At 32.4% G+C, this 120,492-nt stretch overlaps 4 protein-coding genes across 9 annotated transcripts; 2 read left to right on the forward strand and 2 right to left on the reverse strand.

Annotated features, from left to right (window-relative positions):
- Positions 1 to 12,332: 12,332 nt before the first annotated feature.
- On the forward strand, positions 12,333 to 19,825 carry LOC139502583 (ankycorbin-like). The gene is made up of 3 exons (XM_071292087.1): positions 12,333 to 12,819; positions 14,840 to 14,938; positions 17,988 to 19,825. Exons 1-3 carry the CDS (start codon positions 12,528 to 12,530, stop codon positions 18,467 to 18,469), a joined length of 873 nt encoding a protein of 290 aa, XP_071148188.1. The 5' UTR covers positions 12,333 to 12,527; the 3' UTR covers positions 18,470 to 19,825.
- Positions 19,826 to 19,831: 6 nt separating this feature from the next.
- LOC139502582 (cardioacceleratory peptide receptor-like) lies at positions 19,832 to 35,212 on the reverse strand. Its single transcript, XM_071292086.1, has 7 exons — positions 35,067 to 35,212; positions 31,577 to 31,645; positions 29,369 to 29,510; positions 24,705 to 25,054; positions 23,663 to 23,807; positions 22,200 to 22,301; positions 19,832 to 20,672 (listed from the first exon to the last, which is right to left on the reverse strand). The coding sequence occupies exons 2-7, from the start codon at positions 31,640 to 31,642 to the stop codon at positions 20,473 to 20,475; spliced, it is 1,005 nt and encodes a 334-aa protein (XP_071148187.1). The 5' UTR covers positions 31,643 to 31,645; positions 35,067 to 35,212; the 3' UTR covers positions 19,832 to 20,472.
- A 14,745-nt stretch (positions 35,213 to 49,957) lies between these two features.
- Positions 49,958 to 57,397, reverse strand: LOC139503892 (ubiquitin-conjugating enzyme E2 G2). Its single transcript, XM_071293890.1, has 5 exons — positions 57,248 to 57,397; positions 53,768 to 53,849; positions 53,188 to 53,306; positions 52,113 to 52,253; positions 49,958 to 51,353 (listed from the first exon to the last, which is right to left on the reverse strand). Exons 1-5 carry the CDS (start codon positions 57,288 to 57,290, stop codon positions 51,241 to 51,243), a joined length of 498 nt encoding a protein of 165 aa, XP_071149991.1. The 5' UTR covers positions 57,291 to 57,397; the 3' UTR covers positions 49,958 to 51,240.
- Positions 57,398 to 57,411: 14 nt separating this feature from the next.
- On the forward strand, positions 57,412 to 95,890 carry LOC139503891 (DNA topoisomerase 2-alpha-like). 6 transcript variants are annotated; one of them, XM_071293884.1, is made up of 33 exons: positions 57,412 to 57,740; positions 60,533 to 60,748; positions 61,145 to 61,238; positions 61,742 to 61,805; positions 64,256 to 64,401; positions 64,775 to 64,872; positions 65,085 to 65,297; positions 65,805 to 65,978; positions 66,511 to 66,612; positions 67,362 to 67,499; positions 68,124 to 68,420; positions 68,774 to 69,010; positions 69,945 to 70,050; positions 71,423 to 71,532; positions 72,493 to 72,585; positions 73,512 to 73,748; positions 74,336 to 74,484; positions 75,644 to 75,875; positions 79,058 to 79,257; positions 79,961 to 80,096; positions 81,083 to 81,278; positions 82,270 to 82,364; positions 82,916 to 83,056; positions 84,152 to 84,235; positions 85,074 to 85,271; positions 86,033 to 86,210; positions 86,786 to 86,968; positions 88,750 to 88,939; positions 89,984 to 90,072; positions 91,725 to 91,850; positions 92,989 to 93,117; positions 94,092 to 94,294; positions 94,964 to 95,890. In XM_071293884.1, the coding sequence occupies exons 1-33, from the start codon at positions 57,714 to 57,716 to the stop codon at positions 95,102 to 95,104; spliced, it is 5,022 nt and encodes a 1,673-aa protein (XP_071149985.1). In that variant the 5' UTR covers positions 57,412 to 57,713; the 3' UTR covers positions 95,105 to 95,890. The 6 variants fall into 6 exon arrangements, with proteins under 6 accessions (XP_071149985.1, XP_071149986.1, XP_071149989.1 ...); XM_071293885.1 differs by having other exon boundaries at positions 92,992 to 93,117; XM_071293886.1 differs by having other exon boundaries at positions 57,458 to 57,983.
- The last annotated feature ends 24,602 nt before the right edge of the window (positions 95,891 to 120,492 follow it).

The raw sequence follows: 120,492 nt of genomic DNA on the forward strand, positions 1-120,492 counted from the left end.
ATATTTAGTTTTTTTGGATTTCTAATGATATGATGAATTGGTTTAATAACATCTTTCAAGGTTATGATACACATGTGTTTCACACTCTTGTGCATGTGCAGACTATTTATAGACATCAAGAGCAATTTGTATGCACTACCAGGCAATTCTCAGGTATTCGATGGTTAAGGCGAAAATGTGGTTAATCCCGGATAAACATCAATTGTAACTGCAGATCAGCCACTTTTGGAAATGCCTAAGCAAATTCAGTGGGAATGGCCTGATTTGTAAGGAAAATATAAGTGTATCGTCATGTTTGGTGGATTGCACATTGAAATGACTTGTTATAAAACTCTGGGTGATATATTGAGTGATAGGGGATAGACATGTTGTCTTACTGAAGCCAAAATTGCAACACCAAGAATGGCAGATTCTTTTTATGTATGTTCAAATGTACATAGGACTAGACAGGCGCATCAGACAACTGTATATATTTTGCTTAAAAATTGTTAAACTCAGAATATAAAATTATGTCATGACTCTGTGACGTTCAATGATTTAAAAGACTGGTGTAAGGAAAAAGAGTCATCTCGACCACAGTTTAATTCCTGGCGTTCAATTATAAGTTAAGAACTGATTTTGGTATTATGCTCATTTCATGAGTGAAATTTCGTACTTTTCAAACAGTCCATATAAAGCATGATATCGTATTGTTTTAGGTCTTGATCGTGTAGATTATGCTCGATCATTACCGACTCATCTCCGAGATATGACTTCCCTTCCCGAACATCACCCACAGATGGCAATGGAATTTGTAAATGATAATTTCACTGTACGTAGACCATGCAGCAAATTTCTTTCTTGTAACACAATTGATCAGGCACAAAAACAGAATAATGCAATTGTGAAGGGCGATGTTGGTGTCATAGGATTAACCGAAGATCCCTTTTAGACAAATGGATGGTAGCTGGACCAGGAGTCAGTATACTAGAAGATTAATTTGAAAGATCTAGTGGTTTGGGTCATTCTAAAACAGACGAACGAGATAATGAAGACTCTACAAAAACAAAAAAAAAGATTTCATTAAACAGCTTTAAAGGCTTTGCAAAGTGATGAACGAGTTTGGAAGTTCATTTCTAGAAGAGTCGTCAGATTTGTAAAAAAAATACTCCATTTAGGAAATTATTGATTCGGAAACAGGTAAGATATGTAAATAAACTCCAAGATATTGGTCCAAACAATACGAAGATCTTTTGAAGCAAATGCAAAACGAATGAGAACCTGCTTTTTATAACCAAATAAAAAAGAACATCTTCCTATTTTTGGCCGCAAAATGAAACTGGAAACGTCTTTGTCAAAACCAAAGCTAGAGAACCTTAAAAGTGATTGCGATATCTTTTCTAGACTTTTCATTTCTTGTCACAATAGACAGTTTTACTTGGTATATTTTTTTATCCATAGAAAAACCAAACTGCTCCTCTGTCTTTATCTCAGAATGTGACTTGAAATAGTGGTATTAAATAGCTGCAAATGGGTTTACTTGAAACATTCTGCGATATGCTGATCCAAATTCGGTTTTACTTGGAATATTTCTTTATCCATAGAAACCAAACTGCTCCTCCGTCTTTATCTCAGGATGTCACTTGAAATAGTGGTGTCAGATGAAATAGTGGTATTAAATCGCTGCAAATGGGTTCACTTGAAACATTCTGCGATTTGCTGATCCAATTCCGGACGCATTAATGGTTGGTGGGGCAGCAATGGTTAATTCCAGGTCACAAAGTTGGGCAAAAATATTTCATGATTATGCTAATGATGTCATACTGCCTTATATAAAATCTATAAAAAAGTATTCAAAAGTAGACATTGTATTTGATGTTTACTAAATAAATAATATAAAGGCTGTGACAAGACAAAGACAAGGTTCTTGTGCCAGATGGAAAGGTGTTGGTTCTGGTAAAACAGCAAGGGTATGGAGTAGTTTTCTCTGTGAAGATGACAACAAAACGAAATTGTTCAAGTTTCTTGCTGACAAAATTGCTTCTTAAGAGACTAATAAACATGTGTATGTTACTCATAGTGAAAAAATTCTTTGCAATTTCAATAAAGATATTTCCTATCTATCCCCTTGTAATCATGAAGAAGCAGATACACGAATGTTTGTCCATGTTCGGCATGATTATGAAAAGTGTTGTAAAATGTAATGTTAGGTAGTACTGATACAGATGTAATAGTATCAAGAATTGCAGCAATCGCAAAATTAGGTAGAACAAATTGTGGATAGGTTGATGGAATAATGACTTTTGATAGCTTCCTGCACGTGACATATCAAATGCGTTTGGTCCTTGTGTAGCTGCTCTTCCTTTCGTCCATGCATTTAGTGAATGTGGCACTTTGTCGAATTGTCACGAGAAAGGCAAAAATTCAGCTTGGCTTACAATGGAAGGTTTTCCAGATGTAAAGGACGTTTTTTTAGGCTTAATTATGGAGCGAGGCACGATGTGAATTGTTTGCCAGGAAGCAGCGGCATTGTGATGCAATTCCGCATACAAGAGGTTCCTTTACAGAGCACATCAAAAGAGAAGTATATCAAGGAGGAGTTGGATGGGCTCAGCCTGATTCATGTATTCGACAGGTACGTGTTCCAAGTCATGAACACTGGGGTTGGATGAAAGAAAGAATCAATGACAGTTGGAAACCAAAATGGACTTTTTTGACTGCCGTTGCATCCTCGTGTCAGAAAATTTTGAAATGCGTAGACGAAAATCCAGCTGTGTTGGTAACTGTAGATGCTACCTTTCTGGCCTTCCTTGTACGGGTTGTTGTATATCCAACTATCAGATAATTATAAAATAAGCAACCTGTCTTTCTAACCAAACTAGGCATTTAAACTTAACAAAGAGTGTTAATACTTGTTAAGTTGATGGAAATTATAAAAATATTTTCTACGTATTTGCCGCCATTTTGGAACCGGAAGTCACTATCTTTCTTCATTTATGTGTTGTTTTGGCGTACTTAAGAACTTTTGTTAACGTTTTATCATAACTTACATTGTATTATACCTATAACACATCTTTCAAGGATTTACATCCCTTGTGAAGTTTGTGGAAAATATAAAAATTGAAATTTTTGACTTTTTTGCCGGCATTTTGAAACCGGAAGTCACTTTTAGTTTCATTAATGTATTGTCTAGTCGTAATTTAGGAACTGTCATTTACTTTTTATCAAATCTAACATTGGAATTTACATATAACACACCTTTTAAAGGATTAACGAATTATTGTCAATTTGTAATGACGCCATTTCCGAAATGTGTGGTGGCCATCTTGAAAAAATGAATTTTTTTTCTGGCCAGCAGCGGATTTTTTTTAAGTATCATTTAGTCAACCTTTATACCAAATTTCATGCTTGTATCACGATTTGCACAATTATGTCTCCTACTATTAACAATGCTCTAAAACGGGTTGATGTAATATTTGAAGAAAATATATATAGAAAAGGGAGAAACAATAGTCATATCACATTCTATATAATATCAAGAGACGTTTATTAATTAAAATACGTGTATCGCCTGTTGCAATAAAAAAAAATGTTGAATTTAACTTTAGTAGCTTCCGACAAAAACCTTTTGATAACAGAAATTCAATCTATAACAAAGACCAAGTGCATTTTAGAAAGTAGCTTTATTCTTTTATAGTAGCGGTATTTGTTAAAGGGACTGATCGATAAGACGCCCGTGTTCAACATCATGCAAGCATGGTGGTTAAATGCTTGATTAAACATTCATTAATAGAAACACTTATATAAGCTATCGAAGTCGTCAAATCAATATTTTTGTTCCGTATTTTTGTAATAGAACACAATTATTCTAAATACAAATACTTATTTTGTTGTGTCTTAAATGTTTTATGACAGTTTTTATCCAAACTTTAATGAAATAATACAGAATGACAGCTTGGTAAACGAGTGCTGACCATGTTAAAAGAAAATTTACAACGTCTCCAATCTTTTCAAAAACAATTTACCAGCCAGCATCTTCAACTTTCTTTTTGGTAGCACCGCTTATAAACAAAGGGACAAATTCAAGTTACGAAACTATTAGCGGCGTATACGTAAGAATAGAATGAAGGTGAGAGATCAAGGCTTTGTCATTGGAAAGCAAACAAAAAATTTAAAAGTCTTCTATAATCTAAAATACATATTCTATAGTATAATAGTCTATTGTTTTGTCAATGTCTTCTTTTATTTCCATTTTTTTTTATTTGTCATTAATTTTCTTTTGCCAAAAAGTGGATGATACGTAGTCCCCCAACCTGTTTTCTACCCTTTGAACCGTGTAACACACTATATTCCATACTGCCATTATTTCCTTTTAAAGACTGATGGAAGCATTGCATGATTGACTGACGTTATAAGTATCTAAATTATACTTTTGATATAACATTTATGAGAAAAAAAAATACTGTGTATAATTATGTGTGAACAAAATTCTCAGTGGTAAAAACTTCGATGAATCAATCGGTTTGTGGGATTTTGAACTAAAACGCTTGTTTATATTACTGCAATCAGAAATAAATATTGTTTGACATAGGTAGCTTTGTGGGAAGTAAGAACCTCTTATCAAAATTATCAGTTATTACACCTGCATGCCTGTAGGTTGTGTCTAAAATATTTGTTTGGTTCGACTCGGACAACTTCCATTCATTTCGGTGTGTGTGTGTGTGGTTTTATTTTATTTGTGTGTTTTGTTTTTTCTTATGATGGGGTCTCAGTGTGACGAACAACACTTATCTAAATAAATTATGATCAGAACGGGTTTACCGAAAAGAGGAAAATGGACCAAATTTAAAGAAAATCTAATAGGACAAAATCTTTTTTTTTTCTTCTCAAAAATCGAGTGTTAAAATTAAAAGAATAAAATTTCAGTCGCGGTCTATCAGTGGGAAAATACAGGCATCAGCAGACGTCCTGGCAACCAACGGGCGAGAATAATAGACACAAATTCTAGAATACAGATATGAAGATCCTAATCAAGGCCCTCATCTAAGTTTTTTTTTAAATATAAAACATTTTTTTCCCTTCTTATTTCCGTTCTGAAACAAGTTTTATATTTTAGAAACTTTTATTTTAACAATTCTTTAAAAAATAAAATAGCCCACCCCAATAAAAAAAATAAAGGTCAATGCCTATTATCATTTATTGCGGAAAATTTAAATTTATATTATTACATAGGACATGATTGCCTTCGTCTCGTGTGCAAGATGTCATGCACCTCTATTTCATTTTCTGTGATATGTTTTATTATTTTAATTATTCCAAAAAAGACTTGAATTCAATTTGTTTCATCAGTTTTGTCCTAATTTTTACCAGCTACTAACACACATTGTAATTTCAATTTTAAGGGAGACAACGATTTTTACTTTTCAGCCACTTCTAAGCGACCAAGAGTTATCTCCACTGAAATGTGGTTTGGAATCGATACACATACTATTTTAAAGATTTTTCGACGTGATACTAGCATTCAAACCACAAAAAATAAAACGTTTCTGTTAAGGAAAAATGTAATTCTTTCATAGGAAATTAGTTTTAAGATTGTGGGAATGACCAGTTTGTCCAAACTTCAAATGTTAGTTAGAAATTTCGTAGGAAAATCATTAATTTTGTAAAAAAAAACACAATTCGACTTTAAAACTAAATTTTCTGCATGTGTAAAAATGATAACCGTATGTATTTCTTTTAGAAAAACTACTTTATGATATGGTAAGACACGTCGAATTTTACTATACAGCCGGTTAATCGTATATTACAAATATTCGTAATATAGGCCTTATATTACATAATGCTGTAATGTTACTATTTGTTGTAATATTACAAGTTTGAGGAATATTACGAATAACAATAATCGCCTGGACTGTATAACTACTCTTCTGGTATCAGACCACCGATTAAAAGTACCTATCTGTTCAACCAAATTTTGCAATTTTCACAGCTTTCTAAATATTTTACCTTAAGTTTAACTTCATAGAAACCAGGTATATCCTGAATCGTTACGTACATTTATCAGCTTTCTACATGCAAAATTTTAACAGATGTTTCAAATCATATAAGAAAGAAGAGGTCTTCCGAATAGAGGTACCACTAAAAATAACCCCTGGTTTTCTGGAAATCTTAAAATTAGTATACTATGGAGTGCATTAATCCTCAATTTTCAATGCAAACTCATAAACAAGTAAATTTTAGCTCAAAATGGTCTTAATATATTTTCTCTTTCACCAGAAGTTTCATTTTTTGCCAATTTGTTGGTTAGTTTAAGTAAACAATGACATCAAATGCACTATTTTTTGTCCGAGTAGGCCTACTTTCACATACGTTTTAAATTGGAGGGAGTAATTGGTGGTGTGACACCTTCTGTAATGAAAAGGGTAAAAATTTATCGACAGGTCGTAGGTTCGTGTACCAACGTTGTCCGTTATTGCCGTCTGCAGTACTTGTTTTTCGTTTATTGTTGCGGTATAATGGGGTTTACTGTTTTTCTTTTATTATGCAATCGACATTAATATCTATTTATATAAAGATACCTTGCTGAATTCGTTTGACAAGACTGATTCAACACTTGTGTTTTATTTCGTGTATTGCTCAGTTTGGACGAAGTGTAACACTGGACTTTTAAGAGATCCTTTAAAAGACATTTAGATACAGTTTGGGGTAAAATATTTTGTTAGACATAAAAAAAAAAAGCACCTGTCAAACCTTCATGGAGTGTGTGTCTGCATTTTACTATTGATTTTATTAAGCGTTTGGTAATCACCATTGTGGCATTGATTGAGAGTTTAATTTGAATGGTCTATTTATTCTTAGAGGTGTCAATAACTTGATATGTTGCTTTACAAAATTTGTGTCCGTACCAATATACTTTCATTTACATTGGCATTCTTTTTTTTCTCTAAAAATATTTGTATTGCATACTTTTCTTTGCTGGAATGACAAATTACTAGACCTACAGCAGTTGGCCAAGTATCCCTGCGAAAAGTAAAACCACAAAAATACTGAACTCCGAGGAAAATTCATAAAGGATAGCCCTTAATCAAATGGCAAAATCGAAACCTCAAACACATCAAACAACTGTCATATTTCTGACTTGTGAATTAATCACTGAATAACCAGGGAATGTATCGAGTGTTTTCATATTTATCAGTGGCAGTCTTAGTCATTTGTAGTTTACTAAACCCTATTATATTGTGGTATGTTTCAAACATAAAGTTTGTATTATTAATGAGTATTTAAGATAGCGATAGTCATTTGACTTATTCAGAAATTATTTCATTCACTAATGAGAGTAAGAATTGACGATGACGCGTGTCAATCTTATCAAAGAGGTCCAAATATAATGTCCTTGGTCTAAGAAATTCTTTAGTTAAAATCTATCTTATTTTTTATTGTCCTTTCCTTCTTTTTAATCCGAAATAAAAGTATATGAAATGAAATAAGAAATAAAACATAAAAGATCCTCTAAAAAAATGAACAATCGTCTTTTTTTAAATCAAGAATCGCAAATATAAAACTTACTTAAATTTCTAAAACTGCGAACACACGTGATACTTTTTTGAAAAGGTTAAACTTGCTTATTTCTAATTTAATTTCGTGCTCTGTATGTCGCACTTGTCATTTACTTTAATCAAGTCAAGGTGGATTGGTATAAGGTTAAAAAAACAAATCCTTATATAAGTGTCACCTCTTATCGTTTAAGGAAAAACATAAGGTCATGTGCGAGTATTTCCCTCTCTTTCGCCTCGTTTTATGATACTGTACCTACATGTATAACCTTCATACGACGGGGAGTAAACTTTGGAGGTAAACACTTGTACGTTACCTTACATTAATTCTAATTGTCTAGAAAGATACAACAATGTAATACCGTTATTTAATACAACAACTTTGATGTAATGAGTGAGAGAAGTGGCTGGTCCCCCTCCCCGGGGCAAGGGGGCGAAAGGTTCCGGGGTTGGAAACCCTCCTCTTTGAACGATAAATGTATTTGAATGGGGAAATATGGTTAGAACCCTCCATCCTTTATCCTGGGTTTGAAACCCACCTGTTTTAAAATGATCCGCCCATGTTTATTATGGCCTCCTTTTCATAGACTAAAATAAAAAGATGTGGTGTGATTACCAATAAGACAACTTATCGCAAGAGACCATATGACACAGAAATTAACACATATAGGTCACAAATGAGTATATCACGGGTTTTTTTTTTGTATACTCTCAGATTTATCTGGTATGACTCCTAGTTTAAACTGCTTTAGGTAGCAATACACAGTTAGTTTAGTTTCGCATTTTGGCCCCTGTGGATTTTTCAAATAGGAAAGTTATTGTGTAATAAAATTCATTTTTAGACAGCTGAGTGCTAATTTAGCCTTCAAAGATGGTTTATAAGAGCATCAAGATTATTTTTTACATGTTTTATGGGCTGTTTTCTGTTTGACAATCCGTATTTTCATAGCTAGACCGGCCATCGGTCCAGAAATACTTTTTTTCTACACGAAGTTTTTGACGCAATTTTACAAAAAAATGAGATGAAAGACATATGATTTTCATTGGATTTGCTGAATGATATATGTACACAGTTTCAGAAAAGGAATTATTTCAGGGGATTGAAATTCTACTTTTAGCCAAATTTTGGGGAAATATGTGACATTTCCCCCCCCCCCCCCCCTTTTTGCAATATTTTATAAGAAATAAATGCAGATTGTTGCCATGGATACACCCAAAAGAAATTATATTTTACCATTTTATATACTGGATATAAAATCTATGGAAGATTCTGATTACATACATATGCCCATATATGACACAAACAGTAAGCTTGATATTGCAAGAAAGCAATGAAAAGGGGATGGTAAAATTTATAAAGGCAAATTTTAATATTTTTTCCTAACTGTTTATTGCTACCTTATTGTTGTCATACGGGTTAGGAAATGCTTTCCGTCAAGTAACACCGCTTATTTGTACTTCTGCACATTATAAAAAGTGTGGCTTAACATGTTTGTAAGTGGGAGGTTGAACTCGCTATAAATAGAGTCAACAGTAGTATCGAAAGGCATAAATGATAGATTGAAAGAAGACAAATCCGGGTTACAAACTAAAACCGAGGGAAACACATTAACTATAAGAGAAACAACGAAATAACAGAAACGTTTAAGTGCAACAAATAAACAAACGACAATGCAACACACACAGAAAGGAACTATAAGATAAAAACGGCCATTTTGCCTGACTTGGTACAGGACATTTTAAGAATACAATAGTGGGTTGAACCTGGTTTTGTGGCTAGCCAAACCTCGTGTTTTTGTCTCAGTGTTAAATATAACATTAAAAGGACTACATTACATGATAGGACTACAGTACAAATAAATGCAAGAACATTCAGGACAGAGAAACACACAAATAAACAACACAATAAAACATTTCGACATGCTAATAGTTATCAAAGGCTTATAATTAAATACGCCAGACGCGCGTTTCATCTACATAAGACACATCAGTGACGATCAGATCAAAATAGTTAGAAAGCCAAACAAGTATAAAGTCAAAGAGCATTGATGACACTAAATTTCAAAAAGGTGTGCCAAATACGGCTAAGGTTATCTATGTCTGGGATAAGAAAATCCTTAGTATTAGGGTTTGGTTTTAGTGACTGCTTCTCCTTATCTCGCTTGGAAAACACTGCGAATAATGCTGACACAAAGTAGTGTGAACGTTCAAGTGATTGGGGAGTGGGGAGTCAAAATGTTGTTTATATCTTAATTTTTTTCCTTTCAAAAAATAATAAAAAGATATAGGATTTATTTATGCTACGGGGTGTGCAAAATTGTCAGATTTCGGATGATTATGCATGAAAACCCCAATTTTGTGTGATAAAAAGAAAACAAAACCATAGAACAAAACATGATTTTCCATTGGCAGTCGATATTATTATCTTTAGTCTCAATCTATCGACTTTGCAAAATCTACTTATTGTATTAATTAGTAATTATTTATTCTCTTCATCAAAATGCAGCCCCAAGGGCGATTAGGGAATAGAAATGTGGTCACTTGGTCTTCTTCCGACCGGCAGTAAAACGCTTGCCAAAGTGGGGAGTCCATTTGGTTGTGCAGGAGGTAAAAGTTGCAGCCAAGTCCTGTCAGAATGGGATCTTTGAATCTGATGCCTCGTGTAAAGAAAATACCACGCACTTTGCACGTTAAGAACCCTTGCAAAAACTCTTTGAGGGGTCCAAAGGTAGCCTGTTGCAAGGCAAAATATCTGTTCCTTATCTAACATACATTTATTTTCCAGTGGCAGTCCAAAATTCTCCGACCATTATCCCGAATGGCCTCTTTTTCAAGACCTACCTATTGTACTTATTGTTAACATGTTCTCATCTTGAACATGCATGAAATATTTGCTGCTGGAAGTTAAGAAACCAACAATCAATCAATCCTCAACATACACGAACTGTTTGTCACTGAACGTTAATCATACACCTACAGATCAAAAACTAGATATGCTTAGAGGACTGCGTGTCAATACTCATCTGTTGATATATAATGCCGACAAAATGTTTTGATAACTTTATGTTCGAATTACAAGACTTATTTGTGAAACATGAATTATTTCGGATACGAAAAGAACTCTGACTATCTATGAACGTGTAAATTCAGTAAAACATATATGTCATTTATGAACATCGATTTGTGTTTTCGTTTGGGTGATAGAGAAAGAGAGAGAGAGGAAAGGGGGATGAGCTTCTTGTAATAGAATAAAACAAAATATGATAAGATGGATCAAAACTTAAGTTAAACAAAATATGAATGTTCAATTTAGGTTTCTTTTAATGGGACCCTTGCTTCATCTGTCGCTAAGCATACGTTGTATCTGTCCTTTTAAGGGTCAGTTCAAGTGTTTTGGCTACCTCTCTGATCGATGTGATTTGAAGAAACATATACTAGTACTTGATTGGTTTTGTAATTAAAATTATTCTCTTTTTGAAGGGCATGAAATAATTGTCACTGGACATTACGAAAAAAAAGACTAGTTGATATAATTTTTTTTGAACTATATCGATAAAGGAAAATCTCTCATTTGCGTTCAATCTCTTAGAAACATGAGATAATCTTTTGCAAATGTGTTTCGTTAAATGCTTACATCATTAGTCACTAGAAATACGAAATAAATCAGAATTTTAACCGGTTGATATAGTCTTTTTGTTATATCTAGTTGAATTTTGCAGAATCATGCAGTTGGTCACCTTTTTTTTTAAATGTGTTCTTTCAACGAACTGATAAAATATTTGTCACTGGAAATCAAGAACGAAAAACACCAGTTGGTATAATCTTTTAGTTATAGTTATAAAGGAAAATCCCAATCTTGCAAACATACATGGTCAATATGTATGCTGATATGGCTCTTTCAATTCATAAAAAAAGTTTCACTGGGATTAAAAAATACAACCATTTGATATAATATGTTAGTCATATCGATGAAGGAAACACTTGTTCTACCTTTCAATCTCGCAGAACAGATGATAAATTTTTGCTAGACTAATATCTTGACCCTTCCCAACCACAAAGTCATTTATATGATTTCCCGTTTGTTTTTGGGACAATCATATAGATCTCCTTTGAATGTATTTTATTGTTTATAATAACACTTAGGTAATGATAGATGGTTTCCTCTAAATGGTATAGCAATTAAATATGTCAAAGTCGTCCTGATTTGACAATGGTGACGTTCAAATTACAAGATCTCATTTGCATATTATTAGGCCACAATAATGTATTTTTTGTTGTTTGCACCTTGATTTCTTGGATATTGTCTGTTGAGGAATATGACATACTAAGTATATTAAAATATTTAAAATAATATAAAACGTTTATAATTCACAATGTTTTCTATAACACTGATCTATGAACATCATTCGAGAACTCTTTTTCAGAATATAACTGTTTAAACAAACATGTATTTAAAAGAAATGAAAAAATTAAGAAAAATAATTATCATAGCAAAAAATAATATTTTTCTCTGGTGAATGGCTGTTTCGGTAAAAATAATTTCTAATAATATTAATAACAATACTAATAATTCTAATAAAAAGACCACGAATTAATGATAATATAAAGAGTGATTTAATAATGAACAAATGTGCTAAACAAAATAGTTATTTCGGCATGTACATAAAGTAAAAAATACCTTTATGATGAAAGTTTGGCCTTAGTGTATTCCACCATTTTTTATTTTTGAATGATTAAGACAAATGACAGATAATTTGTATATTGCTATGCTTGATTGACTAGATATATAATTAAGTGTTCCTATTTTAGGAGTGTGTCTCATAATGTGTGTCGACTGAAAATGATTCAATCGGTTAAAAGTTTGACCAGTGTTATGTAACATTTTAAAAATTGAGTCATTTCATTGTAGATTCAATAGTTTATTATAGTTTCACCACACACATACAAGTATACACATCTAATGTATTATAGACAAGTTGTTCGTAACCCACCGAAATGAGCTTCAGATCTTTGAAAACGGACATTGATCCGCGAAAACTCATCAGACGATGGAAATCTATGCCCAGACAGCAGAGAACGACAGTTACCGAATCTGATGTTACATATCGAGATAGCACAGGAAGAACCCTTCTTTATTTTGCCGCCAAAAATGGTGAGACAGAGAGAGTGAAGCAATTGCTGAAAGCTGGATGTAACCCGAGGTTGTCCGATATTAATCGGAACACGGCTCTACACATGGCTGCTGATGGAGGATATATTGAAATAATTCATATGCTGGTAGAATACGGTAAATACATTTGAATTGTTAACTTAAATCAATATAATTGGAATATTGGTTATTGTTTCAATTTAATTGAATTTGATCGTTTCAATCATTTTAAAATAAATTGAAATTTAAATATTGGTTATTGTTTCAAATTAATTGAATTTGATCATTTCAAGTATTTAAAATAAATTGAAATTTGAATAAGTTTTAATTGTTTAAAATTACTCTAATTTTAACATTGTCTTAATGAATTCTTGTAAATAACAGTCAACAAATTTAAGAAATATATATAAGAGGACTATTTAATCTTCTGAATAATGATAAATTAAATAACGTCACAGAACACACGGAAGTTCAGCTCTTGAAATGCATGTATTTGTTACATAATAACTGACATTTAGTTTGCTTTTGAATTAATGGATATTAATTGTCTGCATTAATTAATTACTAAAATTGAAGAAACACCTACACGTTTTAATTTGTTCACAAACTATTACAAATATTATATGGCTCTTTAAGACAAAGCATTCAATTAGTTTTTTAAGCGTATATCATATAGATTTCAAGGTAAATCAAATCTACTTCGTTTTTATGTTTTTCGTGTAATTTTTGTATGTGCTTTGTATTGCTATGATGAGTGAAGCATTTTCAAATTATTGTCTTGTTTATTCATATTTTATACTGTTACAAAACTATCCCAGGTTAAACGGATGTTTTAGTGCCCGCTAACATGTTTAACCCTGCCATGCACATTCTATGTGTGTCCTCCCAAAACCAGAAGCCTGCATTTAAATGAATTAGGCCGTTTGTTTTTCTCCTTTGATTTGTTTTACATTTACCATTTAGCCTTTTATATCGGACCATGCGGTATTGGTTTTGATCATATTTGTAGGCAATACGGTGACCAATAGTTAACTACTGTCTCATTTGGTCTTTGGAAGGGAGGTGTTTCATTTGCAATTATACAACATCTTCTTTTTCTTATATTTCATATTTCTGTAAAAAGAAAAACAAAAAAAAAATCTTTGCTTTGTTGTGGTCTGATGAAAAAATTCCTTTTAATTTTTTTATTTTTTTGTAATGGGCTCTGATGTTGTCCTGTTGCACCATTGTCCCAGCTTAGTGGAAGGACTTGGTGTCAGAAAACACTTCCACATTCTGTTTGTGCCTGTCCCAAGTCAGAATCATGTAATTCAGCGGTTATTGTTTGTAGCTGTAAATTATAAACTTGTTTTTTGGTTTATTGATTGGTACAGAAATCAGGCTTTAGTTTTCTCGTTTGAATTATTTTACATTTGTCTTTTGGATGTCTTTTATAGCTCATTATGCGGTATGGGTTTTGCTCATTGTTGAGGGCCTTTACTTTGACCAACAGTTCTTAACTTATATGTCATTTGGACTCTGGTGGTGAGTTTTCTAATTGACCATGATATATGCGGTAACTAAAATCCTGAGGATTCCGAAAATCTGGCAAAAATTCAAAAAGTAGAGGAGCAAACATCCTTAACTTCTTTTTGTATAATGTATTTTTCACGTTGATTAGCAATCTTAGATAAACAAGGCATGTTTCTCTGAAAATACGATTTTGTTATGCCTTTTCTCGATCTAATCTTTTTGTTTTATTCAATTTAATTCATTCTCTTTATTAAATCTTTGCTTTTTTTATTGCTTATGTTGCTGTGTTTTGTCCTATTTTTGACAAACGTACAAAACACTGGAGACAATACACTCATATCAATAACTTACAGACACAATAGTGCTGATAGTGGCGTTAAAACCAACAAATCAATCGATTAACTATTTATAGTACAGTTAATATCCTCTTCGTTTCAAATTATCTTGATGCTTTTACTATTTTTAACCAATCATATCAATAATAGTACGAATGCCTCCGGGTGAGGAAGTTTCTCGCTGCATTGAAGACCCATTGGTGGCTTTTGGTTGTTGTCTCTGCTCTTTGGTCGGATTGTTGTCTCTTTGACACATTTCTCATTTCCATTCTAAATTTTATGTCTACAAACACTTTTACGGTTTATTTCAGGATGCAAGCTAAACGCCAGAAATATTTTAGGACAGACAGCACTAATGAAAGCTGTACAGTATGACGACCTAGAAACAGTGGCGGTGCTTTATAATGCTGGTAAATATAATATTGTGACGGGGTTGTTTCTTCTGACTACATGTAGTAGATACTAACTTAGCACGATAATCTAGAAACAGTGTCGGTGCTTTATAATGCTGGTAAATATAATATTGTGACGGGATCGTTTCCATTAGTACATGTAGTAGATATTAACTTAGCCACTCGTAAGTGATTGAGCTAACAAAGTACGATGATCTAGAAACAGTGTCGGTGCTTTATGATGCTGGTAAATATAATATTGTGACGGATTGCAGGGGCGGATCTAGCCATTGACAAAAGAGGGAGGGGTTCCATCCACCTGTCCCCATTCAAATGCATTGATCCTCCACCCCTGTATCCTCCACTGTGATTGTGTCCATTAGTATGCATGTAGTAGATACTAACTTAACCACTCGTAAGAGATAGAGCTAAGAAAGTTCTTATTAAGATAAGTCTGTTAGAGAGCTACCTTGTAACACAGAGGTCCCAGGTTCGAGTCCCGATGGAGACAATGTGATTTTCTCACAAGAATCATGCTCTCCGGTTACAATATAATTTTATTTTGATGTAAATATGTTTCACTTTTTTGTATTTTTTTTTAATTAACTTAACGTTGCTGTGCGTTGAACAGTGAAAGCGTATATACCTTTTTTTTTTTTTTTTTTTTTTCTGGCACCCGTAAAGTTGTTTTTATCCTATTATTTTCTAGACTATAGTCAAGTCTACTTGCATGGTAGCATTTCTTTAAAGTTTTTATTAAATGCCTTGTTTATGTGCGCATGGCTTGAATGTCTCATTTTTCTCAACAGAAAAAAGCTTTTAAATTATCGATACTTTACAAGCAAACCTGACAATTTTCAAGTACAGTTTCCAAGAGTTCATTAGAATATAATGCATGTGTATACCATTCAATAATTAAAATGATACAACATAGAAAACGATTAAATTTCTGTAATAAACTCAATATTGTATGTTTAATGTCAACTGGGTAAAATATTACTGACGTTAAGGTATCCAAACGATTCATTGACAAGATTTATATTAACAGGGCAGATCGTCTCGGGGGGGGGGGGGGGGGGGGTGGACGGGAGTTGGAAACCCCATTATTTGTACGATCAATGCATTTGTATGGGGACGTATAGTTGGATCCCTGCCCTTTGATGTTGGGTTGATACCCAATTTTAAAAATGGCTGGATCCGCCCATGCAAGCCGTTTTGATTATTTAGATTCTACAGTCAGCACTATTAGAAAACTATCCCAAAAAAACCTCCTGGGAAATACAGATTTAATTAAATCTTTCAAATTATACACATTAAACATGACGAAATTGATTTTAAAGTAAGGGGAACATTACTCGCAGGGAAAAGAATGGCAGGGCGAGGAAATAAAGAGAAGTTCATGTGCAATAAACTTTAAATTGACATGCTTCTAAGTTAAAAGTTAATTGATAATAAATACATATCTGAATATGATTGACATCATTTGATTTATGTTCTTTTTAGTCCTCCGCCCTTTTTAATTCATGTACAAAAATTACACCGCATTTCCAACCACCCTTAAAAACACAAGTTCATTGTTTAACTTTATTTGAAAAGTTGCCATACATGAAACATGTATTAATTGATTAGTAGATGTCGTCATATGTTTGAGAAACAATTTTTTTCAAACCATGTGATGTCCGCAAATGTTTAAGAAACATTTTCATTCAAATCAAAAGAATTATGTTTTTAATTTTGATTTATTGTATTGGGTTTCTATTTCTTTGCTGTGTTGTTGGGTTTTTTTATTAAGTATCTTGGTTTTGTGGCCTTGAGGTTTTAAATTTTTGTTATTTTTTGGAGCTTGTTTGTCAATGGTTTTGTTTCTGTTTTGTCTGGATTTTGCTTTATTAATTCGTTTGTTTGTTTGTTTTCTTTCTTTTTGTTTTCTTTTTTTTTTTTTTTTTTTTTTTGTTAAATTTTCATCGACATTTGATAAATTATATATGTGTACGTCAATTTTATGCAATAGACACTTGCTATTTTTTTTATCACCGGAAAGACTTTTTAAGAGGGGCGTATTTGAAAGAAAATAATATTTTGGCGCAAATAAAATGCTGATTAACACAAAAGTTAAACGCCGGTTAAAATGTACGTATTTGCTATATGCGATGATTTTTTTCGCGTGAAAATTGTCAATGTCAATAGTGTATAAAAATGTGAATAGAAATAGGGAATGTGTCAAAGGGGGCAACAACTTAACAAAAGAACAAACAATAGCCGAAGGCCGCCAATTGGTCTCCAATACAGCGAGACAATATCGCAACGGAGTTGGGCCTCAGCTGACCCCTCAACAAAAATTTGTACTAGTTCAGTGTTAATGGACGTCATACTTAACTCCGAAATATATAAATAGACTCAAATTAAAAATCATACCAGACTAACAAAGGCCAGCGGCCCCTGACATGAGACATTCGCATAAATTCGTCGGGTTTCAACATGTTTTTGAATTCTCAACCCTACACCTATACCTCTAGTCAATGCAGAAAAAACAAACACACAGCAACACGCATAGTAACACTCAGTTTAAAAGAAGTCCGAGTCCGATGTCACTATAGATAACACAAGAAACTGAACAAAATAACAATGATACATGCATTAAAAACGGACTACTAGCTGTTACTGACATGCCAGCTCCAGATCTAGACCTCAACTAAAATGATTGAAAGATTAACATGTCTTCATCATATGAATATCAAACACAAACCCTCCAGTTAGGTGTTTAGTATCGTATCATCATAATATATATGAGAAGAACATAACCCGTATCATACCAACAACTGGTTTTAGAATAAATGTTTTTTTTTTCCGAAATAAAGACCCTATAAGGGAATATTAAAGCCAAAATATGCCATTTTAATGACCTGACAACATTATCGTAAATGTATCCCATCTTAATAAGTCTGTTTAAAAATTTTGTTAACTTTTGAGATGAATGCCGACATTTTTGTGCTTTGTAAAGAATATTATCATTAAAGATTGGATGTGAAATACCTGAACGCTAATTGTAAAATTTTCTTTTACATAGGTGCGTACTTAGACCTCACTGATTGCACGGGGAAAACTGCACTTCTTCTTGCTCTACAAGACGGAAACGAGGAAATAAGCTCGTTCCTTTTACGGAACGGAACTGACGTAAATGTTGTTGATTATATCGGTCAAAGTGCACTTTATACTGTTGTAAATTCAAATGAAAAACTGCCATTAAGCCTATGTAGAAAGGTAGTTGATGCTGGATATAATTTTGAACATGACAAGGAATGGATTACTAAAGACCTTCACCGACAATTAACACAGCCACAAGTTGGAATAGTAACAAGAATCAAAAGAAGGTTAAGTTTAAAGAGGAACCCCGAAAGGCAAGTCGAGGACAGTAGTACAACTGTATCGAATGAAAAAAGGGAATTATTGAATGATAAAAGGGAAGTATCGAATGATATTGAGGAAGTATCTAATGATGTTCAGGAAGTATTGAATGATAAAAAGGGAGTAAAAGCAACATCATTGTAAAACTGCATGGCATTTGATATTAGTTTAAACAACCTTTGTTGTTTAGGTTTTATTTTCTTTCTTTCCGTCAGTGTGTTTTCTTTTCTTTAATCTTTGGTATGTTTTTAATCTTATTTTTCAAATTACTCTTAACTGATGAAATTTGCATTACTATCATAACTTTTAAATCCGTGTTTAATGTATTTTGTCTTTCAATCCGTCAAGGTGTCTTTTTGATTTTTCTTTGGTATTTTTTCAATCTTATTTTATATTATTGTTAATTGACGAAGTTTGCATATCTTCAAAAAGAACAAATAAGAAAAGAAAACTATCATTTCTTTTTAATCTGTCAACACTCGATCAAATACAGATAATACATTTCGCAAAGCAAAACGTAATGAGGAAATTTTAAAAGTAAAAATAGTTAAACGCTTTTGAACTTATAACACCCTTTATTATGAAAATTTGATATTTTATGATTAAACGCCTTTTAAATGAATTTGTTGGTGTATAAATTCAACCAATTCCCTAACAAACAAATAAAAGTCCGAAACATCTTCCAGAAGTCCTCTCCACCAATCATATCAACGTATTCCCTAATATGCAAATCATATAAGAATTATTTATAATTATGAATGCTGCCTCCTCTTCTTTATCCATGTTCTGTAGATTGCAGGGAAGTTTCGTTTGTCACCTGTTGCTTTGACATCGGTTCAGATCTTTATTCAGATGACCTAGTCTTGTTCAGTTCATTGTTTATGAATGGTAGCAATATGCACCGTAATTTATTGTTAACCTTGCATTACATAGTAATTAATTGACTGGCTAATACTGAATCACGTGTCATAGTTGAATTTCTATGCTGAAGCCCTCATGGAATAACCTTTACTCGGGTTGACCATTTTGGATATTCACCTCCTCAGCGGGCCATAATTGTATATAAGTGTTTTATTCTGATTAGTTACAACTTCTGGTGTCTCCGGTTTGTTTAGAGCAAACCAGGTACAATCATATGCTTATAAGGTAATAGTCAGTAGAGATATAGGTCGCAGTAATTCGTTTTGATCTTATAAGATACTCGTATTATTTCAGACTGACATGGTTTTCTTTATCTTGTATGTTTGATAATTTTCTTTTTTGTTGAATTGAACATGCTATTTTTCATTGTTTGTTTTTTGTTTTTTTGTTTTTTTGTTTTTGCTATTTGTGTTATTATTTATTTATTTATTATTCAATCATAACGTTTTGTCACAATACAATATTTAAGATGAATTACCATCCTCACGGAATTGATTACTAGTATATCATATAAATCTGAATTAAAAAAAAGTAAAGTTTTTTTAAATTGAAATTTATTTAAAGTATTTTGGGTTTTTTTCTGTTATACATATCAATCCTATAAAAACAGTATTCACCTAAAACTTGGAACGTTCATAATTTATTATTTACATGCATTATATAAAATTGCTTACACAAATAAAAATGTTCAGCAGTTTTCCTTTGTTCTAAACTGGTTATTGCCCTTGGATCTAAGCGAGAAAACATGAACAAAACGCAATATGCGTCGATAGTTTAGGCGTATCTTTCTATGCATCCACTACTCACTACATAAATTATATAGTCTTTGGTAATGTAAAGTCAAAGATAAAGGACACGTTCGATACATCTATAAAACATATCTATTAACAAGGAAACATGATTCTAGTTGACTGACACACAGACAAGCTTTATCGGTCAACAAGTCATTTATAATGATAATAAAACTTCTGTAGTGTCAATTGCATCCTCATTTCACAATTCAAATTTGACTTTGATTTTCATCTGTTTATGTGATCTTTCCTCAATCTACCATATTGATTTTTACATTAACTTATTAATATACACCACTGTATCTCGAAGTTTTTTTTCTATCAATGAGTCACACCGGTTGAAAACGGGGGTCATTGTACGTAATACCCTACTCATTGTGACATAGCATTTACCGAAGCGCACGTTTTCGAAAGTCGCCTGCTGTTGTTCAATAACTAGGTACATGTATGATTGCCAAGTCCACGTTTCTGACTAAACATTTGTTTGTTAAACACTAAGAAAACCAGAGGATTCATCAGACTATTGACGGGAGCCAGAACATGGAGGAATTTGTATATTGTACTTCCTGGTTTTATAAGATCATACACACTCAATATCTGTGCAATATTTAGTGGTGCTGTACTGGATATGTAAACTGAAATGGCAAGGAAAAAGTAAAATCACAAAAATATGGACTCAAAACTGAAAGTTCCTAATCAAATCAAAATCAAAAGCTCAAACACATCAAACTAATGGTAAACAACTTTCATGTTCCTTACTTGGTATAGGAATATTCTTATGTAAAAATAGTGGATTAAATCTGGTTTATAGCTACCTAAACCACTCACTTGTATGACAAATATATAAAAGTCATAAAAATATAAAAGCTTTATCAATACAAAGATATGTCAAACTCACATGATATAAGGTTTTAAGATGAAAAAATGTTACTTAAAAAAAAACCACCGCAAGACCACCACTCCCACCACCACCCAATAAAAGCTAAAAAAAAATAAGCCTAGCGTATATCGAAAAAACTGCTTTCTGACAAATGAAATGATTAAGTATTATACAACTAAAGGCTAAATAATAACTTATTTGCATGTCAACAAAACGTCGACACACACACACACCATTGTTAGCTTCTTTTAATTCTGTTTGTTTGTTTTTGGTTTTGGTTTTTTTAACTGTTATTAAAATTACGTCTTTAAATTTTTAATGTTATTATGCATTTTAGGAATTTGCATTCACAATGTCAACCCGTTCACCTAACACATATTTTCGCCTCACTTTTCAGAAACGACATCATGGTTAGAATAATGATGAGTTGTTTCATTAGGAAGCTTTTCAATTATGTCTAACAATCTATTTCTGCATACCGAAACTTGTATTTTTTGCTTACTACCACTTCATGGCAACCATACCGCATATCCGTATTTGTATATTTTACCTTACTCTACGCAAGTAACTTTAATAAAATGACGTCATATGTCACCAACAACCTGGCAGTGATGAATTATGAGCTCTTTTTCTTTTTATCTGTCAGACCACTGCTGGTGTGATATGCTTTTTTCATGAGAACTCGTTCATTTTTGTAAAGGTCTTGAATTATTTCACATTACCATTTATAGGTATCTATTCTTAAATTTTGTGCACATTTATTCTACTGACAATGAAGTTTAAAAGAGGGACGAAAGATACCAAAGGGACAGTCAAACTCATAAATCTAAAACAAACTGACAAACTGACAACGCCATGGCTAAAAATGAAAAAGACAAACAGAAAAACAATAGTATACATGACACAACATTGAAAACTAAAGAATAAACAACACGAACCCCACCAAAAACTAGGGGTGATCTCAGGTGCTCCTGAAGGGTAAGCAGATCCTGCTCCACATGTTGCACCCGTCGTGTTGCTTATGTGATTACAAATCCGGTAAATAGTCTAATTCGATAGGTCACATTCATGAAATGGAAGGGGATTGTAGTTACGACGTAATGACCATATCCGATATCATTTGTGAAACGGTTATTCCATAACGGTCAACCAACTCGTGATGGCGTCCGTAAAATTTACGAAGGGATGATTTCAACTTCACCATTTGGAACTCTTGGTTTAATAGCTTCCTTGTGAGCAGTAACCCTCTATCAAGAAAATCATGATAGGAAATATAACTCACCTATGACTACTACTAATAGCAGTTTTATTGTCTTCTTTTTGGCTCTTGAAATAACCGTTGTTTGGTTTACTCTTATTGTTTGCGGATTAATGTTTGCTGAACCTAAAACAAGTTAAAATACATTTTTTGATTTCTCATTTTTTGTAGTTAGTATATAATTTAAATATGTGTTTGAATGAATATCTTGTTTATGTTTGTGTTTTTCTGGATCACAAAGACGGTGTTAATAAGGTGAATAACAATAAAATTCAGAGTTCAGACAGGGATGTTTTGCTCTTTTTCATATGTGTCATTATGATTGTTCATTTTGTTCACACAGAGCTATGTTCCAGGTCAGGAATATATCGTGATTGTTTGAGCTTTTGATTTTTACATTTGATTAGGGTCTTTCCAAATTGTTTTTTCCTTGGAGTTTAGTATTTTTGTGATTTTACTTTTTCAGATATCTTGATTCTATCCTATTTGCATTTATGTACATTGGCAGCCGATATATATAGATAAAGATTGATATATCTTTTCAGTGTACAAATCAGAAATCTGTTAACACCTCCTGGAATTGAATTTTTTAAGCGTCTAATTAATACTGATTTAAGTTTATACGGTCATATTGGACAAATACATGTGTACAAAAACAAAAGTTTTAATCTAATTCAGCACTACAATGTTTTTTGAAGACATTTGGTCTTTTTGTAATTTTTGGTCCTCAATGCTCTTCAACTTCGTACTTTAATTTGCCTCTTTATCATTTTTCTTATTCGAGCGTCACTGATGAATATTTTGAAGAGGAAACGCGCGTCTGGCGTAAATAGGTGTAATTCTGATATCTATGATGAGTTTGTTCTTAAAGTTCAATATAAAAATGTTTTTGCATTTATATGTGCCCTACCAAAATTGAACGTGGACCGCAAAACAAGGATACTGGGCTGCTTAGGGTTATTTTATACTAGTATCATGTGTTATATAATGATAGAATTATAAAAACCAAAGAATATAAACAAGATCACAACATATTTCTTATACAAATAAGAAAATGTGTTGTATTAATTTTTGAATCTTCTTGCTCTGTGTGATACATCTCATTTTGGTGTCACATTTTAGTTTGTAGTTTTAACCAAAGCGTCAAGATACATGTTACTGAGCTTTGGACCAACATATAGGATGGTATAAACCAATCTACATTATTTCATTGGTGAAATAACATGGTCCCTGGTCAAATTTGGCAGGGCACATACAAATGCATGATCATTTTCAAAATGTTCTTATTTGTATAAGAATTACTTTGTTTTCTTCTTTATATTTTGTGTTTGTATAATTCTACGGTTTTATTAAACCTGGTTTACAATAACACTAAACAGCCCAGTAATGTTTGTTTAAAATGGATTGAATAATTAAAAAACATAACATTGGCTCCACCGTTTCAATGTTATTGCAATTTACTTAACAAGTTATTATATGGTACTCACCTTTTGACAGCCGAGGCTGGTTCAAGGTCATGAAATTTGTTGCTTTTTCTCTTTGCCATATGACCCGTATCATCCAGACATAAGACACCGTAATGACACATACGGGTATCACAATACTAATAAACACCTCACCAACAACTACAGCCTTTAAGTACAATTAATCATTACACATACGGGTATTACAATACTATTTAACACCGCACACACAACTACAGCATGTGAATCAAAATAAGTATTTAATCGAATACTGTTAATCAACTAATTTCGAGTTTTTTGCGAGTAGAAAGTTAACGCGAATATGTCGAAATTGAATCTTTTTTATTTAACTGTATCGAGTAAATTTGAAAATCGCAAAAACTCATAGCCGCAAAGTTGGCCTTCAGAGATAATTTGGTTTACAGTATTTGATGCTTGTTTTTTTATGATGTATGTATGTTAATTTTTTTTTATCATACATGTGTCATCTTGTTAAAAACGTTGCAAACACGTCATACATTGTAATATAGAGAAGCATTACAACCTTACAAAATCACAGAAACATGAGAAACAACAGAGATATGTGTATAGGGTGTTATTAGATGCCGTTAGCAGGAACACCACGCGGTATTACAATGAATGTCACCAGTGTTAATGGAATTTGTTTCCATTCCAGCGTTCGGATCATACCTGCTAGTATACTCTATCATGTCTATTTCCCCCCTCAGAAATCAACCGTTATCGATAGAATAATCAAACATGTTATCATAGAGCATCACTTAAGAATTAAGTGTCAAATGCATATCTTCTGAAGTTAAAATGGTACTGTTTATGTTATCATCAGTACAAATTTTGTGTCATAAGGCAACTTAGTGGCTGGGTATTGATTGTTTCATTATATAGTTGTGTATGTCCGTGTATAATGTTCAATCAGTATGTGACACAATAATATTTCTTTTTTTTTTATTTTATATGCCTGATAAGCTATTTTTTACTTTATATATTTTGAACTTTTGAAACAATTGTTATTTTTTCATTGCTGATGTAGCATTAAGATACTACTTACATAAATACCATTTCCAAAATTATGTCGACATATGTATCCATCTATTCCGTCTTTAGAACTATAGTAGTAGGTTATATGCATCGCGTAAGGTATGGCTATTAGTACAGCGACACTCCAGGCACTAATTATAAGTCCATATCTATACGTTTTCCCTGTCGTATATGAAGATACAGGACGAACAATCACAAACACTCTATCTACGGTTAATACTAATATAAGAAAAGTTGATGCATTGATGACTAAATTTGTGAAATATCCATAAAATATAAAACACGAATGTTTCTCCCATCTTTCTAAGAATCGATCAAAAATACATTCCGGCATTACATATAGAAGACCAACACAAAGATCTGAAAAAGAAGAGGGTAAATGTAAAAGCCTACCTGCACTTTGATTATCATTATGACTAATGTTTGTCTTAAGGAGGTAGACCTAGGTTAAGGGAAATAACTCTTAAAATCATCAGTACGTTTGTGTCAACCATTTTCATAAATATATTCTAAGCTTCTAGGTTACATAGATTATTTTCAATCTGTTTCAGGTAAATGCTTAAAATTCATTGAGGAAAATTGACTTTTACAAACACATAACTGATTTAAAGAGTTATCTCCCTGTACCAAGGTCTACCCCCTTAAATATAGCTTAATTTGTTCTCTTTCAAGCTGCTGTTTTGTTATTGTGCTGTTACACATCACATCCCAGGTAAGGAGAAAAAGAGATAGAGGATACACGCTCACATAAATGTTAACCCTTTCCCCCTCACGCATTCTGTATACGCATATTTCAGATCAGAAACCTGTTATTTGGTTTGATTGGTTGCTTTCTGTCATATTCGTGTTTTTGTTTATTAGAAATTTGGCCACTAGGATTCTCGTTTAAATCTTTTAACATCTTATCATCTCTTAGCCTTTGAGAGTTAACTCTACCGTATAGTGAGTAAACATTATAATTTTTTCCTACATCCACATCATTTGGACTCTGATGGATATCTATCGGATAAGCACCTCCTTTTTTCATTTATTTGTATTTGAAGTCAGTGAATTGTTTCAAAAGTTGTTGACCGTTACGAAATACCTTTTCATAGATGATATAGGATATGTTCCTTGTTTTGTAACTACAATCCCGTTCCCCTTTCCTCGAATGTGACCTACCGTAATAAGATTATTAATTTACAGGATATGTAATTATATTAGCAACACGACAGATGCTTACCATTCCAGAGCACCTGAGATCAAATCCAAGTTTTTGTGGGGTTCGTGTTGATTAGTTTTAGTTTTCTATGTTGTGCCTTGGATAATATTGTTTGTTTGTCCTTTTCTTTTTTAACCATGGCGTTTTCATTTTCTTTTCGATCTATGGGTTGAAATGTCCCTCTGGTATCTTTTCACCACTCTTTTATTTGAAATATTTGAGCCCAATAACAAGCAAACTATTTTTTATGAGATCACTCAACAACAACTGTTATATATTCTACGTTCCTGGTAAATATAAATAGGAAAAACGCTTCGGATGTATCAAATTTATTACGTGTTGTTTTCATTTTTTACAAATATCAAAAGGAGTAGGTTCAGTAAGACCCCTTTTTGGCCCCAAAATATAGCAGTTTTACAAAATAGTTAAAATGTAAACCTTTAGTTATTTATTGGACAGTAGAATGCTTCTGCTACATAAATATGGGCTGTTTTTGACAATACAATGCACATATATCCGGTACTAGCACCATTAAGTCATGCTAAATTACTGAAATCCTCATAATTCTAGCATTTTAGTTAAATTTTAGACGGTTTTCGTGTAAAACGAAAGTGGCCGCATTCGTGTTCATCCTTAATATTGAAATGTAAGTTGTATTTTATAATATAACATAACATATATAAAGGTTGAGGATGAACACGAATGCGGCCACTTTCATTTTTACCAAAAAACATCTGAAAAGTGACATTTTTCGGCATATTACGTAGATTTTTCATATTTGAGCTTGAATCGGATCGTTTTTAATGACTAAATCTGTTAAAATCTTTCACATAAACTAATTAATTCAAATAAAATAGACACTTAAGTGTTTAAAAAGTGGTCAAAATCTTTCGTCAGATGAACCTGAAATTTGAGGAAGATTACTTTCGGTATTTACCGTTTCCTATTTTGCGATTCCAAAGTTATTGAACAAAATCATGAAAAAAATTCTAAAATGACTCATTTACTCGACTTTTTTTGCCTTGATACCAGATTTCTGAATACTTAAACAGTGTTAGATTTGATCAAAGCACAGCTACTTATTGTATTTTTTATTGTTGCTATTTATTTTCAGGGAAATTAATTTTTACCTCATAGAATTTGACTCTTGGAATTTCTAAAACAATCCGATTTAGGTCGGGAGAAAAGATTCAGTCTTTACCATTCGGCATTCTATCACTCGGAACAAACGCATACAACATTTCTTATTTTGTATTTTATCAGTAATTGGAATTTGACATATTTATACTTTGCACATCCTAAAACCAACCAATAAATTTGTTTCTTAATAATCAATCATTTTGTATCTATTAGAGAATTATCGGTATTATACTTCATGTGTTACAGCTATAATTGAATATAATCTCCAAAAACATGTGTATTTAATAAACTATTTTCAAATTACCGACTTTTGAATGAGGATTATGTAATTTTTGACATGTAACCTTTTCCGTGGTGAGATATCCTTCTATCAAGTCAAGTAAGAGCAATGTAAAATAGTAAAATCGGTACAATATATTTTTTTGAACATTAACTGCTTTACATTTTCTTTACACGACAAAACCATCGGCAAACAGTACACTCAAATTACACCGATTATTTGTTTGATTTTACTTATTATGGTTCTTACTTGAACAACTACCAGAATATCCTACCACTGAAAAGGTAATCTGTCAACAAAATATATAATCCGGAGTCAAAAGTCGGTAACATGAAAAAAAAGTCTATTGGTATAAAGATACAAAGATGGGATATGATTGTTGATACAGTGAAACCTGATTAAACCAAACCCTGAATAAACCGGAAACCTGTCTAATCCACACTTGTTCTGAAGACCAATTATATCACTTTTTATGCATTGTGAACCTGATGAAACCGAATGCCTGTCAAAACCGAACAAAATCGCTTGTCCCGAAAGGGTTCGGTTTAGTCAGGTTTTACTGTAATCATATCCAGGTTTGTTACCTGTAATTAGAAACTTAATTCAATCAAAGAACCCTGAGGACATGATTGTTTACATTTTCAGATAAAAAAAACTATTATTAGTGTTCCAATAAAGAGACATATTTGTCAAACTTTACAAGGTACAGGTGTTATGTAATACTGAGAAGCGGGACGGTGGCAAATATAAAACGAAAGCAGCTATTAACGAGATATGAGGTCTACAACTGATTTTGATTGTTGTTCGAAGCCGAAATGCAAGAATTCAATGGTCAAACAAAACCTGTTGACTTGAATCAAGGCTATAGCTGTTTTTTATACTATGGGAGGATCCTAATGTTAAGTCATTGGGACAAATGAAATATAAGAAAAATTAGAAATGTTGGATTATGAATGTCACCACATTATCAATACTAAGCTTATTGAAAATGTCTACTTTTATCTTATTGTCTTTAAGAAGCTTTTGTATGAGCAAATATAAGCTTTATATATCTAGCTAGAATTTGGAATTATGAAAACTATCAAATTTATATGATACAATAGCTCCAGTCAACTTTTTACAGGGGCCATGAAAGAGAATATTGATCAGTATTAGGAGTTTTGTTTTTACATCCTATTGTGATTTAAAATCTTGGATCTTATAGGTTTGCTGTATTAAAAAAAGCAGGTATAGTAATATCTGTGGAAGTTTTAAGTTTTTATTCGGATAGACGTGCGAAAGATAATGTTGCTAATATTGAAAACGTGATTCGCTATCCTTGGGAATTGTTAGTAACGAAGTCCTCCATTTGTAAAATATCCACATTGGTAAGGAAATAGTTTGCAAAGGGAGAATGTGCATAAAATACCTGTTGAGAAAAATATCCTTTTAATCTTCTGGCAGTCGTTGCTTACAGGTTTATAGCATTGCAGTATAAACGTAATAGCACAAGGATTGGGCACAAATTTGGACAGATAATTCATGTGTGGATAATTCAGGTAGAATTCATAGATTTCAGGCCGAATGTTTTACAAGGAAATTGTTATGCGAATGACGTAACGACTATAGACACAAATTGAAGAAAAGACATAAATTTATAGCCGCACTCGGATGTAAGGCTTTTATACATCTACAAATTCAAGAACTCAACAGCTGTCGCACCTACAAAAAAGATTGATTCTCTTGGTGTTTGCTATTCCATGACTATGTTTAAAAGTTATTTGACACAAAAGTATAATGTTTACATCATTTAAGTTGTCATTCCGAGAGCATGGCTGGCGAAAACTTCTATAAACTTTTAAGTATAAGGAGGTCTGAGAAGCATTCATGGCATTTGATAAGCTCTTCGAATTATTTATTACCCAAGCGCTGCAACATAAAAAGGCGTTTAAACCAACACGTCCATTTAAGACTAATAAAACACGTCTACAGCTTATTGTAATAAAGCTTAATCCAGGATATTGTGGGTACCGATAACATTACATTTGTTTTTGCTTTGTTATTTTTAATATACCTGCTACTGCTAAGTGTTGAACAAAGAAAGTCATTCGTGATTGTTTGTCACGCCTTGCTAGAAGAATGATGACTGCAAGATTCAATGATATAATACCAATCATCTCCAATAACGAAATCCATTTTGTTACTTTAGAATAGTCCTTAAAAGATAATAAGCAAGTACAGTATAAAGTTCAATGTATTAAGATTTGAACAATACCGTAATAAAATAAATATAAAAAAAATTTTATATTTTAAAATCATTTCATTAAAATGTATGTTTTTGCACTAATGCAAATGTCAAGGAGTGTAGTGCCCAGCACAATATCATATTAAATAAGCTTTTGCATACAACATGTACACTATGATATTCATATTCACATCATATCAACATGCTTTAATCCAGATATGCACGAAACGTATGTCCTGGATATTCAACACTAGTTTACTCATATATTCATTAAATAAATTTCAGTAAATGCTTGCATATGATATGGTTGGGTGACAAATTATTGGTGTTATATATTTGATATCATATATTTGGTTTACAGTTTGATTCAGAAGAAACACCGACATAGCTAGATAATACAATTTGATATCTTATTTTTGGGAAATCTTTTTAGAAATTTAGATGTAACGTCACCAAGTGCGTTGATGGCTTTGGCTAACTATGTTGTGTTTTTTATGTGCTAGTTTAGGTTTTTTTATGTAATGTATCCGTTTTTATTCTGTAGTTAGTCACCACTTCGGTTTTATCTATTATATAGTCATTTTATAAAATTTACTGTTTGCAAAAGTATGAATCATTCTACATAATAAGGATATTCTTATCCCAGGCAGAAAACCTTCGCTGTATTGGTCACAACTTTTTTGGAACTGTTGGTCCTCGGTGCTCTTCAACTTTGTACTTGTTTTGGCTTTCGAACTTTTTTCATATGAGCGTCACTGGTTAGTCTTGTGTGGACGAAACGCACGTCTGGCGTCTTAAATTTTACACCGGTTAGCTATTATTCGTGTGTTTCTCTGTCCTATGATTTCTCCAATTTATTTGTGTTGTAGACCTGTCATGTAATGTTGTCATTTTAATGTTATATTTAACATTGCCATTAAAGCGGAGTATGGCATGCCACAAAACCAGGTTCAACTCACCATTTTTGTTCTTAAAATGTTCTGTACCAAGTCAGGAAAATGGCCATTGTTATATTATAGATCGTTTATGTGTGTGTTACATTTTAATGTTGTATTTCTGTTGTGTCGTAGTTCTCTTATATTTAATGCGTTTCCCTCAGTTTTAGTTTGTAATGAAGATTTTTTTTCTCAATTTATTTGTGAATTTCGAACAGCGGTATACTACTGTTGCCTTTATTAACACTCATAGAATTGAGAATGGAAATGGGGAATGTGTCAAAGAGATAACAACCCGACCATAGAACAGACAACAGCAGAAGGTCGCCAATAGGTCTTCAATGCAGCGAGAAACTCCCGCACCGGGAGGCGTCCTTCATACATTTGTAGTTATATCGCACTCGTTTCGTTAAGCCTTTTTTTCTTGTATTTTGATTATTCGTTAGTTCTATCTACATAGATTATGTTATTTTATCTTTGATGCCTATACTTGCTTGAATTGGTTTTTTTCTTTCTTTTGGATGTAAACTTTAAACTTTAATTAGTTTGCAATAAGTAGGGATATATGACACATTTTGATTTTTCTAGTTTCAGTTGAGAGGAACTTTGCATAGTTTAAAAAAATAATCTTAAATTCATATGACTATTCAATGAATATTCTATCTTTGTATGCAGTTCAGCTTTTAATAAAACAGTTATGACCATCATGAAAAGTTTATATTCAAAATTATTAACTGTTTATATTGTTCACACATCGTTGTCAATATAGTGGAATCGTATGCGACTGTCATACATGTGAGAGATTTAGCTAGCTACAAAACCAGGTTTAATCCAACGTTTTCTAAATATGAAAATGCCTGTAACAAACCAGTAATATGACACTGATGAGTCTTATGTAGACGAATCGCGCGTCTGGCGTACTACATTATAATCCTGGTACCTTTGATAACTATTATCTATTCGCTCGATGTGTTTGAGCTTTTGATTTTGTTATACGTAGGCACTTTTTGAATTTTCATCGGAGTTTGGTATTTTTGTACTTTTTTCATGAAGGCCATAATTGTTTATTATAAGTTGATAATGTTTGTTTAAGTATACTTACGCTTTTACACAGATCGTCATCGGAACTGTTGTATAGTAACAAGGAATTGTTACCGCATTTTCCCATACTCTGTGAAATTAATTAAGATTATGTACTTCAATGTAATCCATATATATTTTGTTCAACAAGCGATAATTTTATGATAAATAGGAGAAAAGGGGAAAATATTCGTGTACAGTTAATCAGGAAAAGACAACATCAATGTAGCAGAGAAAAATCAAGGGTCAAAAACTTAATAATTACCAACTGAACAAGATCCTAGATTGCTTACCTTTCACTACTATGCCTCTAGAAATGTTCAAAACCATCTTTCCAGTACAAAGCAAGATTATGTCCAGATTTTTTCGACCCATGTTTGCATAAGGACACACAAATCTATGTTTTCACAAATTTCATTTTTATATTCTATTATATATGCAATTTAAAAGGAACAGCAGGTCTGCATTTTTATTTCTTAACTATGAAAAAAAATACAACATTCCAACTTAAAAAAAACAAACGGCCACATTTATGTTCATTTTCAAGGAAATCTCTCCAAACTATTAATAATTAAATATTTTATTGATGGTTTGCTGTGATTTTCATGGCAAAATTCAACTTATTAAAGGGTTCGCCGAAGCATCAAGCAAAACACTTGTTTATATTTGATTTGTGATTATCTTGGAGTTAACAATTTCAAGTTAAGATGATTGGTTATTGATCTATGCATCACTTTCAAACAGAGACTCTTGGTAATTATTTGTAAAGGCTATTACATGTGGATGTGACCTTAAATAAATATTGTAGCAAATTGGTTTTGTTAAACAATAATAACTATAACTAGTGTTGATATTGCAAGCGTCAGAAGATGTTAGCGGCCTAATGGACATTGTTAAGATAACCAATCAGATATTTCCAAAGTCTAACGCCAGATATATATATATATATATATTGCGGTTTTTATCCAACGCAATCATAGGTTTGAACGTAGTTTTCAATTTATATAAAGTGCCTAGAAAATCAACCTAACGATGTTAGAGTAGATTTGATTCGTAACTTCCTCCCCGGCGCCGGGGTATATATAATGTCTAAAAATAGCAACAATCAACATTCAATCTATTTAAGCGAGGATCAGTTTGTGAAAATAAACTGATACAGTTACTGAATTAAAATTATATAAATGTATAAGAATATAACTTAAACACGCTAATTAATACATTAAAAAGTTCTATTAGATGTTTTAGAAATACGCAATATTTCGCTGAACAAATTAGCTTCATCAGGCGTGTGCATCTCTCAAGGTGAAATCGGATGCATCACATTTTTGTAGCTTAATCTATACATATATATAGACATATATCTGACCGTTATTTTAAAGTTTCAATAAGTTTGGAGCATTCTTGATAATTTTCAGAGCTTTGCTTTTTCAATGGCAACGGCGGTCATTCAGGAAATTCCAAATCTAAAGTATCATCAATAATTGCCAGTCAACATAACATAAATTTTCATTACGTTTGGGACATTTTGCAATATTTGATTTTTTTGTTGATTTTTAGGGTAGCAGTGACCATTTCTAAAATGTTTATAACTGATGCTATATTGATATATGAGGGGGTGTATACCATCAAAGTTTCATTGGGTTTTGACCTGTCATTTTAAGACAAGGACTGCAACTTTTAGGTTATCAAGCATATGACATTTATTTATTGTTTGCATGGTAAAAGCGCTTATTTAGGAAATCATAAAGCCGCAAGCCACATCTACACATGCAAGTCAACACCTATGTAAAGTTTTATTAAGGAGGGGAGAAAGATACAAAAGGGACAGTCAAACTAATAGATTGAAAATAAAATGAATGTCTAAAAAAGAAACAAACACAAATGATAGTACACATGACACAACATAGAAAATTAAAGACGAAGAAACACGAACCCGACCAAAAACTGGGGGTGATCTCAGGTGCTCCGGAAGGGTAAGCAGATCGTACTCCACGTGTGGCATTCGTCGTGTTGCTTATGTTATTAAAGATCTGGTAAATATGCATTAAGTTTGGAGCAATTTGTTTGGATTTTTTTCTTTTTTTACTGTTGTTTCTCTGGCTACAGAGTTATTCCAAAGATTGACAAAATCGTCTAAAACCTGTATTAATTTGACATATGCTTGGAGAGGGGATTGGCAATTAAAATCAATAAATATTTGAAAACAACAATGAAGCCGAAAAAAAATCCAATGATTTTAAGGCCAGTCATGCTCAAATAATTCACAAAACTTAAAAACAAATAATTCTACATTTTTTATTTCCATTGTAACGGCAGCCACCTTTATAATCTTTATACTGACTTATCATTGCGATTGGTTGTATTAGCTCTGAGGAAACTCTCGGACAAAATAGGTGGAAGTTTAATTTATAATGATACGGAAACAGAAACAGAGGAAAAGCAATATGTCACCCGACAGCGTCGATCGTGTGCCACGACAAACAGATAATGGTTATATAAATCGTTTCAAAACTTTCATGACTTAATTCAATTATTTACTCATTTGAAAGTTATTATTCCTTGGTTTCGAATTATTACGTAATAAGACAAATGCATACCAACATGATTTAAATCTAATGTCATACGTTTTCTACAAATCACTACTAGAGTAACAATATTCATTTCTTTTTTAGATTTAGCTTTCAATATCTCTTGTATATACTGTAAATAATAATAAGACTTATATTTGTAGACTAATTTAACGATTGATCGGAGCATAACGGATGAGTCTTGGGAAAAGGATTTGTGCATTTGACGTTTATATTTTAATCCTGGTATCTATGATGAGTAAATTTATATTTATCAGGCATTATTATTATAAATCATATAAACGAAATACGTAAATGTGTGAACGAGCAACTTAAGTCCATTTTACGTCGAGTGAATGTTGAACAGTTTCTTAATATTGAAAACAAATCTATTGTCCAAAACTAACACATACAATCTGTTCGCAGGTTACGTATTTCTGGAATAGTCCTCTAAACGTCATATTGAAATATATGATGTCGAAAGCCAAACGTATATAACGTATAATAGCATATAAATCAAACAAACTTAAACAGAATAGTCAATACTGCCATATGTAAATTTGAATTCAGGAAGTAGCAAGTTTATTTAAAGTTAGGTACCGATTATTCATTTTTTTTTGGAAATGTTGGCTTTTGTTCACGGAAGAACCTTTTTTTTTACATACTATCCAGGAACAATTTTTTTTTCAGAAACGCAATGTCATTGCTATTCCCCAACCTTCAGTGGAAATACATTCTCTTTTAAAACAAATATATTTTAGGGACTTTTTTGATAATATTTTCAAATTTAGCTTACAAGCTTTCAAATGGAAAAACGGCATTAGAACGAATGGATATGACGTCGTGTCATCATGATGAACTTTTATCTATAAATGTTGTTCCATTCAATTAAATATATCTGCTAAAGATAAAAAAAAATAATAATAAAAATAAAAACGTTCTTACCTTAGAAATAGATTCCAGCTATGATATGTTAATCACAACAAACACACTAATTGATTACATTTGAAAAATTAAAACGGACTGTATTTTCCCTGTAAAGGTTAAAGAAGATGTAATACAGAAGCTAAAGTATAATGAATACTTCCAATAAAATAGCCAGTAGTTACGTTTTTGTCTTTGACGCATGCGCATCAAAAAAAATCAAATCGGAAGAAATCTCATTGGCAATATCTTAATTTGAATATCATCTTTGCATTAAACTGGGTGAAGGTTGTAGATATTTTTGTATAGTATGTTGCTGTTGCTATAAAACGGTCGTTATTACATGTTATTACATAGGTTATGTAATGTTAGGGCTGGTTTTTAGAATATGTATAAGTGTAACATTAAAAGACTGCATTCCCAATTCATTGATAACGCTTCAAGTTTCTGATGATTAAACAACCCTTTTTTGACGATAGCACTATCTGACTGTACAGGCTGAAAAACTTTTATTGACGTTTTATGACATGTTTTGCATTACTGAGATACGAATAATTATTTTAAAGCATATACTTTTGTATTGAAACGATTTTTCGTTTGCCGCGGATGAATTTAATAATACCCCAATGCACTGTCAAATATAAACATTGACAATGAAACAAAAAAGAATAACAATTTTAAGGTTTGAGTATTGATATCTTTAAAAGATAATCCTTATCACTTGAAAAGGATGAGTCGTTAATTCTGCATTCGAAAAAAAAAATCATTTCTTTTATTGTCCCTACGTCGTTTTCATACAATCATATAATGGTCATTATCGTTACAATCGCTTGCCGCTAATGTGTTTTGAGCGGAGATGTTTTTTATAATCCTGGAATAATGCTATTTTTTGTTATTCATCTGTCCGATGTTTACACCTGATTAAAAAAAATGGTGAAATTTGCCTTATTTTAAATCATGGATTTCTAAAGCTTCATAACTAGTTCCTTAGCATGTCAGAAAAATTCAATGAAGGGTTGACTTCAAGATGAACTTCACCTGCAATTTTTCTAAAGAGTATAATTTTATTATTATCGGTTTCCATATCAAGTATCGCTCGCACTTCTACATTTGCATGTTTTGTGAACCTTGAAATTTGACAACAACTTTATGGTTAGCTGCCTTAACAAAAACGTAAGCCTGCGAATGTACTGGTTTCAAAGTATTACACATTATCGGTATTTCCAGGTTCAATGAACAGTAAGATAGGCACGATAACCGTAATGTTCAATAGTATGATAAACATTGCACTACACGTTAGTTTCAAGTTAATGTGACAAAAACTGCATTGTAAACTTCATCAATCTAACAAATTCAGAAATTTATTGGACAAACTAACAGATGGTCATACAGGGACATATAATAGAACACATTCAGCTTTCGGTGTTAACTGGGTCTTACTTTCTGTAAGATTTCTAAGTTATTTTGAAATGAAAGTATTGCATGCATACACTGATGGAGAGTAATAAATTCCGATTAATAAAAAAAGATAACGAAATCCATAATTACAATTTCTTATTTCAGTTTTGATTATGTTTTAATTTGAACAACTAGATCTGCATGCTGTTTTTAATTATGCCCTGTTGGACGTAAAGTTTACAATTTCCTGTATAACAAAATCATAATCGATTCACCCGCAAAGGCTTATTTGATCCGTTAATTGGCATTTATAGGTTCAGTTGATCCAATATCTAGCAAGAAAAATAAGGACGTTAGTTTTCTTGTTTTAATAGTTATCAAAGGTACCAGGATTAAAATTTAGAACGCCAGACGCACGTTTCGTCTACATAAGACTCGTCAATGACGCTCATATCAAAATATTTATAAAGCCAAACAAGTTTCACATTGTCACTGCGGGGCCTTTTATAGCTCTCTATGCGGCCGTTGTTGAAGGCCGTACGGTGGCCCATAGTTGTTAATTTCTGTGTTATTTTGGTCTCGTATGGAGATTTGTCTCATTGGCAATCATACCACGTCTTCTTTTTTTATGAGGTAACAATATAATATCATGATACTTTACTTCACATGTGTCAGCATTTCTGCTTAACATAAGTTTGTACACACTACATATATGATATATAAAACTGCAAAATAGTGATATAACTCGCATCATCTTAAATAAGGCTAAACTACAGAGTTAAGAGTTAAATCAAACTTTTCGTGTGATTTGTTTTAAAAGTTTTTCAAAGATTTTATGTTTTTTTTTTGTTGTTGTTATTTTTGATAATTTAATTTTGGATGTTATTTCGTCATAGACACTAAAAATATAAGTAATTCTTTAAATAAAATATACGGAGATGTAGCATTAATCCGAATCAGACGTCTTTTTAACAACGTGTGTTTGAAAGGCCAGTCAAAAATTAAAAAAATTAAAAAACACATTAAGAAAGCATTGGCCAAATAAGATATTCCGTGTGTATTTTAGTCTAGTCTACAGAGGTGACCTGCGAAGATTGCCAACGGTCATATAATCCGATAAAAACATAAATAGAAAAAGAAATAGAAATAGATATTAGATATGCAGCAAATGTATTCAATAAAACCAACCGTTTGACAATTAAAACTCTTATCATATGTTTACCTATTTATTTACGAATTTCCTTGCAAGCAACACCATTATGATTGCAGGATTCGTTCAAAATACAACAAACGTTGTTATTTTGATTGTTACTTCAGGCATTTTAGAATGTTCACAAAGCATTAAAATAAACCATTTTATTTGAATCAAAATCAGATTTGACAGTTGATTATTTGCTCTTCTTATTACTTTTAGATAGTCCTATGTAGTTATATATCGTATTAACTGCTATTCAATTATAACGCCAACGCAAGCGGAATACTATTAAAAGAATCACTGAAAACAATTTGATTAAATTTACAATCAGATTAACATTTGAAATTGTTTAAAATCTTCGCAATGTGATGTAGGTGGTGCTGCATCATTATGAAAGATCCCTAGCGACAAGCAAAAGGACTTTGTTATGGCTTAGTGTACTGTCCTCAATTATTTTTCGAATTCATTGTTTTTTCTGTGATTACTGTCGAAATGCACTATTGTGTTATTTGTTATGTCTATTTAACAATGACCTAAAGCGCGAGGTTTGGCTACCACAAAACCTGGTTCAACTCACTATTTTTTTCTTAAAATGTCATGTACCAAGTCAGGAATGTGGCAGTTGTTATCTTATAGTTCGTTTCCTAGTTCATGTATGTTGCATTGTCGTTTGTGTCTTGTTGTATTTCAGTGTTTCTGTTGTTTCGTTGTTTTCCTCTTACAGCTGATGTCTTTCCCTCGGTTCGACTTTTGAACAGCGGTATTCTACTGCCTTTATTTACCTGTTCATAAAATCAGGTTCAGCCCATCTATTGCTTCGAAAATACATGTACTAAGTCAGAAATATAGCAGATGTTTTTCTTCTGTTCTGCTGATTGATAGTATTTGATTTTGTCAGTTTTATGTCTCAATTACTCCTTTTTAAATTTTTCGGTATTTTTGTTATAAGTTAAAAATTTTGGAAGTAACGCGTCTTCTGATTGGCTGACGTTATTTTGTTATGAGCCCATAGACATAATTTAGTCATGTGACCGTGACGTCGTCAACGTTTTTTCATGGTTTTCTACGGTTGAAAATGGAATTTAGAATTAAATTATAAGAAATGACTGTAATATTTTTTCTGTCTATTCGAAATAACATAAAAAATGTGGAGCACACTGTTAAATAACCCACTACGCGCGTTATTCAGTGTGAACCACATTTTTTATGTTAGTTCTTCATAGACAGAAACAATATTACAGTCATTCCTTAATAATTTGTAAGCTTTGTTAGGACTGCAAATAATTATAATTGATGTGTTTCTCATGTTGTTTTCTGACGCATGAATATCAAGGATCATATACACATTTCGCAAGTGCTTAGAAGGCAAACACCAATGTAAAGAATATAACTATGAAAATCATGTATTACATAAATATTATGTATGTATGTACATTTTTTTATTCTTTATCATAACATGAAATGATTGAACAATATAATGAATAAACTCATTATAGATTGCAGGATTTGAATTTTTGTACGTCAGACGCGTGTTTTTGATTTCAAGATTCTCAAGAGATGAAACTAGAATAAAAAGTATTAAAAAAACTAATTAATTGCGAAGTTGAAGTGCATTGAAAGTAAAAAATTCTGATTATCTCCCTATTAAAAACGCATTTATGTTTTCAAGAATTGTTTTTCTCATATAAGGCCTACCGAATCGTATCAATAATATTATATCAACTATTTAAAGAAAAACATAATCAAATGCATTGTTTAGTATAATACAAATTAATGCTTGTATCCGCGTATCATTGTAACCCTCCCCATCCCACCCAACTAAAACGGGGAAAGTGTTAATCATGGTTGGTAGCATAAACTACTTCAAATGGGTTTCAGAGGATTCTAGCTAATTAGTTCATCAAAAAATTACCACTAGTCTGTCAACTCACAATTGATGCAGCAAATGCATATTGACTCTTTAATTGAAACGACCATTTCAATTGGAGTTTTACATGAGCGATTAACCAATAAGTAGCAACAAAGATTTGCTAAGGATCTTATCTGATCTTTATTACTCTTTGTCAAATAATTATAAGGAATCCCCTGGTATTATCAAGGTTGTGGTTTTATAAATTTTGCACAATTACCCCTATTTTTCTTTTCATGATTAAAAATAGTTTATAAAAGTTTTTTTTTTGTAATTTCTCTTTGTTTTTTTTAAATGGTGACAATATTAAATGTATAAAAAGTTAATGAGATTAATTTCGAACCAAATATGAATTGCTTTTTTATATCTCTTTTAAAAAGAACTCGTACTTTTCTTTTCACTGCTTTTATTCAGTTCAGTTATTTATAGTCTTTCAATATATAACATTTTTTTAAAACATTTTTTTTATTTCAAACAGAGCTGCCAACATTCTTAAGCAAAGGATCTCTAAACGAAAAATTTGTAAGGGTTCCGCGGAACCCAGTGTCTCGCCTATTTTTGCTGTAAATCACAGGCTCAACAACAATGAGGAAAAAAATCAATAAAAATATTCCTCTTGTTACTATTTTATGATTGTAAGAAAATCTAAGTCCATTTGAAAGTAAATTACAGAAAAAAACAGAGTAATCTTTTTACAAACTTTACTTCTGGATACAATCTTATGATCATAAATAAGGTTATTTCCAAGTTTGGTACAAACCCAGGATAGTTTAAGAAAGTTATTTAAATTTTAAAAACTTTAACCACAGAGTGAATGTAATGGTTCCCTGCAGAAAAAACTAAGTCCATTTATAAGTAAAATACGGAAAAAATTGAATTTTATTTTTACAAAATTTTCTTCTGGATACTATCTTATGATCATAAACAAGCTTCTGTCCAAGTTTGGTACAAACCCAGGATAGTTAAAGAAAGTTATTAAAATTCTAAAAACTTTAACCACAGAGTGAATGTAATGTTTCCCCGCAGAAAAAACTAAGTCCATTTATAAGTAAAATACGGAAAAAATGGAATTTTATTTTTACAAAATTTACTTCTGGATATTATCTTATGATCATAAACAAGCTTCTGTCCAAGTTTGGTACAAACCCAGGATAGTTTGAGAAAGTTATTAAAATTCTAAAAACTTTAACCACAGAGTGAATGTTTTGTTTCCCCGCAGAAAAAACTAAGTCCATTTATAGTAGAATACGGAAAAAATGGAATTTTATTTTTACAAAATTTACTTCTGGATACTATCTTATGATCATAAACAAGCTTCTGTCAAAGTTTGGTAGAAATCCAGTATAGTTTAAGAAAGTTATTAAAATTTCAAAAACTTTAACCACAGAGTGAATATTTGTTGACGCCGCCGACGACGCCGACGACGACGGAATGTAGGATCGCTTAGTCTCGCTTTTTCGACTAAAGTCGAAGGCTCGACAAAAATGAAAAACTCACATTTTCGGTATCTTTTTTCATTCTGACAAATCTTTTTTTTTATTTTAGCAAGGTAAGAGTATCACTCGCTTTTGGCGTAGCTTTAAATTTATTTTTTTAATTTATTTCTGTATAGTGTGGTTTATGTCATTGTATGTCTTTGACTATTAAATAAACTCATCATAGATACCAGACGTGCGTTTCATCTACATAAGACTAATCAGTGACGCTCGAATCAAAAAATGTTTAAAAGGCCAAATAAAATACGAAGTTGAAGAGCATTGGGTACGAAAATTCCTAAATATTTTGCCAAATACAGCAAAGGTAATCTACTCCTGAGGTAGAAAAAAACTGTAGTTTTTCAAAAATTCAAAGTTTTGTTAACAGTTAATTTAAAATTATGAACATATCAATGATAACTCAAGTCAAAACAGAAGTGCTGAATACTGGGCTGGTGATACCCTCGGGGAAATAAATCTCCACCAGCAGTGGCATCGACCCAGTGGTTGTAAATAAACTCATCATAGATACCAGGATTAAAATTTTATATTTACGACAGACGCGCGTTTTGTCTACAAAATACTCATCAGTGACGCTCGAATAAAAAAATGAAAGGCCTAAAAAAATATCAAGTTGAAGAGCATTGAGAACAAAAATTTCGAAATATTTTGCCAAATACAGCCAAGGTAATCTACTCCTGAGGAAGAAAAAACTGTAGTTTTTCAAAAATTCAAAGTTTTGTTAACAGCTAATTTAAAATTATGAACATATCAATGATAACTCAAGTCAAAACAGAAGTGCTGAATACTGGGCTGGTGATACCCTCGGGGGAAATAAATCTCCACCAACAGTGGCATCGACCCAGTGGTTGTAAATAAACTTATTATAGATACCAGGATTAAAATTTTATATTTACGTTTAAAATGTTTTAACTGTTGACTGTTCTATCCTATCATTCGGATAAAACAAATAAAAGATCACTCATTGTGTATTCTATCAGAAAATGGAATTTGACATATTCATTTTTTTTTATCACATCTTATATCAAATAGATCCTTTACTACTAGTATTTCAATCCAATCTTTTGTTTCAATATACATGATATAGTTGATTAGTATTGTATTCTCTGTTACGTAATATTATGGATAACAGCTTTTCATCTAATCGAAAATGTGTAATAAATAATTATTTTAGGTTAAATGTAATTTTCTTACACTTGTCGGCACTTAATAGCTATGGAAATTTAATTATACATATAATTATTTGCAAAATTAATGTTAATTGAAATAAATGACTCAATATAGTATTCTTTAAAACAATATATTCCTTGAATTTATGTTCAAGATAAAATAACGCATTGTTTTACCCATGCAGTTGGATTTAATCAAACAAAATGCTGTAGATTTAAAAAAATAAAACAGGACATTTAGAGGGAAAACATACCCATGTTAACACAAAACCTCTGACTGTTGGGCCGGTGATGCACTTGGTGACAAAACATCCAACTGCAGTGGAATCGATCCAGAGATTGCACAACTTATCTAAGAAGGCTTACAAATTGGTACACAAGACACGCTTTTAGTCTGCATAAAACTTTTCAATGGTGAAATTTAAACTAAAGTGAAATTAAGAAAATCTAGAATTGAAAATTGATCCTATAAATCAGAAGAGCATCCGTTAAGGAAAAAAAGCTACAAAAATATTGATAGATTATGCAACTCCTCTTTACGATATTTTACTTTTTAAAAATGGCGGGAAAACGCTGACTCGGACAGTTACTTTATATAAAGCATTGTCAATATTTGGGTCGCAAATCGTAATTTAAGAAGAATCTAGAATCTGCTTTAATCTTGGTAGATGCCTTTGATGAGCTATTGAAGCCATCTATGAAATGTACAAAATATTCAACTTTATATCTTTAGAAAAAAACTAAGGACTCTAAGCATTTGACAAAAATTCCTAAACCTGATTTTAGTACACAATTTCAGTTAAAGTGCAATTCTGAACTGAAAGTGTTATTAAAAGTTTTTTTTTAAATTAAATTCTTAACACATCAGAATTTTTTTTATTAAAACAATTATTCTAACCAGAAGGTAGGCGTTTAACATATAGGTATATACATTTTATTGGATGTATAAAGTTTGGGTTATCCGATGAAAATGATTATGTAGTAGTTTTAGCATTTGACGGATACTCAATAGCTATCGCAACTGGCAAAATAAACTGGTGCCTTTTGGCATTTGCCAAAAATTGTTACCGCATGAATATGCTTGAAAGCTATGTCAGCCAAAAAGGAGTGATTATTACACCAGTCAAAGCTTTCTTTATGAGAGCATAACGATCGAAAGTTTCTATATTATTTTCACTTAAAAGAATGTTGGCGTAGCAATTCGCATCATTTGAGTAGCACACATTAAGACAAAAATATCTGGCAAAAAAACAAATAGTCATTTAAGACACATTCATTGTGTAAGTGCAATTAAATTTGAAGAATAGTCTTAAATATAATGGTTAAAGTAAAATAAAAAAAATTCTCAACAGAAAATTTAAAATGGAAAATCCCTTTTCAAATGGCAAAATCAAAAGCTCAAACACATTTAACACGAATGGAAAACAACTGTCATATGCCTGACTTGGTACAAGCATTTCCTTATGTAGAAAATTGTGGATCAAACCTAGTTAATAGCTAGCTAAACATCTCACCGTTTGACAGTCGTATAAAATTCCTTATATTGACAACAACGTGTGAATAAAACATTGATTGTATTTCATAACATTGATTGATGAATCAATCCAATTACAGTAATTATCGTTACAAAAGTTGTATTTACAAAATTAAATACAGCTTTAATCCATTGATTGTGAAGTGATATGTAATGACATATGATAACAATATATAAATAACTCATAAATGAGAGTGTGATAGAGCAGATTGTTACCCCGAGAAAACATTATCAACCGCGGCGAAGGGGTACCAGTTTGCTCTATCACCCTCTCAGCTATGTTATATTTAATTTATTATATTGAATGTTCTATCATTAGTGTACTTGACAGATGAATTTTATTCAAAAGTATTTTCTATGACTTCGCTTACATAACAACGTTACGGGTATTAGAAAAATCAACAGAAGTGAAGCAATATGTTTTATTTTGTTTTGATTTTGACAGTCAGATAATCAGAGCCAAACGTAGAACACATAATGTGGAGGGATAAATAAAGGCAACAGTAGTACACCGCTGTTCGAAATTCATAAATCCATTTAAGAAAATTAATCCGGGTTACAAACTAAAACTGAGGGAAACACATCAAATATAAGAGGAAAACCACGACACAGAAACGCAACACTAAAATGCAACACACACAGAAACGAACTATAATATAACACTGGCCAATTTCTTGACTTGATACAGCACATGTTTAGAAAAATTGTAGGTTGAACCTGGTTTTGTGGCTAGCCAAACCTCCCGCTTTTATGGCCATGTTAAAGAAAACATTAATGACAATATTACATGACAGGCCTACAATACAAATAAATGGTAGAACATACAGGACAGAGAAACACACAAATAATAGCTATCAAAAGGTACCAGGCTTATAATTTAATACACCAGACGCGCGTTTCGTCTACATTAGACTCATCAGTGACGCTCAGATTTAAAAAGTTCGATAGACAAAACAAGTACAAAGTTGCATGAAGAGCATTGAGAACCAAAGATTCAAAAAGGCAAAACTCTTTTAAAAGCGCAAACTTTCTCCGTAACCTGGAACAGTGATGTAACAGTACAACATAAGAAAAGTAAGCGTGCATTTTTATCTTTCGATTAATATTTACATGGCTTTCAATATATATCTCGAATACATTGTAAATAACGATGGGGCTACATGCAGATATAATGATCGAAATTAAAAATGAAATATAAATAAGTTACTCAGAAAAAATGTGCTTTAACATAAAAATAATCAATTAATGAATAAATATTGTTGAATTGTGGATTATTTTTTATTTATGATGTAATTATTGATCAAGACATTTCTTAAGCGTGTCTAGCTCAACTATGTAATTAGGTCTTTCCACTTTTCGTGGAAAGATCTTTTGTTTTTAATTTCTTCTGATTATTTTTTTTTTCTGCCGTCTGAGATGCTTTTTTGTCTTGCAACATATCGAATGGATTTTTTGGTCAATGAAGTTGTACAGTATTGGGGGTTTCGAAACTCACCCTGTGTGACCAAACACTTATTCTTATAGGAGTTATCTCCCCGTGTCCCCTTTTCTTGTTATCGCTATATCTCTAAAACCGTAAAAGATTTCAGCAAACTGTTTTCACCAAATTGTTCATCTACTCTTGAGAATGATTTGGTTTATTTTGACTTGAGTGATCGGAAGACATCTTATGGGAGTTATTTCCCTTTGAAAATTTAAGATAGGCGATTTGTTGGTTAAATTCATACGTTATAAGTCGTAGAGGCCTACAGTCTTTTGAAATGAAGTCCTTGGTCCATTTGAAGGAATTGAGGTCAAGGTCAAAGGTCAAGGTCATGTTCTAAATGTTTGTTATCGTTATTCCACAGAAACTCTGACAGTAAATGATATGATGTGTTTGCCAAATAACTGTTTACAATAAGGCGCAACTTCAACCTATTTCAGTCAAAGTGTTTTGGTTAACACTTATAGGAGTTTTCTCCCCTTATGTATTTCAAATCAGTATTTCTCCACAACCATTCAAGTGATTGACCTCCGGTCTTCCGTTTAGAGTTCACTGACCTATGACCTTGCAATTGAGATCAAGGTCGAAGGTCAAGGTCATGTTATAAATTTTGAATTTTGCTTGTTATCGTTATTCAAAAGAAACTGTTACAGTTAATGATATGTTTGCCAAATTACTGTTTACAATAAGGCGCAACTTCAACCTATTTCAGTCGAAGTGTTTTGGTTAACCCCTATACGAGTTTTCTCCCCTTATGTATTTGAAATCAGTATTTCTCCACAACCATACAAATGATTGACATGGGGTCTTTTGATTTGAGATCACTGACATATGACCTTGAAATTGAGGTCAAGGTCAAAGGTCAATTTGACGTTCTATATTTTGACCTTTGCTAAAAATTATTTTCTGTTCATGCTAAAACAATAAAGTCTTCTGCATATATCTATTAATCTTATTTTTTTATATCAATTCGAAGAACCAAATTACATCAACAAGGGGTGACATTTTCTAACATCGTTTTTTAAATTTCACTCTTATTATCGAGGTGGAAGACCTTCAATTGTTCTCTGAAGAATTGGTTTTTAATTTGATCAGTGTTTCTTATATTAAGGATTTATTTCTAATTGCTTGTCTCCTTATTTGCTTACTTATTCATCATGCGACTGTCATACAAATGAGAGAGTTAGGTAGTTATCAAGCCAGATTTAATTCACTATTTTGTAGATAAGAAGAAAATGTCTGTAACAATTTAGGATAAGACAGTTGTTATCCATTCGTGGGATATGTTTGATCTTTCGATTTTGCTATTTTATAAAGGACTTTCCGTTTTGAACTTTCCGGTATTTCGAGTTCTTTTTTTTTCTTTTTTATGTTTAATAAATTTGGATGCATGCTTTTTATATACGTAGATTATTGTGAGCCTGGTATCAATGGTGATTCTTTTTGTCAGGAATATGACAATTGTTTTTCCATTCGTTTGATGTGTTTGGGCCTTTGATTTGTTGTTTGATAAGGGACATTCCGAGTTAATTTTCCTTGTAGTTTGGTATAATCGTTATTTTACTTTCTTTGTAAATATATCAGTTGTGCCGTAATAAAATTGATTAACCTCATATATTGTAGAAGAGAAGCCTGGCATTTAAAAATATAAAGAGAACATTGTAAGATCCAAACAAAAATAAACATCACAATTCATTCTAGAGAGTAACAAAAACAAAGGATGTGGGGTAGCAATCCATGAAACAAATGCTGTTTTAGAATGAAACATTAAAACTTTGTATTTTTGTCACTAAACCGGGCCTAAAAATAACTGTCTAAGAATTTCGAACACTGCCAAGGTTAAAAAAAGACCAACAGAAAAACAATAGTAAACACAGCATAGATCCTATATCAGCAAGACTGAGCAACACGAAATTCACCAAAAACTGGGAAAGTGGGACGGGTTCTTTCTGGTGCTCCGGATGAGTAAGCAGATCCTGCTTCACATTTGGCACCCGTCGTGTTGCTTATATTGGTACAAAGCCGGTAAAAAGTAGAACTCGATATGTCACATTCGGGATTCAGAGAGACACGTAATCTTGAAATCTTCAAATAGACGAAAATATATCTTTATCCAATCCCTGTTTCTCTCTCTAAGACAGACACGTAAAAGCGCAAATAAAAAAGAAAATTCTCGTTTGTTAAAACTATTGGATCAATAGAGCTGGTGTCTTTCAACTGTATCAACAATCATTTCTGTACATCCTTATACACTAGAATATCATTTATGACTAAAATTTCATTTTGGTATCTTGTTTTGCTGTCAGAACAGTTTGGGCTTCGATATAACAAACGTCTAAGAAGATGGTCACACTGACAGAAGGCATCGATAAGAAATACAGGTTATCGTGATTCCCGCAGTCTATCCCCAATTAGTATTGCTTTTTTTTATATGAAAGGTATAAAAAATCAGGGACAAAATTATGATTTGTTTTGATCTCCTTCATTTTTTTCACCAAGATTTTTTTAAGAGACCGGTTTCAACAATGTCTACTATACAACCCCATTCACTAGAATATCATTCATGACTAATATTTCATCTCGGTATCTTATTTTGCTATCAGAGCACTTTTGGCTGTTCACAGTGCCTCTCCATCAACTCAAGTATATGCCTAAAAAATGCAAAAAGGTGAAAATGCCATTTAAGAAAAATTACTCTGATAAGGGGTATTGACTGACTAGTTTGGTTATGCTGACTTACCTGTTGGTCTTCTGTTGCTGATAAGTTTTTGGTATAAAGACCAAAAAAGGTGATAACTTTCAACCATCAAAACTAGTCGAAAAGTGAGGAACAAAACTAGATGTTTGATGTCTCTACCAGTAGAACAAAGCAACATTTAAACTAATTCTTATTGTCCACAATAAAAGACTGGACACTGTGTGAGTGCAACAGCGGGTTGGCTTTAAATCTGCTCAAGATTGTGAACTTTGTAAATCAACAGCTACCTCAGAAGTTATACGAGTGTTCTCCCCAGATATTCCATTTAACATTCTGGTAAACAAGGAACTTTGAAATACCATCTTGTTTCTAAAAATTATAGCATCACATTCATAACATAATTTGGGAAAACCAATTCAGATAGCTCAACATTCAAAGAAAAATAGCATCTCATTACCTGATGCTAAAAGGCCCTGGGGATAACACTGGTTATATGAAGGCTAATATTGGTTGCTTAGACATACACACACAGAAGAAGATATTTTCACATTTATCACTGTTCAACTTCCTGTTAAGTTACTACTGATATATTCTTACACCTAATGACTATGTATGAATATTTTCAAAATTTTTCATAATTCAACATATCTGAGCACCCTGCAATTTGGTTTCAAGATTTATGTGAGCGTGTTATACCATGTGATTATTCATATCTATTGTTTTTCAACATCCTATTTACCGAATACTTTCAGAGAAGGTATGACCATATCATTAGTGAGCAATGCCTTACAGTTCCTATTGTTTCAAAAGCATACACCTAAATATTGGATTGGTTTTCATCTTAAACATTGAAGATTTGACTCAAAGTGTGAAGTTAATTTCATTTGGGGCACACATAATGAAATTACTCATAATCGTATCATGTTTGCCTTTGTATGCTTCTTTTTAACATATGTTTGTTTATATCTATAATACTAAAATAACGAGGTCTAATTTATCAGCCGTCATCGGGTAAAAACAACAAATAAAAGAATTCAACTTTATATAGCTAATATAGGACAATGGTGTAGATTAAAAATTACACCACTCCAGACCCTTTTGTTTTTCACATAATTAATATTGCCAATAATTAACAAGTTCCGGGTCGGATCCGATACCGATACCAATAGTATATTCACCTGTTACCTATTATCTTATCTGTACGTTCCGCATCTGACAGGCGCACCATCAAACGGTGTATTTGATTTTGCTATATATACGGGTCATAATCACAGGGTTGACACGACTAAATTAAATAATTGTCAAATTGTTCCCTATTGTATGATTGTAGTATTTTAATCAGTAAGACTTTCTAAGATAACAATACCAATACTACAAATCTGGACTTAAAATAAGGCGTTTAGGTGTCATACCACCAATTACTCCCTCAAATTTAGAACGTATGTGAAAGTAGGCCTACTCGGACAAAAAATAGTGCATTTGATGTCATTGTTCACCTAAACTAACCAACAAATTTGCAGTTCAAACAGAAAGATTTGAAAGCAGAGAAAACTGTGTATCTTATAATCAGCACGACTCAAGTTATCAGATGGCAATACCGATACTAAAATAAGGCTTACGTGCATAGTTATATACTTTCAGTCGCGGACCCGCGATATCACGGGTGTGTTCTAGTAGTGATTAAGATTATAACACAATGTTGACTGCTTTGCCCCTATTTTTGAAATATTTTCCTATTGTGTCTGTTTGTTTTGTTCACGCATTGTTGTCAATATAATAGAATTTGATGCAACTATCATACAAGTGAGGGTTAAGCTAGTTTTAAAACCAGGTTCAATCACCATTTTCTACACAAGAAAATTACTGTTCCAAATCAGGAATATGACAGTTGTTATCCATTCGTTTGATGTGTATGAGCTTTTGGTTTTGCCATTTGATTAGGGACTTTCCTTTTTGAATTTTCCTGGGAGTTCAGTATTTTTGTGATTTTAAATAGAATATAAAGAATTATTAAACACAACAACAAGCAATTATAAATAATCTGTATTGCACAAACTTTACATATAACTTATATAGATATGATCAACATAAAAATACTAAATCATAATCCTGATTTTATACACCTTAACATATATGTATTTTCATATAGATGTTTCAGCAATTTCAAATCTAAAAATAAGCAAACAATATTTCAACAAATATTCAGTTTTTGCATGATTTACTGCAACAGAGCAGTCACCTCTTTTAAGACATAACTTTCTGTATTTTCTTTTACATATCATTATGCATCATATGATCTCAAATTATATTTTATAATTGTAAGATTTAATATTCAGCAACACAAATTCAGCAACCCAAATGGTGACCTTTTTAACCAGATTCTGATCCATTTTATTTTTATTTTTCAACAATGAAATCTATTTTTCCATGCAGAAAATTTAATCCTACAATTTGCTGATGTGTGAACAAATGTAATGAATGTCAATGTTGCAAAACACTGTTGAAAATGAATATGAAGTAATCTCTTGTCTCTAGTTACTACATAAAGAGACACTTCCTGTTCCACACTGATCAGAGTGTGATATGAATAATTGAATTGATCATTGGATAAATTGGTTTGCTTATACTGCAATGTGTTCTCTCAGCAAACCACATCTTATCAAAATGTAAATACATACTATGGATTCATTTATTTTTATGGGTATCAATTTTCATGGATTTATAAGGAAAACTTGTATTTTTATGGAATTTTGATTTCTTTGTTTTGCCTATTTCTGCATCCAACCATATAGAAAAATTTGAATTCATAGAACATTTGAATTTGTGGTTCACCTGTACCAACAAAAACCATGAAAATTGGTATCCAATGAATAAAAATGAACTCACAGTAACTTTAATTAATATTCATGATAAATGCAATAGTTCTGCTAATTGGTTTTTTTTTCAAACAAAACAACTAGCTACATTATCAACACTAAAAAAACATGCCTCCACTTACAGCATTACATAATAATATAATTTTCATATAATTAACATGTCAACAAATATTTTAATGTAATAAGTTCAGTAGAATTACTTTATTAAAGTTAATGGTACACTTAGAAATAGAAAATAATAACAAATGTTCCAATTGAGAATTGTAAGATATTAATGTGTAAATTTGGGTAATGCATTCATTTATTTTACATAAAATCCTTTAGATTTTTATTCAGTTAAGAGAGTGTGGGCCTAGTGTACACATCACTGACTATGAAACAGACATTAAAATCAATAAAATGATTCAATTTTATAAATAAATATAATAAAGAATGTACTATATTCCTAAAGATTTGCGAACTGTTTTTGCAGCAATTTCTTCAAATTTCATCCTATTTTCTCTCCATGTTTTAGCAGCATCTACATTAGCAGCACTTTCATCATTAGGTTCTGAAAACAGAAATAAGATATAAATACTGTTAAATCAATATAATTTGTTTGAACTTATTTGTTGTTAAGGATTGTGAATATTTCATAGTTTAAACACCACCATACTGCATTTAATGGTGATTCATTAATTTAGGCAGTTTTTAAAGAAACATGGTGTATACTTTTTGAAGGATTACCCCAAAATACATAAGATTTTGAAACGTTTATTTTTTTACTTGTACAGTATTGTCAAAGGTGCAAGTAATCAAAATGTATATTGAGTAACTGTTTTGAAATTAAAGAGAATATAAACCACAATGTGAAAAATAACAAATACACAAAAAATCCAGGATATATATGGCATGAAGAGTAACTAAGTCTAAGGTTGTGTAATGCACAGGGCAAGTTAACTATTGCTGTGCTATCCACATGGTAAATCGTGCAATGAGCAGGGTTAGTTGACTCAGACCTAGGACAGGATAAGTAATTCTATAAAGACACAATATATACAGGACCTATTGTTCAGTGGTTGTTGTTTGTTGATATGGTTCATAAGTGTTTTTTTGTTTCTCGTTTTTTATATAGATTAGACGTTTGGTTGTCCTGTTTGAATGGTTTTGCATGTGATCCAAGGCTCTGGGGTGAAAGCTATACTTTAAGTTTACTTTTTTATTAATTGTTACTTGGATGGAGAGTTGTCTCATTGGCACTCATACCACCTTTTCTTATATCTATACAATAGATCCCTAAAGATTGAAAATTTAACCAAGATAATCCTACCTGCCAACATGCTGACAACAGATAATAATATTTTTTCCACACTCTGTACCGGACTCCATCGTTCAGCACTAGATTCATATCCCATAGGATCATCTCCAGGAGCATGTAGTATAGATATGCATACTCTGCCATCAGGGTAAACTGTGGAATAGATCAAAAGTTAAAACATGATTGTATAGTCAGTAATCACAAATATAGGGTGGTTGTTTAAAAGAGCATTGATGAGAAGTGAAGCAGCACCATAAGCATGTCTGTTCTGTACTGTCAGTTTAACAGTGATCTTCAAACCCTTCCAATCAGCAGTAAACATAATGGGATCCAGGCAATTATGGAATAAGGTTAGAGATTCATGTTATTCTTTGGGTAAGGCTTAATGTTAATGTTCTGGGTTCAGGCTTTTGGCTTAATTTGGGATTTTGATTAGGGTATGGGTTAGGAATTAGATTGGGGTGAGTCCCCCCTGTTGTGTATTATAAAATGGCATTGTAACATTTTGTTTTTCCATAAAGCACAGTCAGAACTGTTCCAATCATGTTACTTTAAAATTACACACATATTTTGCAAAGTTCAACCTAAATGATTTTTAAATTTGTTTAAATTCACAGAAGTTCATAATGCCATTATAGTTATTTCATCCTATCATCAACAATATTACTACTTTGCTGCTTCAAAACACTCCCTTTTCCTTGAAGCTAGTGCTGAATTTTACCTATTCTATTTGCTTTTAACTCAACAATCATGAAGTCTGTTCATTTTACACATTTTTTTTACACTTCCCCTGAAATCAATTAACTGGGGAGACTTCGTGGTTTTAAAAATCTTTTAAAACTTGAAATCATGTTTTTGCCAGCAAAATTATATCGCTGACCATGGTATTGATTAATGGATTTTAAATTTATGATTTTTGTTGGCAGAGGAAGCCAGAAGGAAACCAGCTCCTAGTCATTTAGGATTGGAGTCAGATGCACCTGTCATCTGCTCACAACCTAAATGATACAACAGTTAAACTGCTTAAACAACTCAGTCACTGCCACTTTGTCAAACTATTTACTATAATGTTGTAATAGTGACTTACTATTTGGATGAAATAATTCACAAGTAAACTTCATCTTTGGAGGATTGAGAGGATAATCTGGTGGGAATGCTAGTCTTGCAGGAAACACTCCTCCCTCAAAACACGTATTTTCTGGTCCCCTGTAAGAAAATTATAATTTACACAATGATTAATCTGCATGACAATAGATCCTTCTCAACAGTTGTTGTCTAAAGTTTGGGACGAAAATTTCCTTTTTTACTTAAAAGACTAACATCTGACTTTAAATGGCCTTAAAGCTACTTAACTGGCTGTCAAATGACTGATCATTCATGGATTATTTAAAAGTTTGATCACCCACACAATAAAACATCATTTATTGAAATTCAATTTTGGAAAACAGAATAATCATTGAAACAAGGTTTGCAACTACTTCAACCATGTCAACTAATACGACTAACCGACAATCAATCAAAACCTACTTTCTGTAAGAGTTTTTTGTTTTGTTTTCAACATATAAATTCTTTATGAGGTTTGAATGTCCATTGTTAGAGTTGCTGTCTCATTGTTGTATACTTTAGATCTTCTGGAACATTTGTAAAGTGAACATGGAAATACATACATAATAAGAGCTTCCCATTCAAAGAAATTCTCCTCATTGACAGGTCCTGCTATAATTCCTTCAGGTGGATTTAGTGTCAATTCTGAAAATAAATGTCTCTCATCAATACATTTGATTCAACTGATCATGAGTCAGTCGTGAGACTACCTTAAATCATAGATTGGTTATTTCATGATATTTCCAAACAATTTTCATAAGATTCATCAACTAAAATGGTCTGATGATTTGAAAGAATAAAATGAACTACATTCCAACATTTTATTAGGCCTACTAAAATTAATTTGTAGATTTTCATACAACTGATTCAAGATCAAAGTCGTAAAAGCTATTGTATCAATTGCTGCCTACATCATTTTGTTTTTGTACATGTAGTTAATGTGTTTGTGACTTTTATTTTTCATCCACATGTATATAAATAAACCTGAGAGGAGTCTTGTCCAGTGAGAAGTAATGATGATTTAACTTTATAATAATAAAAAACTTATCTAGCAGAAAGTCCTTTAAACTATTTTTTTTTTCTCTTTGAACTTCACAATTTTTGCCAATGAAAGTTGGCAGAAGCCAGAATGGCACCTGTAGCACAGTGTAGGTTAATATGACAATATAATTACATTAAATGTATGTTTCACTATAATGCGTTATTCTGATTGGCTAAATGCACATCACATGTTATTCCTTAAGCAATTGCATTACTCAATAAAACTTTTCATTTATGATAACATGAGGTCCCACAATAAAGTGCCCAGGTGAATTAAATAAAAAAAAAATGATAAAATTCATGTTTTCATGATCCTAGCTAAAAAATGTAATAATAAGTATTGAATGCTTCTTTTTGTAACTTCATAGGGTTGTAAAAGCATTGACCGTGCGCACATTTTTAGAATGAAGTGCTTGTGTAAAGCAAAATTATATCCAGGTGAAATTTGATCCGAAAGGAAAAAATGTCACAGCAGTTGTTATTTTTTTGTCCGGAGGAAAATACTTCCCTGGGATATTTTTTCCTTTGCCGTGAAATTCTATCTAGGTAGTTAACTTATTGAATAGTTATTAGAAAAAACTTATCCTTTAAAAATACTATGAAATAATATTAGTGTATTTGAAATAAAGCGAAATTGTTAAAAAAAATAATGTATTATAATGGGAAATAATTTCACAAATTATCCTTGAAAAATTTCCTGAAATATTCAAGTCAATATCATCCTTTTAAAAAGAAAATTATCATGAAACAAAGGGAAGAAAACCAGAAGTAATTTCAAAGATCGTAATTGTGAAAATAATATCATGATTAAACAAGGTTAGTGAAATACATGTAAAAGTGAGTTGTTTTCAGATCTCAGTGCAAATATAAAATTAAAACTAAGGTAGAAATATAGTTGCATTACTACTGTTAACAGTAATAGAAGAATTTGATTATGATGATAGTTTTAACTATATAAATAGTTTTGTCTGGGGACAGAGATGTAGTTGTTGATTATATGGAAATCAGATAAATCATAGCATAACAATATATTGGAACAAAAGCATGTTTAACAGCTGGATAGTTTTTACCTGTGAAATGTTATCTGTCTTATTAAATCAAGTTGTAAGTCATCTTTTTATATAAATGTATGTATAAAAAAAAAGATTCAAGGAAAAATTTCACTATAAAATAGATTCAGAAATATATTTAAAATTTAAATTGCTCATAATTACCTCCCTTTGATAAATTATGCAAATTTGGTCTACCTTTGTGAAACATTTTATAATTATAGTCAGGTATAAATCGATTGTGAGTAACTTACATAGTAGTTAATGGGACTCTATTTCACACGGTTCTGTGAAATATAGTACGGCAAATATAACCATTACATACTATACGCATAACACAGATAGATTTTCACTCCTCTGGAAAAAATCAACCTGTGAAACACCATGCCTGGAAAAAAATTACCGGGACAAATTATCCTCAGGACAAAATATCACAGAGGAAGAAATAAACCGTTACACTTTCACTCTTCATACAAAATGTACTTCGGTCAACGCTTTTACACCCCAATGAAGTTACAAAAAGAAGCATTCAATTCTTAAATAAATTATAATATATGTGAATGTATGTATGTACTGGTAAATGCCTCAGTTATTAAAAAAAAAACCTTAAAAGATGCGAGGGTACAGTGGCGTCCATGTGCACGCCCTATCAGGATTAATGGAGATGTGTCACTAACGTACATATACATGTATATATATACGACAATTATTTTTACAAGGACAGTCAATCCCAACCAAAAACAAAGGGAGTGCTAGGACACTGGGAAGTCTATTACTAGGGTGGTGGAAGCAGAAGTACTCGGAGAAGACCACTGTGGCATTCGGCGGAAACAGACAAACCAGAGATATCAGAAGATTGATCTCCATGTCAAAGTAGGGGGCAACTTTGACCAACTAAGGTCCCAAAAGTACCCGTTCTAGTTTAAACTCTGGTCTGGGTACCAGAGATGTGTGCGAGAGTATGAAAATTACAATTCTGATGTACTGATATTTTTCGTGAGAATCAAAATTGGGACCTTCAGCACTGAAAACATGAGGGGGGATAGGAGGGGTCTTGATCACGAAATCCCGGACTTGAAAAAACGAAATCCCGAGGTCCCGAATTTAAATAAAGCAAATCCCGACATCCCGAAATCCCAAAAAAAAGGATTCCCGGATCCTGAAAAAGGTCAATCCCGAAATCCCAAGCTTAAAAACACCCAATCCAGGAGTCCCGATAAAGGTCCTATCCCCCCTCAAACATTGGTCTTGACTTAACCACTAGAACATGAACTCAGATTTCTTTAAAGAGTTTTTTTTTGTCAATACACCATATCGCTATATGTCGGCTATTACTGGATATCAAACAGGTTCCCGTAAAATTTTGACGTCACAAAACAAAACATCTGACAAAAGTGATTGTTGAATGCGTCAAAAGTTCAAGCGGCCGGGTCAACCGGGATTAGCGATAAGGTGCATGCTATGTTAATACTAGATAGGTCAAATTAGTCAATTTGATGTTAGAACGATAAGAAAAGGGTGTTGTCAGTGTAGCGATAAGTGAACACAACAGGGGTCCAGTTTATGTTAAAACTAGATAGGTCAAATTAGTCAATTTGATGTTATGAACCCTTAGAACAATAAGAAAAGGGTGTGGCCAAATCGACTTCGGCCGAAACAACTATAGCCGAACTGGTTGTGTGGCCGAAATATCTCGAAAACTTTTATGCCAAACCCAGTGGTGGATCCAGGGGGGGTTCCGGGGGTGCGCACCCCCCCTTTATTTTTGCCGATCAATGCATTTGTATCGGGACATATGTTTTGCACCCCCCCCCCCCCTTTGCCCTGGGTGCCCTGGGTTAGCACCCCCCCCTTTCGAAAATTCCTGCATCCGCCCCTGAAACCGACACCCGAACAACAAGCTCTGTTGATTGAAGACCCAATGAGATATTCATAAACATATCTGAAACTAACGCTTGTATTCTGCCATCAACCTTCTTAAGGCTGATCCTGCCATTTTGCATTATCAGTTTTATCAGACTTTTTTTCAACTCATAAAATCGTGTTGTGATTCTTTTACGTGGAAGATAAAAACAGTGTTCGACTGAACGACGAAATAAAATAAGTATTCATTGGTTAAAGTTTAAATTACATTGAATGGCGACCAATCAAATGGACTGTTCCGTTTTTAGCAAACAATGGACATTTAACAGAAACCCGTTGAAATATTAAACGATTCCGACAAGAATTAATATATTCTAGAAAACATGACATCTGGTTTTTAATTTTGGAAATATTTTCAAATTTATCAAATAGGACGGATTGCAGATTGGTGTCTTATGACAAATAAAAAATAGGGGCGACCGAAAAGCTCTTGGATTTTGCGGATCGTTTATGTTAATTAGATTTTTTCATCTTATGTGCTTGAAGCAAGGCAACAATGGCACAGGCAAGCCTTGAATGGGTTGTAAGTATTTATGTTCCGATTATTTATTGACGATTTCTCTCCAGGTAAAAATGACAAGTGAAGGGTCTGTGTTTATTTCTTTATCTAGAGGTCATGAACTTCTAGACCGGTCATGTGATTGATCCATGTGATTTGATTGGTTGTTTTTAGCGCACTAGATTTAAACGGAAAAGTAACATCACATTCACCGGAGTGAGCTTTTAGATACCTCTAAGCCTTGCAATGGCTACAAGTCCTTTGAGGGTAAATTTATAATAGTCATGTCATACTGTTTCTGTTTTCAGTTACATTTTGTAGTCATCTTTCATGCATGCAAGTTAAAGGACTTTGAAATACTTCTACTAAAAAAGGGGGAGGGTTTTATGATGTGTTTACAAAAATGTAAATCATAAAATGAGGAATATTATATGAAGTCACATAACAACTTTCACCAGGTTGCAATATGGTAGTTGATGATTTCCAGAGGACAGGCTGATTCTTTACAGTTGGAAATTAAGGTTTCCCTTCAATTTTGATTTTAAACTAGATTGTTAATCATTTCAAAAGAATCTCTGTATAATTTACATCAGACATAAGGGGACTTTTTTCTCAACATCAAAAGGGTAAACAATAGTACAAAAGACTTTTTAAATAGACGACTGTAAAGAAAGCTTGTTCTACAATTTTGACAGTCATTGTTTACACGATTGTCGGATTTGTAATGTGTAACCAGGCGTTTATATCTCAAACGTCTGTTCCAGTTAATACTTGGATCCAAGTTGTCCACAAACAATACAGCAATACTAAAAACTACAACTATCTACGTTATGCACAATGAACCAAAATATATACACTGGCTTTTTGCAGATACAAAATAAGTATGAACTCTATATATACAAGTTTATACAATATAACAGCCTGACCTCCTAATTGGACGTTATGTCACTATAAGACAATGTGGCTGGAACAGCTTGACCTCCGAATGGGACAGTCTGTCAATACAAGACAGAGTGGGCTGGAACAACTTGTCCTCCGAGTGGGACAGTCTGTCACTACCAGACAGTGCCGGCTACTACAGCTTGTCCTCTGAGTGGGAAAGTCTGCCTTGTCAATCCGATCAACCTGTACGTTCACTTGTACCCAGTACAAAGTGTCTCCTGAATATTAAAGCTCTCCTAGCGTCTTAATATTACTAACGTACGCTCTGATGATGTCTCATCGACAGCCAACCGACAGCCTTGAATGCCGTTTCTCGTTCTCTTAATATATTCCACAGGGCGACTATACTATTTACTTAATAGGGGTGTTCTCTAAATGTTAGCCTTACAGAGCATAGAGAGTTCCTTACGATCACCCCTATAACTTTCGACCCTGCCACTAATTTCCTTGCCAAAAGTCTAAATCCACACAACGCTTCTTTAGGCATAAAATATGCATATATACAACAAGATTCTCCTGGTTTATAACCATAACGATCAATAATCATTACAGATTGAACTGTGTCTACCAGTGTAACTCATTCATGAAAAAAACCATCAAGTTTAGCATATCCAACAAAAAGAGGGTACTAGCCAATTTTGCAAAAAATTGTTTAGGTTTGATGAGTTGGGTCAGAGGGTTCCTGATCCCGAAATCTCAGGCTTAAAAACATTTAATCCTGAGGTCTGGAATTTAAAGAAATTTAAATCCTGATATCCCAACCTTAAAAGCACCAGATCCAGACCTCCAGAAAAAGGTCCTGCCCCCCTCTTTCATGAACAGGTTAAGAGTTACCCAGGGTTCTCATTTAAGTAATTAGAAAGGACTTAATTTTTAGCCATGGCAGGTTCAGAAATTTAATTGTTATATAGAAATTAATATTACAGTCTTTATGACAAAGAAGAGCAAGGTAATCTTGTAATTTATTTTATAGTTTGCTAAAAAATGTTGCTACATGTATGTTTGCAAAATTTACCATTTTGATGCTTCTCTCTTAGGACCAGTTTGCACAGAAAACGATTTCATCTACTAGTCCGGAAACTAAATATCAAAATTTTTCCCTATATGACTATTTAAAATTTTGAAATTTCACTTGTCCGAATCAATATTTTCTAGTCTGGGGCATCAGACTAGTGACTAACTTGCCAGCTGTCAGATTTTGTAATTAGTTCAGACAAAACAACAGGAGTAATTATTGAACCCTTTCCTCCATTGAAATTTTTTTTTTGCATACTTGATTCGCATAGGATTTTTTTAATTAAATGCTGAACATATGATTTAAAGTATTAAGGCATTGTGAAAAACAACTATTTCATCAAATAAATTTAAGTTGGATATTCCTATGATATCCCTTTTCATATCAGATACAAATTTTATTAAGTCAACTGCAGACACTTTGTAGTCACAGTGTTTCAACTGAGGTACTACACAGGCGTCCAAAGGCGTCATGGAGTAAGGGGGATGGTGTCAAAAGACGTCATTATGGAGAAAAGGGTTAAACGATATAGAATGAATTGTTTGAAGATAAATGTACATTGTATCTATAGTGTGTATATGCATTAGCAAAGACTATTAAAGTATGCTTGCTAAGTACATGTAGTTACTTTTTGTGTTGCCTGCAACATTTATGCTACAACAATGAGACAGCAATGCTGTTAAGCCTGTTGTCAGTATTGTTAACATAATTCAGAATAATAATTTTACAAAAACTCGCAACCTGTATATATGATTGATACATGTAAAAAAAATGTACCAACCCTATAGAGTTTAGTACGAAAACTCTCAAAGATTATATTTTCTGACTTTTATCATTTTTTGTAAATTTTATGTTTCAGACTTTGTTTGACAATATGAATTCTAAAGCTGATAAAAAGAAAATGGTTGAATCTGAGAACATGGATGAAATCCATTTGCCTGGTGGTGGAGATGCCGGCTCTAAAGCATCAAAGAAAAGATTGTCTGTTGAAAGAATTTACCAGAAAAAATCCCAGCTGGAGCATATATTACTTAGACCTGATTCATACATTGGTTCAGTTGAAACTTTAACACAGGTTTGTCTCTTTAATGATCATGGTATGTCTCCTCAGGAAGAAAAGCATTAGGATACAAGATCACATATGAACATTGGATACCAAAAGAACCTTTTATATGCAAGAAGTTTGATTTGAACTAGCAACAAATGACCAGTGCTTTATTTTCATCAGGGGAAATAACTTATCTGAAAAAATTGTCTGAATGCTTTACAAATATTTTAAAGAGATTGGATTACAAATATGTGTATCAAAACTGCTTCAATTAAAATTGTGGCATGCAATGAATGATTTCAATGAAATAAATGGTCTTTGAAAAACAAATAATTTTTATAAGGGCTTAAAATGACAAATTGAAAAGAGAGCAACATCTGAATATAACTTCATGATTTTAAATTTTGATCAATTTTATTACAGGCAATGTGGGTTTATGATGACGAAGCAGGTCATATGGTGAACAGAGAGATCACATTTGTACCAGGACTTTACAAAATATTTGATGAAATTTTAGGTAAATTTTCTGTAATTGCGCTTTAGCTTTTATGCCCACCTACGATAGTAGAGGGGCATTATGTATTGCTGGTCTGTGGGTTCGTCTGTCTGTCCTGTTTCAGGTTAAAGTTTTGGTCAAGGTAGTTTTTGAGGAAGTTGAAGTCCAATCAACTTGACACTTAGACCATATGTTCCATATGGTGGTATAATCTTTCTAATTTTAATGCCAAAATTTTTTTACCCAATTTCACGGTCCATTGAAGATGGAAATGATAACTAAGAGTTGGGCTTTCATGTACTTTTGACATATTCTTGTTTTACTTCTCTTTTTGTAATTATTATAAAAACAGAGATATGGTATGATTGCCAATGAGAAAACTCTCCACCAAAAACCAAATGCCGTAGCAGTTCACAACTATATGTCACGCATTAATGAATTTTAATTTAAAGTTATCTCCTATAGCCTTTAAAACATTTATTTAAGGAATTTTAATACTTTATCATGTTGTTTTTATTCTTCAGTCAATGCTTCTGATAACAAACAGAGAGATCCTACAATGAACTGTATAAAAATTGAAATTGATTCGTAAGTATTAATTCCTAGAAAATAATGTCTGAATTCTGTAAACTGTTGATTCATTATAATTTGTGGATATGAATTCATGAACCACTAAATTAAAGTGTTCTAAGACACAAAAATGTTGAAGGCTTGATGCAGAATTTGGGATAACAATGACATCATGTACCCATGATAATTATCTCCATTCCAAAATTATTGGTGCCAAAGACAACAACAATGAATTGTTCTGAAACTTTAAGATAAAAAAACCAGTTAAATTTCAGATTTATATTTCACATGTTTATCAAAATTATTAAAATTCCAAAATTTTAAATAACTATATTTGATTAAAAAAAATCTACTCTAATTGGAAGAGCAGAAGAGCCTCTTATTGAGACATTGTATGTCCCTATACCATTGTATCCACATACAGGGCTCACGCTACCAGGCGACTTGGGCGAAGAAGTCGCCTTCCCGACCGTCACTTCGCTTTCCCCGACCCCCAAAAGCGAAAACAAGTCGCCCTGTTCTTGACGATAGTCGCTTTCAGTCGCTTCCGTCATCGGACATTTTCAATTTTTACCAAGTTGATGAAACATCAATTTTTTACTGATAATTAAAGAAATTCAGACATAAACGATTCATTATCTTTAGAAAAGAGGTTGAAGCATTGTCTTCGCAGTGTGTAGCAGGTTATTTGATAAAAATACAACTTTTTATCACTTCATGCAAGTTCCGGTGCTTGTTACTCGAAAACGTACATCAACCTAAATTTCGGCGGCAAGTAAGTTTGTTACTTCCTTTAAACGTGATAAAAGTTGCCTCCAGTAAATGTTTAATCCATTTATTGCATTAAAACCGTCATGTTCCTTTCTAAATAACTTGTGAAACATCGTTTATTTTTGTAAATTTTCTTGCATTCGTCCGCCATTGACCGATTTCTAAACTACGGATCTGAACCGGACCAGCTATGACCGAAATCCGTACTTTTACAATAATTACTACGGACGCACGGATGGAACAGCTGACAGAAGAATATTGATCCCAAAGGGAAAAATTACGCATTCCACACGCATTAAGAGACTTTTGGTTACATCTAATTGATTGGTGTATATAATTCCCTATATTTTTTATGGATTGTTTCAAACTATTGATTAAAGTTGCTTAACTCTGAGACTATTCTACTGATATCAATATATTATGGCCCAGCTTAATAACTTTTATATTTTTTTATGAGAAACACTGAATTTCATACACAAGATAATTTTTAATTAAATTGTAATTGATATATTATAATTTCTTTACATTTTTTAAAATAATTTTTTTTTTTAGTGCTAGATATTTAGTTGGTAGTTTCTCACAAGAACCTTAGTAAAACTTAAACAACTTTTAATTTCAAATGTTACTTTAATTGTAGTTTTTTACTCATATGAATTGAACAACATAAAAAGAACATTATTTACATATGGCCCTTTATACTATTGTAAAATGCAAACATTGTAGCGCACCGCACGAATGAGCACTTCTCTTTCAAATCTCACCACTTCTCCCTATCAGTTTCGAAAAGAGAAGTCACTTCTCCCTATAATTCTGAAGTAGTGTGAGCCCTGCACATATACTTGACTTTGCTGTCAACAGGTATCTAAATGAGTATATCAATATGAAGATGTGGTGTAATTGCCAATGAGATAACTCTTCACCAGAGACCAAATGAAGTAGAAGTTAACAACTATAGGTCACCTGATTGAGCAATTCCCATAGCTAGCTGTAAAATGCCTCAAAATGACAATGTAAAACAATTTATTTACTATTTATCATGTTTATGTACTAAACAATAAAAAGAATAACAAATACGATACACAGAAAACAAATGACAAACACACAGACACAGAATGTGGTGGAGTTATACATGTAACATGGGACACTGTTGTTCTATACATGTAACATGGGACACTGTTGTTCTATACATGTAACATGGGACACTGTTGTTCTATACGTGTAACATGGGACACTGTTGTTCTATACGTGTAACATGGGACACTGTTGTTCTATACGTGTAACATGGGACACTGTTGTTCTATACGTGTAACATGGGACACTGTTGTTCTATACGTGTAACATGGGACACTGTTGTTCTATACGTGTAACATGGGACACTGTTGTTCTATACGTGTAACATGGGACACTGTTGTTCTATACGTGTAACATGGGACACTGTTGTTCTATACATGTAACATGGGACACTGTTGTTCTATACATGTAACATGGGACACTGTTGTTACAGAACAATATATCAACAGACTATAAAAATCAGTTGAAAAAGGCTATACTCGTAAGATCAATACAAAGCACAAAAAACAACTTAAAAAAGCGCAAACACGTTAAGCATCTCTCCATAGTCATGAAAATGTTGTTATTATCAATTTTCATATCAAACATCAAACATCTAACAAACAATATTTTTTTCTTTTTTTTAGAGAAAACAATAAAATAAAAATCTGGAATAATGGAAAAGGGATTCCTGTTGTTGAACACAAAACAGAAAAGATGTTTGTACCCACTATGATCTTTGGTCATCTACTTACCTCCAGTAACTATGATGACACAGAGAAAAAAGTTACAGGTAAGATTTGGTCAATACAAAACAGGGGGGGGGGGGGGGGTCCGGTTTTATTTGGCGAATTACTCTAAAATTAAATGACCAATGATCATAATATCCTTCAAATTTATAACTTTGTTATATATTGTATGTTATGAACATGAAGACATCATAGTTTCATTTTACTTTAATTATTGTTTATTGTGCTATCTTAATCTTTAGGCCAAAAAATAACTACATGCTGGTTTTCCATCCCCGTTCTTCCCTCAGTATGTCTTTCTGTCTTATATATGCTCACTAGTCATGCTAGTGATGAAAATGGGCAACATCTAAATGTAATGTTTTATTGATTTTAATCACTGGCTTAAAACTTACAGTGTTTCTTTTGTTTTGATAGGTGGTCGTAATGGATATGGTGCTAAGCTGTGTAATATCTTCAGTACGAAGTTCATTGTAGAAACATCATCAAAGGACTACCACAAAGCATTTAAACAGGTAGGTGTTTTACTTTATTGAGCACTTTTTCAAATTGATGCAGTTTTCAATACACCACACAATGTTTATACTTTAGGATGCCAGGTTTTGAGCACTAGCATTATAAATTATACATAATTAAATCCTGGAATTTGAGTTTTCATAGAAAATGAAACATGTATTAAAAATTATCATTTTATTTTAAATTCATTTTATTTTATTTTATTTTTTAGACGTGGATAGACAACATGGGGAAAACAAAAGAACCTACTATTACAGATTCCAAAAATGAAGATTTTACAAGTGTGACTTTCTACCCTGACTTGAAAAAATTCAAGATGTCATCACTAGATAAGGATACAGTTGATTTATTCACAAGAAGAGCTTATGATATTGCAGCAGCTTCAAAAGGAGTGAAAGTGTTCCTGAATGGCAAAAAATTACCTGTAAGTATCCCTCCAAGAACTCTGCAACAGTGTTGCAATGACCAGTAATATTTGTATTAACTTCTGGCGACTAATACTATTTTTGTGGGGGTCCAATGGCATCTGGTTGAGGAATTATATATTCATAAATTTCTGGCAATTGTAATATTTCAGTTTATATTTTATTTTATTTTTTTCTAAATATGTATTTTAATCAATATTTCTTGTGTGCAACAATTTAATTTTTGTGTATTTTAGCTTTAATATATACTTATTCGGAGATCCACTTGAGTAATTGTGTTTCATTACTGACATGCTTTTACATACTTTTGATTTGTTTTTTCACGGATGATCATTTTGGGGAATTTTGATTTGTTGTTTTTGAAAAAGCTTGTATATATACAAGTTTTATACTTTGTATCACACTTAAATTCTGGATCCTCTGTACTGAAAAAATCCCAAAGTTGTTATGGATTAATAAATTTATATTTACAGCTGAAATAGCTACAAACCAATGTTTTATTTTAGGTTAAGAACTTTAAAGATTATGTGGACTTGTATATTAAAGACAAAGTGGATGATAACAATATGCCATTAAAAATATGTCACGAAATTCCAAATGATAGATGGGAAATAGCAGTAACACTCAGTGAAAAAGGCTTTCAGCAAGTGAGCTTTGTCAACAGCATTGCCACAACAAAGGTATGTATCTGGTTAAAATCATTCTTTTAATTATTTACATTGTTCGCATTGTAAATGTGGCATTGCAATTTCTCCTGAATAAAATAAACAAATGAAAGGTACAAGAACATAAAAAAAACTGTTTTAAATTTTTTAATCTTTTTGCCAGAGAGTTTTGGTATATAATTTTATAATTTAAAATGTTTCCCATTTCTGTTTGAGATGTTTAATTCTAATTATTGGTCTTTGTTACCTAGATGGAAGTTGAAAAAAGGTTAACATTTTCTGGCAATCTTAAACTACATACATTATATCACTGTACATTGTAATCCTGAACTGCATACAGTTTATTAATAGGTTTAAGAATATTAGTTTTCAGTTATTGTAAATTCTTCTAGTCTCATTCAAATGGGTTCATGGAGTAGTTGAATAATATGTCGTATAAACTCTGATTACTAATATGAAATGAACATATTATTGGTGACCTTCTGCTGTTTGACACATTCCCCATTTTCATTCTCAATTTTGTATGAGTGCTATTGGTTTTTATTAGGGAGGAAGACATGTTGATTATGTAGCTGACCATGTTGTTACTAAGCTGATAGAAATTGTCAAGAAAAAGAACAAAGGTGGTGTCGCCATTAAACCTTTCCAGGTAGGTAACATAGGAAATGTGAAATTTCAAAAGCGTGCGGTCCAAAATAAATTGTGATTCAACAATATATGAAAAACAAATTTGACTGACATGAACCAACACGTACGGCAACCGCTAATGTACAAACTGCTGAATTGAGTGGCATGTAAAGATTGTTGTGGGGTTAAACATGCTTGTGAGCACGAAGCCCTCCCCTTACTTGGGACAGAGATGTAATAGCACAAAATAAGAACAGACTATAAGAATCAGTTGAAAAAGGCTCAACTTTTTATACCGAAACTTAAGAAAAGAAAAAAAAACACAGACTCTTGTGATAGGGTATGTATTCATCCTTCATTCTTAACAACAAAAATAACAAGTATAATAAGTACAGATCTAGTTGTATTTGCAGTTGCTGACAGCTAGTTCAAAGCTGATGACCAATGAGACAACTGTCCATCAAAGTTCAAGTGAAGTGGATGTTAGCAACTATATGCAACCATACTTCCATTATGGTGTTAACTTTTTAGAATATATAAATCTGCTAAGTTTAATGTTTTGACACAAATTTCACACACAGTTTGCTGTTAAGGTTTTAAGGGTTTGTTTAGGAAATGCTAATCTTCAGTTTTCATTGTAACTTCAATTTGTATTTATAGTGATTTTTGACAAAAAAAACTAAAGTAAAGATGGATTTATTTTCCTTTATGTTTTTAATGTATTTGATGGTATACAAATACCCAAACTGCATGGGTTTTTTTGTCTTTCAGGTTAAAAATCACTTGTGGATATTTGTAAACTGTTTGATAGAAAATCCCACATTTGACTCACAGACAAAGGAAAATATGACTTTACAAGCCAAAAGTTTTGGATCAAGGTGCACATTAAATGAGAAATTCATTACACAGGTATGAGTGTGCATATATTTACTTAATATGCGTCAAGTGCAATTTTGTATGTATATATTCTGTTCAGAATTTCTTCCTCAGAAGGGAAAATATAAACATAATGGGACTTCAGTTGAATTATTAGTGGTCTGTGCTCAATTAGTTTCTCTGTTCAATCAATGATAGAAATCATTGAACAAACAAAAAATTATGAGCTAACCAGAAAAAATCAGGTATGTTTTTACAACTCAAAACTTAGTAAAAAAACAACTTGTACAAGTATTTTTTTTTAGAAAATTAAGGGGAGTTTATTCAAACTGCAGAAAAAATAAACATAACAAAATTTACTTATATAAGTATACTTTAATAACGTCTTAAAGTAAATAAAGTTAACTTTACAAAAAAAAAACTTGACTTAATGTACTATGAAAGTTGAGTATAGGGATATAAATCCATGGTTTGCAGTGATATTTTTGTAAATTTTCTTCCATGAATTGGCTGCTTCGAGAAGAACTCATTTCCTAATGTGTGACCAACAGTTCATAACAAAATTTAACATTTATAGTATTATACAATTATTTTTTTTTTAAGAATTTGCTTAATCACTGTGCATAAATTTACGGTAATAAAATCTATATTTTGTAGGTTAGCAAGTGTGGTATTGTTGAAAGTATTCTAAGCTGGATGAAGTTCAAGGCTCAATCTCAATTAAACAAGAAATGCCATAGTTCAAAACATTCTAAATTAAAAGGCATCCCAAAACTAGATGATGCTAATGATGCAGGAACGAAAAATTCAAGGGACTGTACTCTTATTCTGACTGAAGGAGATTCAGCCAAGACATTAGCTGTGGCAGGTCTGGGTGTAGTGGGGCGTGACAAGTATGGTGTGTTTCCACTGAGGGGTAAACTTCTTAATGTCAGGGAAGCTACTCACAAACAGGTATGATATCTTTTCATCTAATATTTAATGCAACCAAAGTAGTTCAGTTTAATGACAGACTTGATAATTGGTATTTGCTGTTTATCTGCTTATATGAAAATAAGAAGATGTGTTGTATTTTTGAACGAGTCACATGTCATAAAAGTTAACAACTATAGGTTACCGTAAAGCCTTTGATAACTGGCACAGATATGACAAATGTTTAACTCTTCAAACAAGAAAACTTGCAAGCCATGTGCCCCCTTAGTTTTCAGCGATAATTTTCATATCACTATTGTGCTGAAAAACAAAATTATCAGTCAGCAAGACCAAAGGAAAATTTCGTATAATAGTGATAATATTTATATTTGTAGATTATGGACAATGCAGAGATCAACAATGTAATCAAGATCATGGGACTTCAGTTCAAAGAGAAATATGATAGTCCTGAGAAGTTAAAAACACTACGATATGGCAAGATTATGATAATGACAGATCAGGATCAGGATGGTTCACATATCAAAGGCCTTTTAATTAACTTTGTACACCATTTCTGGCCAAATCTCTTGAAGAATAATGTTGTGGAGGAGTTTATTACTCCAATCGTCAAGGTATGAATGTACTTATTAATATCTTAAAAGTCTGAAAGGCTTCTGTGCATTTCTTGGTAAAATAAATCAGATCAAACATTTTTAGTTTCTGGAAACAAATTATTTTCAGGAATAAAAAAAAATCTGATATTTTTGTAGTTTGAGGGGGAGGGATGGTGGTCAGGAAACAATATAAGTTATCTACGTTCATATCTGTAGATAAGGGTATTTTAACACCCTGAAGTACCCCAGTACACCATGAGGCAAATTTATTCCTTGGTCTTAGTCCAAAATCGGGGGAGTTTTATGGAAATTCGGGTACAAAGTGTAACCTGAATACAACGTTTTTTTCATTATCTAAAAAAGTTTTATTGAAATTTGGAAATTGTACATATTATTTACGTGGTGTAGGGTACTACCTTTGGTAGAACCCTACAGGTAGTCAAATATAAGACGTTTTTAATACGGAGACAGAGAAACTGGATTGAGTCAAATCTGGCGCTCAGTGTTGTGAGAGTTGCGTCATAGATGGTGTGACGTCAACGTGAGTCATTTGCTATAGCTAGTCCCATTCCTTAAAAATGTGGCAGTCAAAATTGATGCATTTAATGAAATGAGTGTAAATGATTGGCATTATGGGACAAAATCGTTAATGAATTGAATATTTAATTACAAACATCATGGATAATCTACAGAATTCAATATTTCCCAAGGAGCAATCATTCTAAGGAAAACTTACGTGAAGTACCCTGGGATAATGGTTAGCAATTTCCGGGGATATGGGTTAGCAACACCCAGGGGCTATGGGTTTTGTAACGACGTGGGTTAACCAATCAAATTCCTAGATATATACTAAGCTGGGGATAAACATATTTATTTATTCCAATACAGACCATGATGAGCGGATAAAACCAAACAACTAAAAGTTATGACACCTGTTTTGTTTATATTGTAGGTGACAAAAGGAAAAGAGGAGAAATCTTTTTACAGTTTACCAGAGTTTGAAGAATGGAAGAGAGATACAGATAATTGGCACACGTACAAAGTCAAATACTACAAAGGTTTTTAATCTCTAAATGTTATAATTTAATGCTTATTTTTTTATTCATTATAAAAAGTGTTTTCATAGACATAGAATATTTAACTCATTTTGAGTCTTTAAGGGCATACGATACAGTTACAGGGGAGGTAATGACATTAATAACGTAAATTGTTATTTTCGCGACATCAAACTTTGACTTATCGGGAAAAGATTCCGTTTTCGACTGATTTTTATTATTCAAACTTATTTAACTTGAAAACGAGTTCATGGACCCCTATTTTTTAAAATGCCATTTGGTTTGTTTACGAGAGAAGATTATAAATATGTTCCAATTTTTATGAAAACGTAAATAGTGCAATTTTTTAAAATTTGATAAATATACAAGAAAAAATTATGTTTTTTTCTACATTCATGACCATTTGATAAATATGAGGATACCTATAAAATACAGAAATTACAAACTGTTTAACAAAAAAACAATTTGTGTTTATCTTTTAAAACAAAAAGTTATGTCTTTCTTTCGAAAGGGAAAATAAGGCCACAAATCCAAATTTTGAGCAAAATACAAAATTTTGACCTCATTTTACTCAAAAAGTCTTGATCCTGTATTTACAGTTTGTTGAAAATTTCCTTATAGGCTATTTTTTGCCTGATTAAATCAAATATGTAACAGAAAATATACCTTCATGTGCTACTTTTTGAGTTACATGAGGTCGAAATTTTGTATTGTTCAGAAATAACTCATTTATCAAAAGTAAAAAAAATGCACTATTTACAGTTTTATAAAAATTGGTCCACATATTCTCCCTGCAAAATGAAACAAAATACTGTTTTAAAAAATAGGGGTCCATGCACTCGTTTTCAAATTAAATCAGTTTGAATGATAAAAATCAGTCAAAAAATGCATCTTTTCCCGATATGTCACAGTTTGACGTCGCGAAAATAACATTTTACGTTAGCAACGTCATTACCTCCCCTGTAACTGTATCATATGCCCTTAAGCTTGTATCCCAAATCTTAAGTTTTTATCCCAATTTGGTCAGGTCAGTAACCATTGAATGGGTGTAGAGTAAATCCGAGAAGTAGAAGTGGTAAACCAAATAAACCAAATAAAAGAAAAAGACAAAATCTGTCTTCTGGAAATTCTTCAGATCAGTATAGTTCACCCACCTTTGTAAACAAAGAAATATGTCGACACAACAGGCCAAAGGTAGTTATCTAATACAATCAGGGAAGCCTTGTCATGTTTAAACAACAATAATAATTCACAACTTAACATTGATAATCAGCTCATCATGCATGAATCAATCAATCTGGTCCCTGGGTATGTTGTATGTTTTAATGGATCACCTCTTACATCTGTTTTAAAACAAGTATCTTACTACTTCTAGGTTTGGGAACCAGCACAGCTAAAGAGGCAAAAGAATACTTCTCTGATATGGACAAACATAAGATTCCATTTAAATACCAGGGCACAGAAGATGATGCCTCTATTACATTGGTAAGCTATCAAAATTGTGTGTAACTTCAGTGGGCAATTTCTTTTAATTTATTTTATTGAGTGTGTAGGGAAAGTAGAATCCTTGGTTAGCTTGCTTGTTAGCTGAACTGTGAACTCATTCTTAGGTTAGGTAAACTACCCTCCATTTAGAGTAGACTAGTCCAACAGATAACCAATCCATTTGTCTGTAAGACTAGACTACTTGGAAAGGAGGGTAGTATTCCTTACCTTATATTGACTTCACGGTTCATATAACAAGCAATTCAACCAAGAAATCTATCTTTCCCTACACATCAATGAAATCAGCTGTAATCAATTCTACTGTTTTAGTGAGGAAATAGAGATGCCCATAAAATATCCATCTTCCAATAATCTTCATGTTTTTTTGTTCAGTACTCTGAATTTTTGTGTAGTTTTATTTCAATACTATAAATGATATGCACAAGTTCATCATAAGTAAATATAAAAAAGAAGATGTGGTATGATTGCCAATGAGACAACTCTCCACAAGAGACCAAAAGACCCACAAATTAACAACTTTAGGTCACTGTACGGCCTTCAACAATAAGCAAAGCCCATACCACATAGTCCGCTATAGAAGTCCCCAAAATGACAATGTAAAACAATTCAATGGAGAAAACTAACAGCCTTATCAATGTACAAACATTGAACCAAAAAAACAAAAGTAAAATAAACAAACCACAACCACTGAATTACAGGCTTCTGACTTGGGACAGGCACATACATACTGATTGTGGCGGGGTGAAACTTGTTCAACAAGTAAAGCATGTTTTTAAATGACTACATTATTTGCTTCTGCATTAAAAATAAAATTATATGTAAAAATTGACTCAAGGCTTGCCCGTTCAATTATTCTGATTAATCAATTATGATTTTCCAACTAATTCCCAAATATAAAAAAATACCATGTACATGTATATGTTAATTTTTCTATTTCAGGCTTTCAGTAAGAAGAAAATTGAAGAAAGAAAAGAATGGTTAACAAACTTTATGGTTGAAAGAAAACGAAGATTAGAAATGGGTCTACCAGAGGTAATACGTGTAACCAGCTTTGATATAGATGGTATTTAAATATTTCTATTTTTTGTGAGGAATATTTCAAATTTGACCATTGCTTGATTGAAGGATTAGCAATTCCATAGTAGCTCTAATAAGAACTTTTTAACTTGCTTAAAACATGAAGGCCTTTACATTCACTGAATCACACAAATGACACATATTACAACAATATAATCCAAGTGATACATACACTAATGACAAATAAGAATACTTTTGAATCTTAGTACTGCAGCTTATATGGTTAATTCGAATTTTTGCTGCATCAAAAAAAAAAAAAATATTGCTTACCCCTGTTTTCATCTAAAAAAAATCCATAAAGCAAATAGCTTTTTTTGGTCTGGCCTTTTGTACAAATTAAAACTGCAAACAGTCAACAGACATCATATGAACCATAAATAAGGAATGACTAATATTTTTTCTGTCTATGAAGAAATAACATAAAAAATGTGGTGCACACTGAATAACCTGTGAGCGAGTGTGTTATTTAAAAGTGTGCATCAATTTTTATGCTATTTTGAATAGACAGAAAAAATATTAGTCATTCCTTATGATTTAATTCTACATTCCATTTTAAACCATAGTAAATCATGAATAAACATTGATGACGTCACTATTGACTAAATTATGTCTATGAGCTGATAGACAAAACAGTGTCAACCTTGTTACAGCCAAAATTAAATTATTGTCTGGCTTATGCTTTCAACTTGTAGTATAGAGTAAAGAAAGATACTATTGATTCCATTATCCAACATACAATCAAACATGACTTCATGATACATTAATTGTACTTGTACATACTCACGACAGATTAGCTATAGCCTATAGGAATATGTTTTTCATTCAGCTGTACATGAGCATTCTCATCGAGAAGAGCTGTAAATATATTTTTTTCCTTTCAGGTGTACTTGTATGGTAAAGAAACCAAACATATCTCCTACAACGAGTTCATCAACAGAGAACTGGTCCTTTTCAGCAATATGGATAACGAACGTTCCATTCCTTCACTCGTAGATGGTCTGAAACCAGGTCAGAGAAAGGTCATCTTCACATGTATCAAAAGAAATCTCATCAGGGAATTGAAAGTCGCACAGCTGGCAGGTTCTGTAGCTGAACAATCCTCCTACCATCACGGTGAAGTTAGTAATAACTAATATCTTACTAGTTTTTATTTTCAATTTTTGGGGAAAACTCTTTAAAACATAATAAAACTTTTGACAAAATGTTCTGTTTCTCAACACTGAAAAAAGTACCAGTAAACAAGTATTGTTATTCATCGTCTAAGTCTTATTTATAGCATATGTCACAAGTTAGTTCTGATTGGTCAATACTAAAATTTCTACCGGTTTCAATGAGCAGCAATGACTACCACAGCTTAATTTACATGAACTGTATGTTAAATCGGTCAGAAATACTATAGAATAATTCTCCAAACCTAATTCAGATGTATATACTGTGGTCCTCTCTCTGTGGATTGCTAAAAAAAACTTGCATATTCGTGAATATTTGATTTTGTGGTTTTGCCAATCTCTGTATACAAAGCCTATTGATAATATGTTATTCGTTGAACATTTGAATTTGTGGATCAACTGTACCCAAAAAAACATTGAAAATTGGTATCCATCATATAATAATGAATCCACAGTATTTGCCTTTTCAGACACGTTGTTAACTCTCCAGTCAAAAGTGTTCTGGTTTAATTACAAATATTTGATTTTAATTTTAGCAATCTCTCATGTCCACCATCATCAACTTGGCGCAGACTTTTGTTGGCTCCAACAATTTGAATCTCTTGTTGCCCATTGGTCAGTTTGGTACAAGATTACATGGTGGAAAGGATGCCGCCAGTCCCCGTTATATTTTTACTGCATTAAGGTAATAATTGTGTAATGAATGTACTGGATTAAAGACAGATTAATGTGATATGATGTTATCTCTATATAAGCTAATGTACATAAGGTCTAGGTGTTAAAAACGAAATATTCAAAGAATATTTAAGTTGTTCATTGGTGATTTCAGACATATATACTTTTAGCTCCTGTTTTTGTTTTGATAAAAAAAAAAAAAAATAATCAAAAAGTCTAAAATGTTATCCTTTTGTGGTTGAGATGTTGCACATTATTTTAGAATCACATGCCTTTGGTGAACTCTGAAATTATTTCATGTAACAATGTAATACTTTATTCTTTAATTTTTCATTAATAAATACTGTTTAAACTAAGATAATGTGTAATTGGGTATATTTTTAGTTACTGGACAGTTTTTGCTTGGGAGGTTAAAATCTTAAAACTGGTCATGATTCAAAATAGTTTTCTTGAATTTCATCTTAACCCTTTCACCGATTGCTGCCCAGACAGAAGCTACTCTGAGACGATGGCTTCCCTGGCTACTATTACTCAAGTGGGAGATCTTCATAATAAATGTCAATAAAAACTTGTTAGTAGTTATTTGTGTATTTATTTCATTCACTAACACCATGTTCACAGTTTTATTCATGTTTTAATAATTTTTTCTTCTTAAAATATTCAAATTTTCAAATTTTCGGCATTTTCTAGGTGAAATTCTCAAAATTCTGCTCTTTGACCCCAAATCGTAATTTTTTAACCCAAAACGGCAAAATTTTGAAATTTTTTATGAGGCTGTACAAATTCCTCACACTGAACGATGTCCATTCCAAGTGTTTTGTACTTAAAACGACATTTTATGTCAAAAAAGTATACTAGTTTGGCTTCAATTCTTCCATATTCTTTCAAAAAAAATGTTCCCTCATTTCAAATTCTCGTAAATTCCGTAAATTTCCTCTGATTTTGACACGGTTTTCAACAAACGGAAGCCTCATGTTTACACTTTCATCCGGGTATTCCATCAAAGAAAGATAACTCATGTTTGCACTGTTTTAAGCGGGAAACATAAAAGAGGTATTCCGATCCCGGTAAAACGGGACTCATCGTCAGCTGTCTGAAGCGTGAATCCCGGTAAACCGGGACTCATCGGCGAAAGGGTTAAATTTCAATTCAGAAATTTATCATTTCAGCCAAATGACTCGTCTAATCTTCCATCCAAATGATGATGCTCTCTTAGAAAGCAATTTTGACGATAATCAGAAAATTGAACCAGTATGGTATTGTCCTGTTGTTCCGACTGTGTTAATTAATGGAGCAGAAGGTATTGGAACTGGATGGAGCACGAAGATACCAAATTATGATGTTCGTGAGGTTGTGGCCAACTGTAAGAGACTGCTGTACGATGAAGATCCTATACCAATGGTTTGTTTCATTCTTTTATTTGACCACCAAAAAGAATTAGTATTGTCATTGTCTGCCTAAGGACTGTTCAATTAAAACATACATGGTACCCAGGGAAGGCACTTTGAAAACAGAGTGACCACCCATAGAAGTGATTTAGTCCTGCATAATTTTTAACCAGTTCAACACAATATTTCTCATCCACCTAAAGTGGCAAATTTATGTTGCCTTTCCTGGGTCTCATGTATGTTTTTATGGAACAGCCCTAAGGAAAACCATATAATACTTTGTCAGATTATATTTCAGTGTCACATGCAGGGATCTCCATGGCCTGTTTAACGATGGCGCACCGCCATCGTTCAAATGTCTTGCGCCATCGTCAAATGACTTGCGCCATCGTTAAATTGTCTTTCGCCATCGTTCAAAACTTCATCGTTTTTTGTAGCCCAACGCCATTTTTTTATCAATTATAATCAAATGCATGTAATTGCATAACCCTTAGGCTTTTTATGTTATAATCCAATACAGTTCTAACGCCTGAGGGATATCCAGATTAAGATCGCTAATCACTTGTACCTGAGCTTGTATACAGGTAGATCAACAAACCAGACAGGAGAATACTATCTGAGGATAGACGATCCATTTGTCGAATTAATCAACTAAGTTTCAGCAAATGATTATGATAATTTAGATTAAATAAATAAATTAATAATCCAGTTACAAAGAAAACAGTTAACAAGTCGAACACGTGCTTTATTTTGACTTACGCAATCAGCATCCTCCTTTTCTTATTAAGTACAAAATAAGACGCAAAACAGTAAATATTATTTCATCGCAAATAACTCGAGTACTGCTGTAACGATAATTTAGAATTACTTTAAAAGTTTAAAAGTAAAAACTTAAATATTTCCTGTAAAGAAATATCGTATCGTAATTCCGAATTCATTTCGTATATTACAATCAAATTGATACATCCGCGTTTCCGGTTTCTATTCAGACTTGCATGTTGCACAGCATCAATTTGCCAGATAAAGTCATTAAAAACCTTTTCATTTGTCAACGTTTGCTTTACAAATCTCTTTAACCTTTTACATAACCCGTACGAACCGTTTTGTTGTTGCTGCAAATCAGCCATACCGGTAATGGGTTCTGAATTTGACAGTGTCTAATAAGCTCCACATCATATGATTTTTAACCCCCATAACAATTACCAAAAATACAAGAAATCTACATGGGGACCTTCATGACAGCTTTTGGTAATGCTCGACTAAGGGGGGACCATGAAGACTTGGCATTTGAATGGTAAAAAACGGCAATAAATGAAAATATTGTTTTTTATAATTCTATAATGAAAATTCAAATAAATATAATTTAAATAAGCAATTAATTAGCATGTTCACCATTCCTTGTATGGAGGGATAAAATACTTCCGATCGCGCTACACTGTACAGCGTAGACACGGTTTGTAATGTAAAGTTCCTCCATCGTTCAATTTTCATCCATGGAGATCCCTGCACATGGATGACGTATTTAAAGTTGTATAATAACAATTAACGCATCATAAATAACTGAATTAAAAATTTGTACGCCGGATGCATGTTTTCTGTACAAAAGTCTAAAATGTGACTCAGAATTAAAAAGTTTAAATAAGCCAAGTACAGTCAAAGTTGGAAGAGCATTGAGGACAATTCCTTCAGTAAAACCAATAGTGCTGAAAGTGGAATCAACCACCAACAATCAAATCATATTTGGCATCCCAATTGGCTGTGTGCAGATTGACAGGTTTCATAGAGATGAAAAAGAGGCAAGAAGACAAAGACAATCATCAAGTCATGCACTGCAAATTTAGAAATTTGTGTTTGAAACTATTATTTAGCAAATTTACCTGACCATATCGAGAAATAGGTATTTAGTCGGATCTTAACACGTACTTGTGATTTGTTTAAAACCGGTTTTGATAAAAATAAACGAAGACATGTCGAAATGTTCAGGACTTAATTAAATCCGTATTTCAGTAAGATGGTGCAAGCATACGATTTTTATTGCGTCTTACACTTTGAGAAGCGAATAATCTTGAACTACTTTATTCAAATATTGTGTAAAAATGTTAATTTTGAGCTATGAAAGTCAAGTGGCTCGATCATTTTTCTGAGGAAGTTTTAAGAAATTTTTACAGTGGGTTAGCTTTCATTAGTCTTCACTATCTATAGATTAACAACTTTTGGTTATATTTATAATTTAGAATCATCATTGAAAGTGGAGCACAGTTAATTATTTATATTGATGTGCCATTTGTATGCAAGAGTGACATTCCGTTGTATTATGTGCCAATTCGAAAAAGTTATGCGAGTATTGTCTCCCCTTAACAGGTTCATTTTTTTATAATTAAGTTTTAAGTTTTTGATATAATTTTGAATAATTACAAAATGTATCAATTCAATATATTTCAGTTTTTATACGCCCGTCAAAATTTTGACGGGACGTATTATGGTATACAAATGTCCGGTGTCTGTCTGTCCGGCGTAAACATGTCGCACCGTAACTTGAGAACGACTTAAATTTGAAACGTTTAAAATGATTACATACCAATATAAAGAACCGTTCATCCTTTTTGAAAAAGACTATGAATGAAAATCGAATTATTTATCTTCCCTTAATGATAGATTGATTGGGAAATGAACCAGAGTTATCTATTGGTAATCACAAAGAGGCACTAGCAAGCAACTTTTAATTGTAGCTTTTTCAACGTTAAAACAATTTTCCACTATAAATGAATGTTACTTTATACAAATAGAAGGACCTTTTAGCTAAATCTACAAATTTTATTAGATATTATGATTTTTTATTGCAATAGATTAATATGCTATATTATTGCTTTCATTGAACAGAAGACAAAATGTGGTATTGATAGGGAAATACTACATACAAATTGTGAGCTAGAAGAAAAAATTAACATGTGTTCTTATGCTTGAAAAACACATTCAATCACCAAAAACTTAACACATGTTCTTATGCTTGAAAAACACATTTTATCACCAGAAAAAATTAAAAATTGCAAAAATTTTCGAATTTACAAGTATATATATACCAAATGGATGTAAATATAGAGGAAATTGAAACACTTAACAGTATAAATTTTATAAATCAAAAATGAACATGTATATCCTTCTCTTAAAATCTTTTTTTATAATTTCAATTTCTAGATTCCAAGATACAAAAACTTCAAGGGATCGATAGAAGAAATCAGTGAGGAGAAGTACTTATGTAGTGGTGAGATATCCATTGTTGACGACCAGACGGTAGAAATCACCGAGCTGCCGATTAGGACATGGACACAGAACTATAAAGAAGAAGTCTTAGAGGTTATGTTGTATGGTAATGAGAAGACACCCCCTTGTATTACGTAAGTCTAATCTATTGACATTATATACTTTAAACCCAACTAATTTTCAAGAGTTCTTTTATTTTAGTGTTTTTTGCAAGTTAAAAAGTAACACGAATATGTGAAACTTCGATCTTTCCTCAATTAACTATAAAATAAAATCAAGCAAATTTAATCCATCCACATCATATACTGTAAAGCCAACTAATTTTCGAGAGCAATTTATTTTTCGTGTCTTCACAAGTCAAAAAGTAAGATGAATATGTGAAACTTGGATGTTTCCTCAATTTATAATAAAATCAAGCAAATTTGAAAATTCCGAAATGAAAACACTGCAAAAAGGGGTAGTTAGGGCTAAACGTGAAATAAAGTATCCCCATCCGCAAATATAAGTTTCTTTACAGTACATGTGTACATCTTTTTAAAGATTTCTTAGGTAACCAGTGTTTGAATTAACCCAGAAGAGATAAGCAGCGCTCCTCTGGCCTTTTAGTTCTGCTTTATGCATTTTTGTTTTCTGATGAGGAAAATAAATACTTTATGCATTTTTGTTTTCTGATGAGGAAAATAAATACTTTTCAATTCAAAGAAAATCGTTTAAAATCCTGGAAAAAAACCTTTTTATAACCAAAAAGTATGATAAATCCAGTAAAAATACATAAATTTATTCAATCACTACACCCTTTTTTTTTTTTTTTAATTTAAATTTCTATCCTACTTTCAGAGATTACAAAGAATACCATACAGATTCAACTGTGAAGTTTATAGTGAAAATGACACCAGAGAAGCTTGCACAGGCTGAAGAGACTGGTTTACATAAACTCTTCAAATTACAAAGCACTATTTCTGCCACATCAATGGTAAGTCTCAGTCTTTGTTCAGATATGTTTCAGTTGATCACAATAATACTGTTCATTAATGTGAGCATTACAAATTTGTCATGACCAACGGAAATTTTAGATTAACTATTTAGATTTTGTGGAAAAAGCAGCCTAAAAATATATGTTTCAGATATAATTGGAATGCCAATTCTTATCAGGAGATAATTATGATATTTATCATTTAGTGATTATTATAACCAAATTCAGTCATCTGTATATAATTATTTGTTTCCTTATGTTTTAAGGTGTACATAGTTGCTAAAACTATACCCTTTGGGTAGTGCTCCACAATTAATGGAGGAATATACAAGAAACTGACATGGCAATACTCATTTTACAGCTGCATTGTTTGCATTGATATACAAAAAAAGACTTACTAATTTCTATTAGCTTTGTATGCAGATATTGGCAAACCATGAAATCAAACATGAACAAAGATACAATAAAAATTGAGAATGGAAACGGGGAATGTGCCAAAGAGACAACAACCCAACCATAGAGCAGACAACAGCAGAAGGTCACCAACAGGTCTTCAATGTAGCGAGAAATTCCCGCACCCGTAGGCGTCCTTCAGCTAGCCCCTAAACAAATGTATACTAGTTCAGTGATAATGAACGCCATACTAAACTCCAAATTGTACACAAGAAACTAAAAGTTAAAATAATACAAGACTAACAAAGGCCAGAGGTTCCTGACTTGGGACAGGCACAAAAATGCGGCGGGTTAAACATGTTTGTGAGATCTCAACCCTCCCCTTATACCTCTAGCCAATGCAGAAAAGTAAACGCATAACAAGTTTTCTTCCGTCCACAAACATTGATATCCCTAAATGAATCCACAGTATCAGTTTATATTTATTCCCAATTCATTTGATTCCAATTGAAATGAAAAGAAGTTTGAATATATTGAACAATCACAATTTGTAATTTTGACTGACTGAATAATATATACTTATCTTATAATAGGTTTTGTTTGATCATCTTGGATGTATTAAGAGATATAATAATGTAGAAGAAATCCTCAGAGAATTTTTTGACCTGAGATTAGAATTTTATAAAAAGAGGAAAGCTTACTTGGTAGGCATGTTGGAATCTGAAGCTCTGAAATTAGACAATATTGCCAGGTTTATCTTGGAGAAGATTGATGGAACAATAACTATTGGTAAGACTTAGAAAAAAAATTATCAGATAATTAGTTTTTGATTTTTTTTAGGATTTCTCACGAAAAAAATGCCTTCCTTCTTTGTTTTTACTAATCAGTGGGTATCGATTTAACTTCATGAACATTTGTTATAATGTGGATTCATTTTTATTAGTCGTGTACATGTTCAATGAATAATAAATTGTCGATAGGCTTGTACACAGACTTTGGCAAAACCATGTAATCAAATATCCTAGAACATGCAAGTTTTCTTTAATCCACAAAATTTGATACCCACGAAGAAAAATAAATCCACAGAACTCTTTCATTTTCATTTTTTTTTGACAAATTTTACTGCACTTGAGTAATACTTGAGAACTATATAAAAAAAAATATGATGTATTTAATGTAATCTACCATGTTAACTTGCATACAATCTATAATTTTAAAATTTGAAGAAGTGAAATCTTTAATTTCAGGCCCTATAAATTGAATTTTTGGTACCATCTTGTTCTGTCAAAACAATCTTCAAATGTTTCCCTTTTCTTTCCTTTTATAATTGAAAAATGAGAAAAGTATTCTCTGAATTGGACACAATAACAGAAAGATTTTTAAAATATCTGTTAATCCATGTTTGCTGTGAACTGTTTAGGAACAAGTTATTTAGGGTTCTTTGCAGCACTTGCATAATAACGAATATTTATCAGTTGTTTGGTCTTAAATATATTTGAGCCATAAGTAATGGGTAAACAAATGAATAAATAAACTCATTGTAGCAACCAGGACTAAGTTTTGTATTTACGCCAGACGTGTGTTTCGTCTACAAAAGACTCATCAGTGACTCTCTCGAATCCAAAAAAGTTAAAAAGGCCAAATAAAGTAAGAGCATTGAGGATCAAAATTCCTAAAAGTTTTGCCAAATGCAGCTAAGGTTATCTATTCTTGAGGTAGAAAAGCCTTAGTATACAGTTGCAAGCTCTTAAAAAATGTGTTTTTTTAAACTATTTTTTAGAAAATAAGGCAAAGAAGTCTTTGATTGAAACATTGGTAAGAAAAGGATATGATTCAGACCCTGTAAAAGCATGGAAAGATTCACAAGGGAGAAAGGTAAGAATTAATTTATCCGGATGTAGGAGACTGTACTATAGTAGAAAAATCAATAAAATATATATATATATATATAATTTCCAATGTACTAATGAACTCAAAATCACTTACTTTTTTTCTATGTTTTTCATTTCCCCGCATTTGTGCAGAAATCTCTTATGTTCTTCTGTTCTTGTTTGTCATGAGACTTTGAGTATCACTAAGAAACTGGACCAAAGTCGGAAACGTTACAGTATTTCCGTTTCTTTTTGAACATTAAAATATGTTTGAATTAAAAAAAAAAAAAAATTCAAACAGACTTGGTCCCCTTTCACAGGTAATGACTGCCTCATATTAGTATTGTAGGATCACTGTGTCAATTAATTAGTTTTATCACGGTTGAAATTGCACCTGAAAAAAAGAAAACATATCTTACAAGTTAAAAAATAAGTAAATTACCACTAAAAATGGAAGTGTTTTCAGTTATTTTCGTTGATTGATGAAAAATTGTGTTTCATGGTTTTGCTGCGAAATCAACAGAATGTGACTAAAATATAGATTTCAAATTGTAGACAGAAGAGGAGGAGGTTGACGATGCAGATAGTGACGTATCAACCAGCTCAAGTCATGATTTTAACTACATACTTGGTATGCCCTTATGGAATCTGACAAAAGAAAAGAAAGATGAACTGATTAAACAGAGAGATAACAAGGTAAAGGAGATGTAGGTTTGGAATTCTCTGGTAGGTTATACTGGAAACCAACTTATTTTCTCAAATTCTGTATTTTGCGTTTGGCTCTTTTTAGTCCACTTCGCAGATGTTTAGTTTCGCAATTTTCAAATACACTTGATGTATTTTTAAAATAAGGAAAGATCCAAGGTATACATATTGGCAAGGATTTAAATTCCCGTCATTTTATTCCTCGCGAAAATTACAGTAAACCTGCCACTCTGAAGGGGGCTGGCTTTCATTTGTCGTTCAGTATGTCAATGAAATTATCAGGGTTTAAAAAAAGTGCAAGTCAGAGCTATGGGACCGGTCTTTTCTTGAGGGAGACTTTCATTTTTGAATTAAAAAATGCAAAGACCTAGCATTCTTTACATAGATGCTTTAAACTGGATTGCTGTAAATTTTAAATTTATTACATGCATTTACATGCATTTATTATTGCGATTTTGTCATTTTAAAATAAAACTGAAAAAATATAAGTGAACCAACACCTGAAGTGGTAATTGTGCGATAGGGTAAAAAAAAAATTATTTTAAATTAGAATGTGATCATATTTTTTGCAAATTGAGAAAAATCCTGTTTAATTCATATTTTAAAAAAATCAAAATGCGAGGTTAAATAATTGCAATTATAGCCCTGTCGCATTTTTCGCAATAAGAAAAACATTGCAATAATTTATGAATATACAGTATTGAATTTCGAATGGAAGACCTTTCACTAGATATTTCAAATTGTCCTGCCCCTTTCAGTATCTAATGCAAATTTTAACCCCTGAGTATCTGCAGGAATTGAAAATTTACTCCCCAGAAAAATTGATCATCTTGACTGTCATTTTAGGCATGAATGGCTTAAGTTAGGTTTTCATCAGTTAAGGTTCTTATCTAAGCACTTATCATACAGAAAACAATTTAGCTCTTCATGAAAAACTTTGTATCCTTAAAAAAACTATTAAAAGAAATTTATAGTACATTTTAATGAATAACTATTGTGTAATACTATTTATTTATTCATTTTGAACTGTTTTGCTTTTTGGTGTAAAAGAACTGGTGTAGCTAAAATTTAAATACTTTATTGCAGAAAGATGAACTACAAAAGTTGAAGTTAAAAACAGACAAGAATTTATGGGAGGATGATCTAGAATTGTTCCTGAAAACACTAGATGTAAGTAAATGTACAGCAATGCCAAAAAAAAAAAGATCGTGACGTCCATATCTATGGACATATTTTCTATTTTCATTATTATAAATGTACAGCAATGCAAAAAAAAAGATCGTGACTTCCATATCTATGGACATATTTTCTATTTTCATAATTATCATTTAGTTTTTCAGTTTACATCCAAGAGTGTATACATAAGAACATATAAACAAAACAAAAGAGTTAGGATTATTGATATACAATAAACATTGGAATTATTTACTTCTGTTGAACAATCCCCAAAATAAATGCACAAAATCTTCTGAGGGAGAATTATATAGTGCATTATAGTGTGAAAAGTTGCTCTGATACCCATCACCCATGTATTATTAATATAATGTGCCTTCCAACCCCCCCCCCCCCCCCTCCCCCCCATACATTTTTTTCTGGAATAGCCCTGATGAAAAAGCGTTCAGTGTTTAGTTTAATTCCTAAGTACTGTCAGAAACTATAGTGGCTTGTTATTACAATAAATGGAACAAAAAATGTTCGACCTAATATAACTGCATTATACAGATTAGATTTCAATAAAATCTTAACAGAAATGAGCAGAAGATAACTGCCTAAATAACATATAATAAAATTGACTGTACCATCTATCTACTATTCGCATTATCAGAATCTATAGGACTCTGGGTAATATCAGTTTATACACCAAAAATTTAAAAAAAAACATTACGTCATTGGATGGATTTCCATTGTTTAAAATGATTTAAACCAATGTCAATGTTTTGGTGTATGCTTTTGGAAATATTACCCAGAATGCATTAGATTCTAAAACAAATTCTTATTATTTATACAGGAAGTAGAGCAAAAAGAAATTGAAGATGAACAGGTGTCTTCTAACAAAACAGTGAAAGTTAAAGGCAAGGTGAAACCTAGAAAGGTCATGCAGTTACAGACAATGCCTTCACCTATGGGTAGGCGTGTTGTACCTAAGATAGACTCTGCCATCCGTAATAAAGTCCAAGCCGCAGCTGCAAAGAAGATCAGGGATAAGGTAAACAAATATTTCCATTGATAATTATTTTAATATTTAATAGATATATTTTGTTTATGAGGTATAAAACTACTATTAAATTGTAAACTACACAATAATCGGGATATCATGAGTAATAATCCACAGTATCGTAAACTACACAATCATCGGGATATCATGAGTAATAATCCACAGTATCTAATCATAAACTACACAATAATCGAGATATCATGAGTAATAATCCACAGTGTCGTAAACTACACAATAATCTGGATATCATGAGTAATAATCCACAGTATATTAAAATTCACATGGTTCTCTGTGGTAAGAAGGTGAAGGAAGTTGAACCGTAATCATTTCATCCTCATCATCAGGTATTTGATTCCAATTTTAAACATTAGGGAAAATTGAAATGCAAACCTACTTCATGTTATGCTAGAGAAATACATTTGTTTGATAATATTTATGATTAGAAGTTCATTGTGCATAGTTTATACCAAGCTGTGTGTACTATATATAGAATAATAGGTAGTTTCGCTTTTGATACTGACTATATCATGTAAAATATCTAGACGAGCCCGTTATTATTCTGTTTATCAGTAATTATGACGTCACACAATGTATTGCCTAATATTTTTAGTGATACAACGTTGATACTTTAAAATATTATGCAGTAAAATCAAAGGAAAAATATATGAATTACCGATAATATAAAAGATTTTCATTGTGCCTAGTTTATACCAAGCTGTGTGTACTATTATAAAAGATTTTCTCAATTCCAGATGAAGAAAGAAGGAAAGAACCTGAATGATGATTTTATTAAGAAGGAAGAGGTGGACGAAGAAGAACCAGAACCTATGAGTTTGTTTGACAGATTGAAGAAAAAAGACAAAGACAATAAAGTGTTGGATGAATTGTCAAGTGCAGAGAAAGCTGCTCCCAAGGAAAAGAAAAAGAGAGGTAAATATGTCAAGAGCAGAGAAAGATGCTCCCAAGGAAAAGAAAAAGAGAGGTAAATATGTCAGTGCAGAGAAAGCTGCTCCCAAGGAAAAGAAAAAAAGAGGTAAATATGTCAAGTGCAGAGAAAGCTGCTCCCAAGGAAAAGAAAAAGAGAGGTAAATAGAATGCTTGTACCTCTGTAAAAGATACCAAAGGGACATTCAAACTCTTAAGTCTAAAATAAACTGACAATTGTCATGACAAAAAAAGAAAAAGAACAACAGACAAACAATAATACACAAAACACAACATAGAAATCTAAAGACTTAGCAACACAAACCTGACCAAAAACTATGGGTGATCTCAGGTACTCTGGAAGGATTTAAAATAGTTTTTTACTATAAACTGTTTACTGGTTTTGTTTGCAGTTAAGGTCATAACCCTGTGTTCATTATACATTTTTATTACCTTGCATAGTGCATTTAGATAAAGAAATAAATGTTCACATCAGGGTAACTTTCCTTGTAAAATGCCAACCGCAAAAATTTCCTTATATACCATACAATGCTATAAATGTTTATTTCTTTATTTTAAAGCCCCACGGAAGCCAAAAGATATCGACTCATCCGGATCACCAAAGAAAAAGAAAGGAGGGAAGAAGAAGAACCCATGGTCTGATGATTCTGAGGCTTCGGAGGACGATATATCTGATGATGATATGGATGGAAGCTTCTTAGAATCTGTAAAGCCAGAAATCAGAACACCTAAAAGAGCTGCTGGTATGATTTAGATTTTTTTTGTCTTTGTTCTTTTCTTTTGCAGTTCTAAGTCATCTCTGAATATTTTAATTGGTACAGTGATAGTATCATACTCTTTTTCAAGAGCTGGGTAATCCCGACACGCTGGGGGGGCCAGAAAAAAAAATGTCAGATTAAGCAGAGTGTTGGAATACTCGTTTTTTTTCAGCAAGGATTGGCCTATTTTGGGACCATGAAAATGTGTTGGTTGAAGCAGGATGTTGGATTACTCAGGTGTCAGTTTGATTAGGCCAGTAACACTAGATGCAAATTAATAATATTATTTCTGCAGAACCTATGTATGACAAACAGGGGATAACTATCATAAAGCAGAGGGGAAAATTTCTCTGACAGTCAAATGTCATTAAGGATGTACTAATATTCAATAATTTCAGCTTATTTTGTTCCTTAGCTTGTGCTCTTCTGATGTAATATAGTAATTTTAAGTTCTTACTCAGGGTTGTTGACCTTTTTTGATTTTATGTCCATTTAATGTACGAAAATATATTGGTAGAAAGTTTGATTGTTCAGGGTTTATGTTGTATGTCCGACTTCATCTGTTTAATGGAACCCCCCTTAAAAAAGTGATTTGTTACTGTCAATGGTATGGAAGTTCTAGCTTAACTCTTTATCTACCACTGACGGATATATATGCGGTAATTAACACCGTTTAGTTCGTAGTGACTGATAAATCCGCTTGCCAGTTCACCTGTGTATTCGCAGTGACTGATCTATCCGCTGTAAACAATGCATGCGCAGTCGTGTTGACGGATATTCCCGTAAAATATACCACTCTTAAAACTCTTTAGATTGGACAATCCCCAGGGGGAATCCCGAAATGAACCAATCAAATTCGGTTTTACAAATAAATAAACTTTCAACTCGTATATTCCTTTCCATTGAAAGGTAATATGTTTACATTAAAATACATAATTTTTAACACGTGTTTTTGTTTGCTAAATGCAATTGAAACAATGGCCATTAAATGGGCTTCATTCTTCGAATCGGAGGAAGAAGATGAAGAGTTTGAGGGTTTTAAGCAGTCTGATATAGATGAAAGTGAAGTTAAAAGTATCAGCAGTTATATCAGTTAATCGGAAATAGTAAGCGAGAAACTGGAATTGGATAACAACATTTGGACAAATAATTTGTTTTTCAACATAGTTTATTGACTTAATTAGTGTACATAATTGGATCAAAATCAGAAATATAAAAATTCAAACAATTGTGAATTAAATGCATTTTTATGCCCCATATACGATAGTAGAGGGGCATTATGTTTTCTGGTCTGTGCGTCCGTTCGTTCGTCCATCCGTTTGTTCGTCCGTCTGTCCCGCTTCAGGTTAAAGTTTTTGGTCAAGGTACTTTTTGATGATTTGAAGTCCAATCGACTTCAAACTTAGTATACATGTTTCCTATGATTTGATCTGTTTAATTTTAATGCCAAATTAGAGGGTTTACCCCAATTTCACGGTTCACTGAACATAGAACATAGAAAATGATAGTGCGAGTGGGGCATTCGTGTACTGGGGACACATTCTTTTTAATTTCTATACTGTAATAGCTTAATAATTTCATATTTAATTGCACTGCCGCAAAATATCTCTGGTAGTTAACCTACAAATCAGCTGCAGTAGCTAACCAATAAGCTGTGTGTAGTAGTGAACTGTATGATCGCCTGTGGTAGATAAGAAGTTAACACTTTTGAGAAGGAAGGGAAATGATCTGTTCTAATTTCGTTTTAATTATTTTAATATTTACAGCTCGTAAAGCACAGACCCACTTCAAGTCTGATTCTGATGAGGAAGCAATAAAGTCTGATGATGGCGTGGATGATACCTTTAAACCAACGAACTTAGAAAATGGTGGATATGAGCCAGAGAAGATATCGGATGATGATTTTGGTGCTAGTGAGGATGATGATGATGACTTCACTGCTAAACCACCATCCAAGTAGGTTGTTGTGACCTGTGTGTTGTTTTTTTAATTTGTATTGTCATTTTCATAACACCTGTTTATGTCAAGCTACATTTCTGTGATATATAAGCCTAGATTTTAAAAGTAGATATCTACATCCCCCAACAATGATATATTTGACAATTTTCTTCTGAAAATTTTGTATTTGTATGTTCATTTTTATTTTATTTTTGCCAAATATTAATTAACCGGATTTTTGTGACAAAAAAGTCGGTTATTGATTTGGGGGTGTACGGCGGGCGGGCTGGCGGCAATCAAATGTTGTCCGTGCATTAACTCATGAACTGTTCAACCAAAGCTTTTGAAATTTTAATATGTTGTTACTGACAACTAAATGAAGGTCAAGTTCAATAATGGCGATTTTGACTTTTACCTTTCAGGAGTTATGGTTCTTGAAAGATTGAAAAATGGAGTTTCCAGTCGTGTCCGTGCATTAACGCATGAATTGTTCTACCTAAGCTTCTCAAATTTTAATATGTTGTTACTGATGACAAAATGGAGGTCAAGTTCAATAATGACGATTTCGACTTTTACGGTTCAGGAGTTATAATTCTTGAAAGATTGAAAAATGGTGTTTCCAGTCGTGTCCGTGCATTTACGCATGAACTGTTTTACCAAAGCTTCCCAAACTTTGATATGTTGTTACTGATGACAAAATAGAGGTCAAGTTCAATAATGACGATTTTGACTTTTACCGTTCAGGAGTTGTGGTTCTTGAAAGATTGAAAAATGGTGTTTTCTCATGAACCATTCAACCAAAGCTTTTGAAATTATAAGATGTTGATACTGATGACAAAATGGAGGTCAAATTTGATATTGACGATTTTCACTTTCACCATTCATCAGTAATGATTCTTGTGATATTGCCAGGACACAAATGAATATTAATAAATCAGGTTTGCTGTCGTTGTGACAGCCTCTTGTTTTTTAACTCATCTGTTTATTTGTCAATAATTTTAAAGTAACCTTTCATCTGAAAATGTCTAGAACACTGATATATATTTTGAATTTTATTTACAGAAAAGTATCTAAACCTAAACCCAAACCTGCCATTTCATCAGATGAAGATGATGCCTGGGATAAAATGATGGGAAATCAGAAAGATACAGGTAAATAGGATTTCATTCGTACACAAATGTATGTCTGATAAAAGTTTTACCTAAACACTTCGGAATCAACATTGACTTTGAACACTGCATTATGAACTTTGTCATTTGGGGGCCTTTTATAGCTAACAGCTATGTGGTAAAGGTTTTGCTCATGACAGAAGGCTGTACAGTGACCTATAGCTGTTAACTTCATGGTCATTTGGTCTGTGGTTGAGAGTTGTCTCTGGCATTTAAATGAAAATATTCCTAGAAATATTTGATGTCACATTCTTTTGGTCATTTGATATACTTTTCTGCCATCTTTTTAGCTTAGCTTGACCATTACAAATTTTTGCAGAACTAATTGAACTTTAGTTTTGTAAAATTGTCTATGATAATAGTTATTATACCCCCGCTTTAAAAAAGGGGGGTATACTGTTTTACCTCTGTCTGTCAGTCAGTCCGTCCCATGAAACTTTCGTCACATTTTTCTCAGGAACTACACATCCACCCTTTCTGTAATTTGGTATCAACATTTATATATGTCAGCCATACCGTGTGATGCATTTTCAGATTCATCACTTGACAACTTCCTGTTTACCGAACACTTGTATGATTTTACACATGATAGCCAAGTTGAAAATTTTCGTCACATTTTTCTCAGGAACTACAATACAAGGATTTCTGAAATTTGGTTTCAGGGTTTATCTAAGTCAGCTATACCGTGTGATGCGTTTTCAGATTGATCACTTGACAACTATCTGTTTACCGAACACTTGTATGATTTTACACATGATAGCCAAGTTGAAAATTTTCGTCACATTTTTCTCAGGAACTACACATCCACCCTTTCTGTAATTTGGCATCAACATTTATATATGTCAGCCATACCGTGTGATGCGTTTTCAGATTCATCACTTGACAACTTCCTGTTTACCGAACACTTGTATGATTTTACACATAATAGCCAAGTTGAAAATTTTCGTCACATTTTTCTCAGGAACTACACATCCACCCTTTCTGTAATTTGGTATCAACATTTATATATGTCAGCCATACCGTGTGATGCGTTTTCAGATTCATCACTTGACAACTTCCTGTTTACCGAACACTTGTATGATTTTACACATGATAGCCAAGTTGGAAATTTTCGTCACATTTTTCTCAGGAACTACAATACAAGGATTTCTGAAATTTGGTTTCAGGGTTTATATAAGTCAGCTATACCGTGTGATGCGTTTTCAGATTCATCATTCGACAACTTCCTGTTTACCGAACACTTGCATATTTTTACACTATTAATATTATCCACTTGCGGCGGGGGTATCATCAGTGAGCAGTAGCTCGCAGTTTCACTTGTTTAATTTTGGTTGTAACACGTCTTTTGATTGGCTGACGTTGATTTGTTTATCAGCTAAAAGACATAATTTTGTCATGTGACTGTGAAGTCGTCAACGTTTTTTCTTGGTTTACTCCGGTTTATAATGAAATTAAGAATTAAATTATAAGAAATGACTAATTTTTTTTCTGTCTATTTGAAATAACATAAAAAATGTGGTGCACACTTTTAAATAACTGGCTACACAGGTTATTCAGTGTGCACCTCATTTTTGATGTCCTTCATAGACAGAAAAAATATTAGTCATTCCTTTAATGAATACTTTTGATTTTAGAATCTCAACCAGTAACATTAGACAGTGGTAGTGACTATGACTTACAGGTAAACAAGGCACCAGTCAGTAAACCAGCTGCTAAAACGAAAGCACCTCCTAAGAAGAGAGCCCCTGCTGCAAAGAAAGGTGAGTGCTCAATAGAATTATTTGATGGGTAAATATAAAAGCTTCACAAGGTGCAAAACAACACCCATAGACATTTTATGTGGGGCATCAGTGTACTGGGGACACATTCTTGTTTTCTATTTTCCTGTTGCTGTCTTTTAGACGCCAGATTAAAATTTCTCTTGGACACCAACTTTTACTGGAAAAATTTATTTTCATAGATATAGGCAAACTAGCAGTTTTTTTTTATATTTTGCTAATTGTTTTATTTTTCCAAACTTTGCAAACAAGTGTATAGAAATTGGTATCTAATGAATAATTATAAATCCATAGTATAATAGATTAATGTTCCGGTGTATTAATTTGTATTGGATAATTAAAGTAGGATATGTCATAATATGCAGTATATTTTTAGAGAAAACATCCCCAGACACTATAATAGAAAAGGGGAAATTCTAAATATATATATATTTTACATCCCAAAGTATTTGTAACTAAATATTCATTTGGTGCTTTTTTACAAGAAGTAAAGTAACAAAAATACTAAACTCTGAGAAATTCAAAACAGAAAGTCACTAATCAAATGGCAAAATTAAAAGCTAAAACAAAGTACAATTCATAATTCTTATCACATTGACATGTTCTTACCCTGAGTGTATTTAACTTGCAACTAACTGTTAAACCGTTATCCATCTTCAACACATTTGCCAGTCAACTCTCCCTTTTAGTTATTTTGTCTGGATAGCTGTGTAAAATATTTATTTCTGTTAAAGTCTGCTGCTCATTGATACATATTTGTTAGTGAAAATGCATGTTTAAGGATGTACTTTGGTGAAATGAGAATTGTTATATTAAGTCAGAAGAGCATTAGTTATGAAACAAAATAAGCTAAATACATTGATGGGTTATGGAGCACCTTTTTCAAAATATTTTTTTTTAAATACGGTGAGAAAAGGCTGTCTTGATGTTTACCTAATATATTTGCATTTGTTATTTTTTGTGTCTCAAATTGAAAGAAAACTAAGTTGTTTTCTGCTTAAATTTTTTATGAGCTATTGAAGTTTTATATCCTTTAGGCTAAAATGTATGCTGCATGACAAATATCTGTATAGCATCTATCATATATCATTTCTTTTCATTATTTATTTCCATTAATCAGTAGATCCAAAACAGCCGTCTATCTCTGATGCTTTCACAAAACCAGCTGCTAAAAAAACTAAGTTACTGTCATCCAAGGCAGCTAAACCTCTCATGATTGATGACTCTGACGAGGATTTCCCTATCGAAGGTGTGGATCTGCATGACTTAATGTTACTGTTTGTTATTACAAAACTTCAATATTTACCATTGTTACTAGTTATCTCAAAACTTCAATATTTACCATTGTTATTTTTTGTTATCACAAAATTTCAGTATTTATCGGTTAATTTTTTTTTTTTGTTATCACAAAATTTCAATATTTGCCATTGCTATTTAAATTTGTTGTGTCCAATATGGAAATTATTATGAGTGGCCTTGGTGGTCAAGTGGTCTAAATAGATCATCTACAGTAATCAATAGCCTGTCAGCACTCAGATTGTAAGTTTGAAATTGCTTTGGCAAGTTGTAATTGGCTTGGATGACAAGTTTTTCTGCTTAAGGTCAGTGATTCTCTCTGGGAACGTCTGATTCCTCCACCAATAAAAACTGATCTCATGAAATAGCCAAGAGTTCCAAAAGTAGCACCTTTATACTACACCACCAACAATCAATTTATTATTATGATTTAGGGTGACATGTCTTACACCCTATTCATTCATAAATCAAATTCACATCATTTACAAACTATTTAAGACATGTAGGTGTTTTCTGGTCTGTGCGTTCCTTCGTTCGTTCGTTCGTTCGTCCGTCTGTCCCGCTTCAGGTTAAAGTTTTTGGTCGAGGTAGTTTTTGATGAAGTTGAAGTCCAATCGACTTCAAACTTGGTACACATGTTGCCTATGATATGATCTTTCTAATTTTAATGCCAAATTAGAGATTTTACCCCAATTTCACGGTCCACTGAACATAGAAAATGATAGTGCGAGTGGGGCATTCGTGTACTGAGGACACATTCTTGTTTCATATTCAGAGGACACATATTTACTCTTAGTTTTATAACCTACCTTTTAATGATGTTTAAAGTAACAACTAATTCTATCAATATTACCACCCTGTGAATTATAGCATAAATCTTGTGATGAATGATGAATTATTTATAAAACTGATTTTGTATCTTTGCAGAAAAAGCTCCAAAAGAGAAAAAGCCAAGGAAACCAAAGGCACCACCCAAAAAGAAAAGTTGCTCTGATATGGATGATGACGATGATGATGATGATGTAAAGCCCAAGAAGAAGAATGTGGCAAAAAGACCTAAAAAGGCAGCATTCTCAGACTCGGATGTTTCGGAAGATGAGTTCATGGCTGAAAAGAAACCTGCAGCCAAGGTAAGAGATAGATAAAAGCAACAGTAGTATAACACTGTTCGAAAGTCAAAAATGGATATAAGTGAAAAAAAATCCTGGTCATAAAACAGATCTGTTGGAAAACATTTCAACTATAAGAGAAAACAACAGAAACATGAAACAGCTACAAATCAAACATAAAAAAAGGATAAAGGGAAACGAGACTTATTGACAAAACTATTGAAACTGTCTATTGTGATAACTGTATCAGTTGAGAGACAGTTTATTGTGAAGTCAAAGGAATATTGTTCAATTTATCTGTAATAGAGCACTGCACTTTATTTTCCTGTTTACAACAACATAAGTTTTAAATTTCTTAATTGGTTATTAATACTGCTTGATTGCAGTTTGAAGTGTTTGTTAAGAAAGATTGTTTGTTTTGATATGACCCATGCAGAATTTGATGATGTGCATAACAACAGAAGAGTGCATGGAAATGATTAACAGAATAGAGAAAATGGGCAAAGGAAAAAAAGCATGTAGAAAAAATGACAAATAAATAAAGAATACAAAAAAAAAAAACTCAAGTGTTTCAGCATACAGAAATGATGACAACCCCTATTTCTGGCCAGATCCTCATAAAATGGCCCTGAATATGATATTTTGTCAGGTCAATTTTTATTAAGTTTTTTTTTTTTTTAATTTTACTAGAAAAAGAAGACAGAAAGTGATGATGACGACTTTGGCTTTGATGATGCAGACATAAGTACTGAATATGTACCCAGGGCAACAACTGGCAGATCAAGAAACACTGTTAAATATACATTTTCCGATGAAGAAGAAGATTTTTGACCCTAAAACTGTTAATTGAATACAAAAAAATATATATGGAGTTAATACTACCTGAAGATGTAATATTCATCAAAACTTAGGACAATTTCTGGTGAGATAGGTATAGATTTCAATAGGAGTGAAGCCAGTTGAAACTGAACACGGAAATGCTTAATATTTGTGTACTGGTAATATATAGTTGCCAAAATGACGAAGGTTACAGTGAAGTTTGAGTGTATTTATTGTATATTTGTATATGATTTTTTTTCCAAAAGGAAATTTTTATTGTCATCCAATTTTTTTTAATTTCATTGTACTTGTTCAATTTTTAATGAAAACAAATATCATTTTTACATTGTATTGTAATATATTGTTAAAAAAAAGGTCAACATATTTTGTGATGATCATACAATGACAAATGACAAGGTTGTAAATAGTCAATTTATCAATAACATTAAATATTCAACACTATACAGCAAGCTAAATGTGCAAGTATTCATTCATAGGAAATTGATAATTTTAAGGTGTGAACATTGCATAATCTATAACGATTTTGTTTGTCTGAGTCTATTGAATGAAAGTGATTACAATTGTTTTGAAAGACTGCATTATCATCTTATGTCTACTTTAACTTTACCCACATTGTTTATCATCTACTTTCACTTTACCCACATTGTTTATCATCTACTTTCACTTTCTTTTCATTATGTATAAATCTGGAATGTGTGTCAACAATCATTTTGTAACATTGATGTGAACATTAAAGCCATTAAACATAAAAGTACCATTAAAACTGGCTTAAAAGATCATTTTAGTTGTCTTTTTTTTATACTTATAGTATGATGTATGACAGTAGTTGAAATTATATAGTCCAAGACTGGACTGACTTTTGACAGCCTTGTAAGGACTTTTTGGGGCTTTTGGATAGCTTGACATCTTATGGTGCTCATATATCTCAACTTGTTTGATATGCTTGGGTATTTAAAGTTTTTGATTTCAAGGAAAGAAATTTCTGTACTGCTGAAAAAATTTTACACCATGATTTGCGTTGTTACAAACTAGTCTTAAACTTTTATTAATTTTATTATTTTAAGTTCATCATTTGTAAATATAAATCCACATGAAGACATTACACATTCAGGTACTTCACATCAAATCTTTTATGGTAACATTCTATTCAAAGCACAAAAATGTTATCATTCATCTTAAAAGCTAACCAAATCTTTAAACAAACTTATTAAGAAGGTATATAGTTACAATACTGTTGTCAATTCATTAAAGAGGGCATATTTAAGAATTAATATTGATTCACACATAAGTTATTTAAATCAGTAATAAACCATTTATTCTAAAACCAGTTTTTGGCATTATATGGGTTTGGTTCTCATATAGTTGATGATGATATGATACAAAATACCCAACAGGAGGGATTGTGAATGATTTTCACATTATGAAGACATATTCTTTCAATCAGTTAAATTGATGAATGTATCTGGCATGTCAGTAACTGCTAGTAGTCCTTTGTTGATTTATTTGTCATTGTCATTTTGCTTAGTTTCTCCTGTTACCTAATCTGATGTCAGACTGGGACTTATTTTAAGCCGAGTTTTACTGTGTATTTCTGTGTGTTTGTTTAGTATAAATTGGCTAGAGGTATTGGGGGAGGCTTGAGATCTCATTGAACATGTTTTAAACAACACAGCATTTTTGCGTCAGTGGCCACTTATCTATATTTGTCTTGTTTTGTTTGTTTTTTTAGTTTTATTTCATGTATACATTTTGAAGTTTAGAGTGACATTAATTTTCACAGAACTAGTACACAGCTGTGACAGATTTCTCTCTGAGTTGAGGCCCCATCGGTGGCCTTGGGCTGTTTTTATGCTCTTTGGTGGCATTGTCTTATTGACACATTCCCCATTTCCATTCTCAAGTTTATAGTTTACCGAACTAAAATCGATTTACTCCTTTTTACAAGTAAAGCGAAACATGTCGACAATAAAAGATGCAGTTTACTTAAGTGTTGTTGTCAATGTAGCGGTATTTGATTTTTTTATCTGACAACCCTGCATACCATCTGGTATCCACTTAAGGGAACTCTACAATCACAAAACATAAGAGGCGTTGGTTCAGCAGCTCTTCATTTTTCTTTATTTAGGTAAAGAATGAGTAATGACGTGCAACAGGGCTTGAAAAAAAAAGTTGTATTGCCTGGACAAAAGTCACTAAAAGCAAGGCAATTGGAGATTACAATGCAGCAGAGTCAACTATTTAGCTAGAGCTTTATATTTCTAAAAGGTAAATCACCTAGATGATTTATACGTTGTAAGCCAATACCTTATGTTACGAATTTACAGTCTTTCCTATGTCCATTTTAATGGTTCAGTGACTGCTTGAAAAAGATGGAGTTTATCCAGTCATCAAAAAGTCTTAGTCTTTTTCGTTTCTGGATGCTACCTGCAATATTTTGAACACACACGTAACCATACTAGGATATTTGGTCATATAAATGTATATATAGAGAGAAAAAATATATGGTTCTTGTGGTCACCAAGTTATAGGTTACATTTACTAAAGAGGCCCCTCATAGTGGTGTTCAAGTAAGCACATAATCACAAATGTTTTGCCAATATAGTCACAAAATCATTAATAATTTTTTTAAACAAGATAATAAAAAATACAGTCCTAGATTATGATAATTATGGACTTTATTTTTATCAAATATTGATGAAATATTGGTCTGGTAAAATTCAAATTATTACTAAAACAGCCAAGTAACCACTTTATCAAATAAAGGCAACAGTAGTATACCGCTGTTCGAAATTCATAAATCTATAGAGAAAAAACAAATCCGGGTTACAAACTAAAACTGAGGGACACGTATCAAATATAAGAGAACTACAACACAACATTAAAATGTAACACACACAGAAACAAACTATAGTATAATTATGGCCATTTTCATGACTTGGTACAGGGCATTTTAAGAAAAAGAAATGGTTGGTTGAACCTGGTTTTGTGGCATGCTAAACCTCCCGCTTTTATGACTGTTAAATATAACATTAAAATGACATCATTACATGACAGGACTACAATACAAATGAATGGGAGAACATATAGAACAGAGAAACACATGAATAATAGCTAACAAAAGGTACCAGGTTTAAAATTTAATACGGCAGAAACCCATGAGGAGGCTCACTAAACATAGATTACGAGTCTGCATTCCTTTAATCATACAAAACCACAAACTTGGATTTGAAGATCTACAATACGCAATATACATTAGGTCACTGCATGGAAAGAGAAGGTTGAAGATACTAAAAATAGTCTGAAAGATATGCAGGATAATGTTATTGAATTTTGAGGTCAGCATTAATATCTAAGGTAAAAGTCCTACATTTTTGTACTTGATCAAAATGTATGTAAATTAATCATAATTATTGGTCAGTCAGGATGCAAACATTTTATATTGCATCAGAACCATACCAGAACATGAGATCACTATTTACTTTGAGTTTACTACATCGAAGGTCAATGTCATAGTAGCTACAAAATATAAAGAAATGTATGTGAAAACTTAATACTTTTATCGATTTGTTACCATACTTAAAAATATCTGTTACAAAGTTTAAGGTTAAACACATTTTTGGGGCCCTTTATGGGGTGCTGTTTGGTGTGATCCAAAGCTCCGTAATGAAGACTGTACTTTAACCTATAATGGTTTACTTTTACAAATTGTAACTTGGATGGAAAGTTGTCTTATTGGCACTAATACCACATCCTCTTATATCTACATATTAGTTAGGTCTGAGACATATATACACATACATGTCTCGGATGGGGTAAAATGGTTTCTTAATGCCTACTCCAATACCTCATATCAAGTTGTCACCATACACAGATATAGTAAAGAGAGGAAGATCCTTTTTGCTTATAGTCAACTACTTTAAAGGTGATAACCACCGAAACATCTTTTTAAATTATAAATAAACTCATCATAGATACCAGGACTAAATTTAGTGTATACGCCAGACGCGCGTTTCGTCTACAAAAGACTCATCAGTGACGCTCGAATGCAAAAAAGTTTAAAAGGCCAAATAAAGTACGAAGTTGAAGAGCATTGAGGACCCAAATTCCTAAAAGTTTTGCCAAATACAGCTAAGGTAATCTATGCCCGAGGTAGAAAAGCCTTAGTTTTTCAAAAAATTCAAAAACTTATAAACAGTAAATTTAAGAGATACTATTGAATTATAAGCTAAAGGTCATTTTCTGTAATTTCAATCACTTGAACTACAACTCTTGAGAAATAGCGTTACACATAACTCGGAAACGTTTTGTTTCATGTGGACAAGATAATTTGTTTATGATAGAACACAATTATTGCACCTTTGAAACTCACCTTTTTTATTAAACTTTTTCTATAGTAGAACTTTCTCCACGTAAATTAATTTGACTTTTTGTTCGTCTTCCCGTCTGTCCCGCTTCGGTGTCCAGTATACATGTACATTGTATATTGTTTGTCTAAAAAACTTATGTTAATAAAATTTGGTATTAAAAAAGAGGGGCAAACGATACCAAAGGGACATTCAAACTCATAGATCGAAAATAAAATGACAACGCCATGGCTAAGAAAAAAAAAAGACAAACAGACAAACAATATATAGTACACAAGACGAAACATAGAAAACTAAAGACTAAGCAACATGAACCCACCACAACTGGGGGTGATCTCAAATGGTATTAGTTTCAACTAATTTTAGAGTTTTTGACTTAAAATAAATCGTTTATAAAAAGAGCTCTTCAATGATTTCTGTGTCAATAAGGGATTCTTTTGTGGACCCATTAACAACAAAGATAGGACAGCAGTAGACCAGGAAAACCATTCTTCTCATGACCCTTGATTGAGGAATCTAATCTAAATCAAATCAAATAATTTTATTGGTTTAAAATCCAAATATTAGATTGTTACCAAGACATGACAATATTGACAAACATACAATATTCAAGTTAAATTTAAACAACATTCATATTCTTTAAGACTATATTTAGATGTTTGGAGGAGGTGATACTTTAGGAAAAGTTATTGCAATCATGAAAACAGATATTTCGCGAAACGTATATTGATTTCGTCAAATGTTTTTATAAATTCATAATTTGCACTCAAAATTAAACAGCTGGAGTACTTATCAAATACAAAGTTAAAGAGTATTTAACAGCAAATCCTATTTAAATGATGTGAGCAGGGAAGGCCTTTTATGACTGTAATCGAGGGCAGATGAAAATTGATAAACAACAACAATAAGTTCTTAAACATATATGTATTCGGTAAACTTTTAATTGTCACCAATTCAAATGATATTAACGGTACACTTTTTTCTACACTACACTCTTTTCTACACCAGATGCATATTTTGAATAATATCTTCAGTGATGCACGATGCCAAAAAAAAAAATGAAAAACCAAAGCTTATGGAAAAAAGTAAAGAGCTTTTAAAGAAGACAAATAAGTTTACCCATAGTCAGACAAGGAATATTAACTTTGCACGAAGGAGATGTATTCCTTAATTTAAACAATTTCAAAATTTTGGTAACAACAAATTCTAGCTTATTGCACAAAATTTGTCTTCTTCCCAATTTAGGAAATACCATAAAAGCTTCAAAAGTTTAGTAAAACAAAATTCTAATTACACAAAATCCGTATTTTTTTTTATCCAAATTTAGGAAATACCATAAAAAACTAAATTCAGCTTCATGTGTCGATATATCCACGAAATCTACACCGTCAGTTATAAAGATTTAAATGGAATACAAATCTACTCGGAACATGAACATAATGTAAACAATTACTAAAGTACAAACGAATGAATATTTGATAAGCGTTAAATTGAAGTATTGATTTTCATTGATAAACGGTTCTTTATTGACGTCATTGAGCGCGAGTACAAAGCATTTTGAAAATATATGTTATGATTAATCAAATCGCTATGCAATCTTAATTATGGCCCGAATGGAAACGATGTATTAGATTGTAGTTGTTATTTAGACAACTATCTACCAGAGTTAAAATTAAGTAAATGGAAGTAACTAGTCACAGATTTTGTTTAAATTTGGAATACATCTATTGCCGTTGAACTATAACCAAAAATCGAAAAAATAATGCATTCTTTCTGAAATTCTTTCAAAGTGTATGAAAATGTGCAAAGAAAACAAATAAAATTGGCGAAAACGATCTTAAAAAATTGAAAACAACACATTTAATAATTTCATGCGTCCGAAGCGCTTTTCTGGATATACCTTCACCAGGAACGCTAAAAGCCATACATTTGAAATCTGATGATGTACAAGTACCGAAACAGTTGAGTTAAGAGCTATATGACAAAAATACAAAAAAATAAATAGCCAAATTCTACCTAAGTACTGACTATTGAGCTGATGATACCCTCGGGGACTGATAGTCCACCAGCAGAGGTATCGACCCAGTGATGTAAGCAATCGAAAACAGCACGTTTAATAATTCCATGCGTCCGAAGCGCTTTTCTGGATTTACGTTCATCAGGAACACTCAAAGCCAAACTTTTGAAATCCGAGGATGTATAAGTCAGGCATAGGGCGAATAACATTGCAAAGTAATGCATTACATTACAATTACTTTGACAAAACCATGCATTAAATTACATGCATTAATCAAAGTTATGCATTATATTACAATTACTTTTGCAAAGTAATGCATTGAATTACACTTTACATTTGTAAATGTTATTATTAAGTTAAAAAAATCAAACATTTTAAAAAACAACATGAGGTCACAAACGATTCTAGCATATGCAAAAACTGTTCCATATACATCTGAATTTTAAGTATTTTAAAAGTACAAAGTCTATTCAATACAACTTTAACATCATAAGGGTTTTAAGGTATTATCTCTGTGTTCTCAAGTAATGAATTAATGCTGAGTTCGCTTGAATATATCGTGATTTTACCACCGGTTGGCCCTTTATGACAAATATTTTACCCTGAGCGATAGCAAGGGGCAAAATATCGGCATAAATGGACAATTTATATCATTTGTACAACTGGCTAACGGAAGAGGTCAATAAGGATATCGGCGCAAATGAAATGCAGATCGGCGCAAATGCAAAACGCCGATATTAATGACAGTTCATTCGTTTTGATGTGTTTAACATTTGATTTTGCCATGTGATTATGGACTTTCCGATTGGATTTCCTCTGAGTTCAGTATTTTTGTGATTTTACTTTTAATATCCAAAACCTAATTAATAAGGGTAGTTATGGTTTGAGAATGACAAAATAGTGTTCCACTATTTTATTCCCAATATTCCACTTTATACTGCAAAGTCATAATGTTTTGTATATATGTAGGACTCTAAGTGCGAGGATCACGCTAAAGTGCGATGGTCAACGCTAAAGTATACGATGGTGTCTTACGATAAAGTTCAATGGTTGTTTGTTTGCTTAAGTACGATGGTATATCACGCTAAAGTGCGATGGACCAAACGGATAAGATTATATATAGGGCTAAAATGTGAAAGTATATGGATGTTAAAAAAATCTTTTTGCAAGAGCTTGTCAGCTGAGGTCTAAATATGTAATAGGCTTTATAATTTACCGATAGGCTCAAGTGATTGTTTCATAAATTAAAAGACCGACCACATTTTTATTTTCAAAAAGGTAATGTAGGTATCACACAATACTATATTTCCTGGAAATGATTTTTTAACAATTCGGGCGTATCAAATATTTGGATTATTAGTGTAACTTACCGTTTACACAGTCTTTCGATTATGGATTATATGAACACATCTCCTTACAGTCGTTATTGCAAATAACAAATACAAAGTTCGGTCATTTTCGGATGTCTAACAATGAAGTGCATAAGCTTTAATTCAAATGCGAGAGAAAGGAGATGCTGTCAGGGATTTCTTCATTTTCGTAGCGAGTACAAATACATGTTATACTTTCCTACACTATACAAACTAGTTTGTATACAATTTTGTATCTATAAAGTAAAGAGATACAAAATCTCCTTTCTGCACCCCCCCCCCCCCCCCCCAAAAAAAACCCACACATTTGCCTCAGCCGACAAAGCACGGTTAGGTTTGAATTAATTAGGTCATGGACACTTGGTTTCCGGCTGCTTGGTTTATAAGTTGTAATATATATTTTGGTTTGTATGAACGACTGTTTACGTCATAACCCAACTACGTTTCGTACGTCTATACTTTCGCGGACCATCGCGCTTTAGCGTATGGAGGCATCGGACTTTAGCGTATGGAGGCATCGTACTTTAGCGCAGACCATCGCACTTTACCGTGACCATCGTACTTTAGCGTCCCCATCATACTTTAGAGTCTTACATATACATTGTTGGTCTGCTTAAGATTATACTCTCTGTTGACAAGTTCAATCTTTTGGCTTTTTTTCAATTTAGTACTTGTATCTCATATATCCCATTGAATTTGAGATGAAACATGCTACTATAACTAAAATGATTGCTTTGTATATTCATATCTTCAATAACATTAAATAGACAGCGCGATTTCAAACTAAAATCTATGACAGCCAGACTTTTTCAGTTTTCAAATTCTCAATTTTCCATTTCTCAGAATTAGTATACCCCTTTCTCATCATATTTTGTTTACATATTATCATCTTCAAAGACCCAAATGTTGGGAAACACTTATCCATGACAAATATGTTGTTGTCCCCGCAGATAAAGCCCTACACAACATCGTTTTTGTGTGTAAAACTCATTACATTTACTGCTTGATAAACGAATTAGGTATTGACAATTCACTTGGAAACTCAACATATACCCTCACGACACTTACAAAAGAGGAAATCCTGGATAATCATTGGTCTGTTCTATGTTCCTTTGAAATTTCAACCAAAGACGAAGAACTGGATCTTCCATCACTGTATTGAATACCTAAACTACATAAGTGTCCTTACAAACAACGGTATATTGCTGGGTCTTCTAAGTGCTCCACGAAACCTCTTTCTAAATTATAAACATCTATTTTATCAGCAATCAAAGACGGGCTTCAAAGTTATTGTGAAACTGCCTATTCTAGAGGTGGCGTGAATTGTATGTGGATACTTAAAAATTCCAAAGATCTTTTAGAGTACATACAATATAACTCTCTTTCATCTTGTGATAGTATTAAAACATTTGACTTTTCTACACTATACACAAGTATTCCACATTCTAAACTAAAAGACAAAGTAAAAGAGTTGGTATTGCTTTGTTTCATAAAAAAGAATGGCCAACGTAGATACAAGTATCTTGTCTTAGGGAGGGATAAATCCTACTTTGTAAAGGATTACTCTGATTCAAACAAAAAAATCTCTGAACCTGACATTATCAAGATGCTTGATTTCTTGATTGACAACATATTTGTTACGTTCGGCATTCCAATGGGAACAAATTGTGTCCCTCTTCTTGCCGACTTGTTTCTTTATTATTATGAGGCTGACGTCATACAGAAACTTCTTAGACAGAAAGACAAGAAGTTAGCAATATCCTTTAACTCTACTTTTCGATATATAGATGATGTTCTTACACTAAATAATTCAAAATTTGGTGACTATGTTGAACACATCTATCCCATCGAACTAGAGACAAAGGATACTACAGGTGTAGGTAAGTCGGCCTCATATCTTGACCTACATCTAGAAATTGACCATGAGGGTCGGTTGGAAACAAAACTTTCCGACAAAAGAGATGATTCCAGCTTTCCATTTTTAAGTAGCAACATTCCAGCAGCACCTGCATACGGGGTATATATCTCCCAATTGATACGATATTCCCGTGCTTGCATTTCCTATCATGATTTTCTTGATAGAGGGTTGCTGCTCACAAGGAAGCTATTAAGCTAAGAGTTCCAAATGGTGAGGTTGAAATCATCCCTTCGTAAATTTTACGGACGCCATCACGAGTTGGTTGACCGTTATGTAATAACCGTTTCACAAATGATATCGGGTATGTTCCTTACGTCGTAACTACAATCCCGTTCCCTTTCATGAATGTGACCTACCGAATTAGACTATTTACCGGATTTGATATCACATAAGGTAGCAATAAACAGTTAGGAAAAAATATTAAAATTTACCCTTATAAATTTTACCATCCCCTTTTCATTGCTTTCTTGCAATATCAAGCTTACTGTTTGTGTCATATATGGGCATATGTATGTAATCAGAATCTTCCATAGATTTTATATCAAGTATATAAAATGGTAAAATATAATTTCTTTTGGATGTATCCATGGCAACAATCTGCATTTATTTGTTATAAAATATTGCAAAAAGGGGGGAAAAGATGTCACATATTTTTTTGTAAAATTGCGTCAAAAACTTCGTGTAGAAAAAAGTGTTTGTAAACATTACATTAATTTCTGGACCGATGGCCGGTATAGCTATGAAAATACGGATTGTCAAACAGAAAACAGCCCATAAAACATGTAAAAAATACACTTGATGCTCTTATAAACCATCTTTGAAGGCTAAATTAGCACTCAGCTGTCTAAAAATGAATTTTATTACACAATAACTTTCCTATTTGAAAAATCCACAGGGGCCAAAATGCGAAACTAAACTCCTAACTGTGTATTGCTACCTAAGCAACACGACGGGTGCGACATGTGAAGCAGGATCTGTTTACCCTTCCGGAGCACCTGAGATCACCCAAAGCTTTTGGTGGGTTCATGTTGCTTATTCGTTAGTGTTCTATGTTGTGTCATGTGTACTATTGTTTGTCTGTTTGTCTTTTTTCATTTTTAGCCATGGCGTTGTCAGTTTATTTTCGATTTATGAGTTTGACTGTCCCTCTAATATCTTTCCTCCCTCTTTTATACCTAATACACACTTTGGTAACAAGGGTTGCTCCTAAGACAAAAAAAAAGGTCGAGCAGAGATATAAGAAGAACACCTAAAATAGACACAAATCAATTTTTCAGTCATCATGAAGAATTGGGTGAACGATACGATGTGTCAGTGTCTCGGTAAACTCGCAAACAACATGTTTTCGTTGTCTGATCTGTTAATTCCCCGGTTGTGACATTATAGCGGAGTTTGAACTCGCATGGCGGGTGATAAATACATAGAAGGAGACGCTGAACTTGGTTTTGTTCCTTTTGGATTTTATGCGAATCGCTGAGTTCTTGTTTTTTACCCTTGATATGTATCTGTTTAATCCATTTACGATATTTGAACATCGGTGAACCACTGTTGCTTAAATTTTAATCATACCAATCCGAAATGACATATTATTGACTTGAAATGAATATTAAAGGTGCACCACTGTCTGTCAAATTCATGTTCACCTATTTGAGTTAAATTTTTATGTTTCATTTATAACATACTAAAATCATAAAATGTATATCCAAATCATAAAAGAAGTTTGAAATTAAAGTGTTCGTTAATATGTTTCAACATTTTTTATTTAAGCCTAGACGCCTAATCAATTATGTTAACCATCGAGGTGACCTCCGAAGACAGCCGACGGTAGTATACAACCCCGATAAAAAATGTCTGTTTGATTTTATATTATACGTTTAAAAATATGTTTATCATCGTTTTTACCTGTATCAGAATAAGTTTTGTGGATCGAATCAGTCAATCAAAGGTTTACCCTCGTTTCACTTTTAATTAACAAGAGAAAAAAAATCACCTTTTTATAGATCTCGTAGCTAATGCTCAGTAAATACTTGAAGTAACTGAATTATTTTTACTATTTTGCCTGGTTGCGAAAGATATGAATGACCATACCTCTTGCTAACTATTCTAATAAATAGATATGAAAATGTGGTACGTTTTCATGATTCATGACGTGCACAAATCTTTTTTTAATAATAACTGCAATCGTAAAGCAAACAACAGTTGGTTTCCAGTTACAATAGTTAATTCATCAAATCAATTAGGGACCGGAGACAAAATTATCGGAATCATCCTTTGTTCTATTATAATCCTACAACACATGCATGGTTACTTTAATGATTGCTATTTCACGTAAATAATAGGTAGAATACAGTTCGATACTCAATACATATGTGTTATAATGGCTTACTGATATATTATTCAATCTGAGTTATTCAACAACACCTTAACGTCACTGTAAATATAACAGAAAATGTTTTAACAGTTGTTGTCTTTTACTTTTGGGGAAAAGTTTTTTTTTTTTTTATAAAAAGACGTATATGTATCAAATGTATCAATTAAAGTGTTCAATGTGAAAAAGCCCTGGTGAAATAGATGGAAAATGAAACAATAAAAACTTTGGATGAATTTAATTATGAAGTAAGGATAAACCTGTTAGCTCCATTATGCTATCTTCTTATACTTACAATTATTGGAATTCCAGGTAACTTCTTTGTCATAGTTATTTTTCGGACGTACAAAAACAATGTTTACAGGACAATAATTTTGAATATAGCAATCATAGATTTGTTATTTTGTCTAATTGGAATACCATTTAACATTTGTAGAATTTTATTTTATTATACGTTCAAAATAACATGGATCTGCCAAATATTAGCAGGAGTTCTTGATTTTGGTATTATGTATTCCACGCATTTGTTGATGCTTATTGCTTTCCATAGATACAGACAACTCTTCCTGATGTTTAAACCACAAATAAACACAAATAATGTCAAATACTTCATCGTGTGTTGTTTTGTTATAGGAATAGCCGTAGCGACTTTTCAGATTGCAGTTTTACAACCTCTGGAAGAAATACAACTTGGAAATAATGTTACCGGAACTATTTGCGCCGTGACTTGGAAACATTCGCCATTTTACTGGAAGGTGTACAATTTCTGTCTCACAGGTTTGTTTCTTACTTATGCTGTCATTTTGTTTGTAATTTATGGTCGGATAGGAAGGAAAATTATCGTTCGGCGTATTTTCGGAACAAAACAAAACTCGGGAATGAACGTTACTTCAATGCCATGTGGTCTGTCAAATAAAATGACAAAGATTTCTTTTGCTGTTAGCATTGTTTTTATTGTAAGCTACTTACCTCTTTATATCAATGAACTACTTTCTAAAGTTATATATGAACATGAACTTAGTCCAATAGAATTTAGTGTTATGAAGATAGTGGAACGATCGTATATTTTAAACCATGTTGCAAATCCATTTATATATGCCTTCTTTGACGTACGTTTTAGACAGAAACTATTCAAAGTTATCAAAACATGTGGTTTAATGTGTAAAGACCGACAAGAAAATCAAAGGGAAGACGATGTTGAAAATAATATATATTCAGTTCACATGGTTCAGACACCCGAGATAACAAGCACTCCATTATGATGTATGACATTTCTTCCCATATCAGTGGAAAGCACAAATGTATGATGTATGATATTTTCGTAATTGTGGCAAGCAAACTGTAGTATATGGTATTTTTCCGTATTTGTGACAACCACATATTTATGATGTATGTTATTTAGTATTTATGGCCAGCGCACTTTTATGCATGTTGTTTCTCTCTGTATCTGGGTCATCTTCAAATTTATGATTTATCCGAGTCTTGCATTATCTCGGATTATAACAAAGTGTGCATATGCAGACCCATGCATGTGTACTGCTGTGATAGCCTTTTGTATCATACGCATGCTATGATGTGATTTGTACATATAAATGTAGAACAGCTAAGAAGGGACAACCTATTGAAAGTTTTCAAATCATGTTGTCTAATGTGATAAGATCGACAAGAAAATCAAAAGGGAGACGATGTTGAAAATAAGATATATTCAGTTCAGACTTCCGAGATAACAAGCACTCCATTATGATGTATGAAATTTTTACTGAATCTGTGGAAAGCACACTGTAATGTATGGTACCTTTTCCGTATCTGTTGTGAACAAAAATTAATGATGTTTTCCGTATCTGTGACAAGCACACTGTAATGTATGGTACCTTTTCCGTATCTGTTGCGAACAAAAATTAATGATGTTTTCCGTATCTGTGACAAGCACACTGTGATGTATGGTACCTTTTTCGTATCTGTTGCGAACAAAAATTAATGATGTTTTTCCGTATCTGTGATGTATGATATATTTTCAACATTAGTGTCACACTATGACATTAAACATGCACGTGATGCTTTACAAAAACACGCATGATATTAACGAATTAGTGTTAAACTGTATAAAAATAATCCTATAAAAGTATGACTTTTTAGGAATTCATGTCTATGAAGAAAGTATGTTAACCACGAAATATCTTTCTGTTTTTTTCGCCTGTTTTATTACGGTATACCATTATCTCCTTTCTGCCACATGTATGTTGTGTTCTATGATGAACTGCGATTGTGCTATCAAGTTATTCGATATCGACGTGAATTAGGTAGGAAAATAACTATTTTACAACATTCAAATATCTAACACTCACGTTGTTATTCATTGAAAATTGTAAAATAAAATTGAGAATGGAAATTGGGAATGTGTCAAAGAGACAACAACCCGACCAAAATAAAAAAACACAACAGCAGAAGGTCACTAACAGGTCTTCAATGTAAAACCCTATTTAGTTATGTATGTTCCCAGGGTTAAAAAATTGCCTTTAAAGGACCACCGCCTGGTGCGGGATTTTCTTGTTGCGTTGAAGACCAATTGGTGGCCTCGGTTGTTGTCTGTTCTTTGGTCGGGTTGTTGTCTCTTTGAAAGATTCCCCATTTCCATTCTTAATTTTATTTATTTAAAAATACTGCCGAAATCTTTAATACTCATTTGATATGTCTTTCCTTCAATATTGACATCGTAAATAGATTCGAAAGAGAGAAAATATATCTAACAGTTTAAGTGAAAATACAGTCGCGTTTTGGTTTGTAATATTATTTGTTCGTGCGTTTCTTTGTGATGAGTGTTCTTTCGAGTGTTTGTGCTATATTTCTGTTACGTAGTGTTGTCATATTAGATATGTTTTAACAATGTCATACAAGCGGGAGGTTTAGCTAGCCATAAAACCAAGTTCAATCCATCATTTTTTTTTCTTAAAATGTCCTGTACCACGTCAGGAATATGGTAGTTATTATCAAATTGTTCGGTTTTATGTCTGTTGTCGTTTGCTTTTATTCCATTTCAGTCTTCCTGTCATTTTCGTTCTTTTCCTCTTATAGTTGAGGTGTTTCCCTTGGTTTTAGTTTGTAACCCGGATTTGTTTCTCTCGATTGATTTATGACATTTGAATCCCGGTATACTACTGTTGCATTTATTTCAATGTGCATTTAAATTATGCTTCCAAGTTTATAGTATTTTCAAAGATGATTCCACCAACAGCCACTAAGATCTGAAATTGACTGAGATTGAATATGAAAAAAATATTAAGAAATTTCATTGCAAATAAAAAAAAAAACAGTTACAAGGAAGTATCAGGAACTACGTCACAACTAAGAGTAAAGTTAATTTAACCCACTGATCCGAGCGTCACTGAATACTAGTGGTCTTGTAGATGAAACAGCGCGTCCTGCACATTAACAAAATTTCAATCCTGATTTCTATGATGAGTTTATTAGCACTTCGATCAATCTTTCGCTTTCTATAATGGGATTTATAAAACTGAATGTATGTCTGTGTCATTGTTTGCTGGGTGTATGTCTATCATTTTTCGTTTTTTTGTGTTTTTTATTGCCCTCGGTATAATGTTTTAGTGAAGATCCCTATTATTCGCCAGCTAGAACCACATTACCACAATAAGTTAAAGTTAAGATTCTTTAGCCCTTCTGTGTTGACATTAATCATAATAAATATTGACATGCTTAAATTAACAGTTTACAAAATTTGAATCGTTCAAAATACGTAGAAATTACAAGTCTACTAATAAATTACCATAGCTGTTTTGTCGAAATTGTGGGTCCTAAGTACTTTTTTTAATTTTGTACTTCATTTCTTGATCATTTTAACTTTTTAAAAACGAGCGTCAGTTATGAGGCATTTGTAGTCCACATCTTAACATACACGGCACAAGTTTTAACGCACTAAATGCGCATTTTAACAATTGATGTCTCTTTAGTTATGCTAGAGGCAAACATGTTTGAATATCTAAAATATATAACAAGTATCGAAGAGCGAATCAAACTAAAAAGGATCTAAGATATAGCCACAAAATTATTCCTGGTATCTATGATGAGTTTATAGCACATCAATGTTTCAATGAGGTCAAAAGTAAACAATGCATACCGTTGCGTTTGATCTTTATGTTCATATGACATTTAATTCGTGAAAATCGATATCGAATTTATGCCCATGATTGGCGCAAAGAAATATCGCTTCGGTGTTCGACTTTTGTTTAATGCCTGCTTTCAAATTTGCGTAAACAGTTGCCGCTGGTCACTTTTTCGTGGTGTTTTAGAATTTTCGGATTCCTTAATTCACTGTGTTTAAAAAAGAGAAATAATTCTACCACAAAATTTTATAAAGCCACAGCGTTGATAGATAAGACCCTAGTCCCTCAAGCCAATTTTATTATTTTTTTCTAATTTGCTCTTTATCACTTTTCTTTTGTTTGCAAAATATGGAGATGTGATATGTATAAAAGGTTTGTTTAAAATGGAATCTACTGATGCGTGTAAATATTTTTTCAATTCATTTTCATTAATAACTCAAAAGTATTTAGACAGCAATAGAGGATATAATTCAATTAGATTATATCTACTGCAAAAAAGGTTTAAAATTTTCATTATTGATTCTAATTGGAAACTATCTTTGAGGTTTTATCATAATCAATAGATATTTTGTCGGACCATTGCTTTAAAATCTATTGTTTTATTGCAGGGTAACTTTATTTCATTTTCTTTCATTTTGATCAAGAATATGAATGAACCTGTATTTCTTTAATCATTAATTTTTAGACCTTTTTTCCTATTCGTTTTACTATTTTTCTAAAAAAAAAATCTCTTCTGTAATTCCATGCAGACCATCATGCATTATTTCAAACAAGATCCTAGTTTGTGATTTTCTGATACTCTTGGTATTCACGGGAAAAAACCCACTTGAGATAACCTGCAATATATGTTCAACGGCCAACCATGAAACCACAGACTTTTGATATTTTCTGTATCGTCCAATGAGAAACATTGTACACAGTTTTAAATCGGGAACAAATTACCATTGAATCAACTAGATTGATTGGATCTGCAAAGTTGGTGGACCTAAATCAAGGGCGGAACACTTGATGCAATTGGTAAATGAGGTTATCTTGGAAATTTAAAGACTTTTTGCTTTGCACAAGGGTCCTTTAACGGACAGAAAGCAAAGTAGTACCACTGCACAAGGCATCATATTATACTGTAATTCAACCTGATGTACTTCAGTATTTCTACATTCTCGCATTATTAACCGAAGGACCATCTAACCAATGAGCTGTAGAATACAAAAGACACTTGCAAAAATATACAGCAGATATGTTTCTATGTCGTAGCTACACCCCCGTCCCCAATTCCCCGATATGACCTACCTGATTGGACTTATTACCAATTCTGTACTAAAATGAACAACATTAAAGGTGCCACATGTTGAGCAGGATCTGATTACTCTTCAGGAGCACCTGAGATTTTTGGTGGTTTTCGTGTTGCCCAGTTTAAAGTTTTCGATGATGTGTTTTGTGTCCTTTTGGTTGTCAATTGGCATTTTTTCTTGTTTATTCCTGGCGTTATAAGTTTGTTTTTGACTTATGAGTTTGAATATCCCGCTGGTATCTTTCGCCTCTATTTTAATTATATAATAATTGAATGAAATAAATCAAGCAACAGAAGTTATTATCATTACTTATACTTGGTCCTCTCAACTCGTCCCTAGACATATACGAGTGCTTGGGTGGGGTTAACAGTATATATTATAATTGGTCAATACTCAAGACCCCCTACAAATGAAAACAAAGAAATAAGAGTCATGGTGTGCTAGAATATAAAGAATAATGAACAAAATTGATAAAGAATAGAAAAATAAAAACGTTTAAAAAACAAAGACTACAGAACCGAAGCCAACCATTTAGACACTCAACTATGATGACAGCAAACACTATACAATACATTGTCTAAAGTCTTAGGCGCTGAGGAAGTTAGTAACACATGTTTAACTCCCAGGTCAGTAGATTGTAATTCAGTGGTTGTCGTTTGCTGTTATATATCGTATTTTGTTCGTTCATCGATTTTGACATTAATCAGGACGGTTTTTTTTTCATTTTTGAATTGATTTTCAAGTGTCACTTCGTTGACTTTTATAGATTAATATGCAGTATCGATTTTTTTTCTATTGTTGAGGGCAATACAATGATTTATAGTTGCTAACCTTCTATGTCATTTGTTCTCTATTGGTGAGTTGTCTAATTGGCAATCATACCACGTCTTCTTAATTTTACATTAATGTCTACTAGAAGGCACACAGTCACTTACTTAAAAAAAATTACCAAACAGGGAAACACTCTCCCAAAAGATGTCACTATAGACATGCACCAAACAGGGAGACCCTTACATGCTGCAGAAACAACACTTCATTTGCCTCACTACTTGATTTTAAAACATCGTTGTGAGGATTTGGGTATATCGTAGAAAAATAAAACCACTCCAAAACACGAATACCAAGTAAGAAATGGTACAATCATTTCCATGTGTATTAATTATATTTTCTGTTTTTTGTTAGATTTTCTTTATTGTCGACAAAATCATATGGAAACGTGAGTTCTACTTTAATTCAAATTCCACATTAAGTTAAATATAATATACCATCTCAAAATTTGAATACATTGTTAATATGGTAATTTTTATAAATTAATTGGTTGCAAAAGAATGAATTATTCGAAATACTTAGGATTACATTAGCCGTATTTGGCTCTTCAACTTTATACTGGTTTGGCTTTCTAACTTTTTTCGTCTAAGCGTCACTGATGAGTCTTATGTAGAGGAAACGCACGTCTGGCGTATCAAATTGAAATCCTGGGTCCGGTAACAAGAAGCATTCTTATGTCTTACGAGCTTTTAAAGAGCGTCTTAAGACATGAGAGTGTAACAAGACCAAACTTCAGACCTATCTTAGAATGATTGACAGCCCTTAATGTTTTGAAAAAGTGCATGATTTAAGAACAATTCTTAAGTCTACCTTAAAGCAATCTTACTAATTCCGGTAACACAAAATCATTCTTAAATTTTGGTCAGTTATTAAGTGTTCTTAAAACAAACTTAGCAACTTAGGGGTGTACTAAGAACAATTCGCAATACCTTCCCTTGATATTTTTTGTAAGCGTGGTCCCGACTACTCTTATCTGCACATTCACTTGTTAATCTAGAACAAGTTGCTTAAAAAAGATAATACGTGAACCTTAGCTCTATTGTATTCTAATTATTAATTCAACCGAATAAGAAATTATATATCAGTGTTTTCCTGGCCATGTGTATAGAGGATGACTGTTTCTCTTTAATGTAAATCATTTTGGCATGTTGAGAGAAGTGTTAAATTAAAAGCAAGGAGTAATTTGTGACCTTTTTCATTTTTAAACCAAAATTTCCAAACGGTGAAGTTGAAAACATCACTTCTTAAACCTTAAATTTTATGAACGCGATCATGAGTTGGTTGGCCGTTATGGAATATCCATAAACAGATGATATCGGATATGATCCTTTTGTCTTAACTACAATCCCATTCCCTTTACACGAATGCGACCTACCGAATTAGACTATTTATCAGCTTCGTAATATAATGAGCAACAAGGCGGGTGTCACATGTAGAGCAGGATCTGCGTACCCTTCCAGATTACCTGAAATCATCCCCAGTTTTAAGTGAGGTTCGTGTTGCTGTTATACCCCTGTTTGTGATATTTTTGCCTATTTTGTCTGTTGTTCATGCATTGTTTTCAATATAATGGAATTTGATAACACTGTCATACAAGTCAGAGGTGTAGCACTTAAAAACCAGGTTCATTCCACTGTAACAAGTAAGGAATTTGTCCGGTGTCGTCCATTCGTTTGATGTGCTTTATCATTTGATTTTGCCATTTGATTAGGGACTTTCCGTTTTATATTTTCCTCGGAGTTCAGTATTTGTGTGAATTTATTTTTTGTTAGAAAGCTTCAGACCACAATTAATTCCATTTGGTCGTGGTCTAGTTATTATACATATACATTTATATAATACTAGAACACACCCGTGATATCGCGGGTCCGTGACTGAATTAAAGTATATAACTATGCGCAAGCCTTATTTTAGTATTAGTATTAAAGTCATGCCGATTATAAGATACACAGTTTTCTCTGCTTTCAAATCTTTCTGTTTGAACCCGTCGAACTGGAACTTATCAATTATTGATAATATTAATTATTTGGAAAACAAAAGGTCCTGGAATTGAGTAATTTTCAATCAACAGCATTGTCCTATATTAGTTATAAATAAAGTTGAATTCTTTGATTGGCTGTTTTACGTCATGCCCGCTAACAAATTGAAAACTGTACCTATACGCCTTATTTTAGTCCAGATTTTTAGTATTCGTATTGTTATCTTAGAAAGTCTAACTGATTAAAATACTACAATAGGTAACAATTTGACAATTAAGTAGTGTCAACCCTGTGATTATGACCCGTGTAATACTATATAGCATATTAATCCTGAATACACCGTTTGGTGGTGCGCCTGTCAGATGCGGAACGTACAGATAAGGTTATCGGTAAAAGGTGAATATACTATTGGTATCGGTATCGGACTCGACCCGGAACTTCTTAATTATTGGCAATATTAATTACGTGGAAAACAAAAGGGCCTGGAGTGGTGTAATTTTTAATCTACACCTTTGTACTATATTAGTTACATATAAAGTTGAATTCTTTGATTCGTCGTTTTTACGTGATGACGGCTGACAAATTGGACCTCGTAATTTTAGTATTATAGATGAGGTCTTTCTTCCTAAGTATTCTGTCAATAAGAAAAAATTCACATCCCTAATTAACTGGGCATTTAAAAAGTCGGAATGCGAGTACATATGTTCAAACTCTTTTAGATCATTTTTTAGTAGCAATAAACAAAAGAACTATGTCAATTGGACATGCTTTGATACTATTTATGCACTTGAATTTTTACTTGATAACATTTTTGTTCGCTTTGGAGATTCCGTATATCGTCAAGTTATTGGAATTCCAATGGGGACTAACTGTGCACCACTTATTGCGGACCTGTTTTTGTATTGTTATGAGTTACAATTTATGACTAAAATTAGCAAAGACCCATCAAAACAACATTTGATACAAAAATTTAACAATACTTTTAGATATTTGGATGATATATTGGCTCTAAATAATGACGACTTCAGTATGTATACTAAAGAAATTTATCCTGTAGAACTTACTTTAAATAAAGCTAATGATAACAATGACCACTGCCCTTTCCTCGATCTTGATATCTATATCATAAACGGGAAGCTTAATACAAAAATTTATGATAAAAGAGATGATTTTTCATTTCCTATTGTTAATTATCCATTTTTAGATGGTGACGTTCCCTTGTCACCATCTTATGGTGTTTATATATCTCAACTTGTACGATTCGCTCGTGTATGTAACAATGTATTAGATTTTAGCGAGAGAAATTTATGTATTACTGAACAATTATTACACCAGGGTTTTCGATATCACAAACTGGTCAAAACATTTACTAAATTTTATCACCGGTATAAGGAAATAATTCGTAAATATAACTCAACATGCAGACATCTTATACGTTCAGGTATTTCACATCCAAAATTTTATGGAAATATTCTTTATAAAGCACAAAAATGTCAGTATTCTCCTCAGAAACTAACAAAACCTTTAAATAGACTTATTAAAAGGGGATATAGTTACGATACTGTTGTCAGGTCATTAAAGATTGCATATTTTGGCTTTAACATTGATTCACTGATAGGGTCTTTGCATCGGAACTAAACACATTTATTTCTAAAAAAAACAGTTGTTGGCATGACACGGGTTATGTTCTTCTCATATATTTTATGATAGTATGATACTAAACCCCTAACGGGAGGGATTGTACCTGATATTCATATGATGAAGACATAATCTTTCAATCAGTTTAATTGAGGTCTGGAGCTGGCATGTCAGTTAACTGCTAGTAGTCTGTTGTTATTTATGTATTATTGTCATTTTATTTATTTTCTTTTGTTACATCTTTTGACATCAGACTCGGACTTCTCTTGAACTGAATTTTAATGTGCGTATTGTTATTCTTTTACTTTTCTACATTGGCTAGAGGTATAGGGGGAGGGTTGAGATCTCATAAACATGTTTAACCCCGCCGCAATTTTGCGCCTGTCCCAAGTCAGGAGCCTCTGGCCTTTGTTAGTCTTGTATGATTTTAAATTTTAGTTTCTTGTGTATAATTCGGAGTTTAGTATGACGTCCATTATCACTGTACTATTATGCATATTTTAGGGGCCAGCTGAAGGACACCTACGGGTGCGGGAATTCTCGCTACATTGAAGACCCATTGGTTGCCTTCGGCTGTTGTTTGCTCTATGGTCGGGTGGTTGTCGCTTTGACATATTCACCATTTCCTTTCTCAATTTTATGTCTACTGTTTTATTTGAAATGTTTACTATTTGAGTGGTCCAATCAGTTATATATATATATATTGAAATAAGTAAAAAATGTGAAAATATATTTTGTAAAGTGAAAGTAGTGATTTGGCTAAAATGAGAGCATGGTAGAAATTAGTCCAAAGTAGTTCAAAAAAGTTACAATAGCCTTGCCAGACGTCATAATTATTTGGAATAGGTTTTATTAGAATGATAATGGTCTATCAGCACTTAAATTTATTTCATTTCATTGGTGCAATTTTTTTAATTCGATTTGACTTTTATCAAAAATGCATTGTAGCAAAGGGGAAGAATAATAGTGGTCTGAGGCCACAATTGTTTTCCTTAGGTTAATTGGGTAGTTGATTTTTTTGCGCATTTTATCGTTTATTAAAACGTTTTTATGATTCATGTAAGGTGATTCTAATTTCTTTGCGAGGAACCTAACATGGAGACGCCAGAAAATTATTAAGAACTCGTAACTTGAAAACTATTAAGATGCAACTTAAGGAGGAAATAAGACCGATCTACGAACAACCTGAGGGAGCTTTGATTTACACTCTTTGAATGATCTTAGGATTATCTTACCTTCCCCTTAATTCAATACTTACGACCTCTCTTAATAAAATTTCTTGTTACCGGCCCCTGGAACCTTTGATAAATAAAGATACCAATGTTTAGTAGCGTCTGAGTCCTGGATTCTCTATCAAATATTGTTGTAATGCTTTTTCGTGAGCCCAATTCAATGTATATTTGGTGGCTAACATCAAACTAATTATCAAGCGGCTTTAAACATTTATGACATGTCAAGTTGGTGGTACAATAGTTACCATTTTGTGTTATCTGGAATATAAAATAATTACATTTTAATTATAAAAAAAGAGTAGTAACAAGATTAAAATTGGCCATCTCAAAAACTTTACTTGCATTAGTTGTTCTAAATTATTTATCTTTCTAAATTCTAAAAGTTTCGTATGTTGACTCATCAATGTAATGCCCGCATATGGTTGACTATTTCAGTCTTAAAATTAATTATTAAAGACCAGCTTCCTGGGTAGGGGCGATATTTGAAGATTGAGAAACTGAAGTAAGTCGCGTTAATATATGAGTGCTTCTAAACGAATATCGCGTCATTTGAAATTTAATTATGATGAAAAGATTCATTTGAAAAATATGACGTATTGTTTTATCTTATACGACAGTTTGAGAAATTAGCTGACTAAGTACTTATTTTAATTAATTTTAAAATTGCTGATTTACAATGTATTAAAGGAATAATAATTTTAGGTAATCTCAGAACATTTCAGGGTTCTTTGTCATAAAGTTTTGTGTGTTTCTGTTATTAATTGTAAATAAAGGAAATTAGAAATTTAAACTATCTCAACGATGCTAGAATGTATGATACACCAGGAAATAATTACTGATTAATATTTCAAAAGCTTTTCAAAAACTCATGTATAGAAATGAATTCCATATAGCTGTTCTCAATAAAACGTAGGTAAAAATGGGATAAACACTTTGAAGATGTCTGAGCGGGAGGAAATGAAACAACTAAACAAAAGAAAATTATGGACTTCACTAATGTATGTTACACTACATTGATATCATCGGGAATTGTTCTTATCTTGATGATATTTGATCGTTAAATATTGAAGAATTTTCTAACTACTAGTATACTGCCGGCATTTACCCACAGGAACTATCTTTAAATAAATCATATATTTACACCAATATCTGTTCTTTCCCAGATTAACATATTTCAGCTTTACACGAGCAACGCGACACAACGTTTACCACATCCATTCGTTTGATTTATTTGAGCTTTTGATTTTGCCATTTAATTAGGACTTTCCGTTTTGAATTTTCTTCGGAGCTCAGTATTTTTGTGATTTTAACCACACAAGGGACGATTTTTTCCGATTATAAATCTTCCTTAGAACCTTAATTTAAATCTTCCATAGAAACAACTTTAGTTGTAACTGGATAGGGCCATGACATTTATTTATATTGTTTCCTTGCGATCCCATTTGTTATTTAAACTATTCGTTGACAGTTTTATGTATTATTGTCATTTTGTTTATTTTCTTTGGTTACATCTTCTGACATCAGACTCGGACTTCTCTTGAACTGAATTTTAATGTGCGTATTGTTATGCGTTTACTTTTCTACATTGGTTAGAGGTATAGGGGGAGGGTTGAGATCTCACAAACATGTTTAACCCCGCCGCATTTTTGCGCCTGTCCCAAGTCAGGAGCCTCTGGCCTTTGTTAGTCTTGTATTATTTTAATTTTAGTTTCTTGTGTACAATTTGGAAATTAGTATGGCGTTCATTATCACTGGACTAGTATATATTTGTTTAGGGGCCAGCTGAGGGACGCCTCCGGGTGCGGGAATTTCTCGCTACATTGAAGACCTGTTGGTGACCCTCTGCTGTTGTTTTTTTTATTTGGTCGGGTTGTTGTCTCATTGACACATTCCCCATTTCCATTCTCAATTTTATTTGAACGTTTGTTGTATTTAATTTGTTCTTAAAGTTATTATCATTTCTATTTAACTGCAAGAGCACGTGTGTTTACAGTCATTCATCACGGCTTTCTGCTCGAACCTTTGCTGTGCGGTGGTCGAAGTTATCACGAGAGGTTTCGTAGTTAAGGTCACTGTGTACAGGAAAATATCGGCAAATTAGTGTCTGCGAAGTCGAGAATTCAATATTGGTATATTTATGCAGATTTTGATACTATAACAGATTTTTCTTTTAAAAATGACGCACGTTCGCATGTTTTAGAGTAAAACTCAAAACTTCAAGTATACATGGTATATAAAACATGTTGATTTTTTTT

This window comes from Mytilus edulis, chromosome 14, assembly GCF_963676685.1.
Source record: "Mytilus edulis chromosome 14, xbMytEdul2.2, whole genome shotgun sequence".
Classification (NCBI taxonomy): domain Eukaryota; kingdom Metazoa; phylum Mollusca; class Bivalvia; order Mytilida; family Mytilidae; genus Mytilus; species Mytilus edulis.

Excerpts from the sequence above, each read along its gene's own strand:
- LOC139503891 (XM_071293884.1), top strand. The coding sequence starts at position 57,714 with ATGGCACAGGCAAGCCTTGAATGGGTT. Across the intron at positions 61,806-64,255 it reads ATAAAAATTGAAATTGATTC|AGAAAACAATAAAATAAAAA; the intron begins GTAAGTATTAAT and ends TCTTTTTTTTAG. Across the intron at positions 68,421-68,773 it reads GGGAAGCTACTCACAAACAG|ATTATGGACAATGCAGAGAT; the intron begins GTATGATATCTT and ends TTATATTTGTAG.
- LOC139503892 (XM_071293890.1), bottom strand. The coding sequence starts at position 57,290 with ATGGCAGGATCAGCCTTAAGAAGGTTGATGGCAGAATACAAGC. Across the intron at positions 53,307-53,767 it reads GAATGGGAAGCTCTTATTAT|GGGACCAGAAAATACGTGTT; the intron begins GTATGTATTTCC and ends ATTTTCTTACAG. Across the intron at positions 52,254-53,187 it reads TGAATTATTTCATCCAAATA|TTTACCCTGATGGCAGAGTA; the intron begins GTAAGTCACTAT and ends TCTATTCCACAG.
- LOC139502583 (XM_071292087.1), top strand. The coding sequence starts at position 12,528 with ATGAGCTTCAGATCTTTGAAAACGGACATTGATCCGCGAAAACTCATC. Across the intron at positions 12,820-14,839 it reads TCATATGCTGGTAGAATACG|GATGCAAGCTAAACGCCAGA; the intron begins GTAAATACATTT and ends GGTTTATTTCAG. Across the intron at positions 14,939-17,987 it reads GGCGGTGCTTTATAATGCTG|GTGCGTACTTAGACCTCACT; the intron begins GTAAATATAATA and ends TCTTTTACATAG.
- LOC139502582 (XM_071292086.1), bottom strand. The coding sequence starts at position 31,642 with ATGGGAAAATGCGGTAACAATTCCTTGTTACTATACAACAGTTCCGAT. Across the intron at positions 25,055-29,368 it reads TCAACACTTAGCAGTAGCAG|ATCTTTGTGTTGGTCTTCTA; the intron begins GTATATTAAAAA and ends CTTCTTTTTCAG. Across the intron at positions 20,673-22,199 it reads GCTATTAGTAGTAGTCATAG|TTTACATATCCAGTACAGCA; the intron begins GTGAGTTATATT and ends TTGCCATTTCAG.